Source organism: Biomphalaria glabrata, chromosome 12 (assembly GCF_947242115.1).
Source record: "Biomphalaria glabrata chromosome 12, xgBioGlab47.1, whole genome shotgun sequence".
Taxonomy (NCBI): Eukaryota; Metazoa; Mollusca; class Gastropoda; family Planorbidae; genus Biomphalaria; species Biomphalaria glabrata.
Genome location: NC_074722.1, coordinates 36614248 through 36715888, shown reverse-complemented (window position 1 = coordinate 36715888; position 101641 = coordinate 36614248). Strand labels below are relative to the sequence as shown.

The 101641-nt window shown below is 34.9% G+C and overlaps 5 protein-coding genes across 19 annotated transcripts in view; 2 read left to right on the top strand and 3 right to left on the bottom strand.

Moving 5' to 3' along the window:
* Positions 1 to 656, bottom strand: part of LOC129921904 (uncharacterized) — a 5205-nt gene extending 4549 nt beyond the window's left edge. The window contains exon 1 of the mRNA XM_056005127.1: positions 575 to 656. The gene's annotated coding sequence lies outside the window, so the exon portion shown is untranslated. The remainder of the gene's footprint in view (positions 1 to 574) is intronic.
* Positions 657 to 3058: 2402 nt separating this feature from the next.
* On the bottom strand, positions 3059 to 8583 carry LOC106074264 (uncharacterized). Its single transcript, XM_056007215.1, has 5 exons — positions 8427 to 8583; positions 6965 to 7023; positions 6640 to 6784; positions 5100 to 5217; positions 3059 to 3628 (listed from the first exon to the last, which is right to left on the bottom strand). The coding sequence occupies exons 2-5, from the start codon at positions 6986 to 6988 to the stop codon at positions 3406 to 3408; spliced, it is 510 nt and encodes a 169-aa protein (XP_055863190.1). The 5' UTR covers positions 6989 to 7023; positions 8427 to 8583; the 3' UTR covers positions 3059 to 3405.
* A 5919-nt stretch (positions 8584 to 14502) lies between these two features.
* Positions 14503 to 55340, bottom strand: LOC106061910 (small G protein signaling modulator 1-like). 6 transcript variants are annotated; one of them, XM_056005789.1, is made up of 25 exons: positions 55204 to 55340; positions 53682 to 53757; positions 41071 to 41248; positions 40616 to 40753; positions 40324 to 40391; positions 39761 to 39915; positions 39216 to 39356; positions 38846 to 38976; positions 38385 to 38452; positions 37596 to 37772; positions 36039 to 36185; positions 34428 to 34644; positions 31392 to 31456; positions 30678 to 30823; positions 30143 to 30211; positions 29673 to 29909; positions 27643 to 27902; positions 25849 to 26123; positions 25680 to 25759; positions 24562 to 24686; positions 24064 to 24146; positions 23837 to 23946; positions 22345 to 22441; positions 21384 to 21551; positions 14503 to 20955 (listed from the first exon to the last, which is right to left on the bottom strand). In XM_056005789.1, the coding sequence occupies exons 1-25, from the start codon at positions 55255 to 55257 to the stop codon at positions 20867 to 20869; spliced, it is 3354 nt and encodes a 1117-aa protein (XP_055861764.1). In that variant the 5' UTR covers positions 55258 to 55340; the 3' UTR covers positions 14503 to 20866. The 6 variants fall into 6 exon arrangements, with proteins under 6 accessions (XP_055861764.1, XP_055861768.1, XP_055861766.1 ...); XM_056005793.1 differs by having other exon boundaries at positions 25924 to 26123; XM_056005791.1 differs by having other exon boundaries at positions 34443 to 34644.
* A 38-nt stretch (positions 55341 to 55378) lies between these two features.
* Positions 55379 to 75731, top strand: LOC106050998 (uncharacterized). Of its 6 annotated transcripts, none has more exons than XM_056005797.1 (12): positions 55379 to 55476; positions 60653 to 61056; positions 61658 to 61858; positions 62475 to 62650; positions 63109 to 63165; positions 66413 to 66534; positions 66794 to 66930; positions 67536 to 67697; positions 70369 to 70418; positions 71792 to 71886; positions 71974 to 72062; positions 73432 to 75731. In XM_056005797.1, exons 2-12 carry the CDS (start codon positions 60685 to 60687, stop codon positions 73510 to 73512), a joined length of 1542 nt encoding a protein of 513 aa, XP_055861772.1. In that variant the 5' UTR covers positions 55379 to 55476; positions 60653 to 60684; the 3' UTR covers positions 73513 to 75731. The 6 variants fall into 6 exon arrangements, with proteins under 6 accessions (XP_055861772.1, XP_055861773.1, XP_055861770.1 ...); XM_056005798.1 differs by lacking the exon at positions 55379 to 55476 and adding an exon at positions 55593 to 55727; XM_056005795.1 differs by lacking the exon at positions 55379 to 55476 and adding an exon at positions 55593 to 55732.
* A 4278-nt stretch (positions 75732 to 80009) lies between these two features.
* Positions 80010 to 98605, top strand: LOC106055857 (CUE domain-containing protein 1-like). 5 transcript variants are annotated; one of them, XM_056006425.1, is made up of 12 exons: positions 80010 to 80066; positions 82071 to 82219; positions 83770 to 84024; positions 84791 to 85354; positions 85484 to 85623; positions 88135 to 88330; positions 89742 to 89946; positions 90786 to 90875; positions 93545 to 93661; positions 94570 to 94642; positions 95277 to 95412; positions 96246 to 98605. In XM_056006425.1, exons 2-12 carry the CDS (start codon positions 82115 to 82117, stop codon positions 96303 to 96305), a joined length of 1941 nt encoding a protein of 646 aa, XP_055862400.1. In that variant the 5' UTR covers positions 80010 to 80066; positions 82071 to 82114; the 3' UTR covers positions 96306 to 98605. The 5 variants fall into 5 exon arrangements, with proteins under 5 accessions (XP_055862400.1, XP_055862399.1, XP_055862402.1 ...); XM_056006424.1 differs by lacking the exon at positions 80010 to 80066 and adding an exon at positions 80242 to 80449; XM_056006427.1 differs by lacking the exon at positions 80010 to 80066 and adding an exon at positions 80458 to 80683 and having other exon boundaries at positions 84791 to 85024.
* The last annotated feature ends 3036 nt before the right edge of the window (positions 98606 to 101641 follow it).

Genomic DNA, 101641 nt, shown 5'->3' with positions numbered 1-101641 from the left:
CAATGGGGTTATTGGGTATATTGTTGTTTTAGATAATTTCCATAAACGCTTAATCTCCAAGCCTAGGTTCCCATATTTTCGTTGTTTTTCCAACTCAGTTTTTCTTAAATTATGAGATAGTGTTGCGGCGATGTCAATAATGGTAGCGTTTTTTTTTTTCTTTTTTATCAATGAGCAGCAGATCAGGGCGATTAAAATCTACCGTTTTGTTGGTTACAATAGGCCTATCCCAGTACAGCAGATGATCAGTAGACTCAAGAACCTCTTGTGGCCTGTCAGAGGGCGGTACTGCTGCAGACCTACCGCATCACCAGAAAATTCCTCAGTGGATACTGACAGAGACTACATTGAATTTTGTTTCTCGACCCAGGCAGCGCCAGAGAATAAATACTAAATCCTCGTTCGTCTCTAACATAATAATAATAATAATAATAATAATAATAATAATAATATGGCTTGTCTTCGAATTAAGCAGTATCAGAATCTTTTAATTCAGTTGTATGAATCGTTTAATAAATTTAGGAATTTAATTAGTATTTTTTGTACATAATAACATAGTTCAACAGAAACTTACGTGCTAAAGAGAATATCGTGTAGTATCTACAACTCTTCGTCACTACGCATGCGTACAATAAAATTTATAGAAGACACGAGGATTAAGGGTTAATACAATAATTATTAAGCATTAAACACTGTTGTTGTATTTATGCTTTGCATTGTTTGCTTTTCGCTAAGCAGGCTTTAGTCCCGTGACTGTTGTATGACCAAGTATTACTGGCTGTCAATAGTCAATGCAGTTATGATTACAAAGAATGATTTATTTGATAAAGTCGACTTCGGATAAAGAAGCTTATACCTGTGGCTAGGTTTGTATAACTTGGTCAGTACAATCAGGCTGCGTTATCGTATTGCTTGTAAGGGGTCCCATAGCTGAAAATGTTTGAGAAATCTCTGGTGTAAGTAACTTTACTCTTAGTGAAAAGACTTGCCGAGCTAACATACTATTGGTGCGCAAATGTGTAATTAGGCCTATTGGTTCATTTCATAGACTATATATATATAGTCTATGGTTCATTTAAACTCTCGTATTTTTTCCAAATAAATGTTTTAGTGTACAGATGTAAGTCTTTGTGACGTAGATGGTGTCAAGTTTTTTTCCTTTAACGTCATTCAAACCACTTTCGAGTAATTTGGAACTCGTTTGCGGTGCCCATTGTCTGGCGGATTACATTTCCTTTAAAATCTAGATTTTTTCTTCTTTTTTTTAGGTTCATAGATGCCTGAATAAAATTAGACCTTCTGTGAATTTTGGTTTTGAGTGGTGTTGTAGACTGTCGTTGACTTGTAACACCAAACTGCTGGCAGACAACTAAACTTGAAATAACTTGAACGCAACCTGTGGGCAGTTTACACCAATAACGCGTTGCCACGTCAGAGGTTTGACGTTACGACCTGTGACGTGGCAACGCTCAATTGGTCTACACACTCTACACTGCCCACAAGTTGCGACGTCGCAGGCCAGTATTCAGGCCTTCAGTAAAGATAGGCCTCGACCTCTATGAGCTTTCCATTTTGGTGAATCGGGTAAGGAAATTGTATTTCTCGTCTTTCGAGACCAGGGCGGCTCTTTCCTTAATAGCCCTTATGAGTGTTGATTTTACAGCTTTATGCCAATATTTCGAGTTATAGCCCTTTTATCTTTTTATAGAATAGAGCAATGTGAGATTGAGAAACGAGTGAGTGGATACTTATTGTTTAATGTATGCCAGGGAAGAATTTTAGAACAGCGGAATTGCATAATACCTGTCATTGACTAGATTTATATTATGTTTAAAAAGTCATTTTTATAGCGGATAGGGTCGGATCAGGTCGTCAGGGTTCGAAAGATAACCCTTTTGTATTTTGTACTATCAAGTAAAAACAAATCAACAGATTTTGTGTGGTTCAACACATTTAAGTATATGGATAGGTGAGGATGAAGCGGAATAAACTTTTCTTTTTATGAAAGAAAATATTTCCCCTTCTCTCTTTATTGATATTCCAAGTCAGTGTTCATCATTCATTTTTGAACTGTCTAATATTTTTTAATTACATAAATCAATTATTGCACGTTGTGGATTGGTAAAGGGGGGGGGTATGGTAAAAGCGCTTGGCTTCCGAACCGAGATGTCCCGGGTTCGAAACTAATTATTGTATTTATAAAAGAGTTCTGCAAAGAGCTGGGAACAGACAGAGATGTGTGGGAAAAACTTCATACAGTGGCCAGGGAAACCCAAGCCAGTTTGGACATTTTTAATCCAGAATCAAGTGTTCGTGCAGCAGCTTTGAATAAACTTGGTATATGGATTTATTATTATATATATATATATATATATATATATATATATATATATATATATATATATATATATATATATATATATATATATATACATACATATATATATATATTTATTTATTTATTTATTTATTTATTTATTTATTTATTTATTTATATACACTTGCGCACGCACATGAATGCATACACAGATACATACATGTATATAAACGGTGGCTGAGTGGCAAAGCGCTTGGCTTCCGAAGTGAGGGTTCCGGGTTTAAATCATTGTGAAGACTACGATTTCTAATTTCGGGATCTTTGAGTCCACCCAACTCTAATGGGTTCCTGATGTAAGTTGGAGAAAAGTAAAGACGGATGGTCGTTGTGCTGACCACATGAGACCCTCGTTAACAGTGGGTCACAGAAACAGATGACCTTTACATCATCTGCCTTATAAATCGCAAAGTCGTCTGAAAGGGGAACTTTTGTTCATTTTGCTTAAATTTAAATCTGTTTTAATCGTTTGTTTTATGTTCGGAACAAAAGTTAAAAATATGAACTTGTTTTGTTTCATGTCTAACAGCTTTCTTACTTTTAAGTCCTCTGTCCTGAAGGCTTTCTAAATTTTTTCGATTCTACTAATGGCGTTACTTTAATCAAGTGTGAATATTCGTTTGTTATACAGTTGAGTTGAGGAGTCCCAAACAGACGATTATATGTATGAAATGACAATAAATGTATTTTGCCCATAATTATTTTATTTGTAAGAGCAGACGTGACCTACTTAATTTCCAGATCATTAAAAAAAAATCAGACATGATTTCAAATCAAGATTTTGAGGAAGTGGATTGACTTGAGAAAGCTCGGAAGACGAAATCTCAGAAAGCAGGAAAATAAAATTGATAAAAGTTGGCATCAATGTGAAAAAAGTAGTCCTTGTTTTATAAATCTTCATTTCTGTTTATCACTTCTATATTTTCCTATGCGAAAATGGCGCACGAATTTCTAGCTGAAAGGAAAAATTGTAATGAGAAAGATGTTAACAGTCCGCCAATCAGTTTGCATTGATCATTTTTGTCATCAGCTTAACGAGGCACAGGGGTGATGAAGGTCACGGGCCTGTGGGCACACACGCAGGCAATGGGAAGACGCTCCTGAGTGAAGAAATATCTGTACAGCCCGTTTTGACACATACGTTTGACGACTTGAAACACGTAATAGAGCGGCCTACACCTCATGACCCTCCCGAATCTTGGGTTCCCGCAGTTACCGCAGGTACACACTGCGTAGACCATATTAGGTGGGAATCTGGGGACAAAATCACAATTACATTCCATTAAATTCAATTCATTTAACTTTATGAATTAATACGTTCTTAAATTATTGATGAATCATAATAATATACAAGGTTACAAAGACAGTTTGTGTGGAAACGCAAACTCAAAGTCGGCCCCCGAAGTGGTCCACACAGGCAGGTAAATTATGTTCCACCAATATGCATATTAAGTAGATTTTTTTATCTTTAAAAAATAGAAACCAATTTTTTTAAATTTAGTAGCTAGTATGACAGAACTTACATAACTTACCAATACATTTGTAAAAAAAAAAATATTTTGTTGACAAAAAATCTAAATGTGTTAAAAATATGGTAAATAGTCACCTGCCTTACTAAATAGCCTCCAGTGTTTGTTACTATTAATAGTGAATAATTGTAAAAATTGTGTATTTTTATGAAAACATTGCTCTTGCATAGTTGATATCAATAATTAAATTTATCACTTTCAGAAAAGAAAAAGTAGCCGCTGCATCAGAGCTTTGAAAGGTCTAAAATATCATGTTGTCGGGTGTTTAATATCTTTTTTAGTTTAAGAGATCTAAACGGGACGGACGGACGGACAGACATTCCACACAAAATCTAATAGCGTCTTTTCGACTTTCGGGGGCTGCAAAAAAATGGTGTTCAGAACAAAATCTAACTTACTACAGTAAAACTTCTAGGTCTGGCCTTCTGGAGTCGTCTGTCCTACCTAAGATCTCTAACGACAATGACGTCTATCTTGCATCATACACAACCAATAGCAAACCTCTTCCCACCGTCACCATAGAAACCCACACACACACATACATACTCCACAACAAGTGGGTGCCTCTCCGAGACACAATCGTCTGACGTTACGACCTGTGACGTGGCCACGCCCTAATGTTCTAAAATGCCCACATGTTGAGACGTCACAGGTTAGTGTTCAGGCCTTCTGTGATGATTGGTCTCGGCCTCTATGAGTTTTCCATTCTGGTGAATCAGGTCAAGAATTTGTCTTTCGAGACCTTCATAGTCTTTATGAGTGTGGTTTTTACTGCTCTTGCCAATATCTCGAGTTATAGCCCTTTAGCTTTTTATAGATCAAAAAAAATTGAGAAAAGAGCAGACGTGACCTACCTAATTTCAAGATCATAAACAAATCACTATTTCAAATCAAGATGCATATTAAGTGGATTCCATGCCTGTTCCAAACTAATGGACCTCATTCACCAATCGTAAACAAACAACATTTAGTCACGTGACCTTATTGATAAAACAATGGAAAAAAAACTGTCACGTGACAACCAACATGAATTAAACATGAGATCGTAAATTATATAGAAGATATAGAGCGCCACGTGGCTAAATGTTGTTTGTTTACGATTGGTGAATGAGGTCCGTTGATATACAACTACGCTTAATATAAGCTTTTTATTATTTTAAAGTATTTTTAAAATGTTTTTCTTGTCAATAATATACCTTTCATGATCGGTGTGCACAGCCCAGGTCCAAGGACACAATGACAATTCTTCAATGGAGTAGCCAGACGAGTACGATGGGCAATCCGGTACAAAATTATGAGGGATGCTTACGTTACCTGCACGAGAAAAACATAGTATCATTTGTAGTCTACTTACATCACCTTTACCTACCTTTACCTATCCCTTAGTCTGTTGGACCCTTGGGGCACCATACAAGATTCGTCGACCGTCTTTCTCCATTCCTGTCTTTTGCCTTAGTTAGAACCTATCTTAATGGCAGGCTCGTCCATTCCTTTATGTTGTGAGAAGATCTTGTAAAATGGACATAGATTTTTCGCTTGCGTCTCGTGTTCACATCCTGGTGAAGACTGGGATTTATAATTTCTGGCGATTCTGAGACGACCCAGCTCTAATGGGTACATGACATCAGCAGGGGAAAAGTAAAGGCGATTGGTCGTTGTGCTTGCCACATGACACCCTCGTTAACTGTCGGCATTGAAACATATGCCCGCTAAATCATCTGCCCTGCAGATTCAATGTCTGAAAAGGGGGGGGGGTTACTAATTCTAAGCCACAAACACGGAGGGAGAGGGGGAATGGATTACTTATCACTCAGGGGCGTAGCTAGGAATTTTCCATGATTTGGGGTCCAGGGGCGGCTCGGCCTCTTTGGGTGCCCCTGCATTTTGCGTAATATTTAATATTTAATATAAAAGACACTCATTTGGGGGTCTCCCTCAAGTGGGGACCTCCTTCCCCACCCCAGCTACGCCACTGTTTTCACTGTTGTATGTTAATATCTATTTTAGATTTGATATATAGATCTATGTTCAACTAAAATTACGGTTACTTTCTGGATGGAAATCTTTAATGAGAGTAAAGTAATATGTCCTTATTCCATACAAGCAACGACCTATATGAAAAGAAAACATCTTATAATGACAGAGGGCAAGTGCCGGCCTTTAGTGGAGACCCTGGACATCATTTTTGTGGAGGTCCCTACCCTCTTCAAATACAATGAACTTAATAATACTGTTCCCCTTTCAGACCTTGGTGAGATTCGAAGCCAGGACCTTTCGGTTCGGAAGCCAAGCGCTTTAAAACTCAATCTAAAAAAAAAACGCGTGTAATATTGTGAAGAAGGAATTAGATGACATTTCCAGTCATTTCGAGTATTTTTACTATATTTTTGGTTAATTAAAGGCCTATATTTTTAAATGGCAAGCCCCCCTCCCCCAAACCCCGATGCTTTTTGAAGTGCAAGGCCGCGGGTGGCTGCTGCAATCATTTCATCTCCAGATCTGCTAGATCAGGGGTTCTCAGCCTGTGGGTCGCGACCCCTTTGGGGGTCGATTGACGATTTGCCAGGGGTCGCTTAAGATTATCGAAAATATGGATTGTTATTGGCTATTCCTCTATTGCTGTATGTGTGTGTGTGGGGGGGGGGTCGCGGCAGAGTGGGGGATTGTAAAAAGGGGTCGCCGAGCCTAAATGGTTGAGAACCGCTGTGCTAGATTGTAACTAGGTCAACAACTTACTGGTGTGGATGTGGTAATTGACTGGAATCTGTTGCGTAAGGCTGGCCCAAGTGGTCGTTGCATCATCCGCTGTCTCACACACTTCCTCCTCTTCATTCAACTGTGAAAGGCTGACGTCACACACCACCAGAAAGACTATCAACACCTGTGGGGGGTGGGGGGGGGGTGACAATATATCATCAGGTATTTGAAATCTAGGTTTTTGTTATAGAGATCTAGGCTTTTTTTTTAAATTGAAATTTAAAAGAAGAAAAAAAAAAGAGAGAGAACGAGAGATAGAAAAAGAAAAAAACAACATAAAACTAGGTTGACCTAATTTCACTACCTTTGAAATTCTATCCAGCGCCATACTTGATAAGCGAGTGGAAGGCTAAAGACTTGGGACTGAAATTTAAAATTATAGAGAAATGACAATGAACCGCATTAGACTTTTATTAATTAGAGTTTTGTTTGTTCAGATATTTAACTTTTTTGTTCTAAAGTGAAGAGAGTGACACTTTTTTATGATACCACAAGTTCTAGAGTGAGGTGATTGACACTTTTTATGATACCACAAGTTCTATAGTGAGTAGATTGATGACACTTTTTATGATACCACAAGTTCTAGAGTAAGGAGATTGACACTTTTTTTTAAATGATACCACAAGTTCTAGAGTGAGGGAATTGACACTTTTTTATGATACCACAAGTTCTAGAGTGAGGAAATTGATACTTTTTAACGTTACCGCCATTTAAATAACAGTTTTCTATAAGCTACCAAAGTTTTAAAGTATTGACATCAGCAACTCGAGAACAGAGATGGATAGAGTGTCGAAATCGGCCTTGGTATACCATATCATTCGGTCCACAAATGTGTGCAATTGTCTGGACTATCACTCTATGGATTAAGACATATTTAAAAACAATCGGGCTACTAACCAGCGGTAATCTAAAAGATTCTCTAGTGCTACTAGAGCATGGAATGGGTTGCCCGAGCCAGCCATGGAAACCAGTGACTTTTTTAGACATTGGTTAACATGCATGACTAGATACATGACGCGTAGGACGTAATCATCTTCTTTTTGAAGTAACGTCTGTATTATATAAAATAAGAAGATATTCTACCAAGACTTTATTGCTACGCAATTATATAGTGTAGAAGTAGAGCTGAAGTCTTTTTAGTTGGCAACAGTCAATTTCTTTTTAGCGACCTTGACATTGTTTAGATCATCGTGACAAATTTCCAATAATGAAAGAGAGACTTTTTTTTCCAATATTGTTTCTATTCTAGATATATAAAGCTTATCTAATAGCACTAGGAAAGAAGGAGCATTTGTACAAATTTGTCCTAGCATATGGGACGAGGAATGTGCCTTTATCTTTGTGTCTCTGAGTATTTTATTAAATTTTGTTTTTGTATTTGAAGATTATGGTTCAGTGTTTTATGTATAATTGCTACTTTACTTTTGAGTCTTCTCTCCTGAAGGCTTTCTAAATTTAGTGATTTTACTAAAGGTGTTACTCTAGTCAAATGTGAATATTCGTTTGTTATGAATCTCACTACTCTCTTTCTGATTCTAACCTGGCATTAGACCCTTAAAATGCTCAGCAGTTTTACAATGAGTGCATACAAAATGGTATTAAGCCTACAATTCTGATAGAGGATAAACTACCACTCGCGTTTTAACTCTTTCTCTTCGAAATTATTTACCACATTCTGATGGAGTCAACGTTTGTATCGTCGGTAAGGAGAGAAAGAGTTAAGGGATAAATTATAATAACAAGAGAAACCAACTAATTGTTCTCACCTATTTAAAAGGCAACTGCTGGAGTTTCTGTTAACCGTGACGAATGCTACTTATAGGTCCCCAGTCTCTTCTGGTCACTTGGTCACCTGTTCTGAGGTCTAACTTCTTGTGCCCAGAGAAAGATATGATTCGGTGACCACCGCTGGGCCGTTTGGTCAACTCTTGTTGTTTATATAGTCATTGGACATGCTATTAAGAAAGGAGAAACAGTAGAAGTAATAGTAATCCTCCCCCCCCCCCGCACTCCTGAGATCAACTCATCTTTCTACCTCTCTTCTACTTCAAGACCTGATTCCAGATTTTTTATTTTTTTTTGGTTAAAATGCAGGGGAGTCTCAGCTATTATAGTCTAGAAGGGGTGTTATGACGAGAATGTACAGATTTTGTTTAACTATAATAGTAATACAATGTTTTCCAGAGGCGTTTCACTTAACGAACGAATAACAAGACTCGGTTTTGTTGAAACTGCATAATAATGTAGTTATAGAAGTGTATGTAGATAATGAGGTCAACTTGATAATAGAGTTTCTATTCAATGGCGGAAAAAAACTATACATATATAGCTAGCTTTTGGGGCATCCGGTGTGCAGAATAAAATAAGTGTTGATAAGCTAGGTGTTTTTTAATAAAGGTAAATGATAATAATTAAATGTGATGATTTTATAGCACTGCAGAATCCAATTTTCTAAGATCTTCTGCTTGTAGTGCATTTTTAGCTGCCCCCGAAAGGGGAGAGGGACGCTATTAGTTTTGTCTGTCCGTCTGTCCCGTTTAAGTCTCAGAAATTAGAAAAGATAGTGAAAGTTCTGATGCAACGGCTACTTTTTTTCTTTTCTGAAAGCGAAAAAGCTCATTTTTTGAAATCACTTATGCAAGCAGTTTTTTCATAAAATTTCACCACTTTTACAACTATTCAGTATTAATAGTAACATACAGTGGAGTCTCTTTAGTAAGGGAGATAACTATTTACCATATTTTTAATACATTTATGCAAATGGTTTTAGATTTTATGTCAATTTTTTTTACAAATGAATTGTTAAGTTAAATAAGTTCTGTCATACTAACTACTACATTTACACACAAAAAAAAATGTTTCCTTTTTTTTAAACAGAAAAAATGTATTTAGTATGCACATAAGTTGGACATAATTTAAAACAACAATTAATAAGTAGTTTTTCATATTACAGCGTGAACTGCAATGCCGCACACGGCACTCAGAACACTGAACTACGGAAATATTTTTTTCTTGAGGATTTGAATAAGAGATAAACCCTTTACAAAACAATTAGATCAATTAGATATTCATTATAAGACATTAGTTAGGCCAGGTTCACATTCACCTATCCTTTGGTCTGCTGCACCGAGGGGCATCACACAAGATCTGTCAACCTTCTTTCTCCATTCTTCTCTGTCATTTTTCTTTGATAGAATTTCATTCTGATGTTCTTTCTGAAAATATTGAAGCCTGCCTATTTACCTGCCTGGGTGGACCTTTTCTGGGACCGATTTTGAGTTTGAAATTCCACACAAACTGTCTTTGTAATCTTGTTTGTATTTAGTTCGAAACATTATGCATATCAAGTTAGCATCTTGGAGTTTACAATAAAAAAAAAAAAAAGAAAACATTTACGTTTTTCTTTCGAGAGTATTGCATACATTTTGTAGAGATTTTCACGAGAGTAACATACATTGAGGTTAAGCCCCCCCCCCCCCCAAAAAAAAAATATTTTTTTTTGTTTTTTTCTGGTGTATCAGGTATATAAAATCGGACGTATTCATAAGTGAAGTATTTTTATGAAGCATACAATAATTTTTGAGTGCAATTTTCAGCACTGGAGAGTCGAATTTCTCAAGTATAAAGTCATTTTTTTATAGTTTAGTTGGTACCTGCATGTGGTAGTAATACAGAGATTGTGTGGAAGTGATGCAGAGATTGTGTGGAAGTGATACAGAGATTGTGTGAAAGTGATGCAGAGATTGTGTGGAATTGATACAGAGATTGTGTGGAAGTGATGCCGAGATTGTGTGGAAGCGATACAGAGATTGTGTGAAAGTGATACAGAGATTGTGTGAAAGTGATACAGAGATTGTGTGAAAGTGATACAGAGATTGTGTGGAAGTGATACAGAGATTGTGTGGAACTGATGCAGAGGTTGTGTGGAAGTGATACAGAGATTGTGTGGAAGTGAGGCAGAGATTGTGCAAAAGTGATGCAGAGATTGTGTAAAAGTGATACAGAGATTGTGTAAAAGTGATACATAGATTGTGTGGAAGTGATACAGAGATTGTGTTAAAGTGATACAGAGATTGTGTAAAAGTGATACAGAGATTTTAATGGAAGTGATGCAGAGATTGTGCAAAAGTGATACAGAGATTGTGTTAAAGTGATACAGAGATTGTGTTAAAGTGATACAGAGATTGTGTAAAAGTGATACAGAGATTGTGTAAAAGTGATTCAGAGATTGTGTTAAAGTGATACAGTGATTTTTTTAGATTTATAAGATTTTAAATTAATGCAAAATTAAGAACAATTCAATATTTTTACAAATACAGAAAGTTAATTAGCAAAAGTGTTTATTATTTTAAAAAATTATGTGTTTCAAGATTCAAGAAAAATGTCTGTATTTTAATCCAAAATTGTCAAAATTGCCTGACTTTGTCATCGCTTAAATTTCTGAACAGAGCAGATTAATAGATTCAGGTAAACATTTACAAAACGATGTTTAACATAATCTATGGAAGACTGACTAGATCTATGACCAGAATGCCCAAATTTGTGTAAGACCGATCCGTACAAGTTCTCCTTCTTCCTGATTGCTATTAAAACATTGAACGGGTTGCCTGCATCAGACAGGAAAACCAAAGACTAAGCAGTGTTTAAGTCTCTCATTAACACGCACAACTATGGTTACGCATACGACTAATTACTATATAGTTCCTACGTTAGAGATTATTGTGCAACTGTGATTCTTATCTTGTATATTACAGACGTAATTTCAAAACAGAAGATAATTACGTCCTACGCATTTCATGTGTCAATCTAGTCATGCATATTAATCCTTGACTTAAAGTCGGCTAAACCGTTGGTTTTCCTGGCCGATTCATGCCAGCCATTCCATTTTCTGATGACACTAGGGAAGAAGGAGCACTTGTATGAGTTTGTACTAGCATAAGGAGTAAGAAATGTGTCTATATCTTTGTGTCTTTCTGAGTATTTCATTAGTTGTTTTTTTTTTCTATTTGTAAATTATGGTTCAGTGTTTTATATATTATAGCTACTTTACTTTTTATTCTTCTGTCGAGTCACTCGGGGAGGCGCGGTGGCTGAGCGGTAAAGCGCTTGACTTCCGAACCGGGATCCAGGGTTCGAATCCTGGTGAAGACTGGGATTTTTAATTTCTGGATCTTCGGGCGCCTCTGAGTCCACCCAGCTCTAATGGGTACCTGACATAAGTTGGGGAGAAGTAAAGGCGGTTGGTCGTTGTGCTGGCCACATGACACCCTCGTTAACTGCAGGCCACAGAATCAGATGACCTTTACATCATCTGCCCTATAGACCACAAGATATGAAAGGGGGAACTTTTTTTTTTTGTCCAGTCCCTCGGTAAACTGTCCTGATTTAGTGATGCTTGAAAAGGTATTTTGAACACTGGTCCTAGCTCGTGGTTTAGTTGTTGTTTTTCTAGCGATCTAGCTGGAATACCATCAGGTTCATAAAACTTTATTTTGGTTTTATGCGAACTAATATTTTTTGAATTGGTTCTTTTTTTCCTTGTACATGTGATTTCGCCCACAAACAAAATTTCCCCCCTATTTTCAAATAGTATCTCTTCGCTCAGTTTCCTGACAAAAACTCTCGTCGCCAAAGGGTAGTTATAAATGGAATTTGTTTTGTTTCGTTTCTAAAATAAGAGCTGATAACATTTTTTGACATGATCATGAAAAGATCAGCAGACGACTATCTTGAGTTCTGGTGTAAGATGGTAGCTAGAGTCGTGAGGCATATTTGACACCCACTAATGGTGGCAGACGTCATCGCCCCGCCAGACATTAGACGAACCGGAAATCAATTTCGGCTAGATCTTGTTTATTTTGTTTTATTTTCTGAAGTATAAAAAGTATAATTAATTTCTACTCTTAAAAAGAACGCAATGTAGATCTATATAGTGGGAGTTTCTTACAAGTTTTAATCTGGACCTCATTCACCAATCGTAAACGAACAACATTTTGCCACCTGGTTCTCTATCTCTTCTATACAAATTACGCAATCCATAAAGGCTGTCACGTGATACGTAACTTTCATTGTTTTATCTATATTATCACGTGGGCTAAATGTTGTCTGTTTACGATTGGTGAATGAGGTCCGATGTGGGTCAAAGAAGGGTCGATTTTTTGACTGGAGAAGAACAAAAAAGAATTTACGTCGAATTGACCAGTTGGCCTGAAGTGTTCACTCAAACCATTACGAGCTACAAGGCAGTGATACTTGTTATCAGGGCCGGGTTTAAGCATGTGGAGACCCCCTACAATTTTTCTAAAGCTTTAATAAAGATCAACTTATGAGTGAAAATACTTATATCTAAAAGCAGGTTACATTTTAGAAGAAAAAAAATAGAGTATTTTTGTCAATTTAATCTCATTTTCCTTTTTAAAAAAATATTTAATATGCATATTTTAGTTTTTAAAAAGTGTATAGTTTATAGTTTGTGGAGGGTAAGGTCCCTTGGTAGACACACTGTCGTAAATCTAGAGTTGTATTTACTTATTCCAAACATGCTAAGAGCATACACTTTTAAATCACATTTTAAATCACCCGTAAAATGCAAAAGAAAATGTTAGGAAAAATTATTTTTTCAAGTTTCTGACCCATCAAAATTCGAATAAATTTGTATCTCTTTTGCGGGGGCCCCTTTCTTGTGTTGTCCCCGAGGCTGTAGCACCGCATGCACTCCCTTTAATCCGGCCCTGCCACTTATATTTTCTTTCGAGTTGGCAACTGAACTTCTTCGTATTGACCGCTTAGAGACACCAGTTTCCTTCCTCCCTATTATCTGTAAGCAGGGGAACGGGTTGCGTGGATCAGCCAGAGAAACCAATGACGTCTCTGAATTGAAATGCAGGACTAGATGAACACGTGGAGAGGGAAGGGGGTTGCATTCTCTTCACGTCTGCTGAAACCGGTTGATGGCAAGACGTATGTGCGCGGTGGCTGGCTGGTTTAAGCGCCTGGCTTCCGAAACTGGGTTCGGATCTCGGTGAAGACGGATTTTGAATTTTGGGATTCACACAAGTCTAATGGGTACCTGACTTTCGTTGGTCATTTCGTTTTTTGTGCTGGCCACATGACACTCTCCTCGTTAACAGTTGGCCAAGGAAACATGACCATAACATCGTCTGCCCAATAGATCTCAAGGTCGGAAAGGGGAAATTTAGGCCTACTTATTTGATATGTGAATGTGAAGCTCTTCAGTCAAAAGATGTCTTATGGTCCTCGATAGCTGCTTCACTGCTGTTTTTGATTTCCTTAATAATAATAATAATCTTTATTGTCGTAAGGTAATTTGTCTTACAATTTGTGCACTACACCAAATAAAACATTATTGATTATAAAAATTTTTTACACTAGACTGACTCATAATTTGCTTGTGAAAAGTTTTTAACAGTTTGTTTCTATTTAATGATTAAATTGCCAGGGGAACAAAAGAGCTTTTGTGTCTGTTTGTCTTTGCTATCGGTGTCTTGTATCTCTTTTGTGATGGCAAAATCACAAATTCCTGGCCCAAAGGGTGATTTGTTATTTCTAGACTCTTTTTAGCTTTTTTAGGGATGTTTGTCTCAAATGGGGTCTGTTTTTTGCCAATGACTTTACCAGCAGCATTTAGATAATTACTATCATTTTGACACTGCTAAATTTAAACTTTGCTCTAGATCTGTGTTCTTTGTCTTATTAATTACATGTTGGCTTCCAGTTTGATCAAGTTATAATTGCTAAACAGTGCAGATAGTTCTGGAGCCTTCTCTTACCATAATAGAACAACGATTAAATAGTAATAGAATAAAGCATACAATACAAACGTGCTTTCCAACTGCTAGTTTTATTGATAGATCACTGACAACATAGAGAGACGATTGAAAGAGGGAGAGAGAGAGGGGGGGGTGACTTTCAAATACATCAACAAACACAATTCAATCATTTGAAATGAAAAGAGAACTCTGTTACAAGTTGGCTGTCAACACATTATGACAGTGTCCACAAAGCGAAACACGCGTAACAAACACGAGAACAAAAAAGGGAAACAACTACATACGAAATATGACTTTATATACATGGTTTGGTCCCCTGTCAGTTTCATAAATGTTGGATCATGAGTTCACGCGACATGAAACGAAACAATTATTTTTTTATTTTATCATAACAAGATGAAATGTCAGTAATGTGCAAGGGAAGACTACCTCCGTCAGAAACTAACAAAAGATTTCGATCTAAGATTTTCTCAAAGGGACTTAAAATTTAAAAAGAGCGTCAAAAAGCTTTTTTTTTTTTTTGTTTCAAATGTGGAACTATAAAACAACAGCTATGTGTCTTGAAAATATTTCAATCACTGGGTTAAAACAAGTCCACTCACAGACTAACTAAGTTGCTAACTGGATCTAGTTGTAACAAAAAACACACACAAAAAAGTCAATACTTTATCAGAAAATGACCCTGTTTCATCGACCAATCTATAAACAAATAAAATAATTCAGTGCAATACCCGGTACAAACGTTTCTGTTTACAACTGTTGTCATACATTCATTCTTTTGTCATCATTTCATACAGGAAACTGGGTTAGCATTCTGTCTCAAGTTTTTCATTGACTAGAAATCTCAATCCAAGTTCTTTCAACACACACACCTCTTACAGGGCCTACATCTTACAAGGTGTTGTATAGGTCCTAGATCTTATAAGGTCTGGATTTTATAGGTCCTAGATCTTATAAGGTCTGGATTTTATAGGTCCTAGATCTTATAAGGTCTGGATTTTATAGGTCCTAGATCTTATAAGATCTGGATTTTATAGGGCCTACATCTTATAAGGTCTGGATTTTATAGGGCCTACATCTTATAAGGTCAGGATTTTATAGGGCCTACATCTTATAAGGTCTGGATTTTATAGGGCCTACATCTTATACGGTCTTGGGCATACAGGGCTTTATCTAATAAGATCAGCACCACACAACCATTAAGCCATACATTTCTATATAATAATAATAATAAAATTTCTAATATAATCATTTCTTTATGGAATAATTCAGATATATTCTCTATGAAACACTATTATAAATTCTCAACAAAACAATTCTGTAGATCCAATACAATATCACTGATATTTCTCCTATGACACCATTTCCACTTCCAACTAAACCACTGAATGTGGTCAATAACACAATAGAGATTTACTGATACAATCAGATTATTGCATTAAAAAGATTGCACAAGTTGATTTAGAACAAAACTGAAATAGAATACATTTTTTAAAAAAGGTTAGACTAATGAAGAATTGATCAGAAGAAATCAAACCAGTGCTATGGATTTAAAAAGTTTGGGACATAGTTATATAAAAAAAAAATTGCATTTGATCTTTGAAGTCCTGACATAATTTCATTTTAAACTAAACATTTGCCATCTACTATGTCTCTTGGACATACTGAGTTGTCTGGAGGTTGAATGCTAGGAACAAAGAATCACAAGTAGAGAACATGGCATCTAAAACACCTAGCCTAAGTCTAAACACACACACACACACACATATAGTATATTTTACATATGGTACAAAGAAACTAAACAAGTCATTGCTTTAAGACAGTATAGTTACATGGATACATACATTAAGACTGAGACTTTATAGTTACATCAATACATAGACAGACATCACGACAGACATAAATGCCAACACAATAGTACTTAATCTTAATGATACATAATTGGACGAACAATTAATAATTAACCATGAAACCATTAGAGCCCTAACCATAGATACAACTGAAATAATGTTAATTCCTAAAAAAATTCATTGCTTAAAGACAGTAGAGTTAAATGGATACATACATAGAGCTCCTAACTATAGATACAACTGAAATAATGTTAATTACTTGATTCATCATCATCTGTCCCTTGACTTTCATCGTAGGGGTGCTGTGACAGTTCGCGTAACCAAATCCCTCCACTTTTCCCAGTCAGCAGCTGCTCTTAGCAGGATATCAAGAGAGAGGCCGGAGCATTATTTTTTTCTTTGGGCTGCCCTCCACTGCACCTTCACGAATACTTTTGATAGTGAGTCATGTCTTAGATTATATAGGTACTAATGTTTCACAGTGGATGTCATAAACATGGAAAGCTAATGGAGCTACCCAGGTAGAGGCGCAAGAGTGAATACGAAGCTGGTCTTGACTTGAGCTTGTAAAAGAATATTGAAGAGTTTTCCATGTCTCTGAGAGAAATCTTTTGAGAATAGAAGAAATTAGTAGGAGCAGTCAATGGAGTACTCAGTTTGTTTCAATAGTACAAGATTATTACTTGAATCATTGTGCAAGTTTTGTGTTTGACATTGTGTTCAGATTAATGAATGTTTATCTTATTAATTATAGTCTTGAGTTCCAGTTTTTCAAACCTGCATGGCATTCAACTAAGGAACAAAGACGTCAATGTGAAATCAATGGTTGCCAAGCTGAGACAACTCTGTTGTGGCTAACCAGCTCAACACACGCACGTGTTTTGTTGGTTTGTTTTATACGTGTTGGATGTCCCTTCAGAAATGAAGATGATTAAGTCTAGCCCAAACCTCCCTGGAGAACGACAGGGGATGGCAGCAAGGTTCAAACTCAGGACCTTGTTGATGAAACTCCACAGCGCACACCACATGAGCCACCCAACTGAGGCTTAACAGACAAATCCATGTGCCTGGATAGCATCTCTAGTGGTTAAACAGACCGATGCACATGTGAAATATACCCTCTTTGAATACCCCATTATAATCCACCGTAGGCAGTCCCTATTAACACTACAGCCCAACAGCGCTGAACAGCTGGGAAAAACATCATCCTTTTTTTTTTACTTTGGCTCAGACAGCAGAACAGCTAAACAGATTAGCAGCAAACAAACAAAAATCTGGCTAGAAGAAGAAAGTTAGGATAGAATCTCTTCTGGCTGAACAGACCATCACACAGGTTGGACAGAATTTATTTCAAGATAAAACAAACCTACACGTTTTCTACTGTAAGAAAAAATCCAGAGGCTTCACTTGTATGTCCTTTGCATTTGTTACTCGAAATCAGTTTACAAAGGAAGCTCAGACTAGAAGATCACTTGATAAACATGGAAGAGTTCTTCTAGCTTTTCATTCAAGTCTCATTGACGAAAGTTGATACTTTGAGCACTAAGAAAAAATATCACAAGAAATCAAATAAAAATAAACAAGAAAGGTCAATACATATAAACCTAGAAAACCAAGACAAATAACAAAAGACACATAGATCATGCATTATTGAGTTACATCACAGACTTCAATGTTCAACAAGTCAAAGAATTGGAAAAAAAAATTACACATATATATACATATATATATATATATATATATATGTGTGTGTGTATAAATTGTTATCTCTATAAATATTTATTTCTCTTTATACATCTCACCAAGTCTGATGCTGGTTAAAAGACAAAAAAAAAAAGGGAAACAACTTGTATAAAAGTACAAGAAAACAGGATGGAACACAAAAGTAAAAGAGTTATGAAACACAAGTTGTTTTTAAATAAAAAAAAACCTTCATTACATAAAGAAAGTTGAAAGTATATCACATTGGTGGGCTTAGCTATTGGTAGAGCTCTCCTTAATAGAAGGTTTATTCTCAAAAGTGTGCCAATCAGTGTTTCTAACAGCCTACCCTAAACATACAAAAGTATGTAGTTGTCTTACACTATGAGGCCAATGACAACCAGGGTAAACATTAAAGACATTATTGATTTTGGGCTTAAAAGCAAGTCAATAGGAGCTGCCAACTGTACTTTGTCCAAACTGTCTATTAAAGGGAAAGAGGAACTTCAAGAGGCTCTAAATAATCCACAGTATTGAATGGACCTTTCACTTGTGTCATCTCAATAAAATTTCATCAAATGAAATGTACATTTCTAAGTTAAACATAGGTCATGATTTATGTCAATAAAGGTCTGAAAGGGGAACTTAACTTTTTTTTTTCTAAACAGAGATTTAACTAGTAACAAACAACTAATGACTATGTAATTACACATCTTTAAACATCTAATGATTAGTGTGTAATTATAAATCTTTAATGGACATTTTCTAAAGTGACTAGCTTCTGGATTGACATTTCTATAAGGGGAGTTAAACTGAATGTTTCTGGGTTTGTTTTTTTCTCAAAAATATAGATCCAGGAAATAAAGAATGATTTTATAGCAACAACCAACAATATTCAACAATTGTTTCAATATGACATTAGATTAGATCTTGTAAAACAAGTATTTAACATCACAAAAATGGAACTCTTATTATTTAAAAGGTATAAATGTTTTAGTTACAAAAGTGTAGTAAAAAAAAAAACTAAGTATAAAAATATTAAAAACATGAAAATGTTTCAAGCAAATTTTTTGTTCATAAAATGCACAACCGAGGAACAATTTCTGCTTACAAACAAAAAATAATTTACAAGAATAAATTATTTTGATTTTCGGCTTTGCCTGACTGTAATAATTAGAACAAAAATAACATTAACCCCCAAAACATCTCTCAGTCCAACAGTTTCTCTGAAATTTCTTTGTTAGAATGATGAATCAGATTTATATAGAAGCGGTGGGAAGCGTGGTCGAGAGGCCAAGTGCGCTTGAACTTGGCCTGGCTTGGCTACCTAGAAGTGGGGGCTCGAGGTTCGACACCCGACTCGGGCAGAGTTGTGTTTGCTGAGCGCCTAAAGGCAGCACGGAAAACCAACTCCTAGATACCCCCTCCCCCCCACCGGTCCACAAATGAGATTGGACCAAAAAGCGCTCTGAGCATGCCATAAGCATGAAAGTAGCGCTATATAAAAGCTATAATAATAATAATAATATATCTGAGGCTATAGTACACATGTGGCACTATCTGAAGCTAAAGTACAGATGTGCTACTATCTGAAGCTGAGTACATTTTATGTATCTTGTGGTCTTTAAAAACTTCGCATACGTTTGCCAAAATATTTTGTAACAAAAATTTTGTTCCATCTAATTTTAAAAGTTGTTAAAATTAGTTAAGAACATTCCTATTTGTCTATAAATCTAAATGACAAGCGTCTAGACTTCAAATTTGTAAATAAAAATTGCATTGGCAAGTATCAACACACAAGTATTGTGTTACCCTTTTAGAGACAGTTACTTTTGTATTCACATGATAATCAAAATGAATCAATGTTTAAATATCAAATGATAAAAATAATAAGAAAATGAAGAAAAAAACTTGTTCCAAAATGAACATGCAATACTAAATCTTCTAAAACTAATTGTAAACTTAGTTTATATATAATATTTGCATCTCAATTTAAATGTAAGCTTCTTAGTTTTAATATATGTTTCAACACTAAGTTGACTTCTAAAAACAAAAGCATAACACTTTAAATTTTATTGTTGAGATTGAGATTCAAAAGCTGGATGGCATTTTCCAATTTCTAACAGCCATTTTGTTCAAGAAGATTCCTATTAAAAAGTGTGATGTAATGAAACAGCTCAATTAAAAACAAATCAAAGACACATTTTACTATGTCAGCATCAGGTGGTATAAGAAAATTATATATATATATATATATATATAAAGAAAGAATGTATCTAAAAATAGCTCAGTAAAAGTTGTAACTAATGGAATTTATTAAACGAAACTTTCTGGACACACAAAAATAACAGAAAATGCATTACATATCTCTTTTTCACTGAGAAAGTTGAAAACATTTTTGTGAATTTGTTATAAATTTGAGATATTATGTATAAATTCTGTACGTTAGATTTATCTGTTAAGTTTAAATACATTTTGATTGTACACAAAAAAAAATGACAATGTTGACAGAATATGATTAATAATATAAATGCTGTATGAAAATATGCCCCAGGAAATGAAACAGAACAAAAAAAAAACAAAAACAAAAAACTTATGTACATGTTTTTGTTCAAGTTATAAATAGAGCACTAAAACATACATCTCATACGTAACTAACCATATCAATAATTGGGTCATGAATTCAACTTTGCTACATTGCTACTTTAAACATCTCACAAAAAATACCAACTGACTAGACAATTATGTTTGGTGTGAAAACATTGGATCTGTATAGACAGACATGTATGTAAACAGTTAAGTGAAACAACCTTTTTTTTTTTTGGCACTCATCTACTACCTCCCTTGCCAAGAGCTGTCGAAGATTCATTTATTGTCAATTAAAGTCTGTAACCTTGCAACCAGTTCCCTGGCAATTTTGAGCACTTGCTTAGTATTGTGATGCTCTGCCATTTCTAGGGTCAGACAAGAAAGAAAGATGAATTACGCAAAAAAAAAAAAAAAAAAAGTTAGCCACTATTGACACATTGATGTAACCTTCATTAAACTTTGAATAAATCTTCATTCAAAAAAAACTTCCCAGCATCTGACCACAAGTTCCCAGTATCTTGTTACAAGTTCCTAGTACTGACCACAAGTTCCCAGTATATATTGGCCACAAGATCCCAGTATCTAGCCACAATGTTAGAATGTACTTCTCATGAATGTGATTACTTATTGCTTTGTTTATGTTATTGCTCCTTAATTTTTAATTTGTTTTTTGAATAATAGGGTTTTTAGATTGTGCTAAATAAAATTGTCAAGTGTATTAAGAACCGAAATTTTTTTCTTTTGTGGATGGAGAGTAAACACAAACCTATTTATGAAATTTTGAAGTACATACCATTGAAGAATTTGATGATGTCAGTAAAGTCCATGTTATTGTCAAGTATGATTTCCCTGTAGACCTGGACAAGTGCCAGCGCTATGAACAATACAAAATGGCTGGAGGTCATGTGCTTCGCAGCCCAGATAGTTTCCCAGACAGCAAACACATCATCGTAGATCAATTCTGGTATAGGGAAACAATACCCAGTGGAAAAATTGAGTAATTTCACAAATGGTTGGAATCTTAACAAAAGTTTATAAAAATTATTACTAATTTATTTCGAAATACATAGAGCAAAGACTAAAATTTTGATTCCTATTTTATTCAAATATAAAAGTTTCTTAATAACGTAATAGCTAAACTGATACTTTTACCTTTCTTTTACTTCTATTGTATTAAGAGAGAATGGTATCACGCTACATTGAAAGTAACATGATATCACACTACATTGAAAGTAACATGGTATCACACTACATTGAAAGTAACATGGTATCACACTACATTCAAAGTAACATGGTATCACACTACACTCAAAGTAACATGGTATCACACTACATTCAAAGTAACATGATATCACACTACAATGAAAGTAACATGGTATCACACTACATTCAAAGTAACATGATATCACACTACAATGAAAGTAACATGGTATCACACTACACTCAAAGTAACATGGTATCACACTACATTGAAAGTAACATGATCTCACACTACATTGAAAGTAACTGGATATCACACCACATTGAATGTAATGCTATTCTAGTTGCATAAGATATTTCTTTATTACATTATTTGGCTTTGGTGTATTTAAATAGGCAAGCTAAAGTATTATCTGATATCAAACATTTAACCTCATTCAGAGCAATACACAGAAATAACAATGTAAAAGTGCAATAAAAATATTTGGGATAGGTTTGAGATAAATAAAATGTAGTGATCATGTAGTGACTTAAGCCAGTTCATGACACATTACCTCTCTTAAAATCCAAGAGGAACCAGCGGTAGCAGAAGTAGAAATGTGTGTAATCCCCATGTTGGTGCATGTGTTCAAACAACTCAGCATCTAGTATCTGTTGACAGATTGAGGTCATCCAATAGTCATTTAGTTTAACCATCCATTTTTAAGAGCATTATTTCAATAACTAATAAGAATGCATGACATGGTTATGTGTAAGGTACTCATGCCAGCTGTGCTCATTAAGGAGCCAATGTTCCTTTGATAGAACCATTAAATGTGCTCATTAAAGAGCTAAGTTTATTTTAATGGAAGCATTACATGTATCCCACAGAGCCCTAGGTCTCAGAATCATTTAGGTCTTAGAATCATACAAAAGTGTGGTCAGAGGCCGGTACGGACGGTGTAGAAACCCTACTTACGATTCAACAAGTGCCCTAGGTAGAATGCCTGTCCAATATGGGATGTTAAAGGCAAATGTTTTTGATGAGCTTTAAGGAGAACAGTGCAACATACAACCTCCCCTCCCTCCCCCCATTCACCACCCCAAGAACTGGAGAGCCATTCTGCCCTCACTGGCATATTGGCAAGCAGATAACCTCTTGAAACAGACAGCTGACGAGTTCACACAAAGGTCGTGGGACACAAAGAAAAGACCTTGACAAAGACAGATGCAGAAGACAAAAAGAAAAAAATAAACCCCAGATGGACAATGGTTTTGTCTGCATCTGATGTGAACAACTACGACGCCATTAAGTACAAATTAGCATTGCACACAACCCAGCTAGTCAGTTGATATAGACAATAACATTCACTAAAATGTATCATACTAACATGTATTTTTTTTTTAGACACAGAAGACTAAAAGAAGTCATTACACCAACCAGTTTTACAGTTATTATAAAGTCTGAATGTTTTACAGTTATTATAAAGTCTGAATGTTTTACAGTTATTATAAAGTCTGAATGTTTTACAGTTATTATAAAGTCTGAATGTTTTACAGTTATTAATAAGTCTGAATGTTTTACAGTTATTATAAAGTTTAAAGTTGTACTGTTATTATAAAGTTTGAATGTTTTACTTTTATTTTAAAGTTTAAATTTTTACTGCTATTAGTGGGTAATGTGGTCAAGAGGCTAAGTATGCTTGAACTTGGCTTGGCTACCTACGAAGGGGGCTCGAGGTTCAACATCAGACTTGAGCAGAGTTGTGTTTACTGAACGCCCAAAGGCAGCACATAAAAAACCTTCTCCCAGATACCCCCCTCCCATCTGGTCGACAAATGAGATTGGACCGTAGCGCTCTGAGCATGCTATAAGCATGAAAGTAGCCCTATATAAAAGCTATAATTTAATTTATTAATCAGTTTGAATCTTTCAACCCTATTATAAATGTGCACTCCCTATCATAGATTGAAAATGAATGCAATTAGATTGCTAACTGCCTCTCCCCCCCCCCCCTCCCAATCTTGGGTAGGGAACAACTGCATTAGACAAATGAATGTACTGACCTGAATCAAAGACCTCATGTTAGCAAAGTGTGTGTCCATCGCCCCTCCATGGGGGAAGTTGCTGGACATTCTTTTCATTAGTTGACAGAAGCAGCTGTACGCTAAGGACTCTGCAGGCAGAATAAATCAACAATGAACTATCTCCATGGTCAATGAACTATCTCTATGGTCAATAAGCAACTATAATATCATCAAAAGTATCTATAATAATGAAAGTTGAAACCAACCATCATCAAATATAACAAGCAACGGAGCCACTAAGTCACACATTCCTTGAACATAACCAACATCTAAATGTTGCCAGACATACCTGAAACATGAAAAATAAAAATCTCTTACAGCATTAAAATTTATGAAAAATCTGGCAGTAAAATAAGGAAGAAAAGAAATCAAGAGCTAAGAACTCTAAGAAAAACTTATAAACAATTTTTATAAGAAATGAATAAACAAAATTTTATTTCAGTATGTCAGTAAGATGAATATTTTTTTTTATCTATTTATGTAAAAGACATAAAAGTTATTATGACATTAAAATGGAAAAAAATATGAAAAAAATTAAAGATCTCAATGCAAAAACTCATGTTATTAGAATTTTGGACATAGAAACATGCGGCTCTGTTTTAATTAAACGAAATACTAAAGTGACATGACTCAAGTTTTAATTAAATGAAATGATTTGTCAAAGTGAAAAAAAAAAAAAAAAGAGAGAAAGAACTTAAACTCACGTGCACATGATATTGCGAAGTTTATCCAAGTTCTCACAGTTGAAGTAATGATAGTTTCTATCACATCTCTGGACATCTTTATCAATACGATGCAAGTTTAGGGCAACACTATCCAACAATTCAGCCTACAAGTAAACAATGAGAACAGACGTACAGCATAGTTCAACACTATCCAACAATTCAGCCTACAAGTAAACAATGAGAACAGACGTACAGCATAGTTCAACACTAACCATTCATTGCTAGAGTTAGTCATAATTTCAATAGAAGCAGCCATTAAGAACAAAAGACGTATACACTTAAGTGGGTGTCGTGGCTGAGTGGTAAAGCACTTGGCTCCTGAACTGAGGAGCCTGTGTTCAAATCTTAATGAAGACAGGGATTTTTAAGACACCCAAGTCCACCCACCATTAGTTGGGTAAAGTAAAGGCAGCTGGTCATTGTGCTGGCCATCCTGGTTAACTATTGACCATAGAAAGAAAATGAGCGATGCTATCTGCCCTATAGACCGCAAGGTCTGAAAGGACTTTTTTCTTTCTTTACCTGTACATTTACCATGAAAGTGACGTGAAGATGTCAGAAACATCATTTGGAGGAAGAACATGAAAAGAAATAAAGGTTTCCTACTTTTGTTGTGGGTTCCAAAACATCTTCCATATTAGATGGAGAACTAAACACAATGACTTTCATTATTATCTTTTTCCTCTCAAGATTTTCTTCCCAGATTTTTTTTTTCTTCCAATTATTTCTTTAAAAAAAAAACAAAAAAAACTCAAGTGAGTTACACAGGTAAAATATTTCTTTCTTAAATATGGCATATTATTTAGAGTTTCTAAAGAGGAATTTTCCGCTATCATTTAAAAAAAACAAAATTTTCTCCACTGCATATGAAGGAATTTTTCAGACAACACAACAAACAGTGACCCATCCCTCATTAACATTAAAACTCCAATAGCTGTGATTCTTTGAGATATGTACTGCCCCATTACCATCTTTTAATAATGGGGTAAGATAAAGGAAAACACTACTCTCATTAGTCTTCCAACTTCATTAACATTCAGTTGGTTACCTTACACATCAATTGTGAATATAGCTACAAAAAATATTAAGAATCTTACAGAATAAATTCCTCCATTAGAAGCTGGGGATGCAGGAGACAGCAAACTTTCTCTACTGGCTGACAAATGACCTTTCACCTCTAAAATATGAATACAAAGTTGACTTGATAAAAAAGAAGAAGAAAAAAAAGCAAATTTTGGGGAAACTACAAGTCTCACTGTCCCATACCTAGACCTGGTTCATAGTCTTGACCAGCTCTGGGGTCAAGGCTGGTTCGACTGGTGCTCAAAGAGTCAGGCTTACTTGAGCTTTCTCCATCTTCATGAGCTGAGTTTGTCCGAGACTTCACTTCCTGTTGTGTGTTGGCATTCTCCTCATCTAGAACGGCGCTGTCCACTGATAACTTGGTGACCATAGTGATTCTGTCAGTGACATCAGCAGGTAGTGACCTGGGCGTCAATGGAGTCAGAAAACCAGAGTCTCCAACAGAGTCTGTCTTGGACCTGCTCAGTGGAAGAAAAAAGTGATGAAATGAAATAACCAGGAAGTTGTGTATCATGCGCAACGTTTTAAAGACCATCACTACACAAATATATTGTAAATAAGATATGGGTGTGATGACTTAGATATAGGTCTGCATCATACACGTATATTTTAAAGTTTTGGGATTTATGAAGGATATCGTAAGCAAAATGGTCTGCCAATTGTAGTCTAGAAAGTAACATTTCTGGGTTTTATTCATTGGATTTGATATTAAGATGTTATACCATGGAGTTTAGCCTGAGGCTATGCAGCCTCAGTTTCCATCTGCCACCACGAGGAGGTACTGCATAGGACTTGCTGTGGAGAGGCTATGTACTGGCAAGAGAGACAAAATTGCTCCCTTTTCACAGATGCTAACGAGCGGTGGCAACAAGTTAAGCTACCAAACTAGACGCTTCACACAGCCATTGGACAGACCACGTTCATAGAATGCCAGTAGGTTGACTTCCACAGGACATCCTGTAAGGCGATCTAATAGAAGGCAGGAGAGCCCCTGGTCGCCCACTTATACGTTATATGGAAGTATGTAAACGCGACATGCTCTTCAAAATCGACACTGGCAGCTGGGAAGAGGTGGCACTGGACAGATCCACATGGAGAGAGAGCATAAAGGAAGGGTCACAGATTGCAGATGTCATACACAATAATACAACGGCGCTTGGTGATTATATATGCCCAACCTGCGATCGCAGCTGTGTATCAAGGATTGGCCTCTTTAGTCACACAAGAAGTTGCAAAGGGAAAAGATCGTATCTCGAGACGTAAAATACCATGGAGTGTTTTTAAAAAATCATAGAATTTGTTAATTTTTTATTTACATTTCGCTTCAATATTTTCATTGTAAATTGTAACGGCAAGTTGTAAAAAAGATGAAAAGCAGGAACATACAAAGTAAATGTTAGAAAAGGAAAAGACAATCCCAGGCTCAAAGAGAAAAACAAAAAGAGAATAATAAAAAAGGATGCCAAAGAAAAGAGTAAATTATAAAATGTTTATTCAAAATTTATAAGATGCAATTTCACAAAGCACTATCTAAAATTCACTAGGGCCACTAAATAATTCATTGAAATCTAGAATTTTTTATGTCTTTTGTGTTTGCGAATCCATTAATGTGAATTTTCATTTCTTCAAAATATTAAACCCTCAAGACCGTCATTATTCAGCAAGTGCGAGTAGAAAAGTGTTTTGTTTTTTTTTCTTTTTCTTAGCTTTGGATCCATTTTTATGTTTTTATTGCTTTTTTTTTTTTGGTTCTAATTTTTTTGCTTTTAATTTGTATGGAGACCCTTTTTTCATGCTTATAGTGCTATAAAGTGTGTAATCATTAAAGATAAGCAACATATCATTGTCAAATACTTTTCTACATATTCTTCATGCTAAACTGAGAATGAAACGTGTTATTTATTTTGATAGTTTTATTTATTTTTGGACACGGCCTTTGTCAACTGTTGTCTAAAGCCTAATTCATTCCAAACTTACCGGTCAGTTTCTGTAGTGGTTGAGCTTCCCCTGGCCAAGGAGTCCCCCAGACCATCGTCTGGACTGTCCTGATACAGGTGTCCTTTTTTGATGGGCATGGGAGGAGTGTCAGTGCCAACTGCCCGATCTATTGTGGAGGATGTAATGGACAGCTCCATGCTGGTCTTTCTGTCAGAGGAGGGTGTGGTGCGGGCCGTGGAGCTCTCCTCTACCACAGTCTCTGGCCTTGACATCTCTTCTGATTCAAATGACACAAACACCTGTAGGTGTGTCAGAAAAGCACAAAAGTTGAAATATTTGTTTGTTTGTTTTTTACATTTTTTTAATTTTTAATAAAATTTTGTCTTAAATTTTTCATGCTGGATTTGAAAGTTTTTAAGATCAACTAAAGATTTTAACAAAAAAATAATAATAATAAAAACACCATGTTTGTTCTTTACACAAAAAACTAGACAGCAGCCTTCAATGTAAACTATGTGAGAACACTTCAACTTTCTCAATGTTTAACTGTTCACATTTTTATTAAATTTTTTTTTTTCATTATAATCAACGCTAAGAGAAAAAATCCATTTCAACCATAAAATATTTTTTTAAGAAAACCATTTATTGTGGTAATCAAAAGAAAAATTTCAATTGAATATTTTTTTCTAGTAGTTTAATTGATAAAACTTTGCCCATAAGACATGATCAAAAGATTGAAGCAATCAAATTATTTGGCATGTGTTCACTATATAGAGTGCATTTATATATATGTGTATAGTATTAGTGTCCAGACAACATTCACATGAACCCAAATGTAGTTTGCAATGAATTTTGAAAGTTCTTAGATGACTTCACGACTCAACCATTGAATCAGTTGCAAGAAAAAATTATTCCAACTGAACAATGCAATCCCACTAAATGGAGAGTTCTTGCTTAGAATAAATTAAAATCACTTCTTGCGTCATAAAACTAATATATGTAACAAAAAAAATTAACCAGCATATTGGAGAATTTAAAATGAAATAAACTTGATAAACTATGATGAGACAAAAGCAGCATGCACATGTATTGAATAGCCATAAAGTGTTGTTTTTTAAACTTGCAGCTTAAAGGTGTAGGCAAAATATACTCATTAAATCTTCTAATAATAATATTGGATTCCAATTACATAAACAGCTATGAACACGTATGTATCAAAAGAAAAGTAGATTTTATTGTTGTTTTTTTTATTGCTAAAACGTAATTCTTTTAATATAAAAAGATTTAGAGATGAACCAAATGTTTTCCACAAAAGTTTTGGAATTATCCCTCTACTAAAAATTTACAACTAATCCTAACCATTGAATAAATAATTAGGTCAATAAAAATCTATGTAAAATTAATTTGTACAAATTCTATGGAACTGAGTACAATAGTCACACATCAGTTCTATCTCACCAATACAATTCAATACTTTCTCAGGGACTAAACTGTCACACATCAGTTCTATCTCACCAATACAGCTCAATACTTTCTCAGGGACTAAACTGTCACACATGGCTTTTAGATTAGTTACAGTGAAATATGATTTCTTTGCAGCCAAAGAGAATCTGCTCTACACAGGATAAAGAAGTGAATGAAATCAGTGCGACCTATTTACATGTTCCTCTACTAAATTTGAGAACTGGTACATTAGATAGAATTTGAAATATTTAGACTTATTTCACATGACCTAAAGATGTATTGTGGGAAATGTGTAATCTGTATCCAAACTCTGAGCCTTAAAACAAATATAACATGATCCAAGAGACTTCTTATTCAAGTCTCCACACCCAGTTGTCACTGGTGTTCAATTCAAATATGACAAAGATACTGACAACTAACTACTCAGCCAATTCAAACATGATACAGAAGCATATATAAACAACTATCTATGTACAGCAGCAAATAGCTATTAGACAAGATACGTTTCTGAACTATCATCTATGTACACATGCCATACAGCAATACAATGTGTACATAGTCACCCATGCCTGAAACATGTGAAAAAACTGGTAAGGCGACCACACCTCGTTGCTCAGGCTTGAGTCTTTGCGAACCAGTGGTATGTGGCCATCTGTGCTTTCCTGAGATAACTTGGCTAGATTGGCAGCAATAACCTCTTTGTCCCTCTGACGTATGATTGCTTCTACTGCCAACCATTCTGACATAATCTTCTCATACTCTGTGCGGACTGCTTGCTCCAAGCCTTCACGCTCTTCAGGGGAGCTGCCAAATTTATGGTGACCAAGCAGATAGGGCCACACCTGACGAGAACAGAATAAATGTGGAAACTTTTCATAGAGATATATTTTATACTGTAGACTTTATCACTACATTTCTAGAGACTTTATGAATCCATATAGAAACTTAAATTATTGTCACATCCAAACCTGAAGCATAAACTTTATTTGAAATTTTAAAGTTAAAATGAATGATGTCTTGGTAATTAGTAAACAGAGCCTCAAGAAGATTTAATTTTCAATGTGTAATGTCTGACCTGTTTCCTGAGTTCATGAGCCACACCTCCAAAATAAACCAATCTATACACTTCTTTCGAGTCTGTCACCTGTAAAAAAAGAAAAGAAAAAAGTTTTAAGTTCTTTACAATCTTTATAAATGAATGCTAAATCATAGTTACAGTTAAAAACAAAGAGATATGCTGGAAAACTGAAGGAGCATTAAATTTGAGAGACACTTGGATTTTTACTGGAAGTGAAGCTCAGAGTCCACTAAATGCCAAATGTGTGCCAGATGTCAATGAAGGAAAATAAAAGAGACTTTATTGCACAAGCCTCAGTTAAACCACCAGTCAGGTAGAAACAGATGGCAACTGATTTACATGTCCTAAGAACTAACTTTTAGGTAGTCAAGGGGAACTAACTAAAGAAATAACATGGCAAAATGAGCTGGACAGACTACCTTTCAGTTGAAATTATGAACAGTCATAAAAAGTTCATTGAGGGGTGACAAATTAAACATTTTATCTTATTCAAAGTGAGTTTAAAACCAATTTCTTCATTTGAATTACTTACAATGCCATTCTGACAAAGCTTTGACCACATCTCTGTAGTCAGTCCTATCTTACCATCCACTGGCGAGTCTTCAGAGACAGCTGTGTGATAGACAAGACCAGATAGATGAGTGCGGACTGTCTTTAGATGTCTACAGTGCGCTAACCCTGAAATAATCCGTTTTTGGTTGTTACCATGTTGCATAGCTTGAACCACTTATAAACTTCTACAGTTCTTAAAATGTGCTTTGACAATACTAAATTTTAAATGTAACATAAAAAAACTCAAAATCTTAATATAAAAAAAAATAAATATTTTATGCAGCCTCTATTGAAAACTTTTTTTCTATCAGTATAGTATATCACAAGATAATTTTAAACTTTGATTCAAATGATCTAAAACTCAAGTATACTTTTTATTTGATTCATACAGGACTTGCGTTAGTTGTTTGCAGCCTAGTTAATAACATTGTGCACAGCTTGCAGCACTTCTATAGGATTATGTTGGTTTGACTGAAGTATCATTTGCACAAGTATGTCTAACAAACTTTTAACAAAATGCTATACAGACCATTATGAGATTTCTTCAATATTTCTAGACAAAATTTGGAAGTTGTTTTTTATTATTATTATCATAATTCAACATCTGGCTATTACTAAATAAGGTTAAAGCATCATAACTAATTCCATCAAGTTTAAAAAAAAAAAAAACAAGACATTTCAGTTCAGGACTTACATCCATAGAAAGCCCTGGAGATAATTTGTTTTGTCATTGTGTCACAAAGTTGTTTGATGTGATTCCTGTAAAAACATTCACAAAAATACATTTTGATAAATATGAACATACAAAGTAGTTCCTTATTAAAAAATTAATGCATAAAATGTTTCAAGTAAATTATTTCATGTTTTGTTTTCTGGTGATGAGTTAAAATTTTAAGTAAAATGAAAGTGGAGACTATTTCATTTTTAAAAGGACAGAGAAATAATATACATTATCATATTAGGTCAATTTATTTTAGACACTAAGAACAAATTTACAGCATAGATGTATTTGTGAAAGAGACTATATTCACTGTTTGATGAGTATAATTCAATATTTACATAAAGAATTAGCATGATCTAACAAGCTAAGAAAATGTACATGAATATGTACATGAATATGTACATGAATATGTATGTTTAAGAAGCATCCAAACATATTGATAAAATATCCATTTACATATGTGGGTAATTAAAAACATGAATGCTAGCAATTTTTATAACTGTTGTATAAAATATCTAAGGAATGTAAGAGAATTTTATTTGGACTGTTTCAGTGACTTAAGTAAAATATATAAACTCAAAAACAGATTTGGAAAACAACAAAAAGGACAAAAAGATGCACATAATAACTGTATGTATTCAATATAAAAACAAACAATGAACAAGCTTGTCTTACAAAAACATCTGCTCAGCATGTTCATAAATAGAAGTGATGCGATTGACTACATTTTATTTCCGAAATCAATCTACTGCTTTAGCTGAACATCTTAAAAAGTTCATTAGTAGCACAGACATTTTTTTTATTATTTCAGCAGTGCAGTTCATATTCATGCAAAAATTTGAATAATTATAAAGACATTATGAAAAAATAAAGTTGCACATGCTTAGGAAAAGATATTGTTTACATCTTTGGAAAATTTTAAATCAACTGATAGCATCTTGTAAAGATGTAAAGAGAAACCAATTTTTAACACCATTGAAATTCTAAATTGACTGCCTCAACAAAAAATTTTTTAAACTTTTCTCACAAGCCTATTTCTCTATCTTACACAAAATGAAACAACAGGAGAGACTTTGAGAAAGAAAAATGTTTTGGTTCACTTCTTTGAAACTTCAAATACTCCTCTACTTTTTATGAGCAAATAGTTAACACATAATCTCTGTAATACCTAAACTTTATAATACCTTAACACATAGTTAACACATAATCTCTGTAATACCTAAACTTTATAATACCTTAACACATAGTTAACACATAATCTCTGTAATACCTAAACTTTATAATACCTTAACACATAGTTAACACATAATCTCTGTAATACCTAAACTTTATAATACCTTAACACATAGTTAACACATAATCTCTGTAATACCTAAACTTTATAATACCTTAACACATAGTTAACACATAATCTCTGTAATACCTAAACTTTATAATACCTTAACACATAGTTAACACATAATCTCTGTAATACCTAAACTTTATAATACCTTAACACATAGTTAACACATAATCTCTGTAATACCTAAACTTTATAATACCTTAACACATAGTTAACACATAATCTCTGTAATACCTAAACTTTATAATACCTTAACACATAGTTAACACATAATCTCTGTAATACCTAAACTTTATAATACCTTAACACATAGTTAACACATAATCTCTGTAATACCTAAACTTTATAATACCTTAACACATAGTTAACACATAATCTCTGTAATACCTAAACTTTATAATACCTTAACACATAGTTAACACATAATCTCTGTAATACCTAAACTTTATAATACCTTAACACATAGTTAACACATAATCTCTGTAATACCTAAACTTTATAATACCTTAACACATAGTTAACACATAATCTCTGTAATACCTAAACTTTATAATACCTTAACACATAGTTAACACATAATCTCTGTAATACCTAAACTTTATAATACCTTAACACATAGTTAACACATAATCTCTGTAATACCTAAACTTTATAATACCTTAACACATAGTTAACACATAATCTCTGTAATACCTAAACTTTATAATACCTTAACACATAGTTAACACATAATCTCTGTAATACCTAAACTTTATAATACCTTAACACATAGTTAACACATAATCTCTGTAATACCTAAACTTTATAATACCTTAACACATAGTTAACACATAATCTCTGTAATACCTAAACTTTATAATACCTTAACACATAGTTAACACATAATCTCTGTAATACCTAAACTTTATAATACCTTAACACATAGTTAACACATAATCTCTGTAATACCTAAACTTTATAATACCTTAACACATAGTTAACACATAATCTCTGTAATACCTAAACTTTATAATACCTTAACACATAGTTAACACATAATCTCTATAATACCTAAACTTTATAATACCTAACTTAGAAGGCAATTATATCAAAAGGAAAATAACTTTTCTGACTCCACTAATAAGCAATGATGTGACTCAAGCAAGAAATGAAGTGACAAATAGCTTGACAGAAAAATGAATGGTCAGAATTTAAGCAATGAAACTGTAAAAGTTAATTCGTCATTGTGCTGGCCACATTTCATTCTGGACTACAAATCTACTCTACATAAATCAAAGACTCCGAGATCTCTGTGCCCAATATTATTTTACTTAGTTGATGCAAATGAGACCAGTCATTATAGAAGCCCTGAACACTGACCTGCGACGCCACAACCTATGGGCAGTTTAGACCAATAGCTCGTCACCATGTCACAGTTCTGTACAACTAAACTGCCCAAAAGTTGTGGCGTCACAGGTCAGTGTTAAGTCCTTCTATAACGAATGGTCTCGATACAAAACAGAGGAACACTGAAGACAAATTATTTACCAAAGAAAGGAATCATAGAGTATGAGATTAAATACACAACTCACAACAGAGAACGAAAAAAAAAAAAGCAAGTCAAAGGTTGTGGTTTAGTTAATAGGTAATCACTAACACTAGAATGAAAGTGCACAACAGTTACCTACATATAAGTCAAATACCTATGGTTGGCATCAGCGGATGCCTGCACTAGGCACTCGCTATTCTGCTCCTCCTGGCTGCGGGCATAGGACTGTACCGAGGTGCACACCAGGGGACTGGGGGGCAGCTGTCTCCTGACATGCCATGGGGAGCGCTCAGAGGAGTGGGGGGATGAGGGGGAGCGAGGAGACCATAGGGCCTTGGGATCCAGCATTTCTGCAGCTGAATGAAAAACAGGATCCAATCAACATTAACACAAAAAGATTCTAGAATTTATGTCTCCAAGAAAATTTCAAAAAAATGGACATCAGAAGCAAATTGAAGAAAAGTTAAAACTATTTAATTGTGTGTCTGAAAAGTTACCAATGCCTAAATAGTGCAAACCATCTTACCATTTGAATAGTTTAAACCAAATTATTAACTGTCAGAATAGTTGAAACTAATAATCAACTTCTCTAGATAGTTGAAACTATCCTATCACCTACGTGATAAGTTTAAACTTACATATTAACTGCCTAAAAGGTTTTATACAAATTATCAGCTGTTATAATTTTCTTTTAAATTTCTTTCCAATAGAAAAACTAAATATTTCTGCTGTTTTCTTTCGTAATGATCTAAGATAATTGTAGGAACCAAGAGGAAGTTTAAATAGAATACTTTGTGATCAAAAGTTAAGAGTAATTTCAAACAGAATTTCAAACAAGGAAAAAAGTGACCCCCCGAAAAAAAAAAAAAGAATATTCTCTTAATATTTTTGTACGTGGTAAGAAATTTCATAAGCCGTTGAACTGAATGACCTTGACTCCAATGACTAAAACTATAGCTGTATGTCAAAGTTCAATAAGTATAACTTGACAAGAAAAGAAATGCACTTATTTTAAATCTAATTGAGTGTTTCAAATACATTAGATCTAGTTAGTGCAGAACTTTATGATAAACTTAGTAACTACTTAACAATAGCACTTGGCTAGAAAAAAAAGGAGGTTGATTAGCTTGTAAGCAAGAACAAAAAGCAAAACATGCTTGATTAAAGAAATAAAAGAACTGGGATTCACTTGTTAGCATCTGTGTTAATTTCTGACAGAAATTATGCATATTCTGTTAAAGAGCTTTTACTTATTTCATGCTTAGAAATATGCAACAAGGAACAAATGACTATGTTTGGCATAGTCTAAAGATAAAAAAAACTTAGCTTAATTAAAATTATACTAGATTAATAAGCTTTTTTATTTTTTATTTAGTTTAAAAAATGTAGAAAAAAAAATAATTTTTAAAACAGAATTACTTATCAAACAATACTTTAAGTATGTTTTTTTAACCAATGTAATACAAAAACAAACAATAAGAAAGAAAAAAATTAATTTGGTACATTTTTTATGCTATTTTTTTTATTAACTGATTGGAAGTTATCTGTCACTGATTGGAGGTTATCTGTCACTGATTGGAAGTTTCTGTCACTGACTGGTAGAAATTTATTTTTAGTTGCCCAATGATTGGAAATTTTTGTCAGTACTTGAAAGTTTTATGTAACTGATTAGAAGTTATCTGTCACTGATTGGAAGTTATTTGTCACTGTTTGGAAGTTATCTGTCCTCTCATCTTGGGCTAATACTCACTCAACATTTCAGGTCTGAAAGATGAAATAATCCTAAACACATAGTCAGCTGCTTCCTCTTCATCCATGCTGGTTGTGCTCCCACTGCTGGTGCTACTACTGCTGGACAGTCTACTCCCCTTTCTGCGGAGCTTGGGAAACACCTTTCCTGTCAGGGAGATCCAAACTACAAGTTAACATTGAAGCTGTAATTTTAAACTTTCAAGGCCAGTTTAATAGCATTAACAATGTACTGAATTTGAAACACAAATAGCACTTATATCACAATAAACCCTTTTTTTAGGAGCAAAATTTTGTCAAAATAATTAGTTTCATTCATTAATGAGAGAAGATTTTAAATTAACATTTTTTTTTTTTCAAATCACAGAATGAAATCTAGAAAAAAAAAAAAAAAAAAAAAACTCAAAACTTTGAGCATTTGTTTTAGCAATTATATGATAACACTAGGTAAGGGCAGATAAAAGTTGAAAAATATGTTCTAGTTTGCTAATTTGATACATGTGTAATGTAAAAACTGCTAAATAATTTCAACAAAAAGTGTAGCTAAGATTTCATTGACTTTCACACAGCATAGTAATGAGGATATATGTTATTAGAACTTGTATTTAAAACAAACATTCATTTCATCCAATCATTTCTTGTTAGACTTACCTATATAATATTTAAGAAAAAAAAAACATTGTAAAAGCATACTTTTGCAAAGATAACGGTATATTTACACAAATTTGTTTTCAAAAAAAAAAGATAAACAGAAAATTGTAGCTTCTATTTAAATTCTTAAGCATCTTTTTTTGAACAAAATGTCCAAATCCTGTCTTCTAGACGGGCATTTTTGGAGGCCTTTACATCTAAACTATATATACTTATACAATCATATGAACAAAACACACTTATGCTTAAAGACCATCACAAACAATATTCACAAAATGTTACCTTCAATTACTAATAATTAACTTTTTTTTTTCCACCACAGAATTTAAACAAGGAATAATCTTGAATGAACATAGCTGATAGCAGTCTAGATTAAATCAAGGTTAATTTAAAAAAAAATATTTTTTTTAAAGAAATGTCTTTGAAAGTGTGAAATCCCTTCAACCACAGAAAAAGAAAATAAATGTCTGATGTTTTTCCATGTAACTATATAAAAGCACTTTTTAAGTAATCTTAGAAATTAACGTAACTGTGTAGATGTACTAGTCCATATTCTAAATAGACACCTTTCTTCTACTTAATAAATTAGTTAATGTTACAGTATTTGTTTACTTATCTTCTTATCTTATAAAAGACAGACATTAGGTTACTATGTAGCTCATCTACCCACAAATGTAGCCATATAAGTTTTATTCTTTGACATTTGTGTCCAATGCTGATAATGTAATCTAAACTAAATTGTAATGGGGTCCAAAGCAGAAACAAAAAAATACCCACAATGCAATGAGCATGTCATGTGATCACAAAACAACAGCAGAAGACAAGCTACAAATAGCATTGCAAGGGGAGCTCACTACAATAGGCAGAAGATCTAAGACAGACAGAAAGGAGTAAGAGAATCACTTGCCCGTATTTTTACCTTTGCCCTTCTGTGACCACAACGGTGGGTCTAGCTGTCCATTGGGCTGTAATCCATTCTCCAGGCAAGACAGGAAAGACAACAAGTGACCACCTTTGGGGAAATGTATAGGCGGCCTCTGCACACCATCTTGACCCACAAGAACTACAGTGCCTCTGCAGTCAGCTGGAAGAAATGAAATAGTTTACTTGAAAAAAACAACTAAGATATTTGGACAATCCAATCTTGTAAATCAGTAAATATATTCTAAGTATTAAGAGAAATATAATCACATTATTTTATACAAAATCTTGTCATTACATGTGTTCGACAAGAAATGCAGGCATTTGCCCAAATTTAAGTAATAAATACACACACAAAATTTTATTTTCTAATAATTCTGCATAAAAAGGATATATACACAAAAGAATATTAATTTGTATAAACATAAATCTTGGGTATGGGTATGGGGGTATCAAATAAAGCTAAAAAAATTAAAATGTTTTTTTTTGTCAGACTCAAAAAAATACAAAAACAACATACACATGTAACTTGTTCTATGAAATGAACCCAGAAGTTAAGTATTCAATTAGTTTATATAATCGTTGGAGTTTTGACTTCATTTGATTACATAATCTCACAAATAATCTCAGAAGCTAAGTATATATATTTTTTTTTCTTCAGATTTATATCCTTCCAATAATATTGTGGTATTTCATTTAGGTGTATTTTTTTTTTTTTTATTTTGACCAATTGTTTACTACACATCATCAAATGAACACACATTTGACAACTTACGTTGCTGGTGACAATGTATGTAGACTATATCCTCCAAGTAAATGGTCATAGCAAACTCCCAGTATTGGCTAATCAAATAAAAATGGCATGCAAGAAAATCAGTTTGACATATGACTATTTTCATTGACTCTAATACTTACGAAAAAATACTTGAATTTCAGATAATATTTTTAAATCTCTATAAAATGCCATGGCAATAGGCAAAAAAAAGGGAGGAATGGAGAAAGAATGGTCGACAAATCATGCCTGGTGCCCCAACGGTCCAACAGACTAAGGGATAGGTAAAGGTAGGTAAAGGTAAAATAAAATGCCAACATCACTGTAAATGAATCTTAGTTATTGCTGTTCAAATGGAACAATTTTAATAAATCTGAAAAAGTCAAACTACTGGTTTTTGGGTCTCAAAGGATATTGTTTAGGTTGTGTGCTAAAGTAAATGGGTTGAGGTAGATAGATCTTACCTTCTGTCTGTTTCATCTGTAGCGTCCTCACAACATCCATTCATGAGCTGATTGGGAGTCCACATGATAATTAAGCCATCAGAACTTTGGTGAAGAGACAGATACCCTGGAAGTGCTTCTTTGTCTTCTTTCTGGTTACATCAAGAAAACATCAACACATTCAATTAATGGGAAATAATTACACTTTTGCATAACAGAAAGTAGCTCTTCATTTTTTTTTTAGGAGGTTTTAATAAGCAAATGTTGTTTTTTTGGTATTTAAATTAAAATGTTTGCATTTGGATGACATTGTAGTATATATATTTTTGTTCATAATGACCGTGTGATTAAAAAAAAAAAATTTTTACTATATTCAAGAGTTACAGCTTACTGGTTGGACAAGGACATTATTTTTCCCATAAAGAAGCTGCAGCTTTGAGTTTTGGTGAAGAGATTCCACATATTCCCTGGCAGACATGTGAAACAGTTTGGGCTCCCTTGCCTCCTCAGTACTGCTAGCATCTCGACGAACCTGTCAACAAACACATATAAATACAAATACAAAGCTCAACAAATTTTTTTTCATGTAAACCTTTTGCAGATTGAGATTAGTTAAAATAGCACTCCTAATTACTGTTTAAAAGTGTAGAACAAAAAGGGTATAGCACCAGACAAAATGGAAGAAGCAGACAAAACAAAGCATTGATTAGAAATAGAAGGGCTCTTTACACTGGATGGCTAACAATGATTGAAAATTAAAAATGGAGGTTACAGGTCACTAAATCTGTTACTTTTCTACACACATGGATTTAATAGAATAGATGCTGTTTTTATATGTAAATTTCTATCTTAATTTCTATCAAGATATCAACATTTTTAATTAACATCATAATATAAAGTGATATAAATAAAAAAATATTTTTAGTTCAGTGGCACCTGCATTCCTTGACGCTTGGGTGAGCCAGGGGAAGTAAACACATGACTGCTGCTGGAGTGTATTCTGTGCCGCTGAACTAGTTCATCTGCAGGGGGATCAGTCCAGAAGTGATCTGAAGTCTTCATCTTTGTGTAGTCTAGCGCACAAGGACCCACTAGAAGAGATTAAATTATTTTACTAAGTTGAAAACCTGAACAACTTAGGTACATTATGGATTTCAATTTTCTCTGTTTGGCAATAATGAAGAGGAATTTCAATATGTAAGTTAGTTAGGATTTACATTCAATCCAGTTGAAATATTTCTGGGTTCAAAAAATTGGCATCGTTACCAAAATATGGTCAGAAGAACTGAATCGGTCAGAGCTCTTAATATTAAGCCTCAAACAAAATATTTCTTTACTTACATTGTACATAACTAATTAAAGTAATATGATGTGTTATACTTTTAAGATCAAACAATAACAAGTACAGAAGATCAGTACATATAAAATAATTTTATCTATTTAAGAAAAAAAAAAAAGAAAAGGTAAGTTATAACTTTTGACCTACAGTTTTGCCATACCTAATAAAGAAGCAAAAATAGGACCATCCACTGGATCAGCTATAAGTGATTCTTCCTCATAGTATTTACTAAAACAGAAAGATACAAAAACAAGAATACTTTATAGCTGTAAAATATGAAAAATGTATGTATATATTTTTTTTTTATTTAGTTTCTGCCCAATAGGCCAATTTTAAATAAATTTGTAGTGTAATTCTGTAAATAAATCTTTAATAAACTATTTTTTTAAAGACTTTCTTTTACTAAACTAAATTACAAGAAAAAAACAAAAACAAATAAGAAACAAACCAACCTATGATTTTGTACCAAATAGTCTAGAATTTTGGCTAGTTTCTTTTCAAATATGGCCACTCTCAGCCAAAGATACTTTGGAGTGGTGACAGATGTAGAATTTTTTTTACTTTGGTTTTTGTTGTTGTCCAGAGACTTCCTGAAAAATAGAGCAGACGCCAACAGCCTGTTAAGTTTTCAATGCAATTAACAAGGCAAAATCTTTCTGTCAAACATTTTGTAATTGAAAATTGTTATCAATGCCATTTCATCACTTATGACAGTTGGTATTTTTACAATGACCTGATGTTCTCTTTTATAAAAAAAAAAAGCTTCTCTGTAAGCTTAAAATTAATGTCAACTATGAAGCTGGATATTAATATCTAACACAGTGACATGTAAAGTTGTATTTGGACTGTTTAAGATAAAAAGAGTGACTCCAAATTATGTACCCTTCTGATCAGCTGATATTCTTACCTTGACCCAGATAACTCTGTTGAGCTAGGTGTCTCCAAGTCTGCAACCAGGCGGGACACTTCTGCAGCAGGTTCAAAAGACTTTGAAACTTTCTGGAGTAGTGCCATGGTGGAGCCATACTTAAACAGACCAAGAGCTCGTTTCCTCAGGCAATGTAGCAGGCAGGCTTCTACTGCAGCTGAAAAGAATTTTTTTTTTTTTTTAATTTTCAATAGCAAAATAGAATTCTCTTTTGCTTGTCAATTCTTATTATAAAGTTTGAGGGTTCAAATAACTAGTCCTAGATCTGAGATGAGCTGAGCAGTGGTTTACAGATGGGACAGCTCTCCATAAAAATTGTTGTTTTATAAGAGCATTTTGTGGGCAATATCTCAATCAGTCCTCTTGATAAAGTCCACAGTTTTCATTTTCTGGTGACACTCCAAAACAGAATAAAGATTTAGACAGATTAGTTATAAGCTTCCAGTCTTTTGGTGTGGAGCCATTTGTGGAGCCATGGAAGATTCTAGAGCGAAGCAAAGAAAAGAGCCAATAGTGGGGCTAACAAGACACAGAAATTTAGGGCCTAGAAAAACCAAGATATTATCTATATATGATCAAAGGCAAAGATGGTATGCACTAGCCATCTTTGTGAACATAGAAAATGTGATTCTGTTTATCTTTGTTTATATATGAAGCGTGGTGGCGGAGTGGTTAAGTGCTTGGCTTCCAAACCAAGGGGACCCAGGTTCCAATCTTGGTGAAGACTGGGGTTTTTAATTTCTGGATTTTTAGAGTGCCTCTGAGTCCACCCAGCTCTAATGGGTACTGGTACCTGACATTAGTTGGGGAAAAGTAAAGGCATTTGGTCATTGTCCAAGCCACCCTTGTTAACCATTGGTCACATTATCTACCTCACAGATCGCAAGGTCTGAAAGGAAAACTTTACTTTGTGTACATAAAAGACAGTACTCATCTTTGATTAGGAAGGAGCTTCACTATGTACTGGGATACAAAGAACTTTGGTTGTACAAAAGAAAGTATATAGTGTAATTTCAAACATTTTGATACTTGAAAGACCGTCATACAACATTGTTTGGGGAAAGGTTGTAATGATTTAGTATTTTAAACTTTGCCAGCCACCATCTAGAAACATTAAGAATGCTTTAGTAATCTACTAATACTTATAGATTCTAGTACTATAAGCAAATACATATTTATAATCCATGCCATATTGTGTATAGCCTAAAAAAAAACACTTCATTTTATGTTGTTGCTTTAATTAGGACAGATATTTATTTAATAAGAAATATTATCTACCTAATAAGAACAAACTATTTATTTTTAAGGACATTTTATTTAGATATATATTTAAAAACTAGGATATTTTTAAATTAGAAAAAAGTAGTTTTAAAATTATAATTTTGCCTTTTTTTTTTAGTTCTTAGATATTATTTCTACAATATATTCTGTTCTAGATCTAAATACAATTTCCATCTAGATATAGACTCTAGAATCTATTCCAGATCTAGAATGTTGGGTAGGAAAGGAGACTAATAATTGAATTCCATCTAAACATATCATCTAAGATCATGCAAATATCTTACCAGTCACTAAAATAGTTTGTTTGTTCAGGCTGAAAACCAAAGATTTTGTGACTAGACCAATGGCTAACACTGCAGTAACAAGAGAGGTATACTGTATAAGTAGATATCTATTTAAAGCAATGAAAGGGGAGGAGAGAGAGAGACAGAAGAGAGGTGACCGTGAGTAGGTGTGAGGGAGAATTAAAGAGAACAGAAGCCTGAGAAGGTGGGTAAGATCCGATAAGTAAAGAGAAATAAAGATAGACTATCAGAGTATCACTATCATAAGTATCATAGACTAGATCATCTAGATTAGAAATAAGAGAAAGAGAGAGAAGGCCTCAGAAGGGTGCAGAAAGTGATGAAGCGAGCAAGAGAGAGAGAGAAAGAGAGAGACAGAGATGTGAGGTATATAGATCTAAATGGGAGTATAGAGTATGTTAGAATGCGTGGCATTGATTTCCTCTGCTAAACACCATCGATCCGATGCCGGCTCTACTCGGCTGCTGTGTCGGAAGTAGGGGCAGATAACTCCGAAACTTCTGCTAGAAGGAACGGGTCGAAATTCTTCCTTTGTAATTATCACATAGCTGCACTGTGATTGAAATGTCACGCTAACCATGTGTTGCTTTAAAGGAACACACACACACACACATCTGACAAGGACATGTCAACAAAGCAGATCAAAAACATGCTAGTGAAACCGAAAAATAAATGGTTTATTTTGCGAAAATAAAGCATTCTGAGGTCTAAAAATCTTTGTTTTACATGTTTCGGGTGTTCATCCAGAGTTGATAATTTACCTCCTAGTCTAAACCTCCCGCAGGACGATGGGGGATGGCAGAGGGCAGGGCATGAACCCGGAACTATCGACAGTCCAGCGCGCATACCACAAGACCAGGCAGCCACCCAGGACAATAGATCTAGTAAAGATCTACGCAAGCGTGATCCTTCTTGACTGAATCTAGCCAACTTTCATCTAGATCTAAATGTCTCTGGTGCATACCGGGGATGGGGGCATTCATTTCCATGCAGACGACAAGGTTAATCGAACAACGCCTAGCCACCCAGATTTTGTTGGTGTATGTGGTCAAATCGAAGTGGGTCTTTTTTTTTTGTTTGTTGGTTTCTAGACCCAGTATTTTTTTATTATTTTTTTTTTGTTAAGAGAAAGTCAATGTTGAAATGAGCAGGTTATACAGTAAATGTAAATCTAGGTCTGGATCTATTAAACGAAACTATTCACACCACAAGCAAGTGATTGATTTCGTGCGCTCAGCGATCAAAACCCACCCAATCTGACTCCTTAAAAACAGTTAATGGTTCTTCTTAAAAACGAATTGGTATTGGATTTAAGCACTCCTCTACAGATAACATGCTTCCAATGGCATGCGTCTCAAAAAGCCTCTGACACCCTGGCCTTCACATGTGGTTCAGATATTGGGTCCTGCGGAGCTGTTATCACTGGCAAGACACGGTGTAAAGGCCAGCAACTGGCGTCTAAGCTATTAAGCTTCGTCAGGAGAGCAATAGTTAGCCTTGACTTGCTAAACGGCTACCCACATAGTTGAAGGAGAGCTCTGAATCCAACTAGCTTAAATGGCTACCCACATAGGAGAATTAAAAATCTGAATTGCGGTAACACCCAGACACAGAAAAGGCTTGGGAGTTAACTCTGAGGAAAAATCACTACCTTTTGGGGGGATAAATCTGCTGTGTGGGCGACATCGTTCCGACCATATCTAGATCTAATGCCCATTCTTTCATCTCATTCTATGTCGTTTCTCGACAGGACGAGGCCATAGAGCGATTTGTAGAAGAAAAGCTTGTGAGCATATCTTACCCATCACTGACCTATAACATTCAATGATCAAACGTTTTAACACTGACATAAGAAATTTGTGTTACTATATAACAGTGATTCCCAAAGTGGTCTATATAGACCCCCAGGGGTCTACGAAGACTTCCAAGGGGTCTACGAAAGTGAAAAAAACAAATTGGGGGTCTATGAGATGTCTACGGGGGTCTACAATAATATATTCATTTAAGCAGGTCGTGACTTTAATTTTTACATCCCATTAATGTAGTTCTTCACACTAAGATATAATTGTAATTTGTACCTAAGTAAATTCTTAAAATATTTATCCTGCTATTCAAACGAAAAATTGTTGTATTTAATTTCAATATTTATTTAAATAACTTAATTTTGTCTTCATGTAAGTAATGTTTAGCAAAAAGAAATGTAAACTGTATAGCGTGGTTAGTTAAAATTGTTCATTCCTTCCTTGTCAAACTAGCGACTGCCAATTGCCATTTTTCACGATGATATGAAACTAATTACGCTGGAGGATCATCTGAGACAAATGTCACCATGATAAAAAGATAAAGATTTGAAAAACATTCGAACATTCAATGATAAAATTCAGAAAAGGCCCATAAAATCTCTATTCGACATCATATAGAGAAGATGGTGGTTTGTGGACGTCTTACAAAATCTGTTTACTTATAACAAAATAGGGAGCGCGGTGGTAGTGGTTAAGCGCTTGGCTTCCGAACCTGAGGTCATGGGTTCGAATCTCGGTGAATTTTAGGATTTTTAGGGCTCCCAAGTCTACCCATCTCTAATGGGAACCTGACTTAAGTTAGGAAAAAGTCAAGGCGGTTGGTCGTTGTGCTGACCACATGACACCCTGCTCGTTAACCGTTGGCCAAAGAAACAAGGTCTGAAATGGGAACTTTACTTTCCTTTTTTTTTCTCGGCAAAACACAATAGATTGATTTTTACCAGCCGTTTTAGTTTTAAAAACTGTTTTGCACAAACCTACATGTGATATTATTAAAAGAATTTCTCTAAGCAACAATACAGTTCAAGGTCATTTCAGTGGCCACGAGTTATAAAATTAAAAGCTTCTAATGTAATTCTTTGCAAACGAGATAGATACAGTTCGGGATCAGCGGTATCACATGCTCTGACAGGGTGTAGTGATGTGTGCTGCAAACTGTCTAAGGATCGCTGGCTTCTTATTTTTCCTCAGGGTTGACCCAAAAACCTTTCCCATGCAGCAGAGTTTTGAATTCAGTTGTGCTTCTGCTAGGTGGGTAGCCATCCAAGGCTAAAAAGCCCTTCCAGATCGAAGCTTACTGGTTTAGACGAAAGTTACACGCCTTCGCCCCTTCTCTCATTAGTGATAACATCTTCGCGGACTTAATATTTGAGCAACACTTGAAAGATCAAGAAATACACGAGAAACTGCTCTTTGCAAAAACTTTAGCAATGATACTTAAGGCAAATTAATTAATAAATTAATTAATATTTCATGTTTTAAGCACTACTTCGTAGAACAACAAATTCCTATTTGAAATATAATATCCATAGCAACGAATGATAGACCTACAAAAAAAAAACAACAACATTTCCAGTGTGTTTGGAGATTCCATCAATAAATATTATTTTATGAATTTTTATCAATAAAAAGATAGATCTCTATATCTTTATATGTAGCTTTAAATCACTTTTTCACTTTTCAACTCACAACAGATAGAAATTAGTTTTTAAAAAAATGTTGATGAATTAGCAAGTTAAGCAGGGGGGGGGGTCTACCAAAAATTAGAAAACATGGCAAGGGGTCTACGAGACAAAAAAAGTGTGGGAACCACTGCTTTATAACCACAGCAGGATCACAGCAATGGTTGTGGTCGTCTGCGTGAGAAATGTTTAAAAAAAAAATGCCGCCTTTTTTTTATTTTCTAGTATAAAAAAAAAAAAAAACTTAGACTTTGAATTTCATTACTATTTTTTTTTTATTTTATTTTTCTCTATTTTTTTCTAGAAGTAACCTTGGATTGTTTTGTGTTTTTTTTCGGCCTCAATTGTGCAATGCACACATTGCACACAAGTCGCGGTGACTCCGAACCATAGTATTGCATAATTCTAGCCGTTTTTACGGAAATGAGATTCTTTTGGTCTACATTATTTATTGCCTGAAGAGCAATGCAAAAATCACGTAGACTGTGTATACATAAGGCCAACAAAAATTGCATCAGTTTGTTGGTTTGTGTTACATGTTTCGGATGTTCCTTTAGAGTTGAAGATAATCTACTTCCTAGCCCAGACCTCCCGCAGGCTGACGAGGGATGGCAGCGGGCAGGGTATGAACCCGGGACCATCGAGAAGTCAGAACGACAGTCCAGCGCGTATATCGGACGACCAGGCAGCCATCCAGTTGCCCGGCATACCACAAGTAATACAACACGCCAAAACATTACACAGTCACGTGAACACCAAAGTGTCCCCTGAAAGTGTGGTAATAACTGTCATTTGTTAAATCACAGTCACTGTTGGGAATTCTTGAGGTGTGACTTTCTGTGTGTGCGATTTTGCCCCAACGTCAAGATTCAACACACACACAGACTCTTTTTAAAGTACTACGCATGTGTGGAATGTGGTCAACTAAAACTGGTTACCAAAAACATAAATAAATGCAAGCTTTTAAATACAATTGACTCTTGAAGGTCCGACGGTTACAGAAGTGTCAGATTAACGAAAACGTCAGATCACCAAATGTTATCTGAGCTTCAAAGAATTTACCGTACATTTCAAGAACATTTTTTATTTTGTTATGATCTAATACGATACTCTATTCGATTTTCGAAGGTATAAATCTAACAATACACGAAAAAGAAAAATTATCGATGTAGAAAAATGGAAACAAACACAAACATAAATTAGGATGAGACTATACAAACCAACTTGCGGTTGTCATTGCCGGAAGTGGTAATGGATGTAAGCACTCCACTACCTTTAAAATGCTTCCTAATGGCATGCGTCTCGAATAGCCTCCGACAACCAGTCCAACTCCTGGCCTTCACGTGTGGCTCAGATATTGAGTCTGGCGGAACTGTTCTCACTAACAGGAGAAGGGGCAAAGGCGAGTAATTGGCGCCTTAACCAGTAAGCTTCGGGCAGGAGGGGCTCGTTAGCCATGGCTGGCTACCCACCTAGGAGAAGGAAAACTCTGCATTCAAACCTCTGTTGCCCTGCAGCTATGCCCAACCATGGGAAATGGCTTCGGGAGTCAACCCTGGGGAAAAATCAGGAGCTGGCGACCCTAAGGCAGTTTGCAGCACCCAGTGCTACACTCTGGCAGAACCTGCGACGCCGCTGACCACAAACTGTATCGGCAATGCCGTTCCTTTGGATACGTCAGCAGCGTGGAGTGGAGGGAACTGATGTGTGGGCGACATCGTTCCGACCACAACTAATGCCCAGGCATTCATCTCATTTCCGTGAGATTATCCATAGTCGCTTCGCGACTGAAGGAGGCCATATATATATATATATATAGAGAGAGAGAGAGAGAGAAACAAACTTCCATGATCATGAGCCCTTCACTAGTACAGTGTAACGTTGGGAGAAAGGCAAAAAGCATGAATTGCACTAAACAAAAAACAATCGTTACAAATATTTCTAGTCGCAAAGATTTATTATTGTTAGTCTAGATTTATTACAAATTTAATTACATGACTGATCCAAACTAATTGACACTACTACACTAAATATAAGCTGTGTTTTTTTCAAAGTATTTTGTAAATTTTTGATTGCTATGAAAGTGTTATTTGCACAAGGTGCAAATGATGGTTTCGCATCATTATGATGTGTGATGTTTGATACCGAATGACGTATTCGATTGACTGATGTATGGCTACAAGGGATGTACTTCAATAGTGAAACCCCCATCCACGCATGGAAAACGCTAGTTCTTAATCCTCCCTCGTGACGTGAAGTCGCAAATGTCGGTAATTTGAGCTACAAGGCAAGGAGATCAGCCATCAGTAAAGAATCTACACACAAAATTCTAAAAGACAAAGATAAAGTAAGGACATGGGACTAGCAGATGTCTACATTTTCTAGACGACTGATTACTGCAGCCTAGGAAGGAAATTGGTTTATGTTAAGCCCTAAGTTCCTCAGAGCGCCCTGCGCTCCATGGCTTCAACGCTTCTAGTAGCCCCCGCGTTTTTTTTTCCCCTCGAAAGTTTTGATTTGCGTGAAGACCTATTTTTTTTAGTGCAAGCAGCCCTATGCTCCCCTGGAGGTACACAGGATTAGGTCAAGTTTATGTTTCTTAGGTTCTCAAATTATGAGCAGACTAAGAGAAAGTCTAAGACTGCTTTATTGATCACATGGAAATTTGTTGTGATTACAAGGACTCTTTTCTCATATACAGACAACACAACAGAAACAAACACACAAATACAACAGACACAACATAAAGAGTTCACTCAGCGACTACACACAGGCACATCATGGTCCTTTTCATGTTTCCTGATCGAAGGGTGGCGTTGATAGAGTCTGACCGAGTGAGGTACGAACGAGTTTTTGTACCGCTCTGTTCTTGTCTTCATTGACAGAAGTGGCCCACTTCACGACAACTTGACGTAGTTAGGATGGAGCAACTTTAACGAGGGTGTCAAGTTGCCACCACAACGAACAACCGTTTCACTTTCCCCAACTAATGTCAGGCACCCATTCGAGTTAGTGTGTGGACTCAGGGGCGTCCTCAAAATAAAATAGCCCGGCCTTTACCAAGATTCGAACCTGGGACCTCTCGGTTTGGAAGTGCTTCACCACTCGGTCACCGCGCACACATATATTTTTAAGAGCCGTAGTCGATTTCACACAATGACACAGGCACTACTGTTGGCACGAAGACTGCGCAGCAACAACACTGACACTGCACAACGCCAACACTAACACCACATGATGCTACCGTTAGCATAGGCAGTTCACAAATGATAATTATTTGGCCGACGATTAATGAAGGTGTCATGTGGCCAGCACAACGATCAAACGACATTACGCCAGGGGCGTCCAGCCTTTTCGAAGCCGAGACCCCTAGGTTCGGAAGCCAAGCGCTTTGCCACTCAGACATCACGCACTCGTTATGATAGACAGATACAGACAGATAGATACAGGGCCGGTCCTAGCAATTGCGGGGCCCTATGCGAAACGGATTGCGCGGGGCCCAGTCTGGGTAGGGATAAGCATAAGTTCAAAATTAAGATTTTTTATTAGAAAATACATGCGTCTTTACAATGCCGTTTTTTTTATCGCGTGTAAAATTGGCACCCAAAAATGAAGCTTTTGTCTTTTTTTTTTTCAGGAGATTTCCAGGAGCCCTTGGAAAATCAGGAACCCGCGGAAAACCTGCTATTATAAATATGATTTTATGTTTTAATTTAATAAGCTACACCTAGACTTAGCGCGGGGCCTATGAAAGTGCGGGGCCCACTGCGACCGCATAGGTTGCAATAGCCTAAGTCCGGCCCTGGATAGATAGCACCACGTCCTTATATAGTTAGACAGACAGGTAGACATAGATAGATAATATAGATAGATAGACACCTTACAAGGGGTTCTATTGGTACACTGACCAAATGTCAAACATATATTGTAATCAGGGTCACCCTATCCCAGACACGGGTAAAATAAAACTTTCAACAGTCAAAATATAACAGAACACCGGTAAAAAATCACTACGCAATTTCAGCACTCCACAGCTCCCATGAAATGGCTTTGACACCCCCCCTCCGCCATGTTATTATATTGATTTCCTTCTTAAACCCTCTTTCCCCCCCCCCCCCCCCCCGCCACACTGGCTTCCTCTGTCTGTCTCTCTGGTTTTAAAGCACACCAGAATAGAGCCTGTTGCTTTTATAGCAGATTTGGTGACGCACTGGAACGTCACGTGAGAAAGGGAGATAACTAATACTGTGGAGACCGTCACTCAAACGGGGAGACCACAGCGTTGTACAGTTCAGTTATCTGCTCTTGAAACTTGTAGAACCCGCAAGGCAAAAAAAAAAAAAAAAAAAAAGGCAGCATAGACAATGAGGTCTATATCGAGCTGGTCGTGGGATACTCTAGTTAGTGAACAGGAGGACCCCGTAGGTTCTATCCTTATCAATAGTGTTGGGGCAAAGATGGCATCTCATAGTTTATGTAAGAAATGGGGATCACAATCTGACAATGTCCAACGATAGAAGAAACGACAGCTTTGTTACTTTATCAAAACATCATATTATTTTCAACAATTTTTTTTCTAAATTTAAATGTATTATATTTATAAAATATCACTTCTAACCATTTTGGCATTTCATTTATATATATTTATAAGGGGTTACTTTCAACAATGCTCGCATGTCATTAAAATGTCTTATTTATAATGTGTTACTTCATAATACAAAAAAAAAAATCACAAAAGTTGTTTGAAAATGACTGAATTCATTCCACATTTCAAAGGGCATAACAAAATACACTCAACCCCCCCCCCTCCCCCTTTCCACCAAAGCAATTACACAGCAGTAAAAAAAACAATATTCCATATTTAAAGGATGTCAGTTACTTGGAAGTTCATTGTAGTTCACTGTTACAATTAAAGATGTAAAAATGTCAGTCAAGCTACCCTATTGCTCTGATACTTATACAATTTACAGTTGTGGTTTTGTTTGAGTTTTGAGTTTTTTAGCACATCAGAACACTTTAGGCCATGTCATGCCCATAATCCCTAAACGGTTACTCTTCCTTCAAACCACAAGAGCTAAGTTTTATTTAGTTAGGTCATTAAAAACAAGGTGTTAAAATAGTAAAGGTAGTAAAAATTTAATTGAAATCTTTGGTAAATATTATATGTGTAGTTTTATTTGATGTAATTTCATCATTGGCTGAATATTTGCACAATTTACACTTGTGGTTTTATTTGATGTAATTTCATCATTGGCAGAATATTTGCACAATTTACACTTGTGGTTTTATTTGATGTAATTTCATCATTGGCTGAATATTTGCACAATTTACACTTGTGGTTTTATTTGATGTAATTTCATCATTGGCAGAATATTTGCACAATTTACACTTGTGGTTTTATTTGATGTAATTTCATCATTGGCTGAATATTTGCACAATTTACACTTGTGGTTTTATTTGATGTAAGTTCATTATTGGCTGAATATTTACACCATGTACACTTATGGTTTTATTTGATGTAATTTCATCATTGGATGAATATTTACACAATTTACACTTGTGGTTTTATTTGATGTAAGTTCATCATTGGCTGAATATTTACACAATGTACACTTGTGGTTTTATTTGATGTAGTTTATTTCATTGCTGGCTCAATATTTACACAATTTACATATGTGGTTTCATTTGATGTAATTCATTTCCTCAGGTGAATATTTACACAATTTACATATGTGGTTTTATTTGATGTAATTTATTTCATCATTGACTGATCATTTACACAATTTACACATTTGATATCATTTAATGTGATTTATTTACACAATTTACAAACGTGGTTTCATTTGATGTCGTTTAATATTTTCTACAATTGAATTTGAAAGCTTAAACTTCAATGAACTTAATTTTGGCATGGTGTCACTTCGGTCTATCATTGATCTCACAAAAGTGTCTGTTACTTTGAGAAACAGGATAAAATGAATAATATAAATATGTCATAACTGTTATGAGTCACATAGGTGGTTATGTGATGTGTGCCTTGTGAATAGGTAACTCTGTGGTAACACAATTACATTTGTGACCATAAACTCTATTTAAAAAAAAAAAATTTTAAAGAAGAAGAGGTCAAATTAAGGGTGAAACTATTTTAGATTTATTAGAAAATTGTATAGCCTTTATATAGTTATTAATTATAAAAAGTTCATAATAGCAAAAGCATTATAATTAGGTATTCAAACATGAAGTTTTACAATGTCATGTTACCCACCAGGGTGGCTGCCTGGTCGTGCAGTTTGCGCGCTGGACCGTCGTTCGGATTTATCGACTGTCGAGGGTTCAAACCCTGCCCGCTCCCATCCCCCGTCGTCCTGCGGGAGGTTTGGACTAGGAAGTAAACTATCTTCAACTCTGAAGGAACACCCGAATTATGTAAAACATTTTACAACTAAACTTTTAAAGATCTGCTCAGAAGTAGGGGCTTCCTTAGACTTACAATGAAAGAGTTAATTTTGATTGAGTGCGCAAATGCTACAGGAGGCATGCAGGCCGAGTGGTTAAGTGCTTGGCTTCCAAACCTATTGGTCCCAGGTTCGAATACTGGTGAAGACTGGTGTTTTTAATTTCTGGATTTTTAGGGTGCCTCTGTCCCACTAATAGCAAATTTGATGATTGGCATCTATTCAAACCTGTCCATGTAGTTCAATTCACGGTGGTCCCATCCTCCCATTGGAGGTGTGGTGGCTGAGTTGTAAAGCGCTTGGTTTCTGAACCGGGGGTCCTGGGTTCAAAGACTGTGATTTTTAATTTCTGAATCTTTGATTATAGTGCCTCTTGAGTCCACCCAGCTGACATAAGTTGTGGAAAAGTAAAGGCAATTAGTCGTTTAATTGGCCACATGACACCCTCATTAACTGTGGGCCACAGAAAAAGATGACCAACTGCCCTATAGATTGCAAGGTCTGAAAGGAGAACTTAACTACTTAACAGATAAGGAAAAGCATTTTAGTTGGGGAAAGGTAAAGGCAGTTGGTCATTGGCTGGCCACATGACACCCTAGCTAACCATGGGCCACAGAAATAGATGACCTTTACATCATCTGCCCAAAAGATTACATGGTCTGAAAAAAAAAAAGGGTGGGCACAAATGCAATGAGCTGTGAGCATATGTTACAGAAGATGTGTTTTAGGGAAAGTGCTGTGGGTGGCGTGTAGAAAAGTTTGAGACTCTTTGTCACCGTTTTCATTTTTTTTTTTGTGTTGCATCTTTCATAATTATATTCCGCTATTATGCTAAACAGAGCTAGACAGACCTTAGAGTAGAACCCCCAGGGAACAAGACGCAGAGTAAGACCAAAAAGAACATGGCGACGCAGTGTACTTGAAGAAGCAGAGAAGACCGGGAAGAGCTGGGAAACTATCAAAAAGCTAGCAAGAGACTGTGGAGAGTGGCATGTTTTTTTCGAGGCCCTATGTTCCATGAGGAACTCAAAGGAGTGATGATGATGATGATAATGCTAAACTTACCACAAAGAGAAGTGATACTGCTGCTTTCTTCATGAACAAACTTTCGGGTAACAGCTTCCTCCATTATTTGTTTCACCTAGAAATACATGAGTTTGTTTTTAATGTTCATATTTTTTTTTACTATTACCCCATTATAAAAACAAAAAAGATTTGATAGACAATAACTAAAATGAAAAATTTTGTCAGGCCATAAGTTTAAGTTAAACTAATGTGCTGCATGAATCTAATTCAATCTATGAATGTTTTGATAACAGTTTGTAATTACTGGGACAAAGTTGTTGATGAAAGTCAACTGATGTGTTTATATGTAGTATTTATATAATATAGTATTTTAATGTTCAATCTTAGCCTTTGATATTAATATCTAATTTAAAATGTTTAACACATAGTCATTCCAAAATTATAATTTAAAAATGTTTGCTTGATCTCAAGCAATATTTAACTGTCATGCCATTAAAGTTGTATTAGAAGTGTGCATGGCCAATGGTGCTACTATAGAGTCTTGTCAGTGTCTAAGAATGGCTGGTTATATGTGTGAAAATCATGTTGTTCTTAATATACTGACCACAAAGGGTCAACATTAGGTGATTCTGAACATATCAGATTAATCAATGTGCCAAGCATATAGCCTCAATCTTTAAAAGGCCACATATAATTTATATACTATTAGCTTCAAAAGAACTCTAGAAGCATTTCTAATATTATAGAATATTATTATTTCAATAAAGCATCTTTAAAAAGGTCATGTTTGTAATATATATCATATATAGGATAACTGTTTTAAACATTTCTAATATTATAGAATATTATTTCAATAAAGCATCTTTAAAAAGGTCATGTTTGTAATATATATCATATATAGGATAACTGTTTTAAACATTTCTAATGTTATAGAATATTGTGTCAATTGAAAGTAAAATATAAACATATTTTAAGGAACCATTCAAATTAAGGTAGGCTCATTAGATCTAACAAGGGGCATTATTAAAAACAAATTGACTGATATCATATGAAGGTCTATTATATAGTCTATTTACAAGTAAAAACATTTATAAGCCCAAGCAGTTTTATGTTTTATAGTAAATAAAATATAGAGATCTATAGCTTCTTACAGGTAAAAACATTGTATTGTTATTATTTACTTATTTTATATCTTTAAATTTATTTACACAAGACTCTAGATCTATTGATTTCTATTGTATATATATATATTATTATTATACAGAAAATATTTTTAGACTATTTTTAAATAATATTTTCACTGTAGTAGTCTGTAGTGTATAAAAAAAATGTCATTTGTGTGATTTTAAAAAAATATCTAGAGATCTATTTCAAAATTTTAACGTTCAGATAGATCTGGAAATGAAGATCTAGTATTTATTCTAAATAAAGGGAGAAAATGGATATAATTCCTTGCCGGGCATTTTAGCATAAATCATGTTAAATTATGTGTAACAAGATTCAAGGAACAGCCATTTTGTTATTTTCGATTAAGATAATGTTGTTAAAAATCTTCTCTTACCTCTTTCTTGACTGCGCGCAAAAGCCTCTGCCTTTCTTCTGCTTCTGAGGCCATTTTAATGGAAATCAAAGGCCTAAAGTTCTGAAGGGAAAAAAATTATATCTTGGGTCAACGGTGGGACAGATTTCGTACTACCACCTCCATTGCTCAGCTAGTGTCACCGTTTCCATACACGCCTACACAGCCGCACAACTTCCGGATGTTTACACTTCTAATCTTGATCATAATGAGTTCGAATTATTGATATACATTTACACAAACCTAAAAGACGCAGTAATATTTTAATTTTTAATAATAAAGAAGTTTTATCAGTGCTGCTTACATAAATATTCTTGTGACTTGCTACTTTTAGATGGTTTCTAAATATATCTAGGAAATTACAAATTGTTTATATTTACTTATTTTAATTTTGGTACACAAAATAGTGGTACAAAACTTATCAATGTACCCGTACATCAATGAAAAACACAAGAAACGGTGACAAGTAGGCCTAGATTCCTATACCCCATGATCAAGCTTTCTGAGTTTGGTTTGTTTTAAGCTAAGCCGAATATATATAGGTATATATATTAATATAGATTAGATGTTTAGATCTATTCTAACATACACAAAAAGTGCTTCGCGGAAACCTTTCCTCATCATATTATTTCTCTTATCATCTCTAGTGACTCTTTTCGAGGTGAAGTCTCATTTAGAATACAGATAACAACAAATTCATTCATTCATGTTTTAATTTTTGTTTAGCAGCGTCGTAACTAAATTAGATAAGACTCTAGACTTAGAATAATCTACACTCTAAATATATAGACTACTATAGTAATATTTCATAAATCATAAGACATGATAAGATAAGAGCTTGAGTTGATGTTGACCCTATAATATATGAACATTCATCATTCATAATTTCTTAATTTGGTAATAAGAAATAGAATGATCTATTTGAATTTCTCATTGAGTCATTACAATTACAGAATCTGAGAATGAGTCATTGAGACATTGCTCATTCTTCTGATTCTGTCTGTGACACTCACAGTGACAGCAGTCTGTCATTTTATCTTATTTTCTTATTTAATTTAGATCTAGAGCTACTTATTAAAAAGAAAAAGTAGCTTACAGACTTACACTTACATAAAAAAAAACATTGCTCTTACTGAGGTCTTACTCTTAGAAGTTTGATCTTGAGACTTGAGAAGTTGAGTCTCTTTACTTTTAGTCTTAGTTTAGTAGACTACCATTATTTGATATAGATTATTATATTATAATAAATTATATATATATTATTTATATTATATATAGGCCCTAAAAAGCATTTTATCTTATTTTCTTATTTAATTTAGATCTAGAGCTACTTATTAAAAAGAAAAAGTAGCTTACACTTACATAAAAAAAAAACATTGCTCTTACTCTTAGAAGTTTGATCTTGAAACTTGAGAAGTTGAGTCTCTTTACTTTTAGTCTTAGTTTAGTAGACTACCATTATTTGATATAGATTATTATATTATAATAAATTATATATATATTATTTATATTATATATAGGCCCTAAAAAGCATTTTATCTTATTTTCTTATTTAATTTAGATCTAGAGCTACTTATTAAAAAGAAAAAGTAGCTTACACTTACATAAAAAAAAACATTGCTCTTACTCTTAGAAGTTTGATCTTGAGACTTGAGAAGTTGAGTCTCTTTACTTTTAGTCTTAGTTTAGTAGACTACCATTATTTGATATAGATCAGTGGTCTTCAACCTTTTTTGGCCTACCGCCCCCTTTTCTAATTTTTTCTTTAAAAAAATTCGCCAGCGCCCCCCTCTAAGAAAAACAGTTATAAAGAAGCGTGAGAAGGCAAATTTGAACAAAATATCATCTATCTATTAATTGTTATGCTGTCAATAACGCTTATCCCGCTTGGGAGACGACCGTATGCCAAAGGCGATTTTTGTGAACTCCTTGGCCTATGACTGACGAGCTTTGAGGAGGACTGAGTTACAGAGGTGCCCCCCTCCCCGGTGAACGCTATAAAGATTTATTCATTTCGCTCTCACTGGCATATAGGAAAGTACCTGGCAGCATTCTCTGGCAGCAGATAGCCTCTGAGAGAAACAGTTCGAGAGCTCTTACAAAAACTGCGGGACTAACATTTGATACTCAAAGAAAAGCCATTATTGAAGTTATGCGCAAAAGACGGAAAGAAAACTTAAATAGAACACCAGCATACAAAGGCTTTGTCTGCATAAAATTCAGGGAAAATATGTAGGTCGCAGTTGGGTTTGCGTAGTTATTTGAAACTCTGGACAAAGCCGTAATCTTCGGAATTAAAGGCAAAAAAAAAAAAAGCCAATATTATCATTATGCAAAAACTTATGTCAAATAATTTGCAGTGATTACACACAAAAATTAATTGTAAAGACTTTCTTTCAAATCCTAAGAATAGTCTCCGTTTAAATTTTTGACTATTAGGGCCTACTGTTTTTAAGTTTAATTGTAAATATAGTTATTTTTTTAGTATAAATATTATTATTGCTGAATTCACTAGAAAATGAAATTAAGCTAACCTTGTGCTTCCTGCAGTCTGACAATATTAGAAATTACAAGCTTTAAGTTAGCCAAGGCAAGGCGATGGTCTTCTCTAGTCGCTACATCCTGTCTATTTCTTTGCTTATTCATTAACTTTGTTACGTACTAAATCTAAGTTAACCATGTAGGTTTACTGAAAAGCTAAAACATAATTCCTATTTCGACCACAGTTTTGGAATTTTACTGAAACATTTAAATGCATCCACATCTCTGTTGTGCCTCCGGGACGTAGCTAGGAATTTCCATTGTTTGGAGGGCCAGGGGGCTTGACATCTTTGGGGGCAGCTGCATTTTGCGTAATATTTAATTTAATTAATTAAAAAACGCTAATTTTCCCCCCTCCCTTAAATGGGGGCCCGGTGGATTTTCAAATTTCCCCCCCCCCCACCCTAGCTACGCCACTGTGTGCCTCCTATGTTTACATTCTTTTTACTGAAGACATAGTTTTGTAAATCTATTTTTTCATGCAACTCAATTTGAACGTCAGTAACAGATGTTTAATAATTGTCATTTATATATATATACTTTTAATTTTAGAAGCGAATCTTAATTTCTTCATAGAGCATTGTTATGGGAATTGCATAGATATCGGTGTCCTTGGGCAGTAATTCAATTGTTAACAAACAAATTATGTGAGATTGTAAAACTCTTTAAAATAGATTTAATATCTCGATAAAAGAAGAAAATGATATTATCAATAAAAGTCAATTTCTTTCCTAGCAGTCAGAGGTTGGTTTGATTCAATTGTGCTAGATGCCTACCATGTAAAACAATTTTTTTAGCCTGCTTTAAGTCATTGCCAAACGTTGAATCTTCCCGTTTCTAAAAAAAATAATTATTTTAAGAGCTTAAAAAAACGAGCCATAACAATTAACAAACCCCTTTCCAAATTCCAGCGAACTTCAGTTTACAACAAGTCTAACACCTTTTTCATCATTTGTTTCACAAAACTGTTGAAAGATGCGCTTATTTTCGGCATAGGTTTGTATTTTATTTAAAGTTTTATAATTAGATTGATATAGAAATGAAATTGCGGTCTAAACTTTTCTTGTGTATCATAACTCACAATGTGAATAGTAAATAGATTTGTTCTTTATTCTATATTACCTATAAAGTCATTGTAGCGTCCAACCACTGATGGTTTCCTATATGTCCTCAGAAGCTACACAACTAGATAATTTTGAAATAATATTTCATCTCTAACAGAAAAAAAAAGTATTTTTGTGTTACATATGTTTTAAAATAAATTTAGTTTTAATCATTTTTTCAACAATATTATAAGAATTTTCAAAAAGCTATGCATTTTTCTAAGAGGCCACTAAAGCATATCCTGTTTTGCCGTTTTTTGTTTTTAATATTGTTTTAATTGAAGATTTTTATAATTGTTCGTGAATATTCTTAATTTATATCTGGATATCGCTATATATTCGTGAAGCCGACTTGGTTTCATAACCTCATCTGAAAATGCGATCAAAGTAGAACTTACTTTTTTTCTAGTGGAATGTCACTAAATCTCAAGGAAATATTACATGACATACCAGTGAGATTTCGTAACAACATTTTATCAACGTTTTTTGTTTTTAAAAAGTTAAAATATTCTATTAAATGTTACCAGTATTGGTTTTTTTTTTTTGCAATTAACATTTACATATCAATATATTGACATATGTAGATAAAATAAACTATAATCTAAAAGGCATATTACCTAGTTTGTTTATCAAATCTTCAACATTTATACGCGCCAGATCCAAGGACATTAATACTCTCCGATCACAGCAAAAGAGTAAGAATTTAAAAATAGAAAATGGGATTCCCGAACTCCTTTTCTAACGCTGTTTCTGTTCTTAAATTAGAAGCAAGTTATTTATAATTTGTCTATATTTAGTTTCCCAGCTTAAATGTTGAAGAATTTTTAAATTTGTTTTGTTTCAGAGCACCTTAAATTTCTTCTTTCCGCCTTTATGTCCAGCGCCCCCTTACCGCCCCATTTTGTGCTCAGCGCCCCCCTACTGCCCCTTTGGCTCTCAGCGCCCCCCAAAATCTCGAAAACGCCCCCTAGGGGGCGATATCGCCCCCGTTGAAGACCACTGATATAGATTATTATATTATAATAAATTATATATATATTATTTATATTATATATAGGCCTTAAAAAGCATTTTATCTTATTTTCTTATTTAATTTAGATCTAGAGCTACTTATTAAAAAGAAAAAGTAGCTTACACTTACATAAAAAAAAACATTGCTCTTACTCTTAGAAGTTTGATCTTGAGACTTGAGAAGTTGAGTCTCTTTACTTTTAGTCTTAGTTTAGTAGACTACCATTATTTGATATAGATTATTATATTATAATAAATTATATATATATTATTTATATTATATATAGGCCCTAAAAGGGCCTATTATAATAAAATTATACTTTATATAGTTATAGTAGGCATATACTTAATACTAGACTAAAGTGGATCGTGCCAGAATCTAGATCTATATTAGATTCTAGTAACTGTTCACATAAGTCAAAATTGTGAAATATTGCACTGTATAAGAATATCTAGATCTAGATAAGTGTTGATGGTTATTTCAACATTTAAAAAAATAATAAAAGAATGCCTTTATCATTGATGTGTCTTTCTGAGGTTCTGTGTCTGTTTTTTATAGGGTCCCAAACAGATAATGCATATTCTAATAATGGCCTAACAAAGTTGAATAGCATTTTAGTCTTTTTTGCATAGGACTTAATTTTTTTTTTAAAGGAATTTATGCATTTATAAGGTATGATTTTGATTATTTTTGGCTTATTTACTTAGACTTTAGTCTTAATCAGCTTTCAAGTCTCTTTTTAATCACAGATATTTTATTCCTAACTTATCTTTAGCCATTGAGAGAAGATAAACGGCTGTTTATGAAATGGCAGATGGACCATCCCCAGCTAAGAAAGTAAAAGATGACAGTACCTCTTTACCACATTGTCCTTATGGCGCCAAATGTTATCGTAAAAATCCTAAGCACTTTGAAGAATTCCAACATCCCAAACTAGTTGATGTTACAGCAGACTCTTCAGTGGATGGGATTTCTTTAGCAAAAAGCATACCAGATACACCTGCACCACCTGTTCTTGATTCTTCATTACCCCCTTGTAAATATGGCGGCAACTGCTATAGAAAAAACTTGCTCCACTTTGCTGAATTCTCTCATCCAGTATCTGGGCCCACAACAAACAAAACTGGCAGTGACAAAAGTGGCAGTGACACTGATATTCTAGATTCTGATGAAGACAAGGCTAGTACATGTATATAACTTTTTCTCTTCATATGCTATTTATTTAACACATTAATGACACTCAGTCCTAATGTTTTATACATAAATCATCACCCGGGCATGCTACCCTGCCTCATAGTGGCGCCTGGGTGGAAACGATCGTAGGAGGAAACGATAATCAAAAGGGTAGCAAAACAAGACTCCTGTGGGGGTGCCTAAGGGGGTGCGAGAGCATCCTCATTGCACTGTGCGGAGTTGTAAAAAAGCTCCCACAACCTTGTCACAATCCGGGCGCTGTTCCTCAAGGGGCTGTTACATAATAAATGGCGTGTCCCGCACGGTTAACCTGGTATAAAAAAGAAAATAGGCGGGGGTCTTAGTAGATGTATACGCGGCCTCTTGCCGCGAGTCTGACCCACCCGCCAGACAAAACAGTGTACACTGTTTTCATATAGGCCGGTGAGAGGGAGCTCTTGTTCACTTTTGCTGACCTAGAGTTCCAAGAGCTGAAGTCTCAACTCTACCTGACAGTTTAAGAAGAAGATACATAAATCATTTTAAATGCCAACCACTGTACACTAACATCTGTATTCACTTTTATTTCTCTTGTACTCTCATGCAGATGAAAAAAGACACCAAGAAAGACAATCTCCTAAGTTCAGGCATGTCCCTAATAAAAAAATTCTCTCAGATGTCAGAAACTGAGCGCAAAGAACTTATCCAGAGAGCTATAGAAGAGAAAATTCGATTACAGCAAGAGCTCGAAGATGCTAAGAAAATTGTTGCAGAGAAGGATAAAGAACTTAGCCAACTCCAAAAACAGGTAGACTCTATTATACTAGAACTGATTAATATTTTATACAACTTCAGACAACATTGAACTAGTCGTGTTGTTATGTTTTTTCTCCACTCAACATATTTGTGATGACTCGAAAATTGTCATAGGTACAGATTTAATTTACTAACTTAAATTGGGGAAAGTTAAAATTGATATGCTAAATGTAAATTGCCGGGCCCTTGTCATGGGAGGGCCCAATTTGGAGCAATCGGTCAAGTCTGCTAAGGCCAGCCCTGTTCATGATATTCAATTGAAGATAACTTCTTTCGGTGCACATTTATTGATAAGGTGTAATAAATGTATGGTTATTTCCAAGATGAAAAGCTTTCACTTATAACAAATATTGTTCTGTATATTTTAGAGTTACATATTTTCTTTTGACACTTGATTGTTCATATGAATTTGAAATTGTACCTCTGGTCATTGAGCATTTTTTCACATAGCCATTAAGTTCCTTTTATTTTATGTTTGTTTTTAAGGTGTAAAGAAAAATTGAAGATTTAGAAGAAATAAAATCCATTTATACCCAAAAATAAGGGAGAGTTGGTCCATTTATATATTTTAATATGATAACACTTTTTTAAAACTATTTCCCTTAAAGCTAAATAATGGATTACTTATGTTGGAAGGGGAAAAAGAAGCACTGGCCAAAGATACAACAACTTACTTCCCCCTGTATCCAGAGAGAGCGTATAAAGAAGGATCAGCCAGCCAGATCCATTTCCGTTTAGCTGAATCCCAGTTCTACCGTCTGCTTACTGGAGATGCGTCTGCAACGTAAGTAATAAAAACCTTATCATATATGGTCCTTTTTTTTTTGTCTACCAAGTAAAGTAAATGAATAGAGGCACTTATGGGAAATAGGTTTGGGTTAGGAAAGCATAGTAAACCGTCTGTAACCAGTGACGTTGCTAGGAATTTGCCATCATTTGGGGGCCTGGGGGGCTTGACCTCTAAGGGAGCCCCTGCATTTTGCATAATATTTAATGTAATAGAAAATTTCGAACACTCATTTGCGGCCACCCTCAAGTGGGGGCCCAGGGGGATTTTCAAATTCTCCCCCACCATAGCTACGCCACTGGTCTGTACACAGAAACACTCTTCATTATATATAAAATACTTAAAAAACATCCTTTTTGTAGTTGATTTTCAAGAATTAAAATACCGGTATCATTCATAGAGATAGTAATGTAATATGTTTGACTCAGCATTTTGTTCTTTAATAACTTTTCTAGGATACGTGTTTTGAAAGTTGACTATGTCGTGTCTCCTAAAGTTGTTAAAAATTTTAGGTAAGTTGATCCTTATTTCTCATGCTTTATTAGACTTTAGCATATCCCAGTCAACCACTAGTGCTGGAAGATTGAGCTAATCAAATATTTTGTATTTGTGAGGCACAATATTTAAGGCATTCTCAAATATTACCTTTGTAGAGCTTGTTGCAGGGGGTGCTGTGGCTGAGCGGTAAAGCGCTTGTCTTCCGAACCAGGGTTCGAATCCTACTGAAGACAGGGCTTCTTAATTTCAGGATCCTCGGGCGCCTCTGAGTCCACCCAGCTCTAATGAGTACCTGACATTGGTTGGGGAAAAGTAAAGGCGGTTGGTCATTGTGCTGGCCACGAGACCCTGTTAACCATGCTCCACAAAAACAGATGACCTTTTCATCATCTGCTTTATAGACCAAAAGGTCAGAAATGGGAACTAGAGCTTGTTGCAAGATCAAATCCAAATTTGCTAGTTTGTTGGTTGTTGTTTTTTTGTCTTTAACAACAAAAAGTAGTGACTGAAATTTTTATTGTCTTTTAGTTTTATTTATTTATTTATTATAATTTAGAAAATTAATTTCACTTTGCCATTTGTATTGTTGACTGCTGGTGGTCCCAATGCATCTTTAGGAACTTAAACATAAATATTGTGGCTCAGAGTGGCATAAATTGCTTGGTTACCTAACAAAAGTGCTCGAGTTTGAATCTAGGTGTTGACCAGGAATTTTTAATTAAAATTTGATTTGAACAGGGTTGTTTTTGCTGAGCCCTTAAATTTATCTCAGAAACCATCTCCCAGATACCCCTCCCTCCAAGTTATCCACAAAATAATTTGAACCAAAGTACAACCGGTATGCTGTAACATGAAAGTTGTAATATGAATGTCTTTTAGTTGTAAATGGCGGTCTGGCTTTGACAGATCACTCAGGAGATGTTTGTCTTTTACGGGTGTATTTCTTGCAAGCTTGATGTAACAGACAAACATTATCACAATTAAAGAATGAATTTCAGACTGTAGAATAACTTGAATGAAGTTTAATACCTTAAGTCCACAGTCAAGTCTCTGTCAGTAATCGATGTTGTCACATTAAAGTCCTAATACCAACTGTCAGGTTCTTGTATTCTTGTATTTATCAAATTATTATTATATATTTCCAATGCAAATATTTATTAATATTAATATTATTTCAATTTGTATTATTGTTATTATTTTCTGAACTTATAATATTTTGGCTCAAGTTCAGCCTGACAAGCACATCATACACATATAGTTGTAGATAAACTAATAAACTAAGTGTATGATGTAAATAACAATAAAATTTATTCTTGTGATATATTTACAAATGACTGATTCATGATGACTGATAATAATAGTATGAAATATCAATATGTAATAATATGTAATCTACAATGATCCAGTTAGTCTTCTTAGATACAGAACATTCATATAATTATGAAACACATAGTATATTACCTTAACTATAATAAGTAGTTCAATGGATCAGCTAGTCCTTCAATCTCAAAAACAACAACTGGTAATATATGTAGATCTAGCCTCTAGATCAGGTACTGTCCACTGACGACAATTCCAAAAAGTAGAAGTTCATAGTTGACACTACACCATCAGGTCTGACCACTGCAACCCGCAGTCTGGAATCTTGAACCTCAGACTCATGTACAAATCCACGTGCACACCAGACGACCAACTGAGAGAAAGACCTCAGTCCTGTAGACTGTAGACCTAAAGTTGTACTCTCAATATAGAACTGAGACTGAATAAACAAGTCTTGACACTGAGACTTGACACAGAGTCTAACATATAGACTTGACACTAATACTTGAAATAGAGTCTTCAACTGAGACTACGACTAAAACTTAGTCTTGACGCTAAAACCCTATAGAAGATAAAAGAAAGGATTCTTCTAATCATCTATATCTAGTCTAATTATAGACTTACAAATACGAACGAATTCAAATAGAAAAACTATACAATGAAAAATAAAACTCACCCTAAACAGGGGTCAAGATAATCCAACAAGAAAATGTCCAAGGCAAATGCTAAGGCTATCCAATAACAAAAACCAAGGAGAAATTCCAGAGCTCTCAAAACACGTCTATCTGTACCAACGTACAAAACAATGGAGAGACTGTACTAGACGATAAATGACGCAAATCACACACACACTAAATTTACGTCACTAGAAGTTGTGACAAGCAACAAAAGCTCAGTCCTCTAGTCTACACAGAAAATATTAATAATGTAATGACGTCATCAATATAGTGATCAACGCCGCACTATCAATTAGAGAAATAATTCTACTATACAGTTACATAGATAACTGCGACACCAACTAACTAACATAGATGTAAACAAGCCAAATCTCACTATCTGTGATGTCACTAAATGTCATGTTCTAAGTCTGTCAACTATGGTGGATAGCTTTGCTAAGTACCTAAGACAGTAGATAATGAATATGAGAAAGAAAAAAAAACAATAGAAGAAAATAAGACTCTTTACTTTTTTGTGGTTGTTCATGAATCAATAATGAAAATGTGGATCACTGCAGATAGTTTAAAATCATTCTAGTTACCGTTATACTGACTGTGCGTCTTCTACCTCAGTTCTGTGCTTAAGTATCTGGCTTTGGAGAATTATTCATGTCATGTCTGCGCTCTAGGCAATTTTAGGTTTTATCAGCTACTGTAGGTGCCCTCCAGAAACTCTCTAAAGATAAGCTCACGCATTTGTTGAATGTCACTTGCGTAGATTAGAGCACCTGGCAGCAAATGGCTTCCGAAAAGAGATAAATGGAGTGCTCTTACAAAGACCATCAAACACATTTAATGCATTTGACTAAGATACTCTGGTCTAAGCTCCTACACTAGGTTTGTTGAAGAAAAGGTCAGAAAGTGACTAGAGAACTTACATTTTAAACTTTTAAAAACTTGGTCTGTGTTGATATGACTAAATGTATGGGTCATAGCTAGGCCTAAGATACAATTAGAGATACTTCCCTGATTTTCGGACAAGGCTTTAGTATTATTATTATATACATTTTCAAGCCATGATAATACGTTTATAGAATCAGTCTGTAAAGTGGCTTTGCATGTAACATGCTCAAAAATGGCTGTAAGAGTGTTTTGTAGTATCTGCACACAAGCCATTTCTCTATTTACTTTCTGAATCAGATCCTATGTACATTTTGAAAGGCACCAATTCTAAAATTTGAGGTTGACAAATTAAAAAAGAAACAAGATTGACTTGATGTTTCAGGCAATGTCAGGAAAAGCTAAAGAAAACCAGAGGAGAATCATTCTCATATCCTATCCTTGGGTTTCATGGTACTGATCAGAAGAACATAAGACCAATATGCGAGAATGGTTTCAAAGCACCAGGTCAGTCCGTCTTTGTAGTTTTTATTCTCTATATTAATAAGTTACAGAGTTGTATACCTTTGAAGGTGTAATAAACATCCTTTTCCTAAGTTGCTGCAAATTATTAATCTAATGGTCAATTTAAAAAAAACAGCAATCATTAAAAACCAAATGTTCTTTTTGAAAAAAGTTTCAAATAGATCAAATATTTAAACTAATGACTGCAAATTTCCTTGAATCAGCCTATGTCCAAATTTTGTTTTTTCTTTACTTCTTGTAGGAGACAAAGGATTCAAACACAAGACAGACTCTGGCTGGTATGGTGCTGGGGTCTACTTCAGTGAGTTCACAAAATATTCCATGGCCTACATATCAGGCTGTACAGAAATCATGCTCTGTCAAATTTTGCCAGGAAAGGTACATTCACAATCTTGATCTACAGCTTAGCTTGATTTTGTTTTAGTTATTTCATGTTACAAAATACCCAGAATTTATATATAAAATTTTGTTGTAAAACTGGTAAGTCTAAGTTTTACTTTAATTATATGAAGGAAGATAATATAAAGAATTATTTTTAAACCTTCAAACTAGAAAAAAAAAAGTCTAACTTTTGAAAATATTCTATGCATGAAAAATTTAGATTAGATTATTTAGTTGTTTAATTAGAAGCTAAGCTTCAATCAGTGAAAAATAGATTATTTAGTTGTTTAATTTAAAGCTAAGCTTCAATCAGTGAAAAATAGATTTATTTAATTAATTTAAAGCTAAACTTCAATCTGTGAAAAATAGATTATGTAGTTGTTTAATTAGAAGCTAAGCTTCAATCAGAGAAAAAGGCAATATTTAGTAATTAGCAATAATGAAAACAATGGACAAATGTGTAACAATTAAGAAAAAATTATATAGGTCAATAAAATTAATACCAGTATGTATCATCATCAGTATTTGAATGACTGAATCACCAAATATTTGTTAACTGCCATTCGTTATAGCTACATCTATTTGTAATCTCTTTTTGTCAGGTGTATATGTGTTCAGGACTTATCACTGGCTCTTCACTAAAAGATGGCTATGATTCCCACATGTCACCTTGTAAAAAAGAAGTGGTCATTTTTGACACAGCAGCCATATTGCCTTGTTACATTATCTACTTTGAGCAAGCCATAGGAGAATTTTCATACACTGTTAGTATCACTTTATGTTGTAGCTGTTGTTTTTTTAATGAATTGCTTTAAATATAAATCAGAATGTGTGGTCTTTACTGATTCCTACTGAAATCTGTTGGGAAATTGAAATTCATTTTATGTTTGGTGGCTAAACAGTTACTTCTTGATAGCCCAATGGTTACAGAACTGGGAGTTTGTTGGATTACCAAAAACATCAGATTACCAGAGGTTAGATATACATAAAAAAATTTAACTCTATATGTTAAAAAGTTCTATACTTGCTTACAGAATGTAATAAAATATTCTTTTAGACTTTCAAGGGTATAAAATAAAAGAAAAATGAATTTGTCTTATACAAAACATGATTTCAGCTTCACATGCTGTAGAAAATTACAATTTAAGCTTACCTACATTCTAAAAATAAATGTACTACAGTATACATGAACTTCATGAATTTATGCAAGTTTATTTTAAAAATCTGTAGTAATCTTTTGTTTCTTAGTTTGCAAACATTCTGTCTGACTTTGTTGTAGTCTTTTGTTTCTTAGTTTGCAAACATTCTGTCTGACTTTGTAGTAGTCTTTTGTTTCATAGTTTGCAAACATTCTGTCTGACTTTGTAGTAGTCTTTTGTTTCTTAGTTTGCAAACATTCTGTCTGACTTTGTAGTAATCTTTTGTTTCTTAGTTTGCAAACATTCTGTCTGACTTTGTAGTAATCTTTTGTTTCTTAGTTTGCAAACATTCTGTCTGACTTTGTAGTAGTCTTTTGTTTCTTAGTTTGCAAACATTCTGTCTGACTTTGTAGTAGTCTTTTGTTTCTTAGTTTGCAAACATTCTGTCTGACTTTGTAGTAGTCTTTTGTTTCTTAGTTTGCAAACATTCTGTCTGACTTTGTGGTAGTCTTTTGTTTCTTAGTTTGCAAACATTCTGTCTGACTTTGTAGTAGTCTTTTGTTTCTTACTTTGCAAACATTCTGTCTGACTTTGTAGTAGTCTTTTGTTTCTTACTTTGCAAACATTCTGTCTGACTTTGTAGTAGTCTTTTGTTTCTTAGTTTGCAAACATTCTGTCTGACTTTGTAGTAGTCTTTTGTTTCTTAGTTTGCAAACATTCTGTCTGACTTTGTAGTAGTCTTTTGTTTCTTAGTTTGCAAACATTCTGTCTGACTTTGTAGTAGTCTTTTGTTTCTTACTTTGCAAACATTCTGTCTGACTTTGTAGTAGTCTTTTGTTTCTTAGTTTGCAAACATTCTGTCTGACTTTGTAGTAGTCTTTTGTTTCTTAGTTTGCAAACATTCTGTCTGACTTTGTAGTAGTCTTTTGTTTCTTAGTTTGCAAACATTCTGTCTGACTTTGTAGCCATCTTTTGTTTCTTAGTTTGCAAACATTCTGTCTGACTTTGTAGTAGTCTTTTGTTTCTTAGTTTGCAAACATTCTGTCTGACTTTGTAGTAGTCTTTTGTTTCTTAGTTTGCAAACATTCTGTCTGACTTTGTAGTAGTCTTTTGTTTCTTAGTTTGCAAACATTCTGTCTGACTTTGTAGTAGTCTTTTGTTTCTTAGTTTGCAAACATTCTGTCTGACTTTGTAGTAGTCTTTTGTTTCTTAGTTTGCAAACATTCTGTCTGACTTTGTAGTAGTCTTTTGTTTCATAGTTTGCAAACATTCTGTCTGACTTTGTAGTAGTCTTTTGTTTCTTAGTTTGCAAACATTCTGTCTGACTTTGTAGTAGTCTTTTGTTTCTTACTTTGCAAACATTCTGTCTGACTTTGTAGTAGTCTTTTGTTTCTTAGTTTGCAAACATTCTGTCTGACTTTGTAGTAGTCTTTTGTTTCTTAGTTTGCAAACATTCTGTCTGACTTTGTAGTAGTCTTTTGTTTCTTAGTTTGCAAACATTCTGTCTGACTTTGTAGTAGTCTTTTGTTTCTTACTTTGCAAACATTCTGTCTGACTTTGTAGTAGTCTTTTGTTTCTTACTTTGCAAACATTCTGTCTGACTTTGTAGTAGTCTTTTGTTTCTTAGTTTGCAAACATTCTGTCTGACTTTGTAGTAGTCTTTTGTTTCTTAGTTTGCAAACATTCTGTCTGACTTTGTAGTAGTCTTTTGTTTCTTAGTTTGCAAACATTCTGTCTGACTTTGTAGTAGTCTTTTGTTTCTTAGTTTGCAAACATTCTGTCGTGACATTTTTCTTGAATGTCTTTCAACATGTAAACATGTATTTGTAGCTGATTTATACGTCATCACAGAATCCGATTACTGAGTGTGTCAGATTAAAAAGGGTCAGATTACCAATAATCAGCTGTATATGAAACTTGTGTTATTTGTATTCTGTAACAAGCATACTTATATTATAATAAATTGGTATGTGTTTAAGCTCACTGCTTATCAAAGAGATATTACTCGAATAAATTAATCAATTAGTCCTTATAAGATGATGAGAGAAATGAGGCGTGTAGATTTAATGAAGTAATAAATCCATAATATATTGTATTGAATTTATACAATTGTTGTCAAACTGAATTTCCGTTTGATTGGACCAATAAAAATTATCTTATCTATAAACAATATCTGATATCATAGTCTTATCTACTTTTTTAAAAGTTTAAGTTGGCCACTTAGTCTCCCTATTTCTTCCTAAACATTTTCACAAACAATAATAAACTTTTTTCTTTCTTTTATGTCTCATTACAGGAAACCATTTTACAACTGTACAAGCAGGCAGCAGTTCAAAAGCCAAGCAAGTAATGACATCACTTTTTTACATTTCAATTCATACTCATTTGTAAAAACAGAAATGCTTCAAAGACCATCATTTAGGGATGTACTAATGTAATACTGACATAGCTCTAGACCGCACCAGAAGGAGAGAGACAGTGACCAAGAAAGATATGGAGAGTGAAAAAATATAGGCCTCAGCTTTGGAAGAAAAACATACTATGCGAAAAATGACCAGCTCCTCTACCACCGAAGCGAAAGCTACCTTAACCTGCGATATTTGTGGACGGGAGTGTCTCTCCAAAATAGGGCTCCACAGCCACATGAAAAAGTGTGCGAGATTAACCATAGTCAGTCTACGACTGAAGGGGGCCAACAATATAATACTTTATTTCCTACTAATGTACTTAGACTAAAGCCCCAAAAGTTCCATGAAATTATGAAATTTTCAAGAAAAAAAGTTATAGTGATCACTGCTTTTAATACATCTGTATGTATGGAATGTGTTGGTTAGCTGAAGATTGAGCTGTACAAATACTGATTCAATAATTGAGCTATTATTATGATCTAATCATTTTGTGCCACTGCAAGGAGTAATAGTATTAAAGAAAATAATTATTGTAAATCCATTAATAGTGTCGAGGTAGGGATAATGTGTTTAGTCCTCGGCTTTTGTGGCATGCAACAAGTCTTTTTTTTTTTATGTTTATAGCCCCAAAGACATCTATGAAGTCTGTTTTAACTCTTTTATCTCCGTAATTATTTACCACAATCTGGTGAAATCAATGTTGGTATCGTCAGTTTGGAGAGAAAGAGTTAATAACCCTGTCATCCAAGAACACTTAAGTACTTGTATTATTTCTAGAGTTGCCATGCATTTAGTTCAGTGGTAGAAAAATAAAAGAGTAAAGTTCCCCTTTCAGACCTTTTAGTTCAATGGTGGAGGCTGAGGTGGTTATTTTCTATGGATAAAACTTGATTACAATACTTCTTGTTTGCCAGTATTTGTTGTTCATTTAAGTTGTTTTTTTTTAATCATGTCATATGCCAAGGCCACAGTTACTTTTTCAAATTTATTTATTAGATTGTTATTACTGCATGAACTGTCTGCATTACATGTTTGTTTTGAGATGCAATTTATTTATTTTTTTTAAATTAGAAACCTATCCTTTTAGTTGTTCTTGTTATTCTTGTTCTCATGCTTGCCTATGTTTTAGATTGTTACATTCTTTTTGCTTGTTATTTTTTATAAAAATTAGAAACCTATCCTTTCAGTTGTTCTTGATATTCTTGTTCTCAATTTCCTCAAGTTTCTCAAGATTCCTAATCTATTTGTTTTTAGTCATTCTTTGTTAAGTCATGTTATTCAAAGCTTAAACATTTTTTTCTTTTTATCTAGAATTTTCAAAGGGACCTCTTTTACATTGTTTGGTAAAATGGCTGCCACGCAGGCCCCTTTATATACACTTCTTTCAAATCATGGTGGAAAGAAAGGTAACTCTTCAAACTTCAGTTAAACAATAGCGCGGAGCATTCCTTATTTTCTTATTTGTAGTTATTATTCATAATCATTCTATCTAGGTACTAAAGGCAAAGTTGACATCCTGATCACAACTGCAGATGACATCAATGGAACTTCAAAAGTTATTCTGGAGGCTAAAAAACAAAATGTAAGAACCATTGTCAACAAACTTTTGTGTAGAAAGTCATAAAACTATAAATTGAAAAGATCTCAAATTCAATTTAGTCACAAAGTAGATAGCATTTAAAAATGTGCCATATTAAGATATTTTTGGGATATGTTACTGGTGTTCAAAATGGGAAACCTTATTTTTTAATTCTAATTATATTTTGAAATTTTCCTTTTTTTTTTTCTACATCTTTCATATATATTCCAAGCTAGTGTATTGTTTGTTTGTTTTGTTTGTAAAATGTTTTACATGTTTCGGATGTTCCTTCAGAGTTGAAAATAGTTTACTTCCTAGTCCAAACCTCCCACAGGACGATGGGGGATGGGAGCGGGCAGGGTTTGAACCCGGGACCATCGATAAATCCAAACGTCAGTCTAGCGCGCAAACCACATGACCAAGCATGGTAGATCTCCGCATAAATGTTCTCTGAAGAGGCAAGCAATTTTTATTTCATATGAAAGCTATCTACAAACAAAAGTAAAATAATAAAAAGTAAAATAATGAATGAGCTTTCAAAATACGTTATTATCAGAATGTTATATTTGTTTGTATTACATGTTTTGGATGTTCCTTAAGAATTGAAGATTATTGCATTGTAGGCCAAACCTCCAGTAAGAAAATGGGGAATGGCTGGGGGCAGAGTCCAACCTGGGACCACGGAGATCACAGTCCAGAGTCCATACCAAATGACCAGGAAGCCATCCAGCCATGTTAATGTCTTATCTCTGTTTGGAAGCATGTGTTTGTTAACACCTACCTTTGGGGTGCATTGTATCTAGTGTAGTAGCCGTAGTAAGCTGTACAAGTACTTCCATCATCAATACAAGAAAAATCCTATTAATTGTATTTCTTTAGACGTGTTGTCAAAATTACCTTAAAATTTCTTTTTTTTTTTTTCAAACAACCAGTTTGCTGAGCTCTTTTAAGTTACATGTACTAGATGTTATGCTAAATGTTTAGAAATTTTAAGTTAGATTTATTTACTACTATTAGTGTTACTAAGTTTATTTCAAGGCTGTACACAAAGAATTCTTAATTCTATTTGAACTTTAGTTTAACAAGTTTTTAACAACTTGATCCTTGCCTTACTTTCTTAGTCATGTTCATTGTTTTGCTAGAGTCCATTTTGCTAATTCTTTTACAACCCCTATGCCTTTTTTAGTCCTTTAATGCAGTCTGGGAATGATTGTGAATAGTCTGGACTTTAGAATGTCATGGTGTTATTATTGTTTTTTCATTTTCTTTGAAAAGTTTAACTTTTTTTTTTTTATTTATTTTAAAGATTTCTTTCAGTTTCTATAGGAAGATTGTGATTTAATAAAAATCTATTAATTTCCCAACCCTACAGGTTCCTATACTCAAGGAAGAGTATCTATATCAATGTATCATACAGAAGAAACAACTTCCGTTGAATGATTACAAATTATGATTCCGAGCTACTTGCTATGATGGACAAGAAGCAGTTTTGATCTTTCCCCTTTTGTTGTGGTGAAAGCTGTGACATGCAGATCACTTCTGTTCATCATGATTTTAAAAAGGAGGAAACGTTTAGTTTGTACAGTTTTTATCTCTAGTTCCTGAATTAACATGAACAGCAACATTTATAATGAACAGCGGCTGTCCTCCTCTACACTCTTCATCTTTCCTTGATTGCAGCATCACATTGACTTTTGCACCAGTTTACCTCAAGAAATTAATGTTAACTCTTTCTCGCCTAATGCACGATACCAACGCTGAGTTGAACTCATTAAATTAAAATAATTATGGAGAGAAAGAGTTAAGGGATGGAAAGAAACTCTAATTCACTAGAGCGTTTCCCAAAAAAATAGGTGTTCCACGAACTACTTGAAGAGTCAGGGTGCTACATGAATTGACCTCTCTAAAAAAAAAATAAGCAAAGAGTTGGGAAATACGGCACAACAACATAGATAGAAAATATTATGATAAAAATGAATTGGAATTACAGTTGTTTTCCTACCTGTGGTTGAGAGGGTACTGAATTTTATACCAACTCTTTATGGCCAATCCATTTATCTAAGATGCAGGAATGGTCTCTAGAGAAGACATTTGTTGTATTGATTTTCTTCCCAGCTAGAAATAACATACTTTTTGTCTCACACAGTAGGTTATATACATGTCTCTATCACTGTAGTTTCATAATTTTAATTTTTGTGTTTTTGTTGTGTTTTTTTTATAATAGCAAATTAAGCTATAAATTAAGTTGCTTTGATTCAGATTTAGCTTTAACCCAACCGTGATGTGAATTTTAATGTATTTTATGCTTTTATTTTTAAATGTTGTCTTTTTTCTAATTTTATATGTTCTTTTTGGAAGAGTTCCTTAAAATTGGATGGTCAATGCAGATTTGATTTTCTTTCACATAAAGAGAGGTAATCTATTTATAAAATTCTCTTAGATTTATTTTGCTATAAATTTTTAAAAATCCAGTCTTAACTCTTTCTCTTTGTAATTATTTACCACATTCTGGTGGAATCAACGCTGGTATCATCAGTTAGGAGAGAAAGAGTTAAACCTGCTGTGTATGAGCGGGGTGCATTTAGAAGACTATAGAAAATGACTTCCCTTTTATTGTAAATTGCTCTCATTTTTCAAATTGCTTGCATACAATTGGTATAAATATTTCTAATGGGACAGATTTATTAATGTTGGTCTAGATTTGGTTTCATGGCATGACTGATCAAAACTAATTGATACAATATGTGTTGGCCTCCTTCATTCGCAACGACTGTGGTTCATCATGTAGAAGAAAGCTTAAGCATTGTTTACGGTCGGAACTATGTCGCCCACACAGAAGTTCCCCCCTCTCCACCCAGCTGATGTGACCAAAGGAACAGAATACAGTTTGGGATCAGTAGTGCCACAAATTTTGCCAGGCTGTAGAACAAAGTTCCATAATCTAAGGGTCACCAGCTCCTTTTTCCTCAGGGTTGTCTCCCAAAGCTTTTCCCATGTTTATTATAATCTTTGATTTTTATTTTTTTTTAAAGTTATGCTTAAGTTTTTCTTTGTTTTATTAAGGAATGTTAATTATTAATTAATTTATTTATTTTTAATCGTAAAATGTATGCATCATTCTGGTCGTAATCATGTCTTGACCTTCCGGTCACAAACTTGTCTCAACCATTCTGTCTTAACATGTCTTAATCATCCTGTTTATAAATATGTCTTAATCACCCTGTTTATAAATATGTCTTAATCACCCTGTTTATAAATATGTCTTAATCACCCTGTTTATAAACATGTTCTAACCATCTTGTCTTTCTAAAATCAATGCTGGTTGTACACTTACTTTTTGCTGAGTATGTCTTAATCTTCTGTGAATGAAAAAAATTATTGAGTGATGATGTGCTATCTACAGTTTTATGCTATCTTTACTATTGATACTGCCCTGAAGTAATCTAATTTGATCTATTACTTTTAAAATGTGTAAAAATAATTTTCATGATTACATGTTTACAATCACTTGATTCAATTTTTTTTTTACAATTATTTACATGACTGCATTTTAGCATCGTTATATTTTTTTAATGTGTTATTTAGAGTCATAGTGCATTAATAGATTGCTAAAATACCTTTTTAATTTGAACTATCAAATGTGTGATAAATACATTTTTATTTCCTGTATAATTTAATTTTGTGAATTTTTTTTTCTTTTGTTTGTGTTGTACCTTTTTTTGCACAATCTGTATAGAACTAAAATGCTTTTCCTTATCTGTAAAGTAGTTCAGTTCTCCTTTTTATAAAAGTACATTCCCTTTTCAGACCTTGCAATCTATTGGGCAGATGATGTAAAGGTCATCTGTTTCTGTGGCCCACAGTTAACGAGGGTGTCATATTATGGCCAGCACAATGACCAATTGCCTTTACTTTTCCCCAACTAATGTCAGGCACCCACCAATTAGAGCTGGGTGGATTCAGAGGCGCCCAAAGATACCAAAATAAAAAATCCCAGTCTTCAATAGGAAATCAAACCCAGGACCTTTTTGTTCAAAAGCCAAGCCCTTTACCACTCAGCCACCACGCCCTCTTCCTTATCTGTGAATATGCTGTAAAGTTGGGTTTTGGAAACTGAAAATTGGAACTTGCAAAATATGCCCTTTGTAGAGGGTCACCAGAAAATATGGACCTTGCCCTTCAAATTTGCAAACTTTATTGACAGCCCCCAAAGCACCTTGATAGAAGAAAAATATGTATGGATATAGAGCTAGTTATCTGACCCCTTCAATGCAGATGAAGAAATAATGGAGTATATGCATTTTTGTCAATACCAAAATTAAGCATAACAAATAAATAAATATTGCTACGTATCTCCCCTACTATCCAGGCTCTCCTCACACTTCACCACACGACACAACGAACTTAAAGAACCTCACAACTCAGGGCTCCAAAGTAACAGTAGCAATTTAATTTCAAATACATTACAAACACTGTACAGTTGGCAACAATATTACACAAACCGTCCAAAAACCTAAGCCTTGCTCCGCCTGACTTCACACACCGTGCTGGTTCTCGCCTCGTACTGGTCACATAGCGAGGTAACGTGAAGTCCAGTCTTTCTAACACACTCGCTCTTATATGGAGTCTCTACTGGCCTTCTAGAATGGGATGGAACGTTCTTGACCACTCAGAATGATCACAATCGTCATGACTTGCGTGCGTAATATTTACACACAGGTCGTTGCCGGACTGGCGTGTACTGTCACAGGTCACAGTTGACTGCTCGTCCTGCGCTGGACTGTGGCGATTTGAGTAGGCTAAAAACACACAGCACTACCCCCATCTGTGTCTTCACCAGGTTTACAACAATATAATAAATAAACTTCCATGTCTTGGTCCTAATCATGCATCCATACTTTGTTTTACACATAAAAACTGAAATGAATCAGATCTGTTGCATCTTTGATTGTTCTCATTCATGTTAATCTACTTGAAAGCAGTAACACAATAGGCTTGTAAAGTAAGCGAAATTCCTCCTTTCAGACCTTACGATCTATAGGGCAGATTATGTTTAAAGTTGTCTGTTTCTTTGGCCAACCGTTAACGAGCAGGGTGTCATGATAACTTTCCCCACCTTAAGTCTGGTACCCATCAGAGTTGGACTCCATGGCGCCTTAAAAACCACAGTCTTAACCGAGCCCAGGACATCAGGTTAGCAAGCAAGCATTTAACCACTCAGCCACCTTGCCCTTTTGGCTGACATTAGCAGGGGGAAACAGGCCCCCATCCTAGCAGAGCTTTTGATGCCTCTGCTGACAGTAAGAGTGCTATCCCTTTGTGTGTGATAGTGGTCTTGATGTTCATGTCCTGAATATATAATGGTGTCATCATATATCAGTTTGCTTTGACCACTCAAAACTTTGATTTAGTAGCCTTTTTTTTTTCATTTTATTTTGCCACTTCATTGACCTGGCGCTTTCATAGATGGTTCTATATTTCTAAGTCCCTATTCCTTTTGAAATCTTGGTTTCCAGAAGGTTAGTCGAAGCGCTATCATCCCAAAGACGTTCACCAGTATATAGATATATATATAGTTTAGGTTTAATAATTAAATTAAATGATTATACTGATGGTATACGAAACGCCTGTCATCACTGTCCAGAGTTTAGAAAATTCAGTGCTCACAAGCTGGCTAAAGAAAGTATCCAGTCTATCAGAGGTGACACTGAAGAAGTGGGAGACAGCAGAACTTGTGAATCAAAATTTTTGGCTATAACCGTGAGAAGTATGAGTATGCACTGTGCTATAATAGCTTGCTCAGGCGTGGACAGCCTCCACCACGGGGAAGTGCGGTCAGGCCTCTCATGCGCTCACAGACTCCACGGGCTTTTTGGTACTTGTCCCAGCACTCAAACCACTTTTCTATTTCTGTTTTTATTTTTAAATTATAGCCAGAGCATGATGAAGACTCGCAGCCTGTTCGGTGGGTGGTGTTTGCCCTCCCTGGTGGGCCAAGGAGCATGCAATAGTGTTGCCAGTCACACCTATGTGACTCGGTACCCACTGCATTATTACAGGGGTGCCATAGCGTTGCTTTATGTTGTGTGAGGCCATGATGACTGTCGATATTGGGGGGGGCCATGGTCCAGGGCTTTGCAAAGCCTGTAGTACAGGTTTTGAGTCAGTTACCACAACAATCTGTGTTGACCTCAAATGTCCCTCGCCAAGTTGAGAGTCAATGGCTTTTAAGGTTTCACAGACTGCCATGGCCTCCGCATCAAAACTGCAAACACTACCACATGGCTCATGGTCCACAGATTTTGACTAAGTCAAAGCCAAGAAACTCGATGTAGGCTCCATAGCCTGCTCTTCCAGAATCTTTGATGTCGACCCATCAGTAGGCCTATACGCAAAAAATGGCAATGGGATTGAAAGCATTAATGGTCTCCAGTGCTAGAAATTGAAGGTCGTTAGATGAACGACTCAGCTTGGCATATTAGGGTCTACTAGATTCAAGCGTAGGCCTATGTCTGGGGTCTTTGGGCGACACCAAAGGGGGGGGGGTGATGAAAACGTTGAATGTTTTGTCGGTTGGTGGAGAGGCCAGCTTTATCAGACAGTCTAGTGGCATGATGCATAAAAGACTGCATCTTAATTCGTCTTCTGCATCTCTATAAGGAAAAGAGAACCACGCTGGCAAAAGAAAAACGCCAGAGAAAAAAAGCAAGGCTCACGACACTAGCTCCAGCTGGAATAACATGCCCAGTGTGCAGCCGAACATTCCGGGCTCACATAGGTCTCACCAGCCACATGAGGAGGCATGAAACCCCAGTGCAAAGCCCTCAGCCCCCTGGATGACAAAGTGGTCATCATCGAACCACGATGGACGAATTATATATAAGTATATAATGTGATTTTACTATTGGTGTTATTGTACTATTCATTTGTTATAAATCTCGTGGTTCTATGTTGCCCCTGTTCTAGATCTATATAGATTATTATAGACCTAGATCTACATACATATATAAGGCTAGTCTTCGAGTCCGAAGATTAGTGAGGAATGCAGTATTTCCCGTGGCTGCACAGTCCCAGCTGCGACCTACATATTTTGCCACATTCAGGGCAAGCATATATCCATTTTCCGCAGGTGGTCGATTTAGATTTTCTTTTCGATGTCTGCGTTTGTCCTCGGCAGCAGATTTTCTTTTGGTTTCAAATGCGTATCCCGCGGACTTCGTGAGTGACCTCCAGCTGTCTCGTTCTGAGGCCGCATGGAACCAGCAGGTGCTCTCTTCTATGTCAGCCAAGGAAAGTTGACGCCTAAGCTGGTCTTTGAAGCGTTTCCGTGGGTCGCCTCTGTTACGTCGACCATCTTTTAGCTCACAAAAAAAGACTGCCTTTGGCATACGTTCGTCTCCCATACGGGATACGTGCCCTACCCAGCGCAACTGTCGGACCAAAAGAATATTAAGTCCCTCTACACTGTCCTTACCGGCGTTCGCAAGGACATCGCTGTTTGTAGTGCGGTCTTGCCGCCGTATGGATAATATATGTATGGATATAAAGCTAGTTATCTGAACCAATCTTTGGTGGAAGCACTCAAGAAGTCTTAGATGTTTCCTGTATAGTGTCCATGTCTCAGAGCCATGCAGAAGGGTTGAGAGAACCACCGCCTGGTAGACACTGATTTTAGTAGGCAGGCGGAGCGATCTGTTCCGCCAAACTCTCGCCTGAAGGCGTCCAAATGCGCTACTGACACTGGCCAGACGGTTCTCAACTTCCCTTGAAAGTGAGGCGTCATTTGACACTATACTACCAAGAGATGTGAAGTGGTGGTATAGCCATATACAACATATACTATCATATAGTATCTAATACTGGCGTTAACTTCACTGAACTACATAAATCTAGGATCTATCTATAGATTTTGGGGGTGGGGAGGGTAGAGTAAAATACTGCCGAAGACCAACATTTTATGAATGAAAACTGGAATTTGTAACCTGTAAATAAAAGGAACTATAATATGTATTTCGTTCATTTATTTTCTCTCAAATTCATTTAAAAAATAATATTATTATTTTATTACTAATATTACAATTATATTTTTTTATTGTTAAAAATACATCTAGAGTTTTTAACAAATATTAAATTGTTCTGTTTACTTCATTTCAGTATGTATTTGTTTCCTATTTCTGTATCTACATGAGTAGATTAAATATGTCGATTAACGTTTCTATAATATAATCTACAACCACTTTGCCCTATTGAATTTACTGTGAAACAATTCGTCTAGACTTTAGACCAGATATAGACCTAGTCTAGTCTGGATCTAGATCTAAATCTACAATTTGCTTTGAATAATTGAACTATAATTAGGCTAGATCTAAGTCTATCTATGAATGATAATAGTAAAAATAAATTATAGTTTAAATAATACTAAATAATAGACTACTTTCTATTTTAATTTTACTATTTTACTTGTAGAAATGTCTTGTTATGAAGTGACTAATGTGTTAATGTCTCGACAGACTGAGACTTGATCAGTAATATCAGCAATGACAAAATTGGCACTTCGGAATTCCCATTCAATTAATTTGATAAGAATGTAGTCTAGAGAAGATCCGTGTCAACTCATGCCAAAAGTCATTGTAAATCTAGAGTGTAGATCTAGTATAAAATCTATTTGTTGTTAGTAATTGTAGATGATCATGATTTAGAAAACATTATCATAATAAGACTATAAAAATAAGAGACAGAGTGAAGACTGAAGTGAAGTGTGAGTATTTGCCTGAGTATTCAGTAAATCAGTTAATTCAGTAATAATATTTTAATAATTTAATATTTTATAATTAGAATCTAAAATGGAGTCAATTTTTTATAATTCATTCAATATTCATAGATCATATCTAAATGACATTCATGGTTCATATTGACTAACTAATTAGATTTTATTAGTAATATATTAGATCTAGATTATTAGAGATTCTAGAGTGGTGTAATAGATTTAGCCTTTATTAGGATTCTAGCTTAGGACTGTTTAACTTCAGGTAGAACTTAGTCATTGGTGGTATTTGTTATACTGTTATACCCTTACACTGTAAGTTACAGCCTTACAGGCCCCTTACTTCAGATACCCCACCAAATTATTTATATTCAATTTATTGTCATATAACATTTCCTTGTTTTCTCCGAAATTGCTCCAACGGGCACTTCACATCATGTTGCTCAATTTCAGAGATGTTTCTGGTCAGGTATAATTTCTTTTATGTCAGAATGTGTTTTGTTAAGACGTGATTGATTCAGAGTTGTATGATTTCACAACTCACAGTTGTTTAAATACGTGATGCAAAATTTTTTTATTTTTTTTTACACATTTTGGATATTCCTTCAGAGTTGAAGAAAATTATATAATACTTTCCATACTTAATAATAATAATAATAATCTTTATTATCCGTAAGGAAATTTGTCTTACAATTTGTGCATTACACCAAACACAGTTTTCTTAGTAGTCGTAATCTTTGCTGCCCTTTTTTGCTGATATAATCAGTATTTGCAGTAAAATTTAGTTTATTGTCTAGGATAGTACCAAGGTATTTAAAGGTTTGTAATGAATAATGAAAGCACAAATTGCATGTCGCCACAGTGCAGCGCCATTTTGAAAAAAATACTTTCTGGGGATGGCCAGTATCATCAAGACCTCCTAAAAACAGCATAGACACCAATCACACAACCAAGGCATCCAAATCTCTCATTTGTTAAAATAGCCTTTGAATTTTCAGACATAAATGGAGCTCTTGCTAGTGTGTGTGTGTGTGTGTGGTTGGTGAAAAATAAAGGAAGGGAATGTGGACAAGAGTTTTAATTGCAATTGCGAACATTTTTTATTAAAGTAATTTTTATAGACTTTGTGGGGGTCTGAACTCACCCACAAGACCGAATTGCTAGGCCTTGTTTGTCAATATAGTTACATTAGTGTTCTGTGTTTTAAAGGTGCCAACGTTAACAATTACATCCTGTTTTCATTTCAGTAATAATGCTTTAGTCGTCTTCCGTACTGGTTTGATTCTCAATAATGACAGAAACAGATAATATAAGTAGGCTCAGGAGTGTCGGTCAAGGTGAGGATTCTCCTGGACGACCTCCTGGACGACCCATGCGTCAGTTGGAATTCCATCAGGTAAGTCATCATTATCAAGGGAGTAGTTTTAAAATTTTACAAAAATGGCATTGGTGTTGGGACTAATCCCAAAAAGCTCACATTTTCTGTCAGGACAGAGCCCCTTGACTGGGCCATTCCATGGTGGAGACTATCCTGGCCTTAACAAGCAATTAGATTTTAACCCAGTGCAGGACAGGCCCTTGTTATATTGATTCTTAATTTGTACAGTTTAAGCCAAACTTTAACTCAAAGTGGACTGCTGTGGGGTGGGTCAAAAGTATGTCTCATATTTTTTTTTTAACGGTACCAGATTTGTAAACTTCTTGTTCAACAGATCAGGGAAGCCACTTGGACCTGGCTTGTAAGGAAACAATGATATATATTATCCACTAAGCCTGAATGCAGGATTTGTATAAAAGGTGTAGTGATGGGAACTAAACTAAATTTAAAAAACTGCTACTAAATTTAAACTAAATTTGAGTGTGACTGGATCGATATAGTGTAGTGCAACACCTATAAATACCCTAATATGGGCACTCCAAATATCAGAACTAAGCTAGAGAAGCTCACTGGCTTAGTAGAGAGCGTTAGGCACAAATTTTGATACAAATTTCTTGAATAATATATATATTTAGCATTAAACTCAATAAGAGGCGGGGTAGCTGAGTGATAAAGCGCTTGGCTTCTGAACTGGGGGTCTTGGCTTCAAATCCTGATAAAGACTGTGATTTTTTAATTTCAGGATCTTTGGGTGCCTCTGAGTCCACCCAGCTCTAATAGGTACCTGATATTAGTTGGGGAAAAGTAAAGGCGGTTGGTCGTTCTGCTGACCACACGACACTCTCCTAGCTGTAGGCCACAGAAACAGATGACCTTTACATCATCTGCCCTATAGATCACAATATCTGAAAGGGGATCTTTTTTAATAAACTCAATTATAAATGCAATAGCGCGCTCACTGAGAATAACCAAAATACATGGTGCTTTATAATCAAAAACGTTGATATCCTGGGATTAGAAAATGGCTTGAGTGATTTAACTGCTGCTACTGCCACATGATTCAGAAAGTTTACACATTTTTTTATTGAAATTTTTAGCTTGAAACTAACAATTAAAAAATTAAACTTCAATTTCAACTAAAACATTTTTAAGAATATAACTTTGGCCTTAGTTGTTAAGTTAAACTAAAAGTTTTTATTTTTTTTAGTTCACTTTTGCACATCTCTATCTAATGGCTGAAAAGAGAGAATTTGAGCATTAAGCCCTCACTCAATATTTGAGTTTGATGGTAATTTAAAAACAATTTCTTGAAGATTATGATTTTGTCTACACCACAGTTTCCAAGCTGCCCATAAAAGATTTGAAAAAAAAACAACAACCTAGAAAACCCACAAATCTGCTACCAACTTGTAACTTTTGCATTGACAGTCAAGTTAGTTACTGCCCCACCTTCTGTGGGATAGCTGATACTGATTTTCTTAATGACTTTTATCATCTATATGTTTTAGTTTTAAGGCATTGATTATGATTCCCTGATAATCCAATGATATTGTTAATATTATGCCCAGGCAATGTCAGATTTTCGGCATATGTTTCCCGAAACAGACGAGGAAGTGATTGAAGCTGTCCTTAGAGCAAACAATGGCATGGTAGATGCGACTATAGATCAGCTTTTGACCATGAACATAGATGCAGATCTAAATGAAGATGATGACCTTTCAGACCACATTTTAATGTCAGTAGAAAGGGATGTGCAACAATCTCAGCATGTGCAGCCCTCGCAAGGGTTAAAACGCTCTGGAAGAGAAACTAAGCACAATAAGGTAGAAAAGATTACTGTTACCTTAATTAAAGAAAAACAAAAATGGCAAAATGTATTTAGCCTTGAGGTATCATATGAACTTGATCTAACCTCAAGCTGGTGAATAGAATTTAGTCATTGCTCTCTCTATATAAATGTTTACAGATTCTATTTCTTGTCACAATTACTCCGCATACTGATAATTATTCCATATTTAATATGAATCACAGAAGTAGAATATATATATAATTTTTTCTACAAAAAACGTTTATTGCTCCCTATATATACTGTTGTCTACTAAAACACTTCATTGCTCCCTATACATACTGTTGTCTACTAAAACACTTCATTGCTCCCTATACATACTGTTGTCTACTAAAACACTTCATTGCTCCCTATACATACTGTTGTCTACTAAAACACTTCATTGCTCCCTATACATACTGTTGTCTACTAAAACACTTCATTGCTCCCTATACATACTGTTGTCTACTAAAACACTTCATTGCTCCCTATACATACTGTTGTCTACTAAAACACTTCATTGCTCCCTATACATACTGTTGTCTACTAAAACACTTCATTGCTCCCTATACTTACTGTTGTCTACTAAAACACTTCATTGCTCCATACATAGTTTCTGTTGACACTATAAAATTTATCAGCTATAAATTTTTTTTTACCACAAATGCTAATATTAATTGCATATGTGCTGTTAAACAGCCATGGATTACACTATAAATATTTATGCTTAACCAAAGTGTAATATTTTTTTCAATTCACATTAGAAGGGAGTTCCAGAACTTCAAGATAAACCTTCAAAGGACTCAGAGGATTGCCCTCCTTCCTACACAGAAGCTGTACAGTCCCACATGGCTCACAACTATAAGAGTAGCTCTGGGCGGAGCAGGCACCGCAACTCGCCAACCATGGCTGTTAATAACGGTAGCTGCCATCATTCACGACACACCATAGGGACCATGCAACATTTGTTGGACCTGGGTCCGGACACAGCACCAGTTGTAAGTAGCACCTCAGGACCTGGCACTAAAACTCACCACAGCCACCACCACTCTATACACCATCACCACCACCATGTCCCCCGGTCTTCCAATCACCACCGACGTCGAGGTGAGGCCTTAGATGGCTCACCCCACAAACCTCGACCAGGTCGTAATATTTTGTCCACCTCGACTGTACCCTCTCACGTCCAGCAAGATATGTTGCCAGATGACTTCAGTTTCCGACCCCACAGGAAAGGATCTTTAGACAGCAATGATTTTGTGTTGGATGGTGGTCCTGGCATGGTCAGAGAGAAGAGCCCTCATCGATGGAGATCTGGTCACAGAGACGTAGGTTTACAGTCATTTCCTGCATGTCAAAAAAAAATTAACACCCTATTAACATGTTTCTGAGAGAATTCAAATTTTAAATGAAACTTCTAGACATTTTAACAATATTTTTTTTTGTCTCTGCTGCAGTCGACCACTACAGTGAAAAGACCAGCCTACAGAAATTGGAATCCTCCCATGCTAGGTACACTCCCAGATGACTTTCTTAGACTCATTCCTGGCCCAACTCAACCACCAAGACCTTTACGACCAGGAACTCAGTTACATAGGTAGGAAATAGTGGCTTAGATAGTTTTACTAAATGCATTATCTTTTGATATCGAGTGACTTAGAGCTACTTGTCTTGGCTGCCCTAGTCAGACTAACTCAGGACTAACTTCACTAACAAGGGTAAATCCTGTATTAACTGGAAATAATGATACAAAGTTTTCAGGAGAGTGGGTTTTAAGTTGAAGTGAAGATTTTCCTTCAGGGTTTTGTAATTTGCTTTCATCTATCACTTCTTCTTCTTCTTCTTGCCAGCTTTATTGCTGCTGAGCTGTGAGTTCTTTTGCAGACTGTGCCAAGGAAAAAAAGTGTGCTGTTTTTTTCAGCTGTTCAGCACTGCCGTACAGGGTGTCGGTTATGTTGGGCTGTAGTGGAAGTAGGGTCTGCCTAAGGTGGATTTGGGAGAGGCATTCAAAGAGGATATGGTTTAAGGTTTCATAAGGGTGGGCGCGGTGTCTGCAAAGGGGGAGTTGTGTGGAGTTTATTTTGTTCAGATGGTAGTTTAATAGAGGTGTGTGTCCTGTTCTTAGTTGGAAAATTGTAGATTGTTCTTTGCCGGGGAGGAAGTTAATACTGTCCAGTTTGTTGGCATAGTCATTTCTTTGTACATGGCTCTGCCTTTGTTTCCTGATGCCCATTGGTTGAGCCACTCCTCTTTGTGATTGTTGACTAACAACAATCACTTTAAAAGTAGTTGTCTTCACTTATGGAGCTATAACTTGTTGAACACACAGCTAGTTAGATTGATGGGGATAGGGGGTTATTGTTTTGTAATGACTTAAAGTTGAGTGTGTGCCAAGCAAAGAGTTTTTGTTATTTTACAAGTCTAGCGATAGACAAAGCAGAAACAGAGTGGTTGTAGTGAGGAAAAAAAAATTAAACATAGCCTTGATTGGGGTCACAGTGTCTTAAGTAGAATCCCTCAATTTAGAAATAAGTACAAAAGTAGCTGAGCAATTGCTAAACCCCAACCTTCAATTACAAAATACTATCTGAGTTCTGGATAACAGCACATTATATTTCTTATTCCATACACCTGGGTAAACACTTTATTCAAACTTCTTTTTCAATGCTAAGGTAAAATGTAAAGTAAAATAATACCTTTTCATAAAGCTTTTTGTGTGTTCGGTTCAGGCAATCATGATTTTTATCAAATATATTCTGATTATCAGTTAGATACATGCAACATTTAAAAATCTAATCTTGTAAAGGACCCTGATTGTAGTCTATTGTGGAAATGAGTTTCTCTGTTATCTTACTGAAAAATCCACTATTTACGCACCAAATCTATTATCTCCTACACTCACTTGGTGTTGGTAAAGTTTGTCAAGTGCACTTAACACTAATAAATAAAAGAAGGGGGAGTACAGTATTTCATATGGCTGCACAGACTTAACCATGACCTACACACTTTGCCACATCCAACACTAACTATTGTTTGTCTGTGGCTGATAAGGGTGTTGTTTTTTGTTGCTGCCTTCACCTGTCTTCTGCAGCAACTGAATAGTTAATCTATGGAAATGGCAGTGAATGTTATTTTATTGTATTCAGTCCATAGCACTCTTGCTTTTGTTCATTCATCTTTAGGCTTTTATAAACATATACAGATCAATAATATAGTGCATTCAGACTAGCCACTTACTAGGGCCAAACTGTAAAGTACTGACACCATTTAATGACTAGTTGTTACAATCAGAACAGCCACTTAACTAGGGTCAAAGCCTAAAGTACTGACACCATCTATTAACATGACTTGTCAGTACAAGCAGACCAGCCACTTACTAGGGCCTAAGTCTTAAAGTACTGAAACCATTTAATATGACATGTTTGTGTAAGCAGGCCAAATGTTTCTAAAGACAAAAAAATAATTGCATCTAAAAATGATCTTTCTAACTGCAATTGACAATCTACCTGTGATAAAGTAGGCTTTTAGTTCAACAAGAAGATCAAACCTGTGATAAAGTAGGCTTTTAGTTTCCATCTGTTCAACAAGAAGATCAAACCTGTGATAAAGTAGGCTTTTAGTTTCCATCTGTTCAATAAGAAGATCAAACCTGTGATAAAGTAGGCTTTAAGTTTCAATCTGTTCAACAAGAAGATCAAACCTGTGATAAAGTAGGCTTTAAGTTTCAATCTGTTCAACAAGAAGATCAAACCTGTGATAAAGTAGGCTTTTAGTTTCCATCTGTTCAACAAGAAGATCAAACCTGTGATAAAGTAGGCTTCAAGTTTAAATCTGTTCAACAAGAAGATCAAACCTGTGATAAAGTAGGCTTTAAGTTTCAATCTGTTCAACAAGAAGATCAAACCTGTGATAAAGTAGGCTTTTAGTTTCAATCTGTTCAACTCGTGATCTTGTGCTGCAGACCACTATTTCACATTAATATTTTCTTTACCCTTTGTTTACCATAGTAGATGTTTCAAGATAAAATAATAAAAATAACTTCTTTAGTTTCAGTGACTGATACTTTTATTTACAAATGTACTTATCTTTTTGACCTTTTTGTGTTTAGAACACTGTCTGCAGTGGGTCCCCAGCGCCCATCATTCTACCCTGTGCCAGCTCCTTCACCGTTGACCTCTGCAGAAGCTAATAATTCTTCCATGGGGCAAGTTGTTAAACAGAAGGCATCCCAGAAACCCCACCGGTCTTTATCTTTTGCTGGTCACACCAACCAAGCTAGACGACCACAGACTGCTCATCCTTCGGTAGGTATTCATTTATTCTCTCTATAAATTTTATTTAGTGCAATCATATTTAGGCAACAAAGTTTTCTAGCCTGCAAAGGGGAAAATAATCTTTTTAAAAAATGTATGGATCCTTCTAATTTTATTTTCTAATTAGGATTGAAATATTCAAAAGATAACTGATAAAAATATATTAGAAATCATATGGATAATAAAAAAGGTTTTAAAAAACAGTCATTATGGCTACCATTAGAATGGTAACTACTAAGTTTATGAATATTGTTAAAAAAGATTTGTTTGTGAAATTGTTGAAAGTTGTATCAACTCCTTATCACTGCACAAAATGTTATTCTTCTTAATATTGTTATTTACTTGCTAGATAATAGTTCAGTTATTAATTTTTTATGGAAGCTACTGTAGGAAATCAATATCTAAATTTGAATATTATTTAATTGCTAAGTCTTAAAATAATTTATTTAAAAAATACATTTTTGTTTCTACAAAAGTTCATATTAGAGATAGAAACTCATTATGATTGTTTAAAACTCAAAAACATTGTTTCATAAACTTTATTTTTTACTTCTGGTTACATGTTTGTTCAATCTTGACAAATATTTAATTTTTTTTACTGCAGTTTGTTGCAGGAGAGAAAATAGTTCTTTTTTTAAATTAAACGTGCATACATTCACCATTTATTTGTTTCTCATTGCTGTATGTGGCACAGAGCATAGCAGCCGAATTTCTACCAGGCCTCAGTGTTATGGACTCACCATTTTAGTTGAATGCAAGATTTACTTACGACCTGTATTTACTTTTCTTCAAGTTCCTAATGACCTGCCTTTCTGTCATTCCAAGTCTTTCTCAGGGACATTTTTCTATATGTTCAACACCCGACTTGAGCAGAGTTGTGTTTACTGAGCGCCTTAAAGGCAGCATGGAAAACCTTCTCCCAGATACCCCCTCCACCCACTGGTCCACACAAATGAGATTAAACCCTAGCGCTCTGAGCATGCTATAAGCATGAAATTAGCTCTATATAAAAGCTATTATTATTATTATTATGTACCATTAAAATTTTAAGTTCAGCCCTGATTTGTTGCTGGGTTTATCTTGACATAAGTGTAGTTCTGATAAATAGTGTAATAACTCTAAGGGAGGCAACTTGATGAGGATAGGTCTTTATTAATAGCACATCACAAATACTTAATAAAAAGGTCTGCCTTAATCACAACTTCTACTCAGGATCCTCAACTTAGGTGTAATTTTTTTTGTTTCCTCTACTGTAAACATTTCTCTCTAGTCTAGTTCCTAACAGTGCACAACGAGATGTCAATGTGCACCACTGAGTAACAAATCAGAGTTATAACAATATGTTTGCTGCAAATCTTTTTCCCAAAATGTGTTAAATTCTGATGTAAATGTTTTGTTTCAGGGCTTAGCTCAGCATGAGTTCAGCTCTGATATCCTGCAGGAAAGGATGAAGGAGAATGAGCGACGTCGGCATTTGACCTCAATGGATGTGGACCCCGACATGGCACAGTACTTAGAAGATGAGAGACTCGCAATTATGTTACAAAACAGTGAATTTCTTCAGGAGTTGAGAGGAGACCGCATATTTATGATGACATTAGAACGAGGTATAGCATATTTATGAGGACATTAGAACGAGGTATAGCATATTATGAGGACATTAGAACGAGGTATAGCATATTTATGAAGACATTAGAACGAGGTATAGCATATTTATGAAGACATTAAAACGAGGTATGGTATATTTATGATGACATTAGAATGAGGTATAGCATATTTATGATGGCATTAGAATATATTTATGAGGACATTAGAATGAGGTATAACATATTTATGAAGACTTTAGAATGAGGTATAGCATATTTATGATGACATTAGAATGAGGATTAACATATATATATGAAGACATTAGAACGAGGTATAGCATATTTATGAAGACATTAGAATGAGGTATAGCATATTTATGATGACATTAGAACGAGGTATAGCATATTTATGATGGCATTAGAATGAGGTATAGCATATTTATGATGGCATTAGAATGGGGTATATGATATTTATGATGACATTAGAATGAGGTATAGGATATTTATGATGACATTAGAACAAGGTATAGAATATTTATGAGGACATTAGAACGAGGTATAGCATATGTATGATGACATTAGAACAAGGTATAGCATATTTATGATGACATTAGATTGAAATACCTGAATAGGCTATTTATCATGACATTACAACATGATCAATTCATTTAAAAACTTTCAGCTTTAAAACTCTTGGATGAAAAAAGTAATATTGCCTCATGTCATTTGTTTAAAAAAAAAAGGATTTAATTAAAACACAAATTATCACTATTATTTTGACAGAATAAGTCATTTCGTATTATATTTTTCAATCTACAAAACAAAATTGTCTCATAGAATTGTGCAATTTTTCTTTCCAGATCTGCGCAATAGTGAGAAAACCAAAGTGGAACAACCTGCGGAGCCTTCAACCCCACCGAGCTTAGATCCAGAAAATCAAGACTTCATTGGTGGGTGATTCTCATGTACTAAGATAAGCAAAATATTTTGTGTTCATGTAGAGATTTGGCACAATTTATAAAGAGCTTAACCAAAAGATTTGTGTTCATGTAGAGATTTGGCACAATTTATAAAGAGCTTAACCAAAAGATGTGTGTTCATGTAGAGATTTGGCACAATTTATAAAGAGCTTAACCAAAAGATGTGTGTTCATGTAGAGATTTGGCACAATTTATAAAGAGCTTAACCAAAAGATGTGTGTTCATGTAGAGATTTGGCACAATTTATAAAGAGCTTAACCAAAAGATGTGTGTTCATGTAGAGATTTGGCACAATTTATAAAGAACTTAACCAAAAGATTTGTGTTCATGTAGAGATTTGGCACAATTTATAAAGAGCTTAACCAAAAGATTTGTGTTTATGTAGAGTTCATCCATTGTGGTTCAATGATGACCACTTTTGTCATCCAGGGGGCTGAGGGCTTTGCACTGGGGATTTGTGCCTCCTCATGTAGCTGGTGAGACCTATGGGAGTCTGGAATGTTGGGCTGCACACTGGGCAGGTTATTCCAGCTGGAGCTAGTGTCATTGGCCTTGTTTTTTTTTTCTCTGACGCTAGCGCTGTTCTCTTGTGCTCTGCAATTAGTACGCCAGTTTTCACAGCGCAGTGCCATGATGCTGTACCATGTGCTCCATGATGCTGTACCATGTGCTCCATGATGCTGTACCATGTGCTCCATGATGCTGTACCATGTGCTTCCATCTCCCAGTTGTCTGGGTCAATGCTAAAAGCTTTCAGAGAAGCTTTGAGGGTGTTTGGGACTGCATCAGAATTGTGTGGATGCTTTGCAGGCCCGCTCTTCAGAGGCACATATTTATTTATAAAAAAAAGAGCTTACCCAAAACATATGTGCTCATGTGGAGATTTGGCACATATTTATTTATAAAGAGCTTAGCCCAAAACGTGTTCTTATTTAGATATTTGGCTCATGTTTATTTATAAAGAGCTTAGCCCAAAACGTGTGCTTATTTAGATATTTGGCACATGTTTATTTATAAAGAGCTTAGCCCATAACGTGTGCTTATTTAGATATTTGGCTCATATTTATTTATAAAGAGCTTAGCCCATAACGTGTGCTTATTTAGATATTTGGCTCATATTTATTTATAAAGAGCTTAGCCCAAAACGTGTGCTTATTTAGATATTTGGCACATATTTATTTATAAAGAGCTTAGCCCATAACGTGTGCTTATTTAGATATTTGGCTCATATTTATTTATAAAGAGCTTAGCCCAAAACGTTTGCTTATTTAGATATTTGGCTCATATTTATTTATAAAGAGCTTAGCTTTTTAATGTCTCTGGTGTATGCGATATAAGAAGAGGATGTCTGCCTGTTCGCGCGGTTTGTGTGCTGGACTGTCGTTCGGATTTATCGACGGTCGAGGGTTCAAACCCTGCCCGCTCCCATCCCCCGTCGTCCAGCGGGAGGTTTGGATTAGGAAGTAAACTATCTTCAACTCTGAAGGAACATCCGAAATATGTAAAACATTTAAGAGTTGATAAGCTTTGTTTAAAGTTTATGATCATTTGTGTGCTCTGCAGGACCATATGTCTAAACTCTTCCATTTATAGCACAAAATTAATATCAATTTGTAGGAATTATTTGTGGTTCAGTCCCTGACAGTGTGCAACTAAAAAGGTTTACTAAAAACATGGGTGAAATAACTAGTAGCAATAAAACAGAGTTGATAATGCTACCATTGAGCTATTTAGCTGTTTACAGGGATATGCCAGTTTAGCATATTTGACCTTGCTTTCTTATATGTTGTTTTTTTTTAATCTGTCACAGTGTTCCTCTTTTCATTTTCTTAATTTTTCTTTAGGTTCCCGTAAATTGTCCCACATTTCTCCTTATGGCTTTCTCTTCTTTTTATGTTTAAAAGCTTAAAATGTCAACAATTCCTACAAATAAAAATGTGAACAAATAGCAGATTACTATGTTTGACATTAATCATGAAAATCCTCAACTATTGAAAGATTTAAGTAGGACATGTGAGAAAAGTTGCCAGCTCCAGCATATTGCTGCATCCATTGCTATAACTTGTTTGATGACCTGTTTGACATTGGTATGACTTGTTTGACATTGGTATAACCTGTTTGACATTGGTATAACTTGTTTGACATTGGTATAACCTGTTTGACATTGGTATAACCTGTTTGACATTGGTATAACTTGTTTGGCATTGGTATAACTTGTTTGACATTGGTATGACCTGTTTGACATTGGTATAACCAAGGGGTCCGAGATTCAAATACTGGTGAAGACTTTTAATTTTTTCTTATTTAAGGCATCTCTGAGTGCACCCAGCTCTAATGGGACAATAGTTTGGGAAAAGTAAAGGCAGTTGGTTTGTTCTGCTGGCCACATGACACCCTTGTTAACTGTAAAAGTAAAATAAAGTTCCTCCGTCAGACCTGATGATCTATAGGGGAGATGATGTAAAGGTCATCTTTTTCTGTTCTGCCCATAGTATAAATTATTAAACCTTCTTTTTTCACATTATCAAAAGCTAAAAATCCATGGGAATAATTTGTACTTATATTTAGAAAAGCATCAAAACAAATAAATAGGACAAGGTTTATTTGTTTTGAGTTGTTTTTTTTCTTTTGTTGAACAGAAGGCTATGGTGATGATCGTCGAGACACTCTGGAGGCATTTCCCTTTAGTCAACAGTTGCCACCACCAGTAAGTGAAGATGTGGAGCTCAGAAAAAAATTAAAAAATATGGGGAAAGGTAAAACTTCTGTTTTGTCATTGTAAACATTTATTTCCCTTTTGACAATATGTGATTAGCTGGAGATATTGTTATCTATCATCAAACAAATTACTGTGATTAAGATGGCTGACACATATGGATATTTTACAGATCTTTAATAAAATGTATGCCTCTTGATAACTTGACAAACTTTTAAAGGTCAGTGCTCATTCCATCTCTGACACATCTTAATTGTATTAGATTCAAGTGGTTTAATGTCTGAGCAATGTTCAGAAAAACAGTTATGTTATCTTATATAATACAGACGTTACTTCAAAAAAGAAGCTGATTACGTCCTACAACATATACAAAGTCACAGGCTAAAATGTGAAGAGGCATTCAAAGTAAAGACAAATGATTGCACTAGTGATAGGCCCCATTAAAGACTGCACATTTAGACATTTAGGTCTTGACATTGGACATGTCTCAGAACTTGGAACTTGAAACTAGACTTTCATCTTTTATATACATAGATCAACTGCTGTTAAGTCCAGCATCTTTGGAAAATGGTGTAGTTTAGAATGACATCTACAAGTCTAAAAATGTATTTGTCCTGCACTTTATTGATCAAATTTGATGTAACTTCCATTTTGTCATGTTCACACAATGCTATACCAAATATTAACTAGAGTTGTGCGTTTATAATTAGTTGTTCTTAGGTCATTGCATTGATTATTGCTTGGTTCATAGGTCATTGCATTGATTAGTGCATGGTTCATAGGTCATTGCATTGATTATTGCTTGGTTCATAAGTCATTACATCATTTATTGCTTGGTTAATAGGTCATGGCATTGATTATTGCTTGGTTCTTAGGTCATTGCATTGATAATTACTTTTTCATAAGTCATTGCATTAATTATTGTTGGCAATTTTATCTTTTGTTAAGCATCAAGAAAGCAGTTTGCAGCATTAGCTAGAAGATTTTTTCTCAAGTGGAAAAAAAGGTCGCCCCAACAAATGTATCCTTTTTATCACATTCAAGATGATTAAGACCTATTTTATTTATCACATATAAATATATATACTATAAAGCAGAAAGTAAGGTGTAGATATGCATGTATTTCCCTCATAGAAATCAAAACCAATCTTGCCATAAATGTTCCCTTGGGTAATAACTGGAACTGTAGCATACGTAAAGTAGTCCTAAAACAAGCTTAACTTTTAACACATGAAAATAAAAAAAATAGTCCATTCATTTCATATTTTAATCAAATTAACCTTCAAATTTGTTTTTCTAAAGCATTTAGCATACATTCGTTTGCTATAGCATCGACTTAGCCCAATAGCTCGCTGTCGCGCGCTTATTACATTATGGATGCGCCGAACAGAAACTTTACAAGTCTTAATTTGGTCGATTAGCTACTTTTTTAGCTCCATTCATAATATTTTTATGTTTACGCATTCGCTTTACTTATAACATTATTTGGTTTAATAGTTTCTAATATACTATATCAGTGACCATGTCAATGATACGTAAATTAAGATCCGCGGGCCGCAGGTAATATATATATAGAGAGAGAAAGAGATTGATTGATTGATTCTTAGAATGAATGGTAATAGTTCTGGATGAAACTAAACTTAACTTTTGAATAGCTTGAAAGAATCTCAGGCACCTTCAATGATGAATTTGCTAGATGAAGATGATGATGAGGAGGTGGAAGACCAAATGTTCAATGTAGAGAACAATCCAACCATGGAGTCTTCCTGCCCTACCACACACAGTCACCAGGTACAAATAGGACATTGTCGGTTTGGTCAGCCTTCTGTCAGTGAAAATATAAATACTTATGATACTCTGATGGTACTGCAGCATACTTCGATTGGTCTAAATATATCTGTCTCTCTCTCTCTCTCTCTCTTTTTATCTTTATCTGTCTGTCTCTTTCTTTTTATCTGTCTGTCTGTCTGTCTGTCTCTCTCTCTCTCTCTCTCTCTATATATATATATATATATATATATATATATATATATATATATATATATATATATATAAATTTGACTGATGTTGACTTTGACAATAAAATGAGTAGAGAGCTAAACACACTTGACTATATATTAAACTTGACACTCTCAGAGCTGCGTGAATATTTACTAACTTTATGATACTGTACTCTCTAATTATAGGTCTCTGACTTATTACTTAGCTAAATACATAATGATATACTGACTTCACTCTCTCTCTCTCTCATCTCTCCCTCTTTCAGCTACTTTCCCTCCTAATTCCTGTCATGTGATTTACAGTGTTCATACAGCGATTCCCTGATTCTCTCACATTTACTGTTCAACAAATTCACATTCAAATAATTAAAGTTGAATCAGTTCCTCAATGTTCCAGAACATTTGTGCCGTCAGTACAATTTTAAGAGGGAAGAGAGTCAAAGCTGTAATGCTGTGTTTGACATTGGTCTATGAGAATTTTAAAAATGAGTTGTCAACCAGCAATTGATGCTATGTGCTGATATTCATAAAACGATGTTTGTTTTGGTTATCATCGGCATTGACATCATTGACTTTTGTTTGCGATGTTGTCACAGGCTTACAGTTTATCATTTATTGTTACAGAGTACGTCAACCTCTGGATCCTGGCACAGTCCTCATCAACGGCATTTTGACATTGTTTGATTGGAAGTCATCTTCACTTTCAATTCTTCGTTTCAATAATCTTTAAAAAAAAAAAAAGTTAGCTTCTGCTTGCCAAGAAAAATTGCATTTTCAAGGAGAGAGATACATCAGCATGGACACTTGTGACGTGTCATTATAATGTCACCTGAACTTGCAGCATGTCATCTAGTTGGTGGTAAAATGAAAGCAAATGTTACCAGCCTACAGGGGCTGTAATTCATACAAATATGTTCATACTAACTGTGTGTACGTTGGAAAGAAAAATGTTCTATTTTGTACTTTTTTTTACAGATTTGGACAAGTTTTTAACAATGTTTGATTTTAGCTACTTACAGTTTCAATGATTACCAAACTGTTGTATCAATATCTCTGATTATGTACAGTATTTATTCTGTGAGAATTGTGGCGCAATATTTTATGAATAATTTAAGTATTCAGAGGACATGTACAGTCTCTTCTTTTAGTTCACATTTCAAAACATCATTTCATTTAGACTGAGTTGTACTTTGTTACGCTTCCAGCTATTAGATCCCAATTTTTGTATTCAGTAGACTTCATACTTTCATTGTGATTTGAGGATTTTCAATTCAATATATTTTCTTGAAATGTACACTCCACTTATAATACAAATATTTTTTTAAATAATTGGACCAGAGGTTCTTAATTATTTACATTTTTTGCTATTTTATTTCCCATTGTAATTTATTCTTGTGAGAAAGAATGTGGGGCATGTGCAAATTAAAAATGTATAAATTCAAATGTGTAATATTTGTATTCAACTAGCCATGAAGCTCATCAGAGTTGCATGGGATTTGTTTGACATTTCTTCAGTAAACGTACAAATAAAAAAAGCCGTAGCCCCTTTTGAGAATTAAAATACTGTCATAAATGTCTCAAAACTAAGATCATTGCTCTCTTTTCTTTTAATAGTATCGGGTTTCGACTTTTCAATATTATCAGTATCAACTTTTTCATTGTATCTTTTTGGTCAACATTGTTTATTACAGAGCAAGTAAGTGTGAAGAATAAACATCTATCCAAAAGCAATTATACCTCAAAATTTTAGAATAAGTGCTGCTTTAGAATGAACTAAGGTATTGATAGAAACAAAGTACAAAGTAGAAAACACCAAACTGTGGGAGATGAGTGGACAGAAAAATATAGAAGTGCAGATCTTAGAGAGGAAGTGGAGATGGATTGGTCACACCCTTAGAAAAGATAACAGCAACAGAGCTAGGCAGGCCATAGAGTGGAACCCCCCAGGGAACAAGACGCAGAGGAAGACCAAAAAGAACATGGCGATGCAGTGTACTTGAAGAAGCAGAGAAGACCGGGAAGAGCTGGGACACCATCAAAAAGCTAGCAAGAGACCGTGGAGAGTGGCGTGTTTATGTCGAGGCCCTATGTTCCATGAGGAACTCAAAGGAATGATGATGATGATTGATAGAAACATGTATTAGCATTCATGGTGTCTAGCTCAAATATCTTGCCAGTGACTAAAAACAACCAGGATTAAATGAATATTTGCATTTTGATCAATTAGTAGGTAAAATTTCTCAACCAGCTATATCTCTAACTCTGGAATAACTCAGCTGGCTGGTGCTGGGGGCTCCAATAGACAGTGTCTTTTGAAGAAATTTATTTTTGTTACCAAAAAAAAAAGTAGTTGGAAATCTATTCAAATATTTCACCTGTCCCTTGACTTTTGTCCTACGGGCGCTATGACACTTTGCGTAACCAAATCCCTCCATTGTTCTGGTCAGCAGCTGTTCTTAATATGAGAGATGGTCCATTCTTTTACATAGTCCAGCCAGATTGAGGAACTCTGCACAAGCAAAATAATTGGAAGGCGAGGGTTTGACCATCATTGTGCTTGTCCCACCTGGTCTTCCCGTTAGAATATTTGAATTTATACGAAATGATCAGAAATTTCATAAAATATGCATTCATTTCAAATATAGATTGCAAGCTCTTTCGCTGGTCATTGCTTTTTAGTTTGTAAACTAATCAATCAACTGAAATAATAAAGATCTTCCTGGTCTTCAAATTGATGGAATTTTGTCCCCATTTGAAGAACAGAATATGGTCTAAAGATCAATTTAAACTTGTATGTAAATTTTGGTTAAATTTTTTTTCAATAATTATGTTTTCAATATAAATTTGAAATTGACCTGTACATATAAGCCATGCTGTATTTAATTTTGATTAAAAAAATGAACATAATCTTTGACCTCCGTGATGTCATTGTTTCTTGTTATTGAGTGGATATGATATTAAAACATTGGTGATTGCATCTCTTACCTCAGACGTGTAGATTTTTTCTTGGATTTGTATTGGATTTATAGTATTTTTCTTTTTTTGCTACCAACTTCACCGTTAAGTTGTTTTTAACGTTCATTATTTATATTGATCAATATATATATATATATATATGTGTATAACGTGTCTCTATGTCGATATGTAAATATATAATACGTATGAATATATTTGGGTCTTTTCGAAGTTGAATATGGTTGTTATACAGTTGGGCTTGTGGAACAAGGTTGCTATGTTATAGAAGCACTAGTAATGTGTATGGACCTGCGCCACTGCTTCTTTTATACGAAAATTTGTATGTGACATTTGGCGTGACCTGTATGTTTGCTATTCCTTCTAAGGATCTGTTTCTGTGTGACTTGTGTATGTATTATTTGCACATCCATTGTTCCTTCTAAGAAAATGTTTCTAAGACTTTCATGTCCTAGTTGTCGCAGGAGGGGGGGGGTGTTATTGTCATGGGACTTGTATTATACATGTTTTTAAGGACGTGAACTGTTCACATATTGTTATTATGCCAGGAGTGTGAATAGCTCCTTTGTGTTAAGGGCTTTTTCTATTTAAACTTGTATTATTTCTGACTTGGGTTTTGTCGAGTGAATGTGTAATGTTCTTTGTGTGAACCATTTTAGACTCACTATACTTGCATATGGTAATATCTATGTACTAAATATATATATATATATATTTAAATATAATTTATCCACTACATTTTGTACATATGACTTACTTACTTAGACTTAGGTCCTCCCGCGCCGTTCGGCGCATTGGGCGGCAAGCTGTCTCCATAATGATCTGTCACTGGCAATGTCTGAAGCCTCTTCCCATCTGGTGTCCACTGTTCTGAGGTCCTCCATGAAGGTGTGTCGCCAGGTAATACGAGGACGTCCCTGTTTGCGCTTTCCTCGTTTTGGCTTCCATGTTATCGCAACTCTTGGTGTGCGTAATTCATTTTGACGTAGAACATGTCCCGCAAACCTCATGCGACGCTCAGTCACAACCTCACTAAGTGTTCGACTCCCAGTTCGGCAAAGGATTTCCTTGTTTGAGATCCGGTCTGTGTATCTGACTCTTAAAATCCGTCTCAGCCATCTCTGTTGAGCCACATTTAGTCTTTTCTCAATTTTGACAGATGACTTCCACGTCTCACATGCATATGTAGCAGTTGGAATGACGATTGTGTTGAGAAGGTGTATTTTTGTCTCGAGTCCAATGGCTTGGCTAGTCCAAATAGGCTGCAGCCTTTGGAAAATGCTCCCTGCCTTTCCTATTCGGCACGCTACATCATGGTAAGCGTCTCCATCATTTGTTATGATGCTGCCAAGGTACGTGAACTTGTCCAGCTCTTCAAGCTTTGACTCGCCAAGTCTGACGGGGACACCCTTTGCCTTATATCCCACTCGCATAATTTTAGTCTTATCCAAGTTTATGCAGAGGCCAATTTTGGGTGCCTCTCTGTCTAGGCTCTCCGTCATTTCTTGAATGCATTTATTTGTAGCCCCGAGTAGTGCAACATCATCAGCAAAGTCCAAGTCCGTCAATCGGAGTTGTTCATGCCATGGAATACCAAAGGCAGTCTGGTTCATTGCTCTCCTCATTATGTAGTCGATGGCTAGGAGGAAAAGGAAGGGAGATAAGATGCACCCCTGTCTCACACCTGTCTCGATTGTAAAAAACTCTGTTGTTCCCTCTTCTGTTTTAATGCAGCAACTAGACTGACTGTAAAGGTGTCGTAGGATCTGGACGAATTTTTCTGGTATACCGTATTCTCTAACTATTTTCCATAGTGATTCTCGGTGGACACTATCAAACGCTTTTTTGAAGTCCACGAAACTGATCGTTAGCCGTTGTTGGTACTCAAAACTTTGTTCTATGATATTTCGTAAAACGAAAATCTGCTCTGTACATGATCTGCCTCTTCGGAAACCTGCTTGTTCTTCTCTGAGCCTTTCATCTACAGACTGTTGAAGCCGTCTCAACAAAACAGTGCTGAAAACTTTGCCTGGGACAGAGAGGAGAGTAATGCCCCTCCAGTTGTTACAGTCTGCCAAGTTGCCCTTTTTTGGAAGCTTTACAATCACTCCCTTTTGCCAGTCCTCTGGGACTTTTGAAGTTCGCCAACAGAGATTTAAGAGATCAGTCATTCTGTTAACAATGCACTGTCCCCCATATTTTAGCATTTCTGCTGATATCATGTCTAGTCCTGGTGCTTTGTTATTATTTAGCACTGCAATGGCCATGGTAACCTCCTCAGCAGTTATTGGGTCTGTCTTGACCTTGAGATCATTGTACATATGACATTTGACCTTTATAATACACATAGTATAGACTGTAAGCCCTAACCTCTGTATTACGATTTACGTTATCAGCTCATATGGCTATATGCTCCATATTGTATGTGACATTTTTCTTTTATATTTATTTTAAAAACAAAGCAAGTATAAATGGTTTTATTTCTTTGCATAAACTTACAACTTACAAGTGAAGCTTGTCTTTCTGGTTGTGTTTTGTCTTGGTGCAAATGTTTCATGTAAAGTAAAGTTTCCCTTTCAGACCTTGCCATCTATAGGGCAGACGCTGTGAAGGTCAACTGTTTCAATGTTTCATGTTAAAAATAAACACAAGGCTGCTAAAATCTTAAAAACAAATTCATAGACATAAAAATCATTAAAAATATCCTTTGAAAAAAAAAAGAGAGTGAAATAAAAATTGTTTCACTGATAGATTCTTAGTTTTTAAAAACCTTTCACTGATTCTGAAAGTAATAGAAATCCTGTCACAATTTTTTTGTTCTGTTGATCCTTTAGTTTGTTTTAGCAACTTTTGAATTTTTTTTAATCCACTAGTCATCACTGACTGAATCTTTTTAACCACTTTTATTTGGCAACTAATCAAAAAACAAAAATGTGTATTGGTACATAAGTTCTTAGTTCTTTTTTCGAACTACTAATAAAACTATTTTGAACAGTGTTCAATCTGGTCGTGAATGAGTTAGCTGAGTACCATTAAATTTTATAAGT

Bases quoted from the DNA above. Each gene is read 5' to 3' on its own strand.
- LOC106055857 (XM_056006425.1), top strand. From the start codon at position 82,115: ATGACAGAAACAGATAATATAAGTAGGCTCAGGAGTGTCGGTCAAGGT. The intron at 82,220-83,769 runs GTAAGTCATCAT...TATTATGCCCAG, and splicing joins GTCAGTTGGAATTCCATCAG to GCAATGTCAGATTTTCGGCA. The intron at 84,025-84,790 runs GTAGAAAAGATT...AATTCACATTAG, and splicing joins GAGAAACTAAGCACAATAAG to AAGGGAGTTCCAGAACTTCA.
- LOC106050998 (XM_056005797.1), top strand. From the start codon at position 60,685: ATGGCAGATGGACCATCCCCAGCTAAGAAAGTAAAAGATGACAGTACC. The intron at 62,651-63,108 runs GTAAGTAATAAA...TAACTTTTCTAG, and splicing joins ACTGGAGATGCGTCTGCAAC to GATACGTGTTTTGAAAGTTG. The intron at 72,063-73,431 runs GTAAGAACCATT...CCAACCCTACAG, and splicing joins TGGAGGCTAAAAAACAAAAT to GTTCCTATACTCAAGGAAGA.
- LOC106074264 (XM_056007215.1), bottom strand. From the start codon at position 6,988: ATGGCGCTGGATAGAATTTCAAAG. The intron at 6,785-6,964 runs GTAGTGAAATTA...CACCCCCCACAG, and splicing joins CGCTGGATAGAATTTCAAAG to GTGTTGATAGTCTTTCTGGT. The intron at 3,629-5,099 runs GTATATTATTGA...TTTTGTCCCCAG, and splicing joins GTGCACACCGATCATGAAAG to ATTCCCACCTAATATGGTCT.
- LOC106061910 (XM_056005789.1), bottom strand. From the start codon at position 55,257: ATGGCCTCAGAAGCAGAAGAAAGGCAGAGGCTTTTGCGCGCAGTCAAG. The intron at 53,758-55,203 runs GTAAGAGAAGAT...ATGTATTTCTAG, and splicing joins TGCGCGCAGTCAAGAAAGAG to GTGAAACAAATAATGGAGGA. The intron at 39,357-39,760 runs GTGCCACTGAAC...GTTTGTTGACAG, and splicing joins CCAAGCGTCAAGGAATGCAG to GTTCGTCGAGATGCTAGCAG.